The 144179-nt window shown below is 43.4% G+C and overlaps 1 protein-coding gene across 1 annotated transcript; it reads left to right on the top strand.

Annotated features, from left to right (window-relative positions):
* The first annotated feature begins 24238 nt into the window (after positions 1-24238).
* Positions 24239-139780, top strand: SUCLG1 (succinate-CoA ligase GDP/ADP-forming subunit alpha). The gene is made up of 9 exons (XM_086964428.1): positions 24239-24290; positions 62917-63020; positions 92225-92341; positions 95768-95980; positions 99289-99346; positions 108347-108430; positions 110730-110881; positions 121490-121678; positions 139559-139780. Exons 1-9 carry the CDS (start codon positions 24257-24259, stop codon positions 139583-139585), a joined length of 978 nt encoding a protein of 325 aa, XP_086820554.1. The 5' UTR covers positions 24239-24256; the 3' UTR covers positions 139586-139780.
* The last annotated feature ends 4399 nt before the right edge of the window (positions 139781-144179 follow it).

Below are 144179 nucleotides of genomic sequence, written 5' to 3'. Positions count from 1 at the left end.
GAAAACAGACTTTGACATCAAAGATCGTTTGGCTGTTTTACAGGACTTGAATGAAACAAGAAAATCCTTAAGCAACATAAAGTTAAAACAACAGTCAGCTACCACTGACGAGGCACCACCAACAACAGCCCCAGCAAGGCCTGTCTGGATTCCAAAGATTGGGGATCTAGTCAGAGAAAAATTGCGGTGAAGAAGGAATTTGGGCCTTCTTACAGAAAAGCAGTACCTGTCTTGGCAGTCACCGGAACAAGATCAGTAGTACTACCGCCCCTTGCTGGTAAAAAGGAGAACAGAGTTGTATCAATCGACCTGATAAAACCACAAGCATGTGGCCTATAATCAACAGTAGGCCCAGTGGACTCCCAAGAAACAACAGAATACCCAAACTTGCAACAATCCAAGAGGTTCAAACTGAAAGACTAATCACATTCGATCAGCCTGCAGTGCACAGAGAGGGACTATGTAATAATGCCATGGAACTCGTGCCTCTTGAGACACAGATTGAAACAGTTCGTCAAGAAACACCAGTCTACAATGATGTGGCATCTGAATGTGCTACCGAAAGACAGATTGAAAGAACAATCCCAACAATTGACAGAACTGCCTCTGGTTATTTCATCAACTTCGACAACTTTTCCGAGGATCAAAGTAACCCCGAAGTGATGCCAGAAACAAAAAAGACTTTTAAAGAAAAAGCAACAGAACTCTTTCAACAAGTCAAAGAAGTATATCTGGATGCACCATTGATTGAGCATTGGATTATTTCGGGGGTATTTATACTCCTACTATGCCTAATTTTAGTTTTAATTTTAGGAAAGTTTATTACAATACAATGGACACAGCAAGTCAGAACATCAACTTAGTCCTCAAACCACACAGATCATCCCGCGTGAAGAAAAGAGAACTGTCAACAGTGAATGTCACAGCCATTCCAATACCCGGTGGGGTAGTATGGGAGAAAACTGACTATGAGATCTATGGTCCGGTCGAAATCCTGAAGTATCCTCATCAACTGAAGGTTTCCTTAAGTGACTTTGTAAAACCTAGTACATTCTCTGATGATTGGGACTTTGACAGTATTAATAATATGATGTCTGATTTAGTAATGTCAGCTAGATTCACAGAACATGATTATTTACAAGGTTCGTCTAGTTATGAACAGATGTTCTGTTTTACACATTATGGCGATCATTATTTGCATAAATCTGCACAGCCTAGAACTGTTTTTAAGTATAATCAATGGGAACATTGTGCTACACCACCTAAAAGCAGTTCTAAAATTCTTTGAGAAATTCAAGTACTTCTCAGGGTTTAACACCAGTGATGCGGAAACGTTTTATTACAAACTGTTAGACAAAACAGGCATTTTATGAAAATATGATGACATTTGGTTTTGATTATTGGAAAAATAACATTGAAAAAAAACCATTTGGGGTACAAAAGATTGGCAGGTACAAGGCCTAGAAGCATTATTCAGAACATGCATGAAACCAGAACAAATGATGTTTTTAAATGACACAATTCATCAAACATCCTGTCTTGGCCTAGCTAAGATCAAAGACCTAAACAAACCGTCTATTCCAAAATAATACCTGAAAATGTAACAACAGATATTGAGATAGACGTAACTAAAATTTTACATTTTAACAGAACACATCCTGATTGGAAAAAGTGGTTAATATGGGCTACTGACACAAACAACTGTCAAGATAGATTCCTGAATAAAACACAGGGGTTAAAAATGACCAGACAAGACCCTAGATACTCCCAGAGACAACATCCAGGGATAGTAACAACATACAGTGTAGGGAAACTCTGCCTTGAATGGCTAGGATCATCCACACTGGCTGAAATTAAGCAACACTTGTCTTTACTTAAAGATGGTACTGATTTGCGCGATTTTATTATGGGACCACGCAAACAGCGTCAAAAGCGTTTCATAGCAGCCAGCATCTATGCTGCATACAACGAGGCTTGGAAAGTCACACAAATTGAAACAGCTGAAAAAATACGAGAAATTGATCGTATTAGTTTGGAAAAATCACTTTCTGTAGTCGACAATGGGTTAATGACTCTGTCCTCCAGAATATATTCGTTGGACAATATTGTATCCTCTGCCTTTGATATAATAGACAGAGACTTGCTAATGTTACAGCATGGCCAGTCACAATTACGTTCTATTGTACAATTAGGCTGGACGCTGCAAAATCTTCGTTCAGGCTTTGTGCCTTGGCGTTTAATCAACACAACGTCATTGTTTTCCATTTTTAACCTTACTGATAAACAAATCAGCTTGGCACAGAAAGGAGCAGACTATACAATCCTGAGCATCGAAAAACTTGAGAGATTACCATTGACAATGTCAGAAAGTCCTGTCATTGAATGGATAATACATGGAATTATCACAATTCTGATAACAACTTTCCGATTTAAAAAGTGCCTTGAATACATACCTACTGGCCAGTATGAACGATTAGGTAAAGGATATGTTAAGTTAGCATGGAAATTACCATACACACATTCCTGCTATAGTGACAGCGACAAACATGTATTTCTTAGTGGTGAAAACTGTAAACGTTCACTAAGCGGTATACTTTTGTGCCAGGGTATTAATTTACATGGAGCCTGTGAAGGTAATTCTAACAACCTTTCATGCCACCAGCTTGTCACACCTGCAACGCAGATCGAGCCTTTCTTTATGCAACTCGCGAATGGGAGTTACATTCTAAGAACGGATCACAGATGTTGAGGCCTTTTGCCAGGGAAAGCGTATCTCGTAAGCGTAACTTCCATGCTCAAATGCTGTATGCAAGCATTGTTCCCGAGCGGCCCTGGAGACATAGAGACTCCCATCTGGCCTCGTCTGCATTTCTCTTCTATACAAATTGATACTTTAAGCAAAATGAAGTCTGTGCTTTTGCAGACAACAGTGCCCATCACGTCATCAAAAGAGACGTATGATCTCCTAGTTGCAAGGACAGCTACGGAGGTTCATGACCTTTTATCAACAAATTGCCCCATGTATTTCGTAGAACTGTTGAGCCAACTCCTTAACATGTCTAGTGCCACAGGCATCCCAGGCATATTTCAGACGATTTTTACGGGACTGCTAACACCATTTCAAGCAATTCTGGGAATCGTTCCAAATTTTGTCCACTCTGTCTTTGGCGGCATACCCCTATTTTTGGGACTTGTAGCAGGGATTTTATTTTTGACCCTCCTGCTCCGATATGGCAAGCCACAGCTCAGACATGACTCCTATGGGAATGGAAGAAACAATCCTAGCAGTGCGCTACCGGGGCAGAATAACTAGAGTCCTTGGATTGGCCAGGCTGAGAGATCTAAACATGACCTGGTTCCTTTCATTCAGACTGATATGGCAAAACTGCATCTTACCTGTACTACGATGTATGCTATGCGGAGATGAGTGCGTGTTGGACACCTGTCTTACACTTCCATCAGCAGTACCAATGGATATCGATACTTTGCTTAGTCCGATAACGGCTGACGCATTTTGTTGTCCCCAGCGGCTACCAATCCTGATGACGGCATTCGTTGAGACTCCTGTGCTACGACTAGGTGGTAAAGGTGGAGCGAGTGACAAAAGCAACATCACCCAGGTACGACCTTCTGTGAACATTGCTGATCCAGCCTTTGATGACAGCAATCATTCTCACACCTGCCAAGTTACAGCACTATCGAATTTGGTCGAACTGTCACCTGATTTTGTAGACCAATTCTTTGAGAGCCTGTCTGATATGATGTTCTCACCCGAACAGAAACAATAACTTTAGAGAAGCATTCCGACCCACAGCGTTCCCATGAACTCTGAATTCGGCCTTCAGTTTTGAACAACAAAAACTGCTAAAAATGTTGGAACTCTATGTTTCCCCGTTCAAGCAATAATTCTTTTGAATTGAACACTTTTTAATATTCACCTTTTTTCTGGCACTAAAAATTCTTTGCTTAAAGTAGAACTATTCATAGAGAACAGAAGCTTCTACTTCTATTTTTAGATACATCTAGAGACATAATAATTTTACACCAGCCTCTAGCACATTTTACTGCAATGCATTTATATGTGATGAAATTATCTCGCCCTTCTTTTCTGTATTCAGAGATATGTCATGTGTAATTCCTTTTGCAAAATCGTTCATTTATTTCATATGGTATAATTTTGAATGATTTCTATGCTTCAAAAACGTACAGTACCTACATTTTCACGTATTAGAAATACGCCTATTTCAAATGCATAAATGTATTTTGGGGTGGGCAATGTTACACATGCATCTTATTGCTCTAGTTTTAGTAATTTGATGGACATGAATTCATGGAGTGGGTGTTGCGTTCTAATCTAGGACCCTGATCGATACTGTGACCTTATGCCCCTATACGGCTATAATCCCCTTGTACCTCTATATTGGCATAACCGATCAAATGCAATATTCAGAAACTCGTCTCTGGCCTCACACGAACAGAGCCACATTTCAGAATCGCTTCCTCTGCCTCTTCCTTTGCAGCTAATTAGTGCAATGACATAGCAGAAGTTACTATCTAAGATTCCTAGATTAACACTCAGAGTTCTTCAACAAGATAAAAACTCAGCAACCTGGGAAAGCCCCGCTTGCTATGTTTTGATTAGTAATAGAACTCTAATGAGCACTGATAGACGATCACTTCCTAGTGACATCTTTATTGACGTCTTATGTCCAAAAACTTACGTCAAACAAGGCACCTTTCAGGTATAAATATTACAAACATTGCCTTAAGCTGCAGCTGCTGTTTTCGCTGATGCTGCTGCTGTTTCGCTGAAGCTGAAGCTGCTGTTATGCTGATGACACCATAGCTGCTATCGCTACTGCAATCGCTGCTAACGAGCGAACGATGGTGTGGTGAACTTAGGAGCTGAACAGCCGTCCCCTGCAAGAGCCCAGCCGATGCAAGCTGCCCCTCCTCCTACTCCTCGACGCGCTGAGAGAGACGCTGTCTTTTCTCCTGCAGAGAAATCCTACTCCGGCGTTTCCAGTCTACTCTTGCGAGTGACTGGGATATCGAGTTCCCTGAAGGAGATACCAGACCTCCATCATTCTATTCCAGAGGTATGGTGTTGACTAAACCCTTAGAGAGAATTCTTAAAGCAAACCTTGGCAAAACCAACTTAACTTAAAGCTACTTACTTACTCCCCTCCCAAGTATTAGGCTTTGGTCAGGTACACTGGGGTAGGTGTAGTTAGAAGCACCAGTTGAGTATTTTAGCCGAATGTATATATGAATGTATATATGTTTTATTCATTTTAAACCATTGTATGGCTAAGAAACCATATCAATGCTTTTACAGTATTATTTCACAATATTCATCTTACTGTACGTACTTTTTATAATACCAAGTCTTGCAATTGTGGCAATTCATTTCTCTTGTACGAGAAGAAAGACTGTTCAATAAATGTTACCCTTTATTGAAAACGCCCGTCTCTCTATTCTCTACATATTGTGAAAGTAATCTGCACAACAACTGACTGAGTAAAATAACTGTCTATTGTTCACACGACTCTAGAGATTGACTCTTATCTGAGGAGCAAAGTTGTCATGTTGCACGGTTGTTGGAAAACTGAATCCCTTCTTGGCTGTGCCAGGGAATCTGATCACTTCCTATTCAGTCAAGAAAGTTTCCAGTGACCTCTGAGCTAGTTGGTAACAAACCCAATTAAGTTTAGCATAGTCAGTAGAGGCCTGGAAGATCCGCACTTCTACGTCGATACTACTGTTTATGTTATTCCAATGCGCAGGGCCTATTGGGAAAATAGGAACTACACTACAGTTTCATTCTGATTATGACAAACCTTTAGAAAATGTACCATTTGTGACTAATACAAATGTGTATTTGTGCCACTTACCATGTTTAGCATTGTTCCAAGACTTTTAGATCAAGAGATCAACGTGAGTATGTCTTGAAATTCTTTACTCCCATAACTAACATGAGCACTACTAATCAAAGAATGCCTGATGTTACCTTTAGGATTAACAAGGGAGAAAGAGTTGTGTAGATGATTTGAAAAAGAGGATAAGAGTAAATGAAGAGAAAGAGAAAAGGTTAGTTAGTTCAGAAAACAAAGGATCCTTATGTATAATATGGAAACAGAAGGGAAACAAAATTGTTGAGGTGTTAAATGGAGCAAACGTGAGCATAAATATTTGATGAAACGCAGGAATTATGTTGAATTAGAGGTAGAGTAAAAGTCATCTATTATTTATCTGGAAGGTCAGCTTATTTCCAGTTACCACAGAACTGGGTAAGTAGTTGTTGTGCAGCTTTAGCCTTCACCCAGAATCTATAATCCTAGTGAGTTAGACTCACCACTTCTTCATCATCATCAAACCACTTTATTCGGCTAAATTAAAACCATAAAAGTACAACAAAAGTATGCAAACATATAAATGCAGGAATACAAAAAACAGTCCCTAAAATACCATGTGATGTAATGTAATCCGGCCACGACAGTCTATGTACAAAAGGTGCAATACAGTACTGATCAAGCGCAGTGCATTTCTAAGGGAAAAGTGACAGTGCATCCAGAGAATTCAATATACACAGCATTAAAATTTTGACCATGATTAAAAATAGTTTGCTACATTAAACAAAGTAAGGAGAGGTTTAGGCAGATCCGTAGCAATATCTTTAGAGCAATTAAACCTTCTATAGACATTGCACTAAACAATGTTAAGATTAGACAGCTCTCAACCCTAGTAGATCATCTTGCTACTAATACAGCAGGAGCACTAATGGTAATAAAGAATTGCTTGCTATAAGAGCTATCATCATCCAGAACCATCTTGTATTAGATGTGCTGCTTAAGTTGGAAGGCAGAGTCCTCAAAGTCATCCATGTAAGGCAAAAGTGTGCATATGTGCAGAAAATAGATAATCAGCTTGAAAGTTATATTACTGACATTACAAACATTATGCATAAATTAAGTCAATAGGTACATGGGAAGTAATAGGTTCAGTATTTGGATCAATTGTAAGATGGATTACTAAGATGTGTGAGTGGTAAGTAAGACAGGCAGAGAAATATTAAAATTGCTTCTAACCCCTATCTTGATTATACTTATTGGCATTGCATTTGGGCTTCTCTTCCCAAGATTTTGAAAAGGAACTTCATCGAGGAATGGGTTTGATTGTGGGTATAAGAAACTGCCAGCAATGAGAGAAAAGACAGATTAACAGAATTGATATAAAGGATGAAGTAATCCAAACTGAACTCTATACCACCAAGAAACATTTGGGAGAAATGAAGGAGAAGGACCCTAAGCTGATGAAATCTGTGTTGTAATAAAGATGTACATGTGATGATTTAAAAATCATCAGAAGGGGGTTTCTGATTGTTGTTTCATCTTTATGCTTATACACTGCTTAAAATCGAACCTGCGCTAACCTAAATGAAGATGTACAGTCTTTCATTTTGAAGTAACACTACACCACACTGTAGGAAGCTGGCTCTGTATATACTAAACCAAAGTGAGGTATAGTGTGCACAGAGTCCACTGGATCCCCAAAGGTAGGCAGAGGTAAAGTTAGATAGCACCTCACTCTCTATATCTGGTAGTGTGGTCGGGTAGTAAGGCAGTATCAGATGAGAGTGTTAAGAATTAGTTGTACACACTTAGTCAACAAATGATTTCACAAACTCAAAGACTGAACTTCAGACCAATTGTTTTGTATACAAATATTCTTTTAGTTATTTTATTTCCTTGAACCAACCATGCCTGGCACAGGTAAGCAATAAATACTTTACAGTAGTAATGCATTTGAAATACAGTTTGAATGATGATTGTATATGCACTTTGGTTTGATTTATAGTATGGATGCAAAGAAATGCAATACCTATTAAATGCAGTACATAGACTTGAATAGGTGTTTTAGTAAAATGGCAGGTAAATAACTTTTGAGATTACTAGACTTACACATAATAGTATACCTAGATACTAATCTGAGACATTTCCTGAAAACAGGTAAGTAAAATTATTTTTGTTAGATTATGCAATTATAAAGAGTTTCTTTATTTTCTCAAACTCTTCGAAACTTTTCACAGAAAAACAGTCAATGTTATCCTATGGAGAAAAATAGTGTTATCAGTTTTGAGGTAAGTATTTGGTAGTGGGAGAGGAGGTTCTGGCGGTAGACTCAGGGGTTCCCTAGGGTCAAGGATGTACTCTCGTAACACCCTCAGCGGCACTAGGGCGGGCAGGTGCAGAGTGCTGAGGCCCAATGTTATCCAATGGGGGATAGGGGACCTCTGGTTGGTGGCTGCTGGCAAGAAGGCCACTGAGTTGTGGGAGCAAAGCTCCTGGACATTAGTTCAGGGTAAATGGGGAAACAAATTAGCACCAAAGGTGCACCATCAGCGGCTCTAGGGCAGCCAGGTGCAGGGTGCTGTTTTGACGTTGGGCGCCCTGTTGTTTTCAATGAGGAACCTCCGGTTTGCAAAGGCTCTGCAGGCTTGGGGACAAACGTCTTCTTGGTGCGACCACCACTTTGAGAGGTAAGTTGGGAAGTTAGGGGTTGGTTAGGCACCGTAAGTTTGGGCACAGGGTACAAGGGTGCCTTTTGGGGTCAGATCTTCTTACTAGCTCCTAGTTGCGGTTGAGGGGACCTTCTGGATTTAGGCTGCAGGCGTTGGCTGGAGGCTTGAGGCAGGTCAGGGGTTGCCGGACCTCGAGTCAGAATAGCCAGGGTGACCACCTTGTGGTGTTTGCCCACTCGAGCTCGGGCCGTGGATGGCGGGTGCAACGTGGGGAAGATCCGTGGTGTCCGGCTGGAGCCAGACCTTGCAGATGAACCAATCCGGTGTTCATAGGAGACAGAGTCTTTGTGGTTGAAGGCAGGCAGGTCTTCCGGGGTTTTCGAGGTTGCTGGCTGCAGGACACACCAGGATTTTGCAGAAGCAGGTTCGAGGGGGAGACAGGCCAGTTCGGTTGGGGCCTAGTCAGTTGGGGTCTTCCTCTTTTTAGCTGCTGCACGGCTGTTCGGTCCTTCTTCTTCTTCTTCATCTTCTTCTTGCAGGTTCTTGTCTGAGGAAGCAAGGTTCAAGGGTGGCCCTAAATACTACATTTAGGGGCATTACAGGTAGGTTAAATGCAGGGATCAAAGGGTCATCTCTAAGATGCCCTCTGTGTGCATTTTTCATTAAATTCCACACTGGCATCAGCGTGGGTTTAATGTGCTGAAAAGTTTGATACCAAACTTCTCAGTTTTCAGTGTAACCATTATGGTGCTGTGGAGTGCTTAATGACAAACTCCTAGCACCATATACACTTAGAGGCAGCACTGTTCTTACAATGTCTAAGAATGGACGTAGACACATTAGGGGTACAGGGCTCATGCACCTGTATCCTCATCACTGGTTAGTGCACCCAGGTGGAGGGGTGACTGATCAATACCAAGGCAGTGAGTTGTAGGCATGGCAAACAGCCATGTCGACTCTTCACTTTGTTCTGCACCAAGACACGCAGACTGCAAAGGCAGTGTGTGAGTGTCAGTGTACAGGACCTCTAAGGCTGGCACAGTAAGTGATGCAGCCCTTAGAGGCCTTCTCTGACCACAGTACCTGTGGTTCCATTTACAAGGGGCCGACCTGTGGCCAGAGATGCCAATTGAGTTTAGGATTCAATGCAGTTTTAGGGAAAGAACATAGGCCCTGTGTACCTGAGTAGCAGGAGCCCAGAGCACACTCAGTCAAAGCACATCAGCAATTCAGCAAAAGTGGGGGCAACTATGCAGAAAGAGGGCACTTCCTCACACACACCGCGTGATTATTGTTCTTGCTATTTCTCAGTTCTGAATAAAGAGTTGCAATCTTCTTACTAAGAGATGGTTAGCATTCCCAGAGGCTTCTAATCATGCTCTACCCAACGAAGGACATCCCAAATGTCTCAAAAAATAGTTTATACAAAATTTCAATTCTAGTGCCTGAATAAACTGTGAGAACGACTGCATACAATGTAATAATACTATGAGGGAATCCTCGATTGTATTCTGTAGTAAATGTTTCTTCTTGCTTGGCCATCCTTGCTGCGTATCCTGAGAACCAAATACATCCTTTGTAATGTAAGAAACCCTTTGTCTGAAGGCCTATAAAGTTACATACCTTTCACCTGTAACTAGGAACCACAGCCCCCACTCTGTAGGGTGAATCTTTGCTAGATTTTATATTGAACTTTACTTAGTTCCTTGTACTTATGATCTGCATTCTTTATAGCTGACTGTTAGACCCGGCACTGTTGGCGTGGGTCTCCCTTCCATTTTTTTGCTGTTGCCTTATTTGTTTTTGCTGGTTATAGATCCTTTGAGCACTGTGCCACTGCTATTCAGTGCCACAGTGCAAGTGCTCCCTATGGTAAATTGATATACGGATTAGTGACGCCATGATTGGCTGGTTTGGTTTACTTGTCAGACCCCAGTAGAGTGCACTGAGTGTGCCCTGGGCTTGTAAATCAAGTGTTGCTGGTGGGCCTGCAGCACTGGTTGTACCACCCACAGAAGCAGCCTGTAAAGTAAAGTAATGTAATGTAATGTAAAATGCTCTTATATAGTGCGGCAGTCACTCCAGCGAGCATCTTGGCGCTTAGAAAGGCTAGGCAGAGGTGACATGCCTCACTGACGGTAAAAAATAAGATCTATAAAGTGTGTCTCAGGTCTGCCATTGCAGGGCATGTGTGCAGTCTGGTACTGCCATGTTGACTGGGCAAGTGCACCCACTTGCAAGTCCCTAAACCTTCCCTTTTCTGCATATTAGTCACCCTTATTGTAGGCCCATGGGCAGGGTGCATTTTAGGTAAAAGGTAGGACATGCCCTGATGTGTGCGGCATGTCCTGATAGTGAATTACAGCCATTTTTGTTTTTCACTATTGCAAGGCTACTTGTTCCCCATAGGCCAGAATGGGCAGTTTGATTGATTAACTGACTCAGGGAACTAGGTAGAAATTTTAGTTCAGTATGCCTGAACTAAGAATGATAAAATACATCTTTTAGATAAGTTGGTTTTAACCTTCTGTGTTGGAAAATACCATTTTTAGAAAATAGGTATTTTTTGTCTAACTGTCCAAGCCTGCCTCTGCTAGGTTGTGTATTCCTTGTCTGGAGTTTAAGTGACAGGGCTGGGGGATTCCAGGAAATAGTGTTAGTCAGCACAGGGTGGATTAGAGCTATCTGCATGTAGATGGGTGGGAGGAGGTGTACCTGGGACCTGAATAGGGCTGTGCCTGCCTTCCACAATGCTGGTTCCACCTCCTGTAGTGCGTCTGTCGTCCCTGGCCTACACTGTCAAAGGAGAGAAGGAGTCTTGTCAACAAAGTGCTCCAGGACTGCACAGAACTGGTTTGGACAAGGCACAGATACTCTCTGCCTCCAGAGACAAAGGATTTGCTAGTATAAATATAGGGACCCAGACCCCAGAACTTTAGATCACTTTTGGGAAACAAGAAGAACGTTTGCCGAGGAGAGGAACCAGAGAGAAACTGAAGAGTAAACTATCACTAAGCTGAGTGCTGTTTGTGGGTTTGGCCTGCAGTGGTTGCCTGCCTGCCAAAGAAAGGAGAAAAGAACTTTGTGCTACTTTCATCAACTTGTAAAGGATCTCCAAGGGCTTTGAAATTGAGCTTGCCTCCTGCTGAACTCTCAGTGATAACAGACTTCGCCAACCAGCTCCCCTGAGTTCTTTTGAAGTGCCTGCTGCTGTGCTGGGCCTCCTGAAAGCTGCGTGTCCGAAGAAGTGTGACACCTTAGGACATGGAAAAGTTTGTGATTTTAAAAATGCAAGTCATTGTCATTACATTACATTCATGTTAATGAAAAAATACATTTAAAATACTTGCGAGCGCGTTTTGAAGACATACATCTGTCTGTGCTGTTTGTGTAAATAATTAAAGGAACTTCTCATCCTTTCCCTATAACTCTGTACATCGCTATATAAGCTGCATGTGATTGGAACAGTTGACATAGACAAAGCACCCAGTTTACGTGGCATAAAGGCAATGTCATGCGCGCTCATTCTGTAACAGCGAAGTGATGCGGTGAGTCATTGACATGTTTGACTAATGTGCTGTTTGATGTAGACCTCGCTACTGCAGGATGACTCGAGTAAACCCTCGTAGTTAGGTTCAATATTTCCTCAGATTGGGGTACTCGTGTAGCATATGCTAATTGTTACGCTGCATTTTACTTTCAGTGTCTCGGAAAGTGTCGAGTTCGTCAAGTTCGTGGTTAGGATATATAAATATGTACCTCCTCAGCGGGGGGCGCTCAGTCCAGCTGGTGCACACTGCGGAATCAGGACCAGATCCCGCAAAAATACTCATCATCAAATGAAAAATGTATGTGGCACTCTCCTTGTACGTATTTAGAGTTTTTATTCAATGTATCTCTCCCTGTTATTCCTACGGGTATATATGTCTCCTTTGGATTTCCTCTCTCCTAGAAACCCAATCCCACAGCGGCACAGGTCCAGCAAGCACAATTGAACTCCGACTTCCAGGTCAGTTTTTTACAAAAGTTCTTTTTATTTTAGGCTTAAATAATAGGATAGTAAAAGCAGTTCTTCAATATACAAATATAGACCAACGCGTTTTCGGCGAGTTGCAAAATGGTGGAGAAAGGGGGCATGACCTGTGTCCACCTCTCAGCAATCCCACTGTATTAATGCTTACTGGAGGTAAGAGGTAGGCTAGTTGGTCACTAAAGGACCCCAAGCAGCGAAGAGGACTTCAATCCGCTTCCAAGAGCGCGCCAGGTAGCGCGTTTGCAGAGTGGGGGCGTGACCGGTTGTTGCCTGTAGTAAGTTCCACACAGTAGGATTGCTAAGACGTCTAAGGAGGACATGCCCCTCTTTCTCCAACACTCTGCAAACGCGCCTCCTGGCAGAGTACAGGAAGGGGGTGAAGTCCAATTTACTTCTGAGGTAACTCCTCTAAATCCTATGTAGCAGAATTCCTGAGCGCTGGTCGGAGGCCCAGTACCCTTTCTCCACCACTCTGTAAACGTGGCTACTACTTAAAGAAGCATCTTTCTGCGTCTCTGACTTAGAGGTAGCTTTAATCCCCCTGCCCCGTTATGTACTAGGACCTTATAAAGGAGTTCATGCCAATCACAGGGGTACCCAAATGCATGTGTTCCCTAGTGTATGTAGGTGTTTTCACTGTATTCTAAGTGTCTTTTAGCATAGCACTGGCTCTACGCCTGGTTAGTCAGAGTCAGTTACCACCAGTACCCCTCAGCAAAAAGTTGAGGGCACAGGATGACTTTGTAACAAGGCCTCTTTCTACTCCTCTGTTGGTTCTTGTGCGCATCTCTTGCTTCTTTCTGCACCTTTCTTCGTCTTTCTAGACTTCTGTTGCCTCTTTCTGAATTGATCTTGCTTTTTTTCTGCACCTTTCTTCCTCTTTCTGCATATGTCCTACCTTGTAGGCATAGTTAGAAATTAGCTTTTAAAAAACCTTGGCAAATTCACGGAAAAAAATCACAGGTTTCAGGGATGTTATAGGTAGAAATGAGCTTTAAAGAACCTTTGCAACTCACAGAAAAAAACATAGGTTTCAGGGACGTTACAGTTAGAAATGAGCATTTAAAAAAACATAGAAATTCACAAAAAACACCATAGGTTTCAGGGACGTTATAGTTAGTTGGACATTTTACTCGTACAAAACCAGAGAAATTCAGCTGTTATAGTTAGTTCAGCTACCTATACCTCGCACCCCCGCAATGCACTGCTGATGACGTCACATATTACATCATTCATGACATGGTCAGTGACTACACTGATGACATCTCAAACGACATCACTGATGACATCACTGATGACATCATCCAAGTGATAATCTAATGTACCTCCTCACACCCTAATATAACCTTTGATACACCCACTCTAAAATACAGACTACCATTTTCAAAACCATAGACACACCAATACCAGTTACTACATATCCACTCACTAATATTTAGGTCAACGCACACATTCACTCATTCACCCATACAGTCACTCATACATGCAGTCAACAATCACTATGGCACTATCATATGCACTCACATACCTATACAGACACTCACACACCGCCACTCATCCATAGAGTTACTCACATACCTAGTCAGTCATGACAATAATCACACTCCCGTTTACTCACCTATACTATTATACACACACAACCTCACTTATTCAAACATATAGTAACACATACTTACACTCTTATACAATAACTAATACAAGCACACACATATCCATACATCCACTCTCACAATCACTCACGGTCCTATATAGTCATTTATATACTCCAACACTCCCACATACTGCCTTTCATATATGTAGTTACTCACACATGTACCACTGAGGCATCTAAACACTCACCAACACACCATACATACACTCATCCACCCATACAGCCCTTAACAGATATACTATTGAACCCATACAGTCAGTGAATCGCCCGTGCAAAAAGAAATAAATCAGAAGCATGACATGTGAACAAAGAATGATAAAGGAACTTGATACTAAACCTTCACACCACCACCTCTTTCTGGAACTTCAAAGCAGACATTAAAACCAGTGGTGTAACAAAAGCCCTGCAGGCCTCACGGTGCAGAGGGGTGAGCTCCAGGGGCCCCTTCCCGCACTGTGCACAGGCACCGTGCCCCTGTTCTGAAAGCTCCTGACTGGGTCCGGAGTGAGGCCTAGCCCCTCAGTGGACTTTGCAAGGGGGGTCCTCAAGTTTTGTTACACCAGTACTTAAAACTTTTCTCTTTCAAAGACATTTTTCTCAATAATCACACTTCACCAAGCTCCCCCTCAGGCGTATGCGTTCACATTTAATGGCATTACCCTGACTGTTACATGACTTTCTTGAGAGTTATAACAACCTTTTTGCTTTAACTCTGTAAATATGCAATTGTGTAACCTTAATCGCTTTAAATTTTATAAATATACGATCTGTAATGAATATGTCATTTGTAAATACGTAACTCTCACCTGGAGTAACAGTAGCAGCTATAGGTTTTGTTACCTACTACCTTGTAGCTCTGAACTGCTCGTGTAACATTCTTCTCTCTATTGTAAGAGCTCTGACATCTCTGGGTAATGTCCACACCATAGAAAAGCTGCTGCTACAGTGTAACACATTCACCCACACCACGCACTGCTTCATTACTGATAGAACTTAGACACATTTTAAAGGTAGGTTCAGCTGCCTTGACGTGAGCATTGCCATCAGTTCAGGAGAACGTTTTTGCTGCTGGCAGCAATGAATGGAAGTGAGTGCAGCTTGCACCCTGGTGGAAACAAATCTGAATTCATTTTGCGACCGCCTCACCCGAGTCGATGACCCCACACCGGAGCAGCTGGGAGTGAACCTGGCCGACGCATCAGCCTGCTCAGAGTAAAACAGCAGCCCTCAGAATCAATGATGTTCAGCGGTGTTGCGGGCGATTCCACCGGGATAGTCCAAGTGAGTCAGTAGTTATGAACTGCAACAACCAGCTAGTGCTATATCGGAATTGCCGCTCGCTGCAAAGAAGTAAGTGCCTGGAGTGAGAATTGTTACGCCAGTGATTATGCTGCTATTAATGCTTTGTGATACGCAAACAAATGATGGACAGAATGCTGAATGAATCATACATTCACTCCCAGTCAAAAGATCTGGGTTAAATCCATCGATCTTCTGCTCACTATGGCACCCCAGTTCCCCGAGTAAAATGATACCGCACTTGTGTGGGTGGGGCAAGGGACTGTGACTGAGAAGAGCCAAACACATAGGGATTAAAAGTATAGCACCGAGAATTCTAAGTGCGGCATTTTAAAAAATATAAATTTTTAGCCAGTTCTGCATTAGACACCCACACAAGTGAGGTGTCATTTTACTAGGGAGACTGAAGGGAACGCTGTGGGGTTGGACATTTGTGTTGGCACGGTGATTCCACACAAAAAATGTGGAAAATGTGCTACATTTGAGGTTTGCAGGGGATTCTGGGTAGAAAAACATTGGGGGAGCCACGCAAGCCATACCTCACTGGACTACCCCGGGTGTCTAGTTTTCGGAAATGTGTGGGTTTGGTAGTTTTCCAAGATGGCCGCCAAGCCCTGGGCCAAAAACCCAGGTGACCCACCTTGCAAAACCAGGTTGTTTTGTAATAGGAAATGTTGATATCTCTTCAATATGTTTTGGACCCTTGCCTGTCGCAGGTAATTGACCCACCTATGCGAGTGAGGTACCAATTTTATTGGGAGACCTGGGGGTGGTAGGAAATTTGTGGGTGTATGGAGATTCCAGAACTTTGTATCACGGAAATGTGAGGAAATTGTGTTTTTTTTGCAAAGTTTGAGGTTTGCAAGGGATTCTGGGTAACAGGACCTGGTGAGAGCTAGACAAGTCACCCCATCCTGGATTGCCCTGGATATCTAGTTTTCAAAAATATATTGCTAGGTGCTGGCAGAGCTAGGGTTCAAAATCTACAGCTAGGCACTTTGCAAAAAAAGGGTCAGTTTTCACTGTGAAAATGGGGTGTCTCTACGCTGCAATTTGGGAGGTTTCATGCTGCGGGCACTAGGCCTACCCACACAAGTGCGGTACCATTATTCTTGGAGGGGTTTGGGGAATGCGTGGTGGGTGGAATTTTGAGGATCCACGCAGATTCCAGAACTTTCCGCCACAGAAATGTTACGAAATGTGGTTTTTCTGACAAAGATTGAGGTTTGCAACAGATTCTGGGTCACAGAACCTGGTGAGAGCCAGCCAAGTCACCCCATTCTGGATTCTTCATGGTATTTAGTTTTTAAAAATGTATAGGTTTGCTAGGTTTCCCTAGGAGCTTGAAGAGCTAGGGTTTAAAATATACAGCTAGGCACTTTTAAAAAAAGAGGTGATTTCATAGTGAAAATGTGGTGTCCATGTTGCGTTTTGGGCCGTATCCTGTTGCAGGCACAATGCCTACCCACACATGTGAGGTAACATTTTTATCAGGAGACTTTGGAGAATGCGGGTGGGTGGAAGTTTGTGGTCCCAAACAGATTCCAGAACTTTCCATCACAGAAATGTCCGGAATTGTTTTTATTTTATTTTTTACAAAGTTTGCAAGGGATCCTGGGTCACAGAACCTAGTGAGAGCTACACAAGTCCCCTCATCCTGGATTCCCCTCAGTGTCTAGTAAAAAAAAATAATAGGTTTGGGGGAGATAAGGTGCTATTGCCCCATCTGCCTCTGGGGGGCAGAAAGACTGTAGCATTTTTGTTTGGGGTGGGGGCATTGACATGCCAATTTGGGCCAGCCCCCACCCCTTCCTATATAAAAAAAAATCCCTGGTGCTTAATGGGCTTTCTGCCCCCCAGGGGGCAGATCAGGGGCTAATGACCCATCTGCCTCCTGTGGGGGACAGAAAGTCTTTTGTTTTCTTTGGGGGGTGGGGTGGGGGAATTTTCATGTCCATTCTGGGCAGTCCCCACCCCAAGCCTAAAAAAAAAATAAAGAATTCCCTGGGGGGACAGATTGGGGGCTACTGCCCCCCAGGGGGCATAAAGACTGAATTTGGTCAAAATAATATGGGGGAGCAAAGGCCCTTGCCCAAGGGGCCGCTCCCCCCTCCCTGGTGACTTGTGGGTGGAGCCCTGCTTGGGGATCGGCCTCTTAGATGTAACATAGTCAACAGTCTAGTATTTGGGTGGGTGGAGTTAGCCAGGGACCAGAGGAAGAGGAGGAGTGTAGGCAGGAAAGGGGCAGACAGAGTATGGACAGGGACAGGGACAGAGAAGGATGCAGAGAATAAAGCTCCTTGAAACATAAAGAAGCGTGTCTGTCTTTCTTGGGTCAGGACACGACAACTGGCGACGAGGTTGGGATGAGCAGCCTGCTCTCCCTGAACCCTGGAAACAGCGTCCTGTCCCTGGGGCATCGTCTGGAGAGCAGTCGCGGTCGTAACACATATGCCCCGAGGAAACTGCCGCCTAAAATAAGAGGCCAGTAGCCAGTGTCCCAGCTCCGCGATTCAGGGATCGCGTGGAGCCGTGTGAGAGGAGAGTGGTCGAGCGCTAAACGAAATTTTAAAACCGGTGCCGTTTTGCGCCCAAAAGCGGAAGTGAGCCTGGGAGCCATGCGAGGCTAATGAAGAAACTGGGAGCCCACCCCAGCTTTCTTGAAGAGTCCTGAAGGTTGAACCTGTCTGGAGAGGTGTGGAGAGCCGTGGGGAAGTCTAGAACCCTGTGTTGAGATTGCCGAAAGTCGGAGCTCATGCGTGAGGAACGGCATGCAGACAACTGAAAGAAATCGGGAGCTGACCCCGAGCCTACCTGAGGGTGTAAGAGGACAAGAAGCACAAGAGAGACCGAAGGAGACCTGCTGCCTGCCAGGAAAGCTGCCGGTGAGTGCTGTGTGAGCCCTGTGAGTCTGGAAGTCGAATCCAGCAACAAACCTCGTGGTGTATGGGAGTTTCAAGTGAGCGGCCATCTTGAAGTCAGGCCATCTAAAGGGACACCCCCTGTGCAATTCGGGAGCGGCCATTTTGAAGTCAGGCGCCCCATTGACATACAAGCATTGGCGCACATGAACTGTTGAAAACAAGCAAGCACAAGTTAATGCAAGTGACAAATAATAAACAAGCACGAGCAAAAGCAAATGTGGTATTACAAATAAGCACAAGTCAATGTAAACAAGAAATAATAAACAAGCATAAGCCAAAGCAAGTAAGAAATAACAAACCAGCACGAGTACCTGCAAAGAGAAACAATAAGCCAACTTGAGTCAAAAGAAAAGAAAAGAGAGGAAAGGAAAGGACGTGCTACCACAATGCTGACTCCAAACACCTCCCCGCAACGAAATGAGGTCAAACCAATCATCACGGGGTGTCACATCTGCGGCTTCCAGAACCTCTAACTCTGACCACTGGAGGGAGCATGGGCCCCAGATGGCAGGAATGGTTGGAGGATTTTGAGGACTACATTAAGGGATCGAAGGTGACAGCAGATGAGGAAAAATTGATTGCCCTCCGCAATCTGGCGGGCCGAGAAATTAGTAAGATAATCAAAGATCTTCCTCCTGCAGATGTAGGAACCTATGACAAGGTGCGTGAAGCCCTGAACAAGAAATTCCTCCACAAAAGGAATGTCGATTATGAACGACATGCGTTTCATCAGGCACGTCAAGGAAAAGAAGAAGCAATGAGCACATTCATTACCAGACTGCGGCGATTATCGAGGCACTGTGAGTTTGACACTTTTTCAACAGATGCTGCCATAAAATCACAGATCATCGATGGATGCCACTCTGAAACACTCCGGAGGCGACTGCTGGGAAAACATCATGAATTAGATGATATTGAAGAAATGACTCGCGTCTATGACCAGGCGGAAGAACATGCCAAGAGCATTGAAACTGGACGGACTATAAGCCGAGAGCAGGTGTGTCGAGTACAGGCCAGCAGCAGCAGTCGTCGAAACTCAAGGGAGAAACAATGGAGGCCTCGGCCGTCGTCCCGCCAACGACACACTGAGCATAGGAGGCGTGACCCTGGTCGAGGGGAAAAAAAACCAGAGAGAACAAAAAGGTGCTATAGATGCGGATACGACTATCCACACGTCGATGCATGCGCTGCCATGGATCAGTGAATCCGAAGATGTGGGCGGACGAATCACTTTGAAGTGATGTGTGGGGAATATCAAAAGGAGAGATGGAGTGGAACAACGAGGCCATCTCGCTCTGACGCCAGAAAACACCACATAAGAGCAGTCCAGGACAGACCGAAGTTGTCCTCGGGCTCGTCACATTCCAGTCGGGAGTCACAAAGGTCTCACTGGGAGCGGAGATCATCATCCCGAGACTCTAGATCAACATCCAGAGATTCTGAATACACAGTGCAATATGTGAACATGATTGCAGATCCTGACCAGCTCAAGAAATATCCACGTCTAGACATCAGTGTGGGAAACCATGAAACCAAATTTGTGCTAGACAGCGGAGCTTCATTAAATTACATTCCGGTCACTGAATATGAGAGGATGAAGCCTCAACCACTATTGACTCCTGCACACGTCTGGGTATTCATCTGGATGTCCAAGAAGCCACTTCCCTGCTTGGGGAAGTTTCCAACAACACTAAGGCATAAAACCGTATCCATACCAGCGTTCATCCATGTTATTGAAGGCCCGGAGGCCGACTGTCTTTTCAGTCTACCAACTGCAGAGCGCCTCCGACTTGTCGAGATTCTTTATAGGGTCAGTGATGATCCGGACATTATCAATAAATTTCCCAAATTATTCCACGGATTCGGGAAAATGAAAGGGTGCAAAATCCGTCTTCACATAAATTAACCGATCAGACCAGTGGCACAACAACCCCGACGTGTACCGTTTCACCTCCAGCAAGCTGTAGAGGATGAACTTCAAGAACTTTTATCAGCAGACATCATTGAAAGGACCGACGGTCCAACTCCATGGGTGTCGCCGGTAGTCATCGTACCGAAGAAAGGTAATCCTGGCAAAGCGACATGCAGCTCCCCAACACAGCCATTGAGAGGGAGCGTCACCCTGGGCCACATCTCAGCGACATGATCTCGGCACTAAATGGAGCGAGGGTGTTCTCAAAGCTTGACTTAAACAAGGGATACCACCAGCTGGAGTTGCATGCCAAATCTCGCTACATCACAACATTCGCAACCCACCTTGGACTATTCAGGTACAAACGACTGAGCTTTGGTGTTTCCTCGGCTGCAGAAATCTTTCAGAAGGCAATTCGACAAATCATTCATCATATCCCCAACATTTTAAATAACAGTGACAACATCCTTGTGTATGGATCTAACATTCAAGAGCATGACAAGGCTCTAGATCGGGTGTGCCATGCCCTACTAGAAGCCAATTTGACACTCAACAAAGACAAGTGTGAGTTCCACCAATCCACTCTATAAAAATTTTCGGTCACATATTCTCTGGTGCCGGGATGAAACCTGACCCGGAAAAGATAACTGCTCTGAATGAGACCAAGAGCCCTCAAGATGTTAGCAAATTGAGGTCATTCCTGGGTATGGCCAGCTATTGTGCTCGCTACATAAAAGTCTGTGCAACTATTAGCCATCCGCTTCGGGCTCTCACAAAACAAGGTCAACCTTTTACTTGGTCCCCCCAGTGTGAACAGGCTTTCAGAGAAATCAAGCAGGCAGTGGAGTCTGCTGATAATCTCTCATACTTTAGTCCTCACAGGAAAACAGAGATAACAGTGGATGCCAGCCCCGTGGGCTTGGGTGCGATTCTGGCGCAGTATGAAAATGACTCTGATCAGAGACGCATTGTTGCCTATGCCAGTCACAGCCTTTCAGATCCTGAAAAATATTATTCTCAACCCGAGAAGGAAAGTCTTGCGGTGGTATGGGCGTGTGAACATTTTCATGTCTTTATTTATGGCAAGCACTTTACCATGATCACTGATCACCAGGTGCTGGTCACAATCTATGGTAACCCAAGATCCAAGATGCCACCGAGGATTGAGAGATGGGGTCTGAGATTACAAGAATATTCGTTCACAATCATACATAAGCCCGGGAAATCAGAGAACCCAGTGGACTACATGTCACGACACCCGCAAGCATCATCTGAGCCCAAGCCCTCCATTGCTGAGGAGTATATCCACTTCGTGGTAGATCAAGCACAGCCACCCGCCATTCCCATGGAAGCCATTCAGGAAGCCACTGCACAAGACGTCATTTTACAGAAGGTGCTACGTCGGCTCCAGACAAACCGGTGGAGACATGAAAGTGAAGAGGAAGCTGGTGATCCGACTGTCAAGCAAGAAATGCAAGCTTTCCGACATGTCTGTGATGAACTTTCTGCTACCACAGATGGGCTGGTACTGCGAGGTCAGCGGATTGTTATCCCCAGGCAACTACGACAGGGTGTTGTCAACCTTGCTCATGAAGGCCACAGAGGAGTGGTGTCAACAAAACGAGCTCTCCGGGAACAGGTGTGGTTTCCCCTCCTCGATCAGATGGTAGAGCTAACCCTGAAGGACTGCCCCCAGTGTCAGCTGGTCAATCGTGGAGATCCTCCTGCTCCATTGCAAATGACCACGCTTCCTAGTGGGGGGTGGCAAGAACTCGCCATGGATTTCTATGGACCTCTGCAATCAGGCAAATATGTCTTGGCCATAATTGACGAATACTCCCGGTTCCCTATTGCTCAATTTGTGTCATCAACAAGTGCTTCCAGCACCCTCAATGTGTTGGATGAAGTGTTTGCGGCATGGGGTGTTCCCAAAGAGCTGAAAACAGATAACGGACCTCCTTTCAATGGACACAAGTTCAGTGCCTTTGCAAAGCATTTGAACGTCAAACATAGGATAGTCACACCTCTATGGCCGCAGGCAAATGGCACAATTGAACGGTTTATGGCCACACTTAAAAAGACTTTTCAACAAGCCACCACTGAGAAAAAGGACTTGCAAGTGGCTCTGAACGAGGTCCTCAGGGCGTACAGAACAGCCCCTCATGCCACCACTGGAAAATGTCCTGCCACGCTGATGCTAGGGCGACCCATAAGGACCAGCATACCGACCTGGGAAGGAGCCCTGCGAGCGGTGTCGCCTCTCCGTAGTCATCAAGAGGTGATGGCGGCAGACAGTCGCAGCAAAGACAAAATGAAATCATACGCAGGCGCAAGGAGGAGAGCGAGATCACCATCTCTAAATGAAGGAGACTGTGTAATTGTCAAACAAGACCAACAAAGAAAGACTGATTGCCGTTTCCGAACGGAACCTTTACTGGTCACCCAGCAGAAGGGCACCATGATAACGGCGGAGTCCGATCATCGACGAATCACTAGGAATGTATCATATTTTAAGAAGTGCCCTCCGGACATGAGAGAAGCTCTCACAAAAATGACTGGAGCGACAGTCAGTGAAGGACATGATCGATCTGACCAAGCGAGTGGGAGTCAGACAAGAGATCCTCCAGTCGACTCTGGGACTGATACTGGAATCATGTCTCTGCGACCCGGCCGAGACATTCAACGACCAAAAAGACTCATTGAAGAAATTTGAGCCAGTCTATTATTTTGTTTATTTGTTAAAAAAGGGGGAGATGTAACGTAGTTAGCAGTCTAGTAGTTGGGTGGGTGGAGTTAGCCGGGGACCAGAGGAAGAGGAGTGTAGGCAGGAAAGGTGCAGATAGAGTAAGGACAGGGACAGAGAAGGATGCAGAGAATAAAGCTCCTTGAAACAATAAAAGAAGCGTGTCTGTCTTTCTTGGGTCAGGACACAACACTGGGTATATATCCAGATGAGTGCACATAGATTCAGAAGCTGCCGCTCACAGGGTCAGACACAAAACCTTGCATAGCGGCGGGCATCAGTTAACAGTCTTTGACAGGCCATTCCCTATTGTTGCAAAGTCCCATCTCCATGCTTGGTTTTGCTTAGTTCTTACCCGAATGAACCCAGCTTATATGATCGAGAGTTGTGTTTTTATTTAAATCACCAGTTAATGGAGTAAACTCCATGTTAAAGAACAGTAGATGTTTCATCGCCCAGGCTAATGTGCTGCATAGTTCAATACATATAAGGTCCCAAAAGCGAGACTGATTCCATTGCAAATGCTTGTTTAGGCTAGCACTGGCCATGAATGATCAGATCAATGAGATTATCTGAGCAGATGCAGTGCCTGTCTGTCCTTGGTTACTGACAGCTGCAGTCACGCAGTCTGTCTCAGAGTGTCCTTCCATTTCTAGTGCTTTACAAACGCTTTAAGATCTTCTTTGAGTTTCACGTTGCTCTAATGGGTGTAATTTCTGATATTGATATGTTTTCTTCGTCTTCATTGCTTGGTTTTGCTCGCGATAAACTGTCACTCATAGTCGTGGTAATGTCATTCAGAATTACCCTGAAATTATGAAAATGTCACACCTAGCAATCTGACACCTTGCAGCTGTGCTAAATAATCTCTACTAATCACTTATCAAGCTAGGCTGAATGAAAACTACATTTCCCATCATGCTCTCAAGTCTTCGCGCCTGCCACCCTCTTCCTAGATCGTAAATGCCTGAAAAACAAACTTCCACCCTGTCGTATTGAAAATAAAGACTGCGGGCCAACTTCTCCTGATCTAAGGCGCACGAATCGTCTTTCGTCTATGTTTATGCTTCAGTCGAACTGTCGACCTCTACGTGGCGTACGTGCTCCTGCGTGCCCGTGCGTGCGTGTGGCCCCCTGCGCGCGCCCCGAGTTGTCATTGGCGAGTGACCCAAGATGTTTACCGGCAGGTTGCTAGCTCGATCGCTGTGTGAGTACGCCCTTGCTGTTAGAGGGGTCCCCCCGTGAGGGGGAGATAGGTGCATGGTGGTAGCTGTGGTTTTATAGTTTCTTTTTTAGGTCAGAAAATGCACCCGATTTAAATAAACACTTTTCACTTGCATTCCATGCATGTGTTGGGGTGCTGGTTAGAGCTATCCTGGTCATTCGGAGCAGGGTGTGCGCTGCAATCCTGGCAGCTGCTCTGACGGGAGGCGGCCAAAACGTTTGTGGGATTCCTTCGTAACGACCCTTAGCTGAGGTTCCCTTTATAAATAGATTTGCAATGAGCGAGGGTGTTTCAGGGGGTTGAGGTGTTTGTACTCTTGTACCAGACGTGACGACACTAATCTGAACTAATTTTTGGTTTTCAAGGTTAAGCCCCTGTCCTCTTGGAATTTCAACCTAACGTTTGTCCACGTTTCTATGCGTACACGTCAATTGATCACTCCTCACTGCACTTCTAAATTTTGCATAAACTGTGTTGCTTTTTGTTTTGCGAAGTCTCTTTCGCTAAAGTTTGTTGGAAGTTACAGATTTTTCGCGTGCAGAATGGTAATAGAATTGCAAAAATACATTCCCGTATAAATTCTTGTGTATGTTACTTTTGTGTAGAAATATTTTAAAATAGCCACACGAACGTTATAAATACGTAGAAAAAAACTTTACGAGTTACAGTTTTATGCCATTATTCATCTAGGGGACTGCTTCTTGGAATTAGGTGTACCAAATGCGTCATGTTAGATACAATAGCCGTTTACAAAAATGTAACTTTTTAAGAGAAATTGTGCATTATTGCCATGTAATTATATTAAGTGTCTGCCCATGTATCGGGCTGTGTTATACATGTTAGACTTTTTCAGTGTTTCTGTCTTGTCCGCACAGGTAACAAGTGGCCATAGGTCATGGGTGACGTTTGCAGTAGTTTAATGGCTGGATTGTGTCTGTAGTAGAAAGAATGCACGTGCTCAGTATTTCTCTTGCTCAACACATTTAAGTCCTATTTACTTCAAACCTGAGCTAATTGTTGATTGAATTGTGCCCTACTCTAGGTTCTGAGATGTAATGTTGCAGGGATGCTAGGCTCTTAGATGGAGCTGTGTATTTTCAGAAAACCTTTTCCAAAGTCATGTAACTGTCAACGTTCCTTCCCTAATTAAGGAAGGAGGGTTGTTAGACTGGGAAGGGAGGATCTTTTATTTTTTTTATTTTAATTTTTTATTTGAGAAGGGGGATCTTTCCAAAAGCGAACCTGGTGCCACATACCTCGATTGTTGGGGGATCTGAGAGGCGGAACCTGCCGCCTCCTTGCTGGAATTGCCGCAGATTGCCGCAGCGCCTGCTCTCTGAGCCCCCCCCCCCGCCGCACCTCTGCACCAGCTGACCGCGGCCGCAGTTTGGGGGGGGGGCTATAGCGCTGAATTTAGGATTCCTTATTAATGGACTCATATGCAGATCTTCCTGAAAAAGATGTAAATTGTGTTATCTCCTCAAACCAAAGCCCCCCTAGCGATTTTGCATGTCGGCAAAGTACATTATCACTAACACCTAACATGAGGCAAACTGAGGAATCACCAACCATGATCAACGTGTCGGATGACGCAGAAGGGATAGATATCTGTAATATTGAAAACACTGATTTAGCAGATAAGACAACACGTGTGATTCCCCCACCAAAGCCAAGAGGGAAAGCCTATAACAGCCATTTGGTGTCCAGTAGAAAACTGTTGTCTGGGAACAAAATGAGAGGGAGACAGAAGAAATTGATACCTATCCCAATAAAACAGAAGGGGGGCAAAAATAATACACAGTCCAACGGCGCTGAACAGCAGAACAAGGAGGAGAGGTGTAGGGCTCAACAAGATATATTACCTACAAGCCCCATGGACCTTTATGAAACAATTCGAACACTTAATGAAGTCACTTATCTTGCCAAAAGTGGAAAGATTAAGGGTATTAGTAGACAAAGTGGGGAACTTTGAAAAGGTGGGCTTGGCTAATTCAGAAATATTGAAACAGATGAACATCCATGCCAAGCCAGTGGTCAAATCTAATCCCACAACATCCAAAAATATTGCTAATGATGCTGCTAAGGCAACACCATCGGTAGCTAAGGGTGACAATCACCCTGTCCAACATACCCCAACTTTAGGCACTCAAGCACAAACCCGTAAGAATACTGGGCAAGAAGGGTTAGAGAGGGAGGCTGGCAAGGGAATAACAAGGAGGGAAGACAATAAGGACAAGAACGATAAAAAAGTTGAGAAGACTCCTAGCAGAATAGAAAAGACTAAACACCTACGTGTGGACTTACCCCCCACAATAAACTCCCTATACTGTTGTCATGAAGGGAGTGCCAGAGTTAAGAAATGAAAGAGGGGAAACCCATGCAGAATTAAAAAAATAAGGTGATACATTGGTTAGACAACAATAGACCACTACCAGGATATATCCAAGCGGAGATTATGCATGTCCGCAGAGTAAGTTGGATTGGTCATAGGTATAAAGACCTTCCTGGAGACTGCATAATTATTAACTTCAGAGATAGACATGTGGTAAGATTTATAGCTAGGTTTCTAGATAATCCTGCCACCATAGACGAGATTGCAATAGAGGTCTTAGCTGCCACTGATTTGATGGTTCCCATACTTAATGTCGGCACTTCTTTAGAACAAATAGGGATGATTCATGACTCCCTTTTTAATAAAATTAAAACCTTTTTTAATAAACCTGTAAAGGGGAGAAATAATGGCCCTGCTCCAAGGAACAAATGGTATAATAAAGCCTGTCGCACTGCCCATAGTTCCTTGTTAGACGCTATTAAATCCAAGTCGGTCACTGACATAAGATTAGCTAGGGTTAATTATAAGAGAGCTCTCAAAGATGCCAAAATAAATTGGGACGATCAGCGTTGGTCGGACCTATACCAAGCAAGCTCCTCTTCCAATCAACAAAAATTTTGGGAGGTTGTGAGATGGGGAGGATCTGGGGACCAGAAAAATCCAGTCAATCACGTGCCAGCCGAACAATGGGTCAAGCACTACGCGACGCAGTTTAGCAACACGGAACGGATCTCCCTAGCTAGGGAAGATGCCAGTGTGCTGACTGCAGAGTTTTTGCCCGATCACATTGTCTTCACTGAAATGGAAGTCGTTGCTGCTCTAAAACGAGTTCAGAATGGTAAAGCCCCCGGCATGGACTGTGTCCCAGCAGACCTTTTTAAGTACGATCAAGTGCACTGGGTCCTGTATATAACTACCCATGCTAATGCAATAGCAAGAGGAGCTAGCATTCCAAAGTCGTGGAAAGGGGCAGAGATCTTGCCCGTGTACAAAAAAGGGGATAAAACTGATGCGGGAAATTATCGCCCCATCAGTCTTATTGACGCCTTACAAAAAGTAGTGGCCAGAATGTTATTAGGGAAAATTGAATCTTGGATGTTAGGAGCTGATATTCTGTCTCCAATGCAGGCAGGCTTTAGGGCAAACATTAGCACTGTGGACCAAATATTAAGATTTGTGATGATTTATTGGAAAACTGTGCTCTTGGGGGGTGGCAAGATATTCGCTGCATTTGTAGATCTCAAATCAGCGTTTGATCTGGTCCCCAGAGGTAAGATGTGGGCTGCTCTGAGACGGATGGGTGTTCCACCTGCGCTACTTGAACTTACCATCAGATTGCACAAGGGGAATTTTGCTAGAGTGAGATGGGGTCGTCAGGGCCAGGTTACTGAATCCTTCCCAGTAACTCGTGGAGTGAGGCAGGGCTGTGTCCTGGCCCCCACTCTCTTTATACTCTTTATCAATCAGGTGGTTAAGTTCCTGTCAGCTATCCCCACTGACGCCCCATCACTGGGGGGGACTAAATTCCCCCTTTTAATTTTCGCAGACGACACACTTATACTGGCCAAAACACAGAAGGGACTGCAGGCAGCTATAAATAAATTTGTGGACTTCTGTAATGAGAAGATCTAGAAATCAACATTAACAAGACCAAGTTCATGGTGTTTACAAAGAACAAACCGTTGAGGGGTCATGTTACGATGAATGGGTCTACTTTAGAGCAGGTTGAAGCAATGACTTACCTTGGTGTAGTAATGGACTACAGGTTACGCTGGAAAGAGCAAGTTGCGGCGCTAAGTCTGAAATTTGCTCGTTTGTCCGGCTGTTTGGTGAAGGAGCAGCGGTGTTCTTTGACTAAAAGAGTTTTGCCTGCACTTAAAATCTATAGTGCAAAAATTAGATCAGCAATATTATATGGGGCTGATATATGGGGTTGTGTGGACCTGGCTGTCCTTGAGAGGATCCAGAACAAATTTCTCCGTAACTTAGTTAATCTTCCACCTTCAACACCTGTATTACCACTTCTTATGGACATGGGCTTTTATTCTATAAAATTCCAAGCTCAGTTTAGTATGGTGGCGTTATGGAGGCGCATTTGGTCTACCCCGGATCTTGCTATGTTTGCTCAAGAACTACAGGACGTTAGAAAGCAACCAGGGGCAGCTGAAATACCATGGCTTAAGCTAATCAGAAACATTCTTACTGGAATGGGTCTTCCCCAGTTATGGTCAGATCCGGGCTCCCATATCTTTCCCTCAAAGAAAGATTTCAAACTACTCTTTTGGTCCATGGTGAAAGAAGAACACGTTGCTCTTTCAGCGAAACCGAATCTGACTGGTCAGTTTCTGCTTTACAAAGCAGTTCCACATACTGAGACCTATTGGGATGTAATTCCTAAAACCTTAGACAGGAAACTCTACCATCAGTTTCGTCTAGGTACATTACCTCTAAGGGAATTCACTAGTGGTTGGTTGAAATCAGTCATCCTGCTGTCCTTGCTGTATTGGACACATAGAAACAATAGGTCATTTTTTGTTCGTATGTACTGCCTACCATGAACCACGCCATAAGTGGTTAAAGCCCATCTGTACTAGACTAAAGACCAGGGTGAGCAAGGAAGCTTTATTTATCCTAAAAACCAACACCTCCGATTGGCTATCTATTGGTCTAGCAAAGTTTTTTGGATGGGCTTGGTTAATAAGGATCAAGTCGGTTCGTAATACTATATCCTCAAACTCAACCTGAAACTGAAAAGGCATGTTAATTTTATCATCTCCTGACCAGTATTGTTGTTGCTGCTGCTGTATTTATAATCAAATGTAAGGAAAATATTATTCCTCAGGTCGTCTTTATTCGTATATTTAATTGTGGATTTTAGCAAATCTTTTTTAACCAAATTTGTACGTACCTTTTTTTTTAAGTTATATACATTTAGGACTATGTCACTCTGATTACACTTATGTTACTCTGATCATATATATATTTATGTCTATGATTATGTTATCCTGATGCATGTACATACTTTGTCTTTTATGAAGAAATTTCGAAATAAAGACGATAAAAAACTGAAACTGGTAAGATTTATATGTAATTGGAACTCCGATTATGATGCTGGTGGGATACAAACTGTGGATCTGACCCATTTTTACCCAGCAATGAGGCCTAGAATGATCAACCCTATCTTTTGGCAGCAAGGGGAATATAGGACTAGACATAGAGATAATTTTAATTTTGATATTCCATTATCAAATCAGTATCCTATTCTGCAAGGGCTAGAGGATATTGACTGACTGCCCATTGATTCTAGATCTACCAATTCTATCTCCTGTGACCTGCTAGAGCATGAGGACTGTGGGATGGGAATCACCTTTGTAAACAATGAGATAGATATAGCGGAACCTATGAGCACGGGGCGGGAACTCGTGTGCCGTAATGGTCATCACAATGAAATTCCCACAGGGATTACCCTTGAACATAATAGTGAAATAGATATTGTGGCTAGCCAAATAAATGAGGGAATTTGGTCTTGAAAATTGGGTCAAACTACTGAATACCTACGACGTTGTTAGTCTACAGGAGACATGGGCAGTAGAACCAGTCCATATTAATGGTTATAGAACTTACTTTTCCCCAGCAATTGGTTCACGCCATGGTAGGGCCAAAGGAGGCTTGTGCACCTATGTTTCTAACATGCTCGGATGCACAAAAATAGAAGTAGTCGCTAACAATATGTATTATCACATTATTCGGATTGCAGTTGATAAAGTGAAGGTTTTAGTCTTGATAAATTTTTATAACAACATCGAAGGAATAGACGTTGACAATGTTTTTAGAACACTAGGAAATGATGTTAAAACTGTGATGGATGGGAGATTCAAGGAAGCCTGTGTTATACGGGCTGGAGATTTTAATTGCTCCTTATCTACGAAAGGAGAGAAAGGGACCTGTGGAGTTAATCTTGACAAAGACATTATGTTTAGTCACTTTGACCATACTAAGTGCGGGGACCACTTAAACGATACAATATTTGTGAATGGCTTGGGTTTTGTGAATGGTCTGATTAGTCCTGAGGCCCCCTTTCTCCCTACCTTTAATGGAATGGGGGCAAATACAGTAATCAATCATATTATCATGACTGCCAGACATGGTAATATGATACAGGACTGTGCTATCCTCGATCTTTCACTTAGTGATCATTTTCCCTTAAGTTTAACCCTGAGAGTGAAAATAATGAAATCCGTGGTAAGGTCAAGCAGAAAACAATAGTTGACAACATCTCTATGGGAAGAAAAAATGGCTATTCCTTAAAGTGGACTAAAATTGCGCCAGAAGATTTTCTCCAAAAACTGCTAGAGGGAATGTTGCCGCAATTTTATGTATGTACAGATGAAAACACCACAGACTCTGATGTAATTAAGAACTTCCTGGTGATTGCCGAACAAATCAGAAAGTTGCTATGGCTTGATTCTAAAGGTAGATGTGGGGTTCAAAAGGGGTGGTTTGATTCCGCATGTGCAAATGCGTTTTCAAACTTAAAGCAAGCACTACATGCCTCTGTAAAGGATAGAGGTCTAATTAGAGAATGTAGGAACATCTATAAGCAAACTCTTAAAAGCAGGAAAAATGCCCTCAAAAAAGAGGCCTGGGAGGCCTTGTGCGCGGCCTCACTGAGCAAAGATCCCGCATTATTTTGGAAAATTGTAAATGCACCTCTCTTAAATTATAATAAAACAGACTCGCTAGAGGTGGCAATATCAGAAAGAGAGTGTGTTGAATACTTTATAGGACTGTACTCTGATGAATACGACAATAAGGATGGTGCGACTGAGAACATACAGCTGGAAGCTTCCATTTACCCCTGTAGCTTTTTATCCCCAGACATTTCTGTAGCAGAGGTCCATGAATGTATTAATGCATCCTTGGGTGGGAAGGCACCGGGTCCCGATGGGGTCCCGGTCGACCTGTACAAAAACAATAGGGAACTATGGGCCCCGATTCTTGCACGCCTTTTTAATGCAACCCTACACAAGGCTTACTTCCTTCGTGGTGCCAATCTCTGATAGTACCAATTTTTAAAAAGGGCATCGAGACAGCTGTAAGTGCTATTGCCCAATATCACTATTGGACTCCACTGTCGAGATCCTAGGAAGAGTAATTTTAAACAGAATCCAAATTTGGGCTGACGAGAATAAAATTATAAGCGATTTTATAGTATGGCTTCAGGAAAGGGCGAAAGGGACAATTGAGCAATGCCTGAACCTGCATATTTTAACTGAAAAGTATACCAAAGCCAAGGAGGGTCGAATATTTCTAACATTTGTAGATCTTACCTCTGCATTCGACTGTGTCTCCCACAGTAAACTTTGGCTGGTTATGGGCAACATGGGTGTAGATTGCTCTATCATAAACTTTCTTCGGGAACTTTATGCTGGAGCATCTGCAAAAGTTTTAATTGGGGAAAAATGGGGAATGCACCGAATCTTTTGGAATTCAGAGAGGGGTACGCCAAGGCTGCATCCTAGCTCAATTTCTCTTCACACTCTATATTAACGATGTGGAGCGCACACTACTGACTGAGTGCAGGGACCTCCCAATGGCAGGTGATAGGCCAATACCAACCCTGCTATATGCCGATGACGCCGTCCTCATGGCCAGAACACCACAGGCTATGCTGAGGTTGGTTACCTCATTCTGTGATTTCATGACAAGGTTACATTTGCGTATTAATTGTTCCAAGACCTTCACTATGTCTTGTGGATCGGGATCTAAAAATAGGAGAAGGGCATTTTTTGATGTTACCCCAACATTTTGTTACCTAGGAGTTTTAATTGATTGCAAGGGCCTATGGAATACCACTATCAGCACTAGGAGACTGCTGTTCTGTAAATCAATTACGGCCTTAAAGAATTTTAGCCGTAAAATTGGGAAGAGACCAATCAAGGAAATGCTAACCATATATAAAGCTACTTGTGTAGCGATTGTAACATATGGCGCAGGGTTATGGGGACATGCCAATGTGAGCTCACTACAGGTCATTGAAAAATCTCTTTTTCAAATACCTTCTAGCAGTCCCACAGAGTGTTTCAACATATGTTTGTCATGTAGAATTAGGGGAGCCCTACTTGGAAGATACTATAAAAACGGCTCCAATTCTACTATGGCACAGAATATGGACAGGTGACGAATGTAAATTAAACCGCACAATAATGACCAATGCTGTTGGCCTAGAGAGAAGCGACAAACTTAGATGGCTGTGTTATGTGAGGAAATTCCTCACTGCATTGGGTATGGGGCATTATTTCACAGAACCATCTTCCTTATGTAACATTTCTAGAAAATCTTTAAAAGAAAAGTGTATGACGTATCTGCACGAGAATAGAACTATGATTGAAATGAAGAAAATAACTGTAGTAGCCCACAAACAAATTGTGTTTTCTAGGAATGTACAACCTTATTTGAGCTTACCAATGAGTAACCATGAAAGGTTTTTATTAATCCGTTTTAGATTGAATTTGCTGTTTCGGCTACTTAGTTTCCCAGTAATGAATGATTGGTCCAACACTTTGACAAAATGTCCCTGTGATGAACTGTCAGTACAAACGGATATACATATACTATTCTTTTGTAAATTTTATTCTGTACCTAGACGAACGTGGGTTATCCCACTTCTGAAGTCCATGGGAATTAATCGCTGTCGCCCTGCTTTTTTAGCTATACAGAAGCTTGATAGTATTTTAAGTGTCGTATTTATTTCCTCATTCCTTAAAAATGTTTTTAAATCACGAAAATCAATTGTAATCTGAACTGTGTGGAAACAACTTTTGTGTACTGTAATCAATTGTATTGTAAGAATCTTTTTCTTCTTTTATTGTACTTTTATGGTTATTTTGTTTTAATAACCGAATAAAGTTTTGAAATTGAATTGAGAAGTTTTATATAGTGCTGACCTGACCGGTGGGTATCGGAGCGCTTTACATCAGTTACAGAGAAGGGTAAAACATAATACAATGATGCGGAAAATCTCGTAATACAAATATTAATAGGTGACAATGACAAAGAGTTCAGGTTCGTGGTCTAGCTGACGTAGCGCCAGGGCGGAGTGAGGAGTCGATTTCAGCGCTCAGTCAAAACCATTAAAGAATACTTGCACAATCGGGCTTCTCTAGTTCTGTCTTTGGAAGTTTATTCAAATAATTGTATCCTTCCAGAAAGCTAATTTTAATCGATTAAGGGAATTTCGTTAGGTCAAATTGTAAATGCAGTAATGCAATGTGCTTTTAAGAAATGAAACTTTCACATCATACATTTGTTAAATAGATATTCAAATTAATAATAGAAAGTCAGAGTTACAAAGGACCACTTGCATCTAGCTCTCTAATCAACAAGCAGAAAAGCTTACTAAGACATGAAAGTTGGTTCTTCTCCAAATAGCTTGTCTTTTATACTGGCGTGGACAAAGAAAAGCTCATCATATCATGGTATGTGCAATTGGAAAGCAGCTCGATAATCCACATTAAACAATCCAATATTAAATTACATAACACATTATTTTCATTGGCTGTAATTTACATTAGTTGTTACACAGAACCTGGCCCGTGTTTTATTAATTCAATAATATGAGAGGTAAAGACTGCTTTCAGTATGTCCTTAGCAACATCACCACAATACATTAGCTCATAACCTTATAATGTATAAAGCATACATCCTTTCAACTGGGGAAACTAAAAATCTGTTAAATTTGGACACGGGCAGAGTCCATGTTTTGCAGCTGGATTTTAGTGACTTTCAGACAAGCAAAATTAAACCTTAATGTACATCTCGTTCACAACAAAAATACATACACTTTTATGAAATGTGACCTGCCCATTTGGAGAGGAGCCCTAGTTCTGCTAACAGAACCAAATCATGTTACTCATATTTCGATTAAAATAATTTGTTTACACATGACAGAAGACTTGCTACTTGTATACCCATGTAGTTGAGTAGGCTGTTGTAAGTTGTACTGCATTTGTTTTGTGATACTAACAGATACTACCACTGCCAGAGTCACTACTTATTTTTTATTGTTCACGTATAATTGCTTACGAGAGAAACACTATCAGTTCATATCTCCACAACCTAACCTGTTTTTCTTTTAACTTTATGAATAAAGAAAAAGTAAGGCGCTGGTCAAAAAACTGCTGCATTTGTCAGTAATTGCAGTCCAAACATTAATTGTTCAATTTTATCTCCCTAGTATAACCAGAGCTCTTTTATGTAATTAGTAATTGAACAGAAGTGTTATTTGGATCTTCGTAAATGCCACTAAAGAACTGTTTGCAGATTCCAAGTGAGCAAGTTGACACTTTTGTGGGTTGATAGATTATTGTGCCTTGGGTGACCTAGGCACAATTTAACAACTGCAAGGTCTGGTATTTCTGCCAGTGATATGGCTCTGAAAGGAATTGCTTAAAGGGTATTGTCTAATTTTTGACTGATTTCTCATTTATTTGAAGCATTTGGGGAATAAATAAATGGGTCTTAAGGTTACAGCTCAACTCAAGACTGAGTACTATTCTACAGTGCTGATTAGAACTGGAGGGTGATGTCACCCTAATTTAGATTTTTTTCCCTTAGATACTGCACATTTTATACTTCATTTGTGCACTGTAATAATGATTTGATCTTGAATTATGAATGTCATAAGAGAGTTTAATTTTTATATAATACATTTGCTCTATAGTTGAGTCAAAATTGATAGTTCCAATAACAACTCACATCGGGTTCCTGTAGCCAGGATTGTAAGCAGTGAAAATGTTACCATGCCATAGAAAATTATGCTTCCTAATTTTGAATTGCAAAAAACACAGTTGATGGACAGAATGCAGAACAATGTCTTACATTCCCCCCAGTACAAAGATCTGGGCCTAAATCCATCGTTTTTTTGCACTCCACACCACCCTAGGTCAGACACTGGCCTTATGCAAATCAGCCTTGACCCTGTGCCTCATGGGAACAGTCCAGCCCGAACTACCAAGCCATGTCTTTCCTAGACCGGAATCAAGCATCCAAGGACCGGTTTCTGGCGATCAGCCTTCTTCAGCCTGGATAGCTTGACTCCAATGACGTGGAGAGCCTGGGACTCACGTTTGAGCATACCCAGCCCACTCCGGGTGAAAATTGCAAAAAACACAGTTGATGGACAGAATGTAGAACAATGTCTTACATTCACCCCAGTACAAATATCTGGGCCTAAATCCATCACTGGAGTCAAGCTGTCCAGGCTGAAGAAGGCTGATAGCCAGAAACCGGTCCTTGGTTGCTTGATTCCGGTCTAGGAAAGACATGGCTTGGTAGTTCGGGCTAGACTGTTCCCATGAGGCACAGGGTCAAGGCTGATTTGCATATAGCCAGTGTCTGACCTAGGGTGGTGTGGAGTGCAAAATAACCATGGATTTAGGCCCAGAACTTTGTACTGGGGTGAATGTAAGACATTGTTCTGCATTCTGTCCATCTGTGTTTTTTCCTAATTTTGAATAGCATGGACTTTCAATCTTGGCGAGATGTTGACTTAAACAACAACAGATAGGAGTGTACCCAGGACCCAAGGTCCTAGCACGGAGAACGAGGATTATGGAAAGAAAGAGTTATTTCTTTTTTAGTAAACCCCTCACTCACCGACGGTCGGTGACATGCTTCATCATCGGGGTCCACCGGAGTGACCTAGTGCCACTCAGGTGTGCTTCGACGCCTCCAACTGCAGCGGACCTGGTTTTTTTGTGAATTAGTGAAGTGGTGAAATTAAAAAGTGTGCTACTTGTACTCCCTATGAACTTTAATATGGAGTTAGTATGCCACAAATAAAAACAGGTGGGATACTACTATTGGTGTAATTTGACCAAGGAGTATCGATCTTTAAGTGAACATGGCTGGTGGAAAAGCATACGGATCTTCACTGCGGGGGCGCGTTGCGGGCCCCTTAGGTGAAGGGGTGGTGGGGGGTGCACATGGGGGGTACCCCCATGCATTTGTATGCAGAATGCGGCAGGCACCGCGCGGTGCCTGCAACTTTCTACATACAAATGCAATGCGTGCATTTTTAACATTGCTGTGGGTGCAGTTTGAAGCCGCACCCGCCGCAATGTTAAAAATAGAGGATGTGACCGCCAGGGTGGCGGTCACATCCTAATTGCACAGGAAGGAACGCCGCAGCCCATGCGGACGTTCCATCATCCTCGGTGAGCACGGACGGACTTAAGTCCGTCCGCGATCATAATCGGCCCCTAAGTGCGATGCCATAGAAAAGTACACTCAAACTGCGGACTTACTAGTAACTATTAGTAAGGGAACCCCATGGATGCCTGTCGGGGGGGCCGCCTATGAGCGTTCTGTGGACGGAAGAAACACATACGAGCGTTACTCGAGGCTCGTGGTAAAAAAAATCCATTTAGGATCTCAGAGTAGTGAAGCGTGGGAATTTGCTTGTTCACCCTCTTCCCCCCCCGACACTTACTAGTCAAAAGGCAATGGCCCGCCAGGTACCTATCCATTCCGTACGGCATCCGGAGGATAGTGCGAGCTGCACTTCATTGTGTTTTAAAAGGGAGCCGTGCGATTGGATAAACGCTAGCCAATCGGAGCGCGTAGTCCTTGATCAGGTGTCCGCGACTCAGGAGGCTGGTTAGGGGTGTATTTAGGGATCGAGACTCAAGTGTGTTGGTATTGTAACATCGAGGGAGTCTGTGCAAAGTGCCATATTAATCGCAATTCCAACTTTATTTTTCATTCTTACAATTGCGAGATAATATTAATAATTAAAGGAAGTGTATTTAACGATTCAGACTCAAGTATGTTGTGTGAAAAGGTCCATATTAAACATAATTTGAACTTAATTGTCCATTTTAACAGTTACGAGATAATGTTAATGATCAAAGGTAATATCCAAGTTTCTTATATGTCACAAACAGAGGATTAGTGCGCATTTCAGTGGTCCAGTGGTCTCTGGCGGCATTTATCACTCCGTGTGTCTTCTGAAAGCGGTATAGGGGTGGAATCCATATTATACACTGTTCTAGCTGTCAGTATCATTCCCCTGAGATATGTAGTAGTTAACAAAGGAGAAGGTGGCTGGTACGCATTGAGTGTAGGCCATAGTTTGTCTTGCTTGGTCCCGTGTTTAAATAAACCGGTCATTGTATCAATCATTTTTGTCTAATCGTATACCAGGGTATATTATCGTTCAGGCCAGATGTATTGGTGGAAAGTCTATTTATCCATCTTTGTTCTTTTTTGAACAAACGTTGTGTGGTATTCCGCCTGGTTTGGCAACTTTAATTATGGTCCACCTCATGTCATTCGTGGTGTGGTTCAACGCCAGGAAGTGTTCTGTTAGTTTTGTGGTCACCTTTTTGCTCCTGATTGTGTTTCTATGTTCGCAGATGCGTTGTTTGACTTTCCTCCCGGTCATACCCACATATTGTAAGCCACAAGGGCAGGTCACTAGGTAGACAACGTTTTGACTGTTGCAATTAGTGTGGGTCCGCTGTGTCCAGACTTTTCCTACTTTCAGTTGTAGGGTTTTTGTGGCAGTGGTCAGGTGACACACACTGCAATTGCCACATGGGTAGTGGCCAGTGACTTTAGGCAGACCCCATGCACTGAGTACTGTGGTTTCTTCATTTGTCCTGCCAAGTTTGGGACGGGTATGTAAAAGTGTGTCTCTTATACTTCTGGCTCGTTTGAATGAGAACAGTGGTTTTTCCCAGTGAAGATTTACAGTGTTCTGTATTTTCCAATGTTTATTGATACATTTTGTTGGACAATGTATTTTTTTTATTTTTTTATTTGCATGTTTGTATGGCGCTGTGAATCGACTCCCGGAGGAGTATCTCCGCGCCTTTGGCAGCAACTAAGAACAGCAACTCGTCATAATTTAATTCAAAGCCCTAAACCAGCTAATAATTAAAAAGGAACGTTTTGAGTTTCTTCCTAAAAGGGAAATGTTCCCTGCATACTCTGATTTCGTTCGGGAGTTGGTTCCACAACTTAGGGCCGGCTACAGATAGGGCCCTACCCCCCTTTCTAGCCTTCATGGCCCTAGGAACACATAACAATTCCTGATCTCAAGGATCTAGATGGGACATAAGGGATGAATTTTTCAGTGAGGTAGCCAGGACCCTTTCCCATAAGGCATTTATGGATGACACAACAGATCTTAAACATCACCCTCTGCCTTACCGGGAGCCAGTGCAGTTTGGCCAACAATGGTTTTGAGGGAGTACGAGGCGGGACGTTTAAAACTAGTCGTGCAGCAGTGTTTTGCACAACTTGCAATCTAGCCAAGATACCCTCATTGGCACCCAGCAACAGACCATTGTGGTAGTCCAGCCTACTTAACACTAGTGACTGGACCAACGTTCTCCTGGTGAAATCCGGTAGCAGAGGGAATACTCTCCTGAGAAGACCAATAACATGAAAACATGAACCCACCACTTGATTAGTTTGTTGTGTTAGGGTGAGCTCATGATCCAATTTCACTCCCAGATCTTTTACCACCGTTTTGGGCTCAGGGACGGGGCCAAGATCTTGGGGCCACCAGTCCGGAGTCCATAAACGTTTGGCCTCTCCGAAGAGCATAACCTCGGTCTTGGAGACGTTGCACTGCAGGAAGTTGGCTGCCATCCAGCGTGCTACCTCCTTCATCCTCCGGGCGAAGGAGTCACTCACCTCGGGAGTCATGATTTTAAAAGGGAAGAGGAGTTGGGTATCATCTGCGTATGATACTGGAATTAACCCGTGGGATCTCATGATGTTAGCTAGGGGTGCCACGTAGATATTAAATAACGTAGGGCTCAAACACGAGCCCTGTGGCACCCCCTTTGAGATCGCCACCACCTCTGATTGGTATGGTCCCAAAATGACTCTCTGGGTGCGTTTACTGAAGAAACTCCTTAGCCAGGCCAATGCCTTGCCTTCCAGACCGATGTTAACTAGTCTGGAGGTCATGATGTCATGTGACATAGTGTCAAACGCCGCTGACAAATCCAGAAGCACCAGGACGACGGAGTAACCCTTGTCCTGTAGCATCTGAAGATTGTCAGCGACGGACAGCAAGGCGGTCTCAGTACTGTGCCTGGGCCTGAAACCCGACTGAGAGGGGTCGAGTCCACCCGTATGTTCAATAAATTTTGACAAATACTGATTCACATATCTCTCAGCGAGCTTCCCTATAAAAGGGAGAAGAGAGATCGGTCTCAGATTTGTCAAATCCGACCAGGGGATTGAATTGTTTTTACGAAGAGGTCTCACATGAGCCTGTTTCCAGGCTAAAGGGACTTCCCCCGTACACAAAGATAAATTGACTATATGTCGCATTCCAGCCCCCAGATCATCCAGCAGAAGTGGCATAATACGTGCTGGGATGATGTCCGTCGGGCACCCACTCTTTGTTTGCATGACAAGAGCAATCAGCTCTTCAGTGGAGATGGGTGGGAAAGCGGCAAGCTTCTTGGCCTCATTATCTGTGGTCATAGTATGCAGCCGGACTCCACAGTCAGTTGCAACTGGATTGTTAGAGATGGAGTTTGACGCAAGTATTTTATTATATATGGCGTCGATTTTCCTGACAAAAAACTGTGAAATATTATCACAGAGTTCTTGGGATTCGATCCCCTCAGTGTCACAGGCAGTGGGCTTGGTGAACGTCTGTAGAATGTTATACAGGGTTTTTGCGTTAGAACCCGCAGCTGATAATTGAACTGCTATATGTTGTTTCCTAGCAGCGCGGATTGCTTTATGGTAGTTTTTAAACGACCTCATAAAGTCCTCCTTATCATCTGCCTTGTGTGTAGCTCTCCATTTTTTCTCCAACTTTCTCATGGTCTGTTTTAGTTGTCTGAGATCCCCAGTATACCAAACTTCTTGTTTTGGGGCTGGGCGGGGTTTATAAGTTCTCAGCGGGACCACACGATTTATGGTTCTTAACGCAGCTTCACTGAATGCGCTTAAGGCTGAGGTGGCGTTTTCTCCGCAAACTTCCCAATTGGGCTCAGAGTAGTTTTCCCTAAAGTCTGCAGGGACCAGTTTATTCCAAGGCCTTCTAACATTGGCCATCGGCCTATGGAAGGCTTTGACTTTATAGTTAGAACGAGTATAAAACGTAATAACAGAGTGGTCTGTCCAATCAACTTGGTAGGGACTGAGACAGTTAATGGCTGTTGAATTACATAGCACTAGGTCAAGAGTATGGCCCGCAGAGTGGGTTGGCCCCTGATTCTTTTTATTAAGTCCAAGTGTGGCCAAATCTGTTAGCACAGTCTGTGCGTCAGTGCATGTGGTAATCTCACTGTGGATATTGTAATCCCCCACCAAAATGAACTCCGAGTTAGCTTGCATGTGAGCTGCCAAAATTTCCATTAATTTAATGGAAAAGGTCCCACATGGACCAGGAGGTCGATACACGAGTGCACCCTTCCTGGTTTCCCTAGAAGTGGGATTGATCGTAAAAATCATAAGTTCCATTTCCGGGGTACACACAGTTTCAATGACAGCAACCTCCAACTCTTGTTTGAACACAATAGCCAACCCTCCTCCCGTTTTAATCGGGCGATCCATTGAATGTGAATGTGGTGACACAAGTAAGAAGTGGCTGTATGTCCTCCTTCACTTTATCTTCAAGTAGCGCGTCTCTTGGCTGGTTTATGGCTCTTTTTTGGCCTTTCTTCAGGATGTGGTTAGGATAGCCTCTGTCTGACAATTTTTTAGTCTGATCTTTTGCCTGGCTCTGATAGTCTTCTAGTTTACTACAATTTCTTCTCAGGTGGAGATATTGGCCATATGGAAGGTTTTCTTTCAGTGCCCTTGGATGGAAGCTCTCGTATCTCTGGGCATTATTTTTGGCTGTAGGCTTGTGATGGGTTCTAGTTTATAGAACCCCGTCTTCTTTTGTTATTACTAGATCCAGGAAGATCATGGTCTTACTGTCAGATTAGTGAGTGAATTTGAGATTGTTGTCACACGTGTTAATCCACGTTATGAATTCACGCAGGGTGTCCACCGGTCCTTGCCAAATGGCAAGGACGTCGTACATAGATCTCTTCCAAAAACAATGTGTTCTCCAAAGGGGTTCCCTTCCTGCAGGATGAAATTTTTCTCGAAGTCAAAGACATACAGTCCAGCTGCGCTTGGAGCGAAAGTGCTTCCCATGGAAGTACCCCCAATTTGTAAAAAGAGGGCCCCTAAAACTAAAAAAAAATCTTTTTTAGCGCTAAAGTGGCACATTCCAGGACAAAGTGTTTAGGGACATTGTAATGCCAGGTGGTTTCATCTAGTACTTTGCCTAAAACCTCTAAGGTTTCATCTTGGGGCAGGCTAGTGTAAAGGCTTTCAATATCAAGGTTCACAAGAATAGTTGCTTTGTTTGCTTGGATGGTTTTTAGAAGTTGGAGAAGACTTTTTGTGTCCTGCAGGTATGTTTCGGTATTTTGTACCATTTCTTTGAAAAAGCAATCGCAATATCTGGAAAGAGGCTCCAGGAGAGACCCGATGCCAGACACAATGGGTCTTCCGGAGACACAATAGGTCTTCCGGGTGGTGGTGTTATATTCTTTTCTTAACTCGTATTCAGAAAGTCAGCTTCCTGTTTCGTGATGTAGCTGCTGGATTCAGCAAGGTCCACTAGCGATTTTATTTCATGTTTCAAAGCCTGTGTGGGGTCGGTGGTCAGAGGTAGATAGTTCTTAGTGTCTGATAAAAGGCGTATGCACTCAGTTTGATATGCTACCTTGTCCAATACCACTATCACTCCTCCCTTGTCTGCTGGTTTCATAACAATCTCCTCCCAGTTCCGCAGATTCTCCAGGGCTTGTTTTTCATTTTTGGTCATATTACAGAAAGGTCTGTCTTCTTTCATTTTCTCAATATCATTGTATACTGCCTGTTCGAAAGTGTATATTTCCACATATGGGGAGGGGGGTTTGTTGGAAAGTGGATTTATTCCGCATTCCTGTATCACGTTCAGTCAGTGTATCTGGAGGTATAAGCACAGGCCAACATAGAAGAATAGCGTTATCCTGCCAAGTGTGCTTTTACCCTTTAGGTTAATAATGCTAATGCGATATAGTTTCCTTCCCCATCCACATACTGTCTTCCTGGGAGTGCGATGGATTTAGGTTCTGATATGAGAAATAAGCTCAATACTCAATATATGTTAATCAGACAATTCCTAAATCATTGGTAAAGAAAACATGAAACGTGTTAAGATATCAGTCTTTACAATTTTGACAGATTGCCAGAAGATCCGATGTAGGAATAAAACCTATTATTTAATCATAATTAAACTATATTAGAAAATGATTGTATGTTGAACAAATGAACTTTTTGTTGTAGTGGACACATTTTGTTGTTTTCGAACCTCTTCAGGGCTACAAAATATACATATGTTATATTCCAGACAGATTTAAAAATCAGTTAAAACCAACAATATGAAACTCACAAAGAAAAGTAACCAGATTACATGAAACTTGCCTAATTGATCTGAAGCTGTTCTTTAGGGCTACGAAACATAACGGGCACTGACCTGGCCTACCAGACCTGTCATCCCACCAGTGCTGTTGGTCTCCTCGCTGCCAGAACTACCGCGGCCGCCGAGGAGGGAGACTACAGCCCCCAGGTCTCCCAGCAGTGCTGACGACGCCCACTTTCACGCCCGGAGGCTCTCAAAGCTCCTTTGGTGGAGCGGGGGCCTGGCAAGCTGTTCTTTGGGGCTACGAAACATTACGGACACTGACCTGACCTACCAGACCTGTCATCCCACCAGTGCTGTTGGTCTCCCTTGCTGCCACTGCCAGGACTACCGTAGCCGCCGAGGAGGGAGACTACAGCCCCCAGGTCTCCCCGCAGTGCTGACGACGCCCACTTTCGCGCCCGTTGGCGCTCAAAGCAGAGTCGCTCCTTTGGTGGAGCGGGGGCCTGGCAAGCTGTTCTTTGAGGCTACGAAACATAACGGGCACTGACCTGACCTACCAGATCTGTCATTCCACCAGTGCTGTTGGTCTCCCTCGCTGCCGCTGCCAGAACTACCGCGGCCGCCAGGAAGGGAGACTACAGCCCCCAGCAGTGCTGACGCCGCCGACTTCTGCCCACTTTCGCGCTCGGAGGCGCTCAAAGCAGAGTCGCTCCTTTCACGTCGCGGGACGTGCGCGGGCGGTGCCGGGAGAAGCCAGGGACAAGTGCGGGACCGTCTTAGGCCATCAGTGGCCGGAGGTGGCCGGGCTGGGCCCCTTCTCTGCCATCTAACCTGAGGAAACGTACTGTGTCATCTTACTTGCTCACCAACAATGAGAAAGAAGAAACCCAATGGCTCTAAACCTAACGGAGTGGGATGGGCTACCCTAGACTCTTATTTAGTGAAAATAACCAGCATGCTAACAGAGGAGATTGAAAGAACTGAAAGGCGTCTTTCCATGGACCCAGGTCAAACTATCACTGCCATTGTACATGATATTCCAGAAGTCTCTGTCTCCCAGCCATTAATTCTAACTCCTGTGGTACCACAGGATTTGATTGATTTGGAACTGACTCCTCACTCGTCCATAAACTGCTTTGATCAGTTTTAAAACGCTCCCTTACTAGACCCTACTGAAGTTGCCTCATTTTGTGATTCACCGCCGCCTGCTCTGATTACGAGGAGATGTACCAGAGCTGGTAGTTTGGTACCCCCTATTAAAGTTAAAATGCAGAAGGTGGCAAGGCACCCGAAATCAAACCCAATTACCAGTTATCTTTGGAGGACTTATCTAATTTTCTTTGGGTAACATTCAAAGAGAAACTAGAACTAACTTTGGCTCCCATTATGAGTAGACTAACTTCTATTGAGGAAAGGATTATAATTCTCGAGACAATTCCTGGTCAGACAGCCATGCAGAAGGGCCAGGTTTTGCAGGTGCCTCTACCTAAGGGTGTAGCCTATCCTCCCTCTGTTTTAGATAGTTTACCCATCCAGGATATAGCTCCAAATAGCTTTACCCCAAACTCCAATAGCATGCATGTTAACTCAGAGGAAGGCGACCCTCCTTCCACTTGCCCTGTTCCCTTCTTAAACATACAAAAACCCTGGCAAGAGAAAGTCCTTTCAGTTCGTACCAGAGACTATACCATTAGTTCTCGTTCTGGCAAATGCTCCCCATTTGGGACCAGGACAAGTGGAATCATCAGCCACTTTAGTTGATAAAGCATTGCATTGGTTGATTAATAACATGAAGATATCCGAAAGGGGTGGTCAGCAACTAGCTAGGGAAATCATTATGGATAGAAGGGTGCCATGGGTGGGATACCACAAGAAAAGATTTGGGGGAGATTGTATAGCCATAAACTTTTCCAGCTCTGAAGTGTTGTCTAATGTGTTGGCAAATGTGCTCCCTCCTCAACAAAGGGGCTCTGTAATAATACCATTAACTCTTGAATTCTTCTATGATAGGACATGCTCCTCAAGGAGAACCATGGGATTCAGGCCAAATCGTTCGTTCGCATGCATGCCACATGGGAGGGAGATTCCAACCTTGTTTGATGGCCTTGGTTTGAAGAATCGTTTTGGAGCCTTGACTGACTTGGAAGAATGCGACTGACTACAGGCTGACATTAGTAACCCACTGGGAAATACTTCATCTAACACGAGTTTGCGAGCTCCAAGTGCAAAGTAATGTGGCAAACCTACCTAGATACTACGCTGCTCGACCCCCCCTCCCCCTTTGACTAGCTTACTGGTCAACGACCGGGCCACCGAGGAATCCACATACAAAAAACACAAATTCCCTTTTCATGTAGTTTAGGGGAGGAAACTTAAGTCAGAACCCCCTCCCTTTTCATTAAAGGGTTTCTCCTTCCTACATTTGAAGCCACCCAGGAATCCAACTTTCCTTTATTGGCACATCCCAACCCCACCATAGATCGAGAAGTTTTTAGCTAAGAATGTATTCCTGGTTATTATTTCAACTATTAAATTTACCACTGCCCAGCCGATATCAGTGAGAGAGGCTGACATTTCAGTGAGCATAGAGAGGCCTTTAAATGGTAGGGCAGCCTTTAAAATCACTGAAAACATGTCCTTGCTCTCATGGAACATTGCAGGCATTGGCAACAAACTAATGTCTCCGGATTGGTGTAGATTCATAGACCAGTATGACATATGCCTTTTCCAGGAGTCTTGGTCAGTGACCCCTGTTTTTCTTGTGGGATTTCTTAATTTTTATATCTCTGCAATAAAAAAATCTAAAGGCCGTCCTGCAGGTGGTCTGGTGGTTTGGGTTTGCCAGAGTTTACATTGCAAAGTCCAGCATATTTGGTCCCCAGTTAACGATATTCTGATTGTTAAGCTTGGATGGAGCCATGATCGTTGGGTGGCCATTTTTAACATTTATGCTAGGGGGTTACTAGAAGGGCATAGTTCCGAGATAATATCCTCCCTTGACTCACAGCTCGATGCTCTATCAGACAAAAAATTGTTCCTATTGTGGCCAGAGATTTTAACACCACTTTTGAACCACTTTGCCAAGAAGACCAGGAGCTATCTGCAGATCAGGATTCCAGATGGGATATTCCCAAACTTGATGTACCAGTTGTAAGAAGATGGTCAGCAGCTGAAATTCAATTAAAAGCTATTTGCCTAGAAAGCGGCCTTAGAGCTGCAAATGGGCGAACCCCTTCTGACCAGCTGGGAGCAAATACATTTGATAATGGACTTAATAGTAGCTGTATAGACTACTTGCTGGTTGATATAAGACTATGGTATAGTCTAGTGGATATGATTGTTAAGCCCCGACTGGAAAGTGAACATAACCCTCTTTGTTCTACATTCCTAATCCAAAAGGGGATAGAGAGGAGCCACCGAGGGGAGGTGTATCAACACTAGACATTGTCGCTTCTAATAATATGCACCATGTCAAATGGAATACATTTATTGAAAATCCAGCCAAATTGGCGACTCTCAAAGCTGAGGTTGTGAGTCAACTGAACAATTTAAATTCTCAAACCAATGGTTCGGATTTTCCCCAAATTATGTTAGAGGCCCACACCCGACTCTTCTCTAGTCTAAAAATCTTCTAAAAAGAGTTAAAAACTGGTAATCCGGGTGTAATAACCAATGTGGCTAGGTGGTATAACTAGGCCTGTAGATTAGCCCGCCATAAACTGAGTGTTGAATTAAGATCTAAAAACCCTGCTAGAGTAAGAGAGGCAAGGGATTCCTGTAGGCATACTCAGAGGGTGGCAAAAAGGGAATGGGATCAAGATAGGTGGCGGGACTTGAAATGTGCCTGTGAAGCCAAAGATCCCAAGCAATTTTGGAATATTATCAAATGGGATAGGGGAGGTCGTGCAGAGCCTCCTCAGAACAATGTTGCTCATTCCCAGTGGCTAGAATTTTGTAAGCCCCAGTATGCCTGTAGTTCGTTAGAGGAAGATCACTCTCTACCGCCCTATATCTTTTACCAGATCCAGGTGTTTTCCATTAAAGATGTTAGCCAAGCACTAGACTGTGTGACAAGTGGCAGAGCCCCAGGCATGGATGGTATTCCTGCAGATGTTTTCCTAAGTGATAGACCGACCTGGTGCCAGTACTTTGTACTATTAGCTAATTCAGTGGCCATGGGAGCATCCATCCATCCTCCCTCATGGAAGGGAGCTGAAATAATTCCTGTTTTTAAAAAGGGAGACAAATCCCTTCCCAGTAACTTTAGGCCTATTAGCCTAATAGATTCAGCACAATAGGTAATGGGCCGATTAGTCCAAAACAAAGTCCAGTCGTGGGTTGAGGAATCTAATATATTATCGCCATTCCAAGCTGGCTTTCGCCCTTGCACCAGCTCCATAGATCAAGTCTTTCGCTTCATCACTATTAATTGGAGGAATGTGGTTTTGACTAAAGGACACTTTACCCCGTATTTGTTGACCTGAAATCAGCTTTCGATTTGGTCCCTCGTTGTAAATTCTGGAGAGTCCTCGGGGAATTGGGGATGGCACCTGAGTTACTGACACTCCTCGTCCGCCTACATAAGAACAATTTTGCCAGGATCAGATGGGGGCACAGGGTGAGGTTACCGATTCATTTACTGTCGAACAGGGATGTGTCCTGGCACCCACCCTGTTTTCTTTATACATCAATGGGATAGTGAACCATCTTTGTCGATCCCCTACTGATACCCCAGTGTTAGCTGGGGTTCGTGAACCTGTCCTCATGCTTGCGGACAATACTCTGATCATCTGCAGGACCCCGAGTGGCCTGCAGCAGGCTGTCAAAGCATTTGGAGAATTTTGTCTTTCTCGGGGGCTCGGTCAACACCGCAAAAACAAAGTTTAAGTCCTTTAACCAGCATAAACCCTTTAAAGGTAGAATCCACTTGGACAACATCCCCCTAGAGCAGGTGGATGCCTTCACCTACCTAGGTATTATGGTTCAGAACAACATGGGTTGGAAAAGCCACATGGACATGACTATTTTAAAATACCAACAGCTTGTAGGTATATTATCCTCTAAACACAAATCCTCCTTCACCAAACCAATTACTCCAGCTTTGGAAATATATAACATCAAAGTGATAAGCTCTACCCTTTATGGTGCAGAGCTATGGGGACTTAATAATTTGAGCCCACTCTTAAAGGCTGAAAATAAATTTCTTTGTGGTTTAATTGGTGTTCCCCAAAGTACTCCCATGGCTCTGCTTTTACTAGACCTAGGCAGGAAATTTGTGGTGGATATGTCAAGGCTACGTCCACTGTTGTATTGGAGGCAAATCTGGACCACCCCCTAACTTATACATTATGCCCAGGGTTTGAAGGATGTGATTCTTGTAGATCGCGTTCACAAAATACATTGGCTAAAAGAACTAAGGTCTCTCTTGGTAAAGCTGGATTTAAAATTATTATGGGATGAACCAGATACTGTAGTATTCCCCCCCAAAAAAACAATTGCAAGAAAAATATTGGGAAATGGTCCTGATGTTATCCTACCTGTCCGGTATGACTACCAATCTGACAGGCCGTTTTTTAGATCACAAATATTGGCTGTTCTGTGAAGCATACTGGAATAAAATTGAGAGTCCCCTTGATCGAAAATTGTACTTTCAATTTAGGATAGGAACCTTACCAATTAAAGCTTTTACTCATAAATGGGCATCCTTTTCATATGAAAAATGTCACAGCTGTCCAGCCACAGTGGAGACTATAGCCTATCTATTTTTTGTATGTTCTCTATGCAGCCCCACAACTTAAATGTTTGAGACCCATTTGCTCCTCCCTGGGCACCCGGAGGTGCACAGAAGCTCTAAGAATATTAGGATGTGATTGTTCTCCCCATATAGCTATTGCTTAACCACATTTTTAAGGTGGGCCTGGACCATCCGCGCACACACTTTATTACCAATTGTTGCAAGGTAGTCACAAGGTCTTATTCCTGTTCAAGAGCTGTTTTTATTTATGAAGTAATTTTAAACATATCATAAATTAATTTTATTAATTCCTTCTATTCCACAGTATTCAAATGAAATTTTAATACCTTCTTAACTATGTGTACTGTATATGTATAATTTATTGTGATAGTTTTTTTTAGCATTGTATGTGCTTTTGTGACTTACTGTCGAATAAAGCTTTTTGAATTTGCATAACATATTTCTTTCACATAGTACAGTACTAAATAATCCTAAATATATCTGCATTTGAAAATCATGTTATCCTTAGCGTGACGGTGGGAAGTCACGGTATCATCAGACCAAGTCTGTATAAAATGTTGGGTTCCTAATAAAAAGTACATAGTATTATGACAAAAATAATTTTCCAAATTCACTTACCAAAACAAATAAATGTTTGATCTTGTTACGTCAAAGTCCATAAAATGTAATCTAACAATCCCCAATTCATTCAATATCTGTAAAAAGCATATAATTTAAATCTAGTAATACCTTGAATGTATATGTACTCATCCAATCCATTGAAGTAACGAACCAGAATTGTACCTTTTTATAATTAATGTTTTTTAATTTAGTCCATAAAGATGTGCACCTCTTGTACCCAGTATTTAATATCAAGTACCTTTTATCAATTCCTACCATCCTACATTTAAATATTCAACACCATAATTTTAAAATATAACAAAACCCAGTTATCAATGTATTGATTAGCAAATAGCTGATGGTTCTGTAATATGCACTATGATTCTTATTCTCACTTGTATCTAATTCCAAATGAGACACCATCTTACACAAGGTCTAAACACTATTTACTTATGCAAATAAGCCACTTCAAAAATGTGATACTTGTACCAAGATCCCATTGCATAAATTACAGTGTAACATACCGATGTCTCATTTCTTACATACAAATATTTGGTTAATACTTGGTCAATGCACACCTTAACAAAAAGTCACATATTATCCAATGCGAACTTGCTCAATCATTGATCACATCCAATATCTAAACTTCCCCAGTTTTAAAATGTGCAACCTTGCATCAGAGCCTAGTTCTTACAAGTTTGATAACAATGTACCTAATGCTCGTTGGTCCCCATAAACATTAAGCTGCATAAGCATGCCACATTTGAAATAAATTATTTCTCCCAAAATAAATTACTATATATGTTACCTCTGATATGAAGTGAATGGGTTAATGCATGGTGTTGTGCTCTCGGTTTTTGTTCAAGTGCCATCTTGGAATCCCTTTGTATAGTACCTCGGACTCATCCAGTCTCAATCCACTGGCAACAAGAAGAAAGAACGAAATCGGGAAACGACCAGCGCCATATTGTAAACATCAAATACATCTACATTGTAGTACGCTTCCTTATACTAATATAACCCAAGAGGATTATGTATAATATAATTTTTTTTTTAAACTCCCATGAATTGTTCTTCTTACTCACACAATCTACAAACTTTATTTTACATTCATGCATGAGTCCCTGCTTTCAAATCTAGCACCATCTGGGAATCACTTATACAGTAACCCAAAAAACCACCCTACCTCCATTGACAGACAACATCAAGAAATGACAGTTTTTTTACAGACCCACAATAGTCTGCATTGTAGTGTTGTATACCCTTTACTAGTGAAACACAAATGGAAGGGTGCATATCATTTTATATAAATCCCATAAACACACTGTATTTAGGACCTACTCTCCTAGTCTGTTGAGTTGACCAAAAACAGGTGCTCTGTTCATTCAGAAAGTGAAGGAGCAATAAAGATTCCTTTAAATCTTTTTATCTCGCCACATTTGCTCTGTGTTCTGAGACGGAGGCCAGCAGTCAGTTTACGATTACCTTTCCTTCTCTAACTGCAGAGTTCCAGGATTTTGTAAAGTGATCTGTCTGACCTACTGTACGAAGTGTGAAATAAGATTGTAGGGTACCAAGTTTTTCCTAACACGTTTAAATAGCTAGTAAGTAAACTGTACAAATTTGCGAGAAGACATAGTGTCCCTCGATGCCGCCATGGTGTTTGACACAAATGAATGGCCATACATGTTTTCAGTCCTAAGAAAAATGGGATTTGGCCCCAATTACCTGAGCTGGGTTCAACTCCTGTACATGGACACACTGGCCCAGGTCGTAGTAAATCATAGGAAATCTCCAGTATTTACCCTCGCTGCTCTTTGCCCTAATGTTGAAACCGTTAGCAATGTGGATACGTAAAGACCCAATTATGAGGGGACTCAGGTGGTCAGAGGGTTGGGAAGACTGTATCTCCTTCTATGTCGAGGACGTTCTATTATACCTGGCAACACTAGGCGCCTCTTTAAACAGAGCATTACATATATTTACCAACTTTGGGAAATATTTGGTCTACAGCATAAGCTGGACCAAATCAGTAATTTACGTGCTAAGGGGTAAATTCCCTTCTCTGCCCAAAGGTTGTACTATAGTTGAGGCACATTCAAATACCTGGGTATATACGTCAACAAGGACCCGATATTGTATTACAAGCGGAACCTCTTTCCCCCATTGTAGTGACTTAGGAGCAATATCAGACACTGGAAATCACTTCCATTGTCACCACTGAGTGTGCCACATTATTTAAAATGATGTCCTTACCATGCTTTCTATACATCCTACAAAACTCACTGCACCTTGTATGATCAGATTATTATAACGCTATTTAAAGTGAACAGAGGCAGCTGTTTATAATGACCTAAAACTAAAAAGAGGGTGGTATGATGGAGGAATTAGACCCCCTGATAGCAAAAGATATTATTGGGCGGCACAGCTGGCAGCCATAAACCAGGGCATACACAGACTCCAGGATGACCCTGGTTATCAAATGTATAGGTGACTTCTCCCAGGGGGAAATTTCATTAGGGTACTCTATTCCAAGCCCAATAAAATGCACTTAACAGGTCCAACGGCCCACGAGGTCCAGACATGGCAGATTACACTGGCTACCCCTCTCTGGGACATATACCGATTTGGTAACTTAAGAAACACCAAGGGCTTTGACCGATGGGAAATGAAAGGTATTTCAAGGGTTGGGGCTCTGTGGAAAAAAGGAGCCCTGATTCCCTTTGCACAGCTGCAAACATAATTTGACTTGGCACACATCGATAATTTTTGATACTCTCAGATAAGGCATGCACTGCACGCTGTCATCCCAAGGTTGGGGGGTAGGGGGGGGGGGGGGTCGCTTCCAGAATTCTCCCTACTCTAAGACAGAATCCTATATGAATATAGGCCGAATAAGTCCATTTCACTGACATATAAGAAACCAATCAATAATATACTTGTCCCCCTCCACCAGCACCGGGCACACTGGTAGCAAGACTTTGCGGAGATGGAGGACCAGGAATGGTTGGAGGCCTTAGCTTCCCCCAGGGACATCGCAATCTCTTCCAGATTAAGACTGGTACAGTTGAAAATATTGCACATAACTTATCTATCTGGTTCAGTGCTTGCAAAAAGGGGCTAAAGAAAAGACGCTGAGTGTAGGCGAAAGTGTGGCCAAGAAGGCACATTCAACCATATTGTTTGGTAGTGTGCATTCATTAGAAGATACTGGTCAGCACTGATGCAGGGCATGGAAAAAGTGCTGAGTATTAAAATAGAAACCAAGATAGGACTATGCCTTTTGAATATTTGGGGACCCACTGACCTTAAAAGCAAAGAAAGAACCTGGGTCACACTGGGAGCAATACATAGTGTATAACATCATCTTGGAGAGGGAGACCAATATATATGTTTTAATATAACATCTAATTGCCATAATCCAGATTACTACAAAACACTCCAACACCTTTCCTTCACTGAGCGCATTTGTTGGAGGCGCTTACCTTACCGCGTGCACACCTTGACCTGCAGCTGGACCTCGCCGCACCCGCTCCGCGGGTGCCGCTTCGCTGACATCAGAGTGGGGCTGTAGCGGAGAACCTTGCTGGGAGCAGAGCAGGATTTGGGCAGAGGGCTTCAGCAGGGCTGCGAGCGTTGCAGGGACTCCATTACCCAGGAGTCCCTGCGTGACCAAGTGGCAGCTTCCGGTCCGCTCTCCCTGTAGGCCCGCCCACCGCCCTGTACACTCACTAACTATATATAGGAACGGCCCTCCCGCAGCGCGGGACGCAGCTCGGGGCGAAGACCGGGCTAAGAGCGGGCCGTTTGAGGCCGTTCGAGGTCTGAGAGGTCTGGGCTGGGCCACCCCCCTTGGCATGTTGTTGATATATCGCATTCTTGCAACTTTGTTCACCCTTATTCCCATAATGTGCTCACAGGGTAGTCGCAGCAAAACTGCTAAGGGAGCGAACAAGCCCAATGGAACCCTAGATGATTTCCTCACCAAGACCAATTTGGCCAATGATGCGGAAATCAGCAAAATGCAACACAGGGTATCCCTGGAATTAGAAGCCGCACAAAGGCTTTCCCTGAACCTAGCCTCCTCCAAAAAATCATCCTTAGGGAATATTGCCTCAGTTTTAACTCCAGAGCGTACATCAGGCCCTCGCCCATTGTTAACGTCGGCGGACATCCATCATGTTCCAACCACATCTTTACCCGAGCCCCTTCTTATTCAAACACCATCACCCCGAAAGCCAACTGAGGTGTCTGTGCCATACATCTTTGAGGCAGGTATAGGACTCCCCACGAAACCTGATTTGCCTAAACCAGCAGTAAGTGCTAAGAAAATTGCCACCCATAAAAGGAAATGTGTTGCAAGATCCACCTATGCACGCAAAAAGGCTAAAATTGCGCGGTCACAATTCTTTAATAGTAGACGACCGCTGGTTACACATGGGGTCGAAGAAGAAGCCTCTAAAACTAACACCCTTACCTTGGGAGAGGAAAACGACCCTGGCTCACGTAGCGTTGTGTTAGACCTTACATTGGGGGCCTCTCCAGTTAAGATCGATGAGAGGCCAACTGAGGGTAGGCTTAGTGAGATAGGGAAGGATAGGGGGGGTGACGCAGAATTTCTTAAAATCGTTTGGGACACATTAAAACAGCTACTTACTCCCCTGGAACTTAGACTTTCCCGCATAGAAAACAACTTACTAGAAACGGACAAGACTATAGTCACTTTGGCTAGCCTTAGTCTAAAACAAATGGAAGCTAAGTTTTCCCAGGGTGTAGATTGTACCCCTCAGGTTGAGGAGCCAGTATCCCCGGCCCCCCCACCCCCCAAAACCCAAACCCCGTACAATTGCCTGTAACCCCACTGCTACTATTCCAAAATCTACAGCCCCAAGCACCCGTCCCCCCCAAAGTATAGCACCTTCTAACCCAAGGCCACAAGCTGCCCCACACCAGCCTAATCAGCCAGCAACTATGACAACACTTCCTCAGCAATCCAGTCGTCCGAATTTTCGTGGGGGTTTTTATAGACTTGCCACCTGAAGCTGGGCCCTGTGTTATAGTGTTAGCTGGTGTGCCTGCCCTGGGTCCACAAACCCAAGAGAACCATTGGTCCCTCAAGAATAAAGTAATTTACTGGCTTAATGTAAATAGACAGCTTCCTAACCATCAAAGAAGTCGGGTACTAATGGTACGTGGAGTACCTTGGGTAGGCCCCACACGTAAGTCCATTGCTGGTGATTGTATAGTAGTTTCCTTTGCAGATCCCCATACAGCTCAGCACCTCTGTTCATGGACCCCTCGAGATGATGACCCCTCTATTGTAGTCAGACCCCTTACTTTTTTCTACCCACCAAGACAGCAGTATGAGATGGAGGGGACCTGGTCAACTGTCCAAAATCCTAGACGGAAAGGACGAAGGGATGGCTGGCAGAGTCAAAACAACTGGTGGCAAGGGGCTCCCACTTCTAATATGTTCGGCTGTTTGGATGAGGTTGATTGACTTGGGGGGATTGACGCCTTAATGTATTCTATGGAACCCATCCCTCCACAGTTGACTGCTCCCCCAACCCCTTTAGTAACCTGCATGGATTGTTCAACCTCCCCCAAAGGCTTTAGCCCAAATCTGGCTCATATCAATATCCAAACTAAGACCAGGATAGAGGTCTTGGGCTTACCGCAGACCACCCAACCTAGTAGCCCAGTAGATACACTCAGGGTGGCCTCATGGAATATTGCAGGACTCAGAGGGCGCCTGGACAACGATGACTGGATCGATTTTATCGACACATTCGACATCGTCGTTTTCCAGGAAACTTGGTCAACCATCCCTCTATTTAGAGTAGGCTACCTGAACTATCACAAACCGGCCATACAGGGCCCTAGAGGTAGGGCTTCAGGAGGTCTTACGGTGTGGCTTAGAAATACCCTGGGATTCCGTGTTAAGGAAATCCTGGTAGAGAATGTCGACCTCCTCTGTATCAGCCTGAGTAAGGATAATAGCAAAGACATTCTCCTAATTAACATCTACGCCCGAGGTTGTCAGGGTGGGAGGAAGCAACCAGTCCTGAATGATCTAGAATATCTTCTGAAGGAGCACAGAGGCGATCATTTTGTCATAGTAGCAGGTGACCTGAATTGCTCTTTCGAACCCATCCTTAGTCTAGCAGAAGATGTGGGAATTGATGAAGATACTGCCTGGAATATTCCCCCGCTAACCATAAGTAAGGGTGTTAGGGGCACGGAGGCGGCCCTCCACTGGCTGGGACTCTGCCTGGAGTGGGGCCTTCGGGCAGTGAATGGCTGCACTCCGTCTGACATCATAGGGAAGCCAACTTTTGATAATAGGACCAGCGCAAGTCGAATTGACTATATATTGGTAAATATAGAATCCTGGTCACATGTATTAGATATGGTGGTAGAGCCTAGGCCAGAGAGTGATCACAACCCCCTCTCCTTGGGGCTTAGGGTTCCCGGGCTGGGTGATCTCCAATTGGAAACAACCTGCCTAACGTCCGACTTAGTTTTGTGTGACAACAGAAGACGAGTTAAATGGTCTAAGGTCATAGCTGACCCAGAGCTCATCCGAAAAATAGAGGAGTTGGTCTTAAAAACGAGGGGCAGGATGTCCATTTTATCCCCCTCTGGTGGAGCCAACTCCGCAACTATTAATCTTCATGAGAAGTGTTTTGCGGATCTCAAAAACCTCCTCACCAAGCCTTCAAATAATAAGATAGTTAAATCACACAAAAGATGGTACAATAAGAGCTGTAGGGAAGCCCACAGTAAATTAATAGCTGCTGTTAAATCCAGGACTACTCATGATATTAGGAAAGCTAGACAGTTTTACAAACAAGTCCTTTGGGCAGCTAAGAGGGACTGGGATGATTCCTACTGGCTAGTTCTCCTAAAAGCTTGTGAGTCATCTAATCAAGTGAAATTCTGGGAGACAGTCAGATGGGGTAGGGACCTGGATTCTCAAATAGCGGTCAACCATGTTTCTGCTCTGGACTGGGTGGAATTTTTCTCTGCCCAATTCAAAGATATGAGTGCCGAGCACGAACTGGCAACCGAGCCTGTGGTGGGGGTAATATCTATAAACCCAGAGGATAGGCTCAAATTTTCCGCTTCAGACACGCTACATGCCTTAGGATCTGTCCAGTCTGGTAAAGCCCCTGGTTTAGATGCCATACCAGCGGACATTTTTAAACTAAATCTTGATTTATGGGTCCCATACATCACCCTTTTGGCAAATACTATCGCAGCAGGGGCAAGGATTCCTCAATCCTGGAAAGGGGCTGAGATACTGCCAGTATATAAAAAAGGGGATCGATCATTGCCAAATAACTATCGCCCCATAAGCCTGATCGATTCGATCCAAAAAATAGTATCAAGAATGGCTCTAGTTAGAATTCAGGGGTGGATTGAGCAGAACAATATACTTTCCCCTATGCAGGCAGGGTTTAGATTAGGCACCAGCACTGTAGACCAGGTGTTTCTATTCACCATTCTCTATTGGAAGGTGGTCTTCTTGGGTGGCGGGGTTATCTATGCCGCATTTGTTGATCTAAAGTCGGCTTTCGACTTAGTTCCTAGGGTGAAACTATGGGAAGCTCTTAGACTTATGGGCCTTCCTGTTGAACTCCTGGAATTAGTTATGCGTTTACATGAGGATAACTTTGCTCAGGTAAGGTGCGGGAGGCAGGGTCAGGTGACCAACAGTTTTCCAGTCCAACGAGGGGTGCGACAGGGCTGCGTGTTGGCTCCTACCCTGTTTCTCCTATTTATCAACCAGGTAGTCCAATTCTTTAACAACACACAGACTGATGCACCGACCCTGGGCGGATTAAAAAACCCCATGTTAATCTTCGCCGACGACACCCTGCTCCTTTCTAAAACCCGGAGCGGGTTACAGGCAGCCCTGAATAGGTTCGCAGAGTTCTGCAAGATCAATGACTTGCAGATCAATGTTGATAAAACTAAATTTATGGTTTTTAATAACAAATCTCCAATTAAAAGTTTGGTTACTTTGAATGGTGTCCCAATTGAACAGGTCAAGGTCATGACGCATTTGGGCGTGACCCTTGATCATCAACTTAGTTGGAACCCCCAGTTGGAGGCATTAAAACTCAAATTCGTCCGCCTAACGTGCTGTTTACTGCAGGAACAAAAAAAATCCTTGACCAAACGCATGACCCCAGCATTAAAAATTTATGAGGCCAAGGTCAATGCAGCAACCCTGTACGGAGCTGACATATGGGGTTATAAGGACTTGTCAGCCTTGACCACAGCACAGAATAGGTTCCTACGGAACCTGGTAGGGCTTCCACAATCCTCACCTATTACACCACTGCTATTAGACCTAGGTTGCAGACCTTTAGACGAGATGGCACAGTTTCGTCTAGTGGCACTCTGGCGTCGGCTTTGGACGACTCCAGAGCTCAGCCTCTTCGCCCATGAACTGGACGAGGTGAAATCTCTGTGGGGCGCCCATAGAATCCCTTGGCTCAGGGAAGTCAAACAAATACTGTATACAATGGGTCTCCCTGAGCTATGGATAAACCCTGGGTGCTCCAGCTTTCCTTCAAAACAAGAGTTTAAGGATCTTTTCTGGGCTTCGAAAAAATCTATACTGGTCACCCACTCTTCGGACAATAACCTAACGGAACTCTTTTTAGCACACAAGGTAATTCCGTCCCTTGAGCCCTACTGGGATTTGATTTGCAAAACCCTAGACCGTAAACTATCACCAGTTTCGTGTAGGTACATTGCCCATCAACTCCTTTACTGCAAAGTGGGCGAAGAATGCAAGCAATAAATGCTTTTGGTGTCCCGACCAGGTAGAAAGCATTGGCCATTTGTTTTTTGCATGTCCAGCATATCGATCCCCTCGTTTTAAATGGCTGAAACCCATATGTGTAACTTTGGATTGCGGGGGACATCGCGAAGCCCTACAGAAACTACGTGAAATAGGAATCGAATTTTCTGTGATCTGTGTAGCTAAATTTCTGGGTTGGGCGTGGCTGATCCGTACAAAGAAATGGAACTCTCTTTTAAATTAACTCCTATGATATGATCAGATGTTGTTTGCTTGCCTCACTTTCTTTTTTTTTTTTTTCTCTTTACAATTGGGGACAAATCTGTAGTAGTTTTTATATATTTTATGTATTGTATGTCGTCTTTTATGAATTTTATTCGAAATAAAGACATAATGAAACTGAAACTGAAAACACCCCAAATTAATGGGTAAAGGATCTTAGAAATGGGTTGGATTGGCTATCCTAATCAAACTTGATGGGAAAAACCTACAGGAAAGAAAACATTCTTTCTTGAGTCCCCTCACTCACCAGGGTTTCCCCACGGTGACATGCTTCATCATTGGGGCCATCTCAGCCCTTTACGGGCTGAGTCATGCTGCGACTTGCAAAATTACGTTGGAGCACTTAATGTGTAGTGCAGAAGTGTAGTGGAGTGGATTAAGTGAATACAAATACCTTCCTAGTGGGCGAGAATAATTTATTGTTGCTCCTAGATTGGTATATCTAAAAACTGGGTAATACCAGGGATCTGAACTATAATGGGCTAGTGATTCTGGATATGTGTCTACAAGTTTCGAGCGTCCCCCAACCTCTTCCTCGGGACCACACAGAGACCAGCCCTGTGTTTGCCACTCCTAAATGAACCCTAATGTGGTGCTATAAACATAATAAATAAAAAAGAAGAACGCTGCAACTAATAAAGCATGCGTTAATTACATACATACAATCAAGGCTTGTCACGTAGTGTTTAGAGTAGAGCAAGATTGTGCCCCATGAACCGTGGGGGGCAAAGTACTCCTGAACCTATGTTCGTAATGTGAGCGCTTCGCATGTAAATACCTAGACACGTCTCCCCACACGACCGCATACCATCATGTGAAAAAATATATTTAAACATATATCTGTAAAGACATCAGAATAGTTTTATTAATAATATCCCATGTGCACCATATGTAAAACAAAGCGCATAGTCATGTTTCCAAAGTCTTCACAGAAAATGATATAATTTGTTAGCAGCATTTTGGCAATATTATTCACTCCTCTATCTACTGATCCATTTGGCTTCTGTATTTCTGAGATATGTCTCTCTATTGTCTTCTCCCTCATCCTTCCTTTCATGTTCCAACCCATGGAACCATATTTCGCATTCTCCTCTATATGTCTCCTGGAAATGTAAAGCCACTGGATAGTTATTTCTGTTTTTATGACTCCTATAGCTTCTGGTATCCCAAACCTTTAAACAATCTTTAAAGTACCTATTCTACTGCCCACAAACATCTTATCACAAGAACATCACACCACATAAACTGTATATGTGGTGTATAGTTAATGAAATCATTGACCTTACAGCTCTTCTTACTGTTACAGCTAAATTCTATTAGTTTTTACCATAATGGCAGACACAAAATTTCTCTCTCTCTCTCTCTCTCTCTCTCTCTCTCTCTCTCTCTCTCTCTCTCTCTCTCTCTCTCTCTCTCTCTCTCTCTCTCTCTCTCTCTCTCTCTCTCTCTCTCTCTCTCTCATATATTTATATATATATATAATCTGTATATATGTACACACACAAAAATTGGTGATCTGTCATAGCAAAGACCATCTATTCATTATTATATTGAAAACCCTCAATTTCCTTCGATTGTCCTTACTGTCCCTGTTAGGCAGAGCATCCTTGCCCTAGTGTACCCCCTAACATTTTACCTTCAACCCTCCTATTTGCTGACTTTAGGACTCCTCCCACACTTTACCATTGCTAACTAGCTCTAAAGTGCTTGTGGTGCTCCGTAAACATGGAAAGAATTACTTGTACCCAATAGATCTATTTAATTTATTGTAAGTCCCTAGTGAAATGACACTACCTGGGCCCAGGACCTGTAAATTATTATTTTTTTTAAAAATGTTTTACTGCATAGATCAAGTCGAACGCTCAGATAGAGGGGGTGACAGGATAAAGGCTCTACGTACTCTTGAATCAAAGTACATAATTGATCTCAAAACCATGGCGCCTTGGGGGCTCAACAATGATGAAGAGATGTGGGTCCATTTGTAATGCCTGAACCAACTGAATCCAAACAGAAATTCAGGGAAGAAACAAGTTCAATTTGGAGGTACAAAGACTGATAAGACTCATTAATGAACTCCGCAGAATGAAAGACATTCTATAACCGTAGGATTTGAGAAGATCTATGCCCATTCAGGGCCACAAAACAAGAAAAGATCAACCATATTCAATTCAATGGGTATACAGTGAATAGTTTGTGAAAAACCATGTGCAACGCGTTAAAAAGCTACAAAAACAAACGAGATTCAAACTTGGAATGAATTCAGAAACATACTAAAATTAAATCTTCACCAATTGAAAAGTTGATAAACCAGAGAAGTAAGTTCACAAATAACGCTCATGGTTTTAGGAGATTAAGAGGGTCCAAATGGATCCATTATGGGGTTGTAAATGATTGCTTATGGAAATATGAATTTTAATCATCCATATTGGTGCACTTTTGTAACAAAGTAGAAGGATGTAGTCCAGCTCGAGCACAAACTTGGAAAGTGTCTAAAACATTGTAACACTTAGAATGAATAGCTAAATGCGGCTGGACTCAAGTACCAATAGCTGCAAGAGACCGTGTGACAGTCACACTAAGAGCACAGCACCTCATTGCTCCCAAAATTAATTGAATGCCTAAACAGCCATCTCCGAATGCAAGCATAGATGAAAATTGTGTCATTGTTTCATTGATTTGACAGGCACGCCTGACATAAAGCAGCAAAGGCAACAAGTCTGTTCCATTTTTCCAGAAAGGAATATGACAAAGCTCCTCATTGCAAAAATCAAATATAAAGACAAGTACGAAAAATTCTTTAAGCTCCCCTCTTCAGTTGGTGTACGAGTTTAAACCTTGATAACCCAAGGTAAATTTATGTCATGCGCAGTTTACCAGTCGCCCACGCAATTAGACGCCATAGCATTGAATCTATTTGTCCCCTTACAGTATCAGCGCTGAAAATCCGAGGTACTGGATTGATTATTTATTCAATGAAATACATGTAAGGCGGACCGCAATCCGAGTCTTTGGTATTTTTCGTACACTCAAGGTTAATAGGATAATCATGCCATACTAAAAAAAACTGGAATGTGCCTATCACTTAGTTTAAAAGTCCCTTTACCCTTGCAGAACTCACCAATCCTTTGTCCTGAAGGGAACCTGAGAAGACACTTTTGCTAGAGTAAAGGTTTCTTTTGCCAGAGTAAAATGGCAGTTTAAAACTGCTGTACTGGCTGCAGTCGCAGGCCTGTGACATGTTTCAACTGTTATTCAGATCGTATGAAACACATTTATAATGAGAAATGGACAAAGGGGCAGATGATTTGCTCTCTCTCTCTCGTGTTTCTTGTTGAGTTTGGCATTGACATTGTGGATTATCCCTAGACCTCTGTTCTTTGATCTGTTGATATGGCAGTGGATGGAATCAATGGTTGTGGTAAGTGCCCAAGACAGTATTGAATCTTGACTCCTCTCCGGCTGTCCCTATGAGATGCACTATTGGGCAAGGAGCCTGTTGAAGCCGCTACTGCAGCAGAAAGTGCATGGCAGCAAGATTACTGGTGTCAATCTTGAAACTGTAACGTCTCCTGTGTATCTTAACCCATTTGCTACACGTCAAGCCAGTTAATACCACAACAGATGTTGCTGCTGCCCTTACGTAGCTGGATCCTCCTTTTCCAGTCCCTGCATCAGGCATGGGGAACTTGACATTTTTGCTTGCAATCCCTTTTATTGAGGACACCAAGTCCACACTTCTCTTTTGACATAAAACGTGATGGCATTCACACATAAACAGCTAATTCAATGCAAACAATATTATCTCTTAAGAACTCCAGTCCGTTGATGGTGAGAAACCCTTCTTCTGGAACTACCTGACATGGACAAAACAAAAACTTTATTAGAGTGCTTTGAGATTGGGAATTCTAGTCCTCTTTCCTATCCAAAACTCAAAGATCTTTGTTTTAACACATTCTTCATCTATGACATCATCCATCAGATTTGTAACAGATTGTTTCCCCATTCTGTTTCTACTGTAATTACATGCTTTTTTGTTATGTTTTTATTTTTTTCTGAATATAGTTTGCGTACCACGTTTTATTGTCAATCTTTGTAACCTGTTTATGTAGTAGTGTGTATTACCCATCACTTGTAAAGAGGCCTAATGCCCTTGCGGTCGTGTGTACTCTAAATTTAAAACTTATAATAATTTGGGAATGTGTGGGTTCATTTCTTCTCCTCTTACAGCGGAAGTCTTCTGCCATGAAGATTGACAATCCAAGTGCTATTACATTGTAGACTTTTATGTCCAGAATTTGGAGGGTAGAGATGAGCCTTTCTGTATAGGATCTTTGCTGTTTTGATCAGAATAGTCATTAAATTCTTTATTTTAATTTATAGCACAACATAATGCCGTCCGACACTGTTCCTATAATGCCTCGCGGAAACATCTCTACATCGATAAGGACACCAAGGTCATTTGTCAAGGTTTTACTGGCAAACAGGTATGCCCTGTCTTTACATTCCGTAGACCTGTATAACCAGTTTTACCCATTCCTCTCCCTATTCTCTGTACATTTTAACTTTATTTCTTCCAATTTTGTAAGTTCTGCTTCCAGTTTACTTGAAAATTATATTGTCTGTGTATTAACTGATTTACTTAGCATATGTTGCTACCTGTATGAATGAATGTATTCACTATTTGTATAGCTCAATCCTATCGAAAAGGCAGCAGATCACTGTACAGGTTAAAAAAAAAAGCATACAATCACTAGGTGATTTGAGAGGTTGCTAGTTTGGGGACTGTTGCTACATCGTGATGTAGTGTTTATCATGAGTCATCTTCAACCATTTCATGAATTGGAACAGAGTTGAGACTGGCCTGATTCTCAAGGGCTTCTTGCCTTGAGTTTTACAAATACGTTTTACCCTTTTTGTCTCCAGTCTTTAAGTGTGGACTGTTGGTGTGCTGAGCGCCACCAGAAATGGCGAACTTGCAAATCGGAGAGGCCCGGCTGCAGGTTTTGTTCATAATTCTTCTAGCCCTTGATTAGACTTGCTGCGGTGTGGAGGATGCCCTTTGGATGGTGGGGAAGGAGGAAGGTGGGAAACACCAGTGTGATCTGGTAGGCCATGAAACAGGGTGTTTCCAACATCAAGATAAGGACTTAATCATTAGATTTTTAGGATCAACTGTGAGAGTTGGTGCAATACTATTTTCTTAGCCATGTGTTCCATGAGAGTGAAATGTCTTCCAGGGTGTGAATTCAAATGATTTGGCATTAGATGAAAGCATTTGAAGCCATCCGCGTTCATGTCAGTAAACTATGTTTGTTACTATGTCCTGATTGGTGTCCTTTGCCACATAATAGGAAATCAGCTCTGCATGAGTTGTAGACTGTGTTTAAGGCATTGGATGTCTGAAGTGGGGGAGACTTCCAAGTGAAGTTGAATATCATTAACATATTGGTGAACCTTGATGTGGTTATGGGGGAGTTGTGCTCAATGTAGAGATTGAAGGTAACTGAGGACAGTATGACCTCCTCAGCTGATCGGGGTCTTGTGGAGGTGGCCATAAAAACAAACTAGTGTTGGAAAGGTAGGAGTAGTATTGAAGTACGCCGCCAATGAATCCCATTCGAGACTTTAGTATTTGTAGGAGTGTTGGATGTTCGCTGGTGTTGAAAGCAGGCAAGAGGTCCAGCAATAACATGTGATGAGGTTATCCTCACCTGTGGACATGAGGGCATCATCTACAGTGTCACTATCATGCTGGCACACTCAGTTGGCACTTGGTTCATTATTTAATGAAAATAACATTTTTGAAAAACTAGAGCTACTTAATCTCCCAGCCACAGTTCTGTCCAGTAATGTATGTCAAGAACTGTGTGACCTCTTCTTATTAGGAAACTTATTTTCAGTGCTAATGTCGGAAAATGTTCATGCAAGGCAATAACATGGAATAGAATGTCATTTCCTGTAATATTTATTTAAAAAAACACATATTAAATTGATATGGTCTTCGGTGAGCAAAGATCTTTTTCAGATTCCTAGAATTATCGCCCCATTTCACGCATGCCCCTTCCAGCAAAGGTGATTGATACAGTACTCAATCTTCAGCTATCAGATGTTATCAATGTACATATTCTACCTGACGCTGACCAATGTGGGTTCCGAAAAGAGCATAGTACCGAAACCATCCTTATTATGGCAACCGAGAATAGAAGTACCCTCACTGACCGAGGTGACAGTGCAGCTCTTGTTTTATTAGATCTGTCTGCGGCCTTCGATACTGTTAACCAGAAGATCTTCATCAAATGCCTGCGTAATCTAGACATCAGAGATACTGCTCGATCTCTCTTAGCCTCTTTTCTATCTGAGAGGGAACAGCGAGTCACCATAATTGGCTACCTATCTCAACCTTTTACTCTTCGTCCCCCAGGTTGCATCTCTCAGCCCCACTCTTTTCAATCTTTACATCTTCCCCTTAATCAAACTTTTTAGGAATTTTGGTTTCACTCTGGTGTCATACACAGATGACGCCCAACTCATTGTATCAGTATCTAACAATCTTGTCCTGACAGCTGAAAAATGTTGAAACTGCATTGCAAACATCAGTTCATGGATGAGTGAAAACTGCTTTAGTCTCAACTCGGGCAAAACTGAGGTCCTGCTGTTCAGGGAAAAACATAATCTTCAGGTCGGTGGACTGGGGGCCACCTAATCTTGGCCCGCTTCCAACACCAGTAGAAAAAGTTAAGAACCTTGGAGTAATCTTTGATAAGAGACTCACATTTGAACACCAAGTTAATCAAATTGCATATGCGCCGTTTTTCCTTTTAAAGATCATTAGGAAAATCATGCCTTCATTCCATCTTACCTTCAAAAACTGGTGGTTACAGAACTCCTCTTATCTAAACTAGACTATTGCAATGGACTGGACCTTAAGCTACAACAGATATTGTTGAGGAAACTTCAAACCCTACAAAACGCAGCATGCTCACCTGATCTTTAACATTCCTAAACATCAGTCAGCCTCCTTGGACTTATGGGTACTTCACTGACTACCGATTTAAGAAAAGGATCCGCTTTAAGGCTCTTTGCATTGCCTATCGGGCCCTGTACAACTCTGGTCCTCAATTCTTTGCACAAAACTTCATCTGGTACAGACTTCTAGAACACTTAATTCTTCTGATAACCGACTCTTGGTAGTACCTTCATTTAAGAAAGCATGGTGGGAAGGTACCAGTTTTGTGATGAGTACCACAAAGATATGGACCTCCCTCCCTCTTAATCTCAAAGCATCCCCTAAACACCTTCTGTTCCGGAAATCCCTGAAAAACCTGGCTGTTTAATCATTAAGCTTGGGACTGTGGTCCGTTATTCGTCCCCACACTTTTCCCCCAAGGCAGCGCTAAGACACCCTCTGGTATTTGAGCGCTTTACAAACCATATTATGGTAACATAACATTAACAGGGTCTGAATAGTGGTGGCCTGAAACTTGTGGACTAGTACTATATCCAGGCACCAAAGTCAAAAATCTAGGAGTTATCTCGGACAGTACCCTCTCTTTCGAGTCTCATGCTAAGAAGACAGTAGGCATCTGTTTTTTCATATTCAGAATCTTGAAAAAGATCTTTCCTTTCACTCTTGTCAAGCTTAGGGTTGCAGTGGTTATCGCCTTGATTACCACTTGTTTGGACTACAACTCGATGTATTTAAAAATCAATAAAGCTACCCTTAACAGACTTCAGATTGTTAAAAATGCAATTGCGCACTGGGAAACCGCGTTACAATTACCCTGTTGTTACCAGGCGTGGCATTACAGCGTAAGACAATTCAACGACTTGCGCTAGGTGACGTGCAACACCAGGGAATGTGTTGGATTTTAATTCCAACACCTTCCCTGCTGTTGCGCTAACTGGAGTAGGGATAGTAATTTATACTATACCTAAGTCCAGTGCGCCACGTAGCACAAATCGTTGAAACAACTTGCAATGTGATGCCGCGTGGCTAACAACGCAGTTGTTGTAATGACAGCGTAGTTACCTACAGTGTAGTAAAAGCACACATTGTAACGTGCTACATTCCTGCGCGCTTGATCCTGGATGTCTCTAAAAGTTTTTCCATTAGGGAGGTCATTTGGTCTGTCCACATTGGCTGCCGATTAGGAAGCGTCTGATGTTTAAAGGTTTGTTTCTGGTTCACACTGCCGTACACTTGCAGGGACTGCTTCCTCTAAGTTCATATTTACAGTGGTATACTCCAAACAAACAGTTGAGATATTCCTATCTTAGGAAGGGGAATACTCCCAGATTCTGGAAAGCCATATGGGGAGGACAAACCTTTTGGGTAGCTGCAGTCAAGCTGTAGAATGCACTACCTTCAAACATTGTTAGAATTTCCTCCCATACAGTTTTGTGTTAGAAATTAAAACCCTGACTTCTCTCCCTTCTGTGGTGACTGGTGTATTTTTCCTGCATGCTCTTGCTTCTTTAATTTCTGCTACTGCTTTGACACCCTCAGGTATTACGTGATCTACAAATAACCAAATACAAACACATCAAAAAGAATATTTTATTGCCTAACAGCTGCTCTGCTCTTACTGCTATGTCAGAGGATTTCTGTTTCAAATTAAAATAAATGAAAAAATCTTTAGTTTGGCAGCGAGATACTGCTAAGAGTGAATCAATTCATTGATCATTGAATCAAGAGCAAAATTCAAAGCCCTTTGTTATATGCATCGGATTAAAACAGGCAACTCCCCCTCCTATCTCTCCAATCTGGTTCAACCGTACTGTCCAGCGCGCACCCTTAGATCCTCCTCTCTTGGCACCTTCTCTGTGCCCCGTTTCAAACGCACCAGAGTTGGTGGTCGCTCCTTCTCTTATTTGGCGCCATCACTCTGGAACACACTTCCCATCTCTTTGCGTTTTGAAACTTGCTACCTGAAATTCAGGAAATGCCTGAAAACCTGGCTTTTCTCTGTTTGATCTTCTTCCATCTTGTGTCTCCCTGCTTCTTGTTTCTCTATCAGCGCCGGGAAACCCCTGGGTATCTGTGCGCTTTACAAACCCAAATATAATAATAATAATAAGAGTGCATGTACTAGTCTTTTACGTTCCAAATCAGAACAGTGTTTAATGACACCAATGCAAAAGGTTTTGATCTAGCCTTCCTTTTAACTGCACTCCTTTACTGAATGTATTTTGTTTTATTTAATTGTGAAGTACAAAGTCGTGTTTATTTCTATGCAGTAAGTAAGACATCTGTCATACTGGCCTGTTATATGGAAAGGGCAAGTTGGTAGAGGAAGAACGTGTGAATAAGGATGTTCAGAAGACGTGATGAAAAGTTAAAAGACTGTAAAAAGGTGTTCCTCGAGAATGACCAAAATGACGATTCATAATCAATGAGTGTTTTTCGGTTATTCAAGAAAGAATTGTGAGCAGTCACCTGGCTCGAAGGTTAATATGTAGATCGGTGACATTAGCAGCTCCACGCTACAAATTGGTGCTGCCTGATCTCAATCTGACTTAAGTTAAATGTATATATTTTCATTTATGTGAGGTAATAAAAAGTATGGATGGGGTGCTTGAGCTCAATTCTTGAACAAAAACATTTTTGTTAGATCGTCAAATGCATAGTTGGAAACATCTACTGTTTGCCTAATCCTGCTGCTTCTGAGTTTGACTCTGTGTTTGGGATTGATCAGTTTTTCACATACTAATGACCCTGTAACCTCTTTTGTGACCCCTCGCTGACTCCTTTTCTTAGAGGCCCTTATGGGAATCCAGAAATCCTCTATATCATCTCAGGAATCAGACATGGCATCAGGTGCACAGAAAAGGATTTTGTCAGAACTTAAAGAAGTAAAACTGTCTATTGCTAATATGAAACTTGCAACCCTGGAAACTGCTAAAGAACTGCAAAGCCCTAAGGCAGATCTCACAACTTGACCGATGATTAAGTGATTAGGAACAAAGGGTCAAGCTCCTGCCAGACCGGGGTGCAAATATGTGGAATCTCCAATGCAATGTGGTAGAATTGGACGATTGCAGCCAACACTATAATAGCCACCATGCAGTGTCCCTGAAAAGGACATGGGGTCTGACATGAAGACTTGCCTTAGCAAATGGCAACCTGAACTCCTACACCAGACATTCAACCATCCCCTAGACATTCAGAGGATACATAGGCTGTTGAGATGTTGCTCCAGATACCCCCCGCCCGACCCATTATTGTGTGTGTTCCAAGGCATGAGCAAATCCAAACTATTCTGCATCTCTCACATCAAAATTGATCTTTTCAACACTGTAGACATTGAATCAGCAACACTGCTGATTTATCTCAAGCAACAAATCTTCTTTGCAAATGGTTCCTGGCTCTTGGTCTACTTCTGAAAAGTAACAATATATGTTATTGTCTGTTGGATCCCGCCACTATGATAGTCACTGTGAATTCACTGACAACGAAACTCTGAAGACCTTGGAAAACCTCTACCAAACAAGCAATGGAAACTGCACCAATGACTTCTACCGAAGGTGGTAATGCATCAACTCACCAATACACCGCAGGGCTATATGCGAATGTGAACACACCGTAGCTCTTCTCATACTACTGAGGTCCAAGACTAACACCCTCCTTTTCAGCCTCCTCTGCAGCCTGTACGTGACAAAGAAAGTCCTGATCACCTCTGAAACCCCATCTACAAGATAACAGACGAGATATACATGCTCACTCGACTCTGAAACATGGTTGCCCTACTTGTAAAGTTGTTTTGATTATTTTCCTCTGTCGACATACATGTGCCGCAGGGTACGACCCTTAGATATTGATCACATCCCTTGGATCATCGTTCGCTTGAGCCTCCAGATCAACCACTATGCCCACTGTGGCCTCTTTTTTAAGATTGTGTCCATGAACGAGAATAACCTCAACAGTTACATCAATAGGAAAAACATATTAGCATGTCCAGCGACTAAATCTCCTGATGTGGCTCTGTTGCAGGAAACCTACTTGTCAACTGCTGAATCCTTCAAACTGCAATGTGACTAGGTGGGAAAGCAGTCCTCATGATCTGTCCCATACCTAAGCAAGGGGGACGACTGTCCGGATTCATAAACATGTCTCTGGTCTTCAAAACTTGGAAAGGCATTGACAGTGGCTACCTTTTGGCGAAACGTAAAGTTCAAACCTTCCAAGTTACAATAGGAAATGTTTATGCCCCCAACACGATCCAAGCTCTTGTTCCTTTCTGGGTTACTCATTCTGTCAGTGGGTGACCGTCTTTTACTGTAGAGGATACTGGAATTTGACTTGGGACTCCATTCTTGACAAAACAGGTCCACCCGAGACAGCACAGAACAAAGCCAGAATGGCTAGTCCTTCTAGCAGACCAAGCTATCATGGAGCCATGGCACCTCCTGCATCCAACGGACTGTGAATTTACTTTATATGCACTACCATCTTGCACAGATTCCGGGATTGATTTTTAGGTCTTGCAGACCTAGCCCTGGAGCGCACATGTGCTCCTTGCTCTGTGAGGCTTATTGTGATCGAGATGATTTCGGAAGGGGATTTGAAGCCACGCCCATCATTTTCATTGGCTGGCATCACACTTTATGGTAAACGCTGACCTCCAAATGAAAGCGAGGCTTTTTTGTTACCACCCTGTCTCCTGCGAGAGCCCATCCAGAGTCGATGGTGTACTCGCGGAGATTGCACAATGGGCTTTATCTAGTGGGTGAGCACGATTTTCTTTCACTCGTCTTTGTTGTTAAAGGCAGCCTCTTGTTTATTTTTGCATCGCGCTTTCACTGAGAGTGAAAGCGCGATGCAAATATAAACAAGCGGATGCCTTTCCGCAATGGTGAGCGCTTGTTATATTGCTGCATTTCTCGTCTATGTTAACCGCTTCGGTTTATCGGACGCCCCCTGGCCGTCTGACGTAACGGTGGGCATGTGCGATGGCCGGTCAGGGGCCGTCCGAACCATGCATGTGTCAAATTTTTCAGCAGGGAAGTGGTTAAAGGCAGCCACGTATTTATTTTTGCATCGCACTTTCACTTAATCCCTTCGCTGCGGCGGGAATTCCGCCGCAGCACTAAGGGGGTGGGACTGCGGAGCGGCGCTCGCATGCTCGTGACGGAGCCGCTCCGTCGCGAGCCGCGGTTGAGCTGAGCTCGTGACGGAGCGGTTCCGTCACGAACGCGCCCGCTCAATGGAACGCTCAGCGCAGGCACAGATTTCGCGCCGTGCAGGCGCGCCGAGCGGGCCATGACGGAGCCGCTCCGTCATGAGCACAGCTCAACCGAGGCTCATGACGGAGCGGCTCCGTCATGAGCATAGAACGGGTTAAAGTGAAAGCGCAATGGAAATATAAACAAGCGGCTGCCTTTCCGCAAACGCGAGCGCTTGTTATGTTCCTGCATTCGTATGTGATGTAGTGACAAGATCGCACCTACTTGTGGTGGTTAATGGCCAATAAATAATTCCAATGACCAATGGACAATAAAGGTGCCTTATAATTTGTACAGATGGACTGATTGCGAGGCTCTTCTGTTAACGAATATGTAGTGCAGATCCTATTTAGGCCTGCACGGCCCCTGCCACAATACTCAATAGTGATTCATGTGTTAAAATATCTGCACTTAGTCCTTTTTTGTGTTTAGAAACCCAATTGCTGCAAAATCTGGATTAACATGAGGCACTTGCTAGAAGTTTAACAGCGTTTTATTGCGGTAACAGGAAGCAGTCTCTCTGTAGCGGGGGCTTAGGGGCAACTGCCTCAGAGAGGCACGTGGCCACGCAGAGTTACATGGTGCAGTGTGCTGTTCTACTCAGCATTTCAAGTGGCCACCATAATTGCTGACTTGACACAAGCAAGCTCTACTTTTCTATAAAAACATCCACTGTGCATAGTAGTTATGTTTGAGGTTATTATTCTTGTCCCTGTATTTCGAAATATTGAAGGCCTAACTTGTTTTTGGTTTATTTGGTAAAGGGGGTATACTATCTGGGGGCCCCTTCCAAGCAATTGCAGTGGAGAAAAATTTGAATACTCAAAGCAATATAGGAGACTTCACAGCAAACTTCAGATCTTCTCCTACATAGGTACAGGCAACAGATCTTAAAAGCCTTTGAGATGTTAAACAGAGTAATACTCCTCAAGTCAGGGTGACCGTATCAGTTTTGGGTGCGCGTCTAGGTGCAGCTTGACCACTTTACATGGGCTCACATGCACTCCTCTGCTACATCTGAGCCAATGAATCCCAGCCGTGCTCAAATCTCCATTTCTCTGCAACATCTGGACTTCCGCAACTGCACCAACAGCCGCTATAACCTGTTTTATGGTTCTCTAAGCTCTGCCGACTGCTCCGGTTAGGCCATAAGGCCGACTAGTTTGAGAGCTCAAAACAGCACAGCCATTCCAAGAGTCGCTGGCTCCACCCCGTGAAACCTAATTCACAGTTCACATTGCATAATTCACTTAGTTTATTGAGTCTGGCAGAGCCGCTGTTCATTGTGCTTTGGTGGCTTCGTTGGTACTGGCATGGTTCATTCAGTGTCCTCCATTCTGCATTACCATCCACAAAAAGCGGGCTTTGACTTGCAAAGTATTTTCAGTTTGTGCAAATTCATGTACCACTCCACAACTTTCACAGCCCAAAACTGCTTCCCGCTCTGTGCAGGGTAAAGTAAAATCATGGTTGAATCACATTTTGTTGGTATCCAAGCACAAAAAAAATCCCTACCTTCGCCGTTCTGCACATAGTATTGTGTTCATCCTGGGAACTATGGGTGTGTTAGCAGGCTTCAAGTTTGAGACCTAAGGCTCATCAAAATCGGAGCCCTACATACAGAAATTACACTATACAGTAGACCGCACTATGTGACTTGACAGAAGATTATATAAGAGGGTCACTAACGTATAGAAAATAGATGTATGAGGAAAGAAAACTATAAATTGTTCGATACAGCCCTTTAGCATAGCACTTCTACTTTGATACTCTTTATGTTTGTATTCTTTTTATGCTGCAGTGCTGTTCTCATTTTTGACATTTTGCTGACACTTGGATTTTCAATGCTCGTTTGGTACAAATCCGGAAAATTTTTGTGATTTGCAAAATCAGATTGTTATATTCTCCCCTGTCCTCAGCATGCATCTCGTGCCGCGCTCGAGCTGCCCGTTTCCTTGACGTGGCCAGTGTTCCATGCTAACGGCTTTTATTGCCCGTTTGATTCCGGTCCTGTTGGTCGGGTCTTTCTGCGCTCTACTTGAATAAACTCCTTACTGTCTTGACACCCTGTGTGACTTCCTCTTTACCATTTACAACATTTTGGCGACTTGTGACGGAGAACGAAGAAGGGAGAAGGCAACCGACGACGGACATCCGTGTAAAGGAAGGAAAATAGCGGAAGACCCGACCGAAGAAGAATCCCTGCGATCCAGTGAGAGGAATCGCTCTGAGGGTTGAAAATACCGTAAGCCTAATCCAAAGGTATGTGGAAAGTAACTCACCGGGGAAGAGTCCAGCCTTGAGTGAAGCGTGACGGAGCACCAGTAACTGTAAGCTCTTAGCCCGTCAACGCGAGCAGCAGCGCCCCAGTGTCGTCGTGGTTAAAAAGGGAAATCACTTGCTGTAGCGAAAGGCAGCATTGGTGAGCCCCACCACTGAGAAAGACCGCTTAAAAGGGCAACGCGCTCAAGGAAGTAGAGGATAATTTAGACAATTAAAAAGGTAGCGCACTCGAGGTGAAGTGCATTTTGAACCAGCACAAAGAAGTGACGTACTTTGGCTAACTAGAAAAGGTAGCGCACTTGAGGTGAAGTGCATTTTGAACCAGCACAGACAACTATTTTTAAATGACATTTGCAAATACAGGCAACAGTGACACACTCACTTCAAAATACAGTGTGTCATACATTTGCGGGTTGAAACAGCAGTGACACACACACTTATATGAAGGATCACATGAAAACCAGACAACAGTGACAAATACAGGCAACAGTGACACACTGACTTTAAAATACAGTGTGTCATACACATTACCGGTCAAAACTGCAGTGGCACACACACTTTTATCGGGGTAACTTATACCGTTTAGTGTGTAAATTGTTTATCTTGCTATAACCTGTGTTTAGCCATGAATGTGAGCAATACCATCCAAGCCCCTGTCCCTTTCTTAAGTGCCCCAGGTGAGCCATCCATGGAATGGGATGATTGGTGTGAAGCATTTGAAAATTACATCATAGCCCTAGATGGCACAAAGTTTTCTGCCATCAGGAAAAAGGCCTTGTTACTAGGTGCCTTAGGGAAGGAGGGGCAAAGAATTTTCAAATATTTACCAAATCCCCCCTTAGATATTGATGATGTGTATAAGGATGCTTTATTTAGATTGTACACTAGATTTGCAAAACAAGAAAATGTTGTAATGCGCAGACATAAGTTTTATACTGCTCCCTAGAGAGAAAATGAGACTATTGATGAATTCGTGTTCAGGTTGAGGGAGCTTTCTGTGAAGTGCCAGTTAGGCAATATTCAGGATGAGATGATCCGTGACCAGTTGATTGTGCAGTGTCTTAGCAAAAAAACACAAGAAAAGTTATGGGCAGCTAAGAACCCCACTCTCACAGAGGCAATTACTATTGCTAAGGTTGCTGAAGAGAGCGACAGATGTATGAAGGAACTTAAAAGAATACAACATGGGCACGCCAGCGGGCAAGATGTTGCAGTCCTGCTAACAGATAGTTCAGAGAGCGTTAACCTACTACAAGGGAGACAGACAAATAGAGGGGGGGAGGCTACAACCTCGTTTAATAGGGGTGGGCAGCCAAACAAATTCAGACAGGTCACACGCTCATGCAACAGGTGTGGTAGCCCTTTTCACTTGGCTGACTCAAAGAATTGTACAGCTTTGTCCAGAGATTGTTTGAAGTGTGGGAAGAAAGGACATTATGCACGTATGTGTAGAACAAATAGTTCAAAAAAGGTTGCCATAGTGGAGAGTGAAACCACTGATGATGAGGCGGAGGTAATGATGATTTCTGCAGGGAGCCAGGAATTGATGGAAGGTGTTATTTTGTCTCGCCCGAAAGCAGACTTTGAATTAAATGGGTGTGTAATAAATTTGATGGTGGATACTGGGTCATTGTACACAATTATTCCAAAGAGCTTGTTTAACTCCTCTTGCAGAGAGTCGACTCTTGTCGAATCCGACATCACCTTGAGAGGTTATCAAGGGGTGAGCATTGGTGTCCTTGGGTTCTTTGAGGCCACTATCAAGTTTAAAGGGAGAATTACTCAAGGGAAGGTTTATGTATCACCACACGGCCCAGCTATATTGGGATGGTTACATCAGTACGAGTTAAACATAAGGGTGAACCCGAGAGCAGACCCACCCGTGATGTGTATAGATAGTGACAACGAGTGTAATAGCGTTCATGGAGACTTAGAAGCTATTCTTAAAAGGCATGAGAACATCTTCAGTGAGAAATTGGGGGAAGCTGTTGGCTATCAGTATATTATCAAAATAAAGAGGGGTGTTGCACCTGTAAAACACACTGCGAGGAAAATACCTTTGTCCGCCAGAGATGAAGTCAGGAAAATTATCAAGCAGTTATTGGATGATAACATAATAGAACCTGTGGAGGCCACACAATGGTTAAGTCCTGTAGTTATCACACAGAAACCGGACAATTCTTTGCGTTTTTGTGTAGACATGCGAAGTCTTAACAGGGCTGTGATAATGGACAATTTTCCACTCCCCAATATAAATGAAATTGTTCTAAGTTTGGGTGGAGGCAAGGTTTTTTCGAAGTTGGATCTTCGCAGTGCATACCACCAGGTGAAACTTCACCCGGACTCAAAGCAGTTCACATCATTTATCACCCCAGAAGGAACATACCAATTCAAAAGACTTCCCTTCGGCCTTTGCTCTGCGGCAAGCGCATTTCAAAGAATCATCACTGACGTCCTGAAAGACATTAAAAGAGTGGTATTTTTTCAGGACGATATCCTGATTTATGGTTTAGATGTTGATGACCATAATGCAATTCTTGACAAAGTTCTCACTGTTCTTTCAAGGGCTGGTATGACTTTGCGCAAGGAGAAATGTGTTTTTGCTGTTGGGGAGGTAGACTATTTGGGGTATCATGTGTCTAGCCTGGGGATTCAGCCAAAGAAGGATCTAGTAAGCGCAATATGCAATGTGGCTGAACCTGATGACAAAGACAAGCTAAGATCCTTCATGGGCATGGTAGAGTACTACGCTAAGTTTGTTAAAAATTTTGCAGAAAAGGTAGAACCCTTGCGTGCCATCATGAGAAAAGGAAAAGGTTTTACATGGGAAGCTGACCAAAGGAACGCCTTTTTAATGATCAAACAAAATATTGTGGATGCTAACATTCTCTCAAGTTTTGTACAGTCATTTCACACCATTCTCACTGTAGACGCCAGCTCGGTTGGGATTGGGGCTGTTCTTACACAAAAAGGTGATGGTAGGCAGAACACTGTTGCGTTTGCTTCGCGTTCCTTGACCGAGACTGAAAGGAACTACTCGGTCATAGAGCGTGAAGCATTGGCGGCTGCATGGGCCACTCGGTACTTCCGGGTGTACCTGTGGGGGATCACATTCACACTCAGAACGGACCACAAGCCACTCTTGAAAGTTTTGGCCCCTGGGGGTATTAGGAATTGCTCAGGGCGGTTAGCGAGGTTAGCCGTCAGCGTCCAAGAGTTTACGTGCAATGTGGAATATCTACCTGGTTGGTGCAACAGTGTTGCTGATTGCTTGTCGAGGTTGCCTGACACTAAAGTACTACCTAGAGAGTTGGTGACTGAGAGTGTGGTCGCGTTTTTAGATGATCTAGAGAGTGACTTACCTTCTTCCATATCCAAGGCGGAATGGATGCAGGAAATGAAAAAGGATCTTGTGATGGAGAGTTTGATCAAGATGTGCAAGGAGGGTGTATCTAGGCAAAGTACGGTCTCACCCGCACTCAGACCTTACGTGCAGTTACAGGATGAAATTTCTTTGCTGACTGAGTTCATCCTTGTGCGGGGTGAGAAATACATACCACCTGTTTCCCTTAGACCCCGTATCATTGCGTTAGCGCATGAGGGCCACCTAGGACAGACCCTTACTGGCAAACGTGTTAAGGCTGACTTCTGGTGGCCGGGAGTTGATGCACAGGTGAAGAGTTGGGTGGAGCAATGTCAGTCATGTAAAGAGTCGGAAAAGAGGCTACAGGTTAGTGCCAGCAAGGGTACTACGGGACAGATCGTCTCGGACGATGGTGCGTGGCAGAAAGTCTGTGTTGACTTCATAGGACCTTTTCATGACCTGCTGGATTCAGAAAGGTTTGCTCTGGTATTAGTGGACTCGGCTTCAAGGTGGGTGGAGGTGGCCTTTATGAAGAGCATCACTGCTGAATCCACAGTTAAGGTTCTAGATGAGATATTTAGGCGTGAAGGGATCCCTTCGGTAGTTTTAACAGATAATGGCACACAACTTACCTCGGCAATCATGGAGAATTATTTTTCTGTTTTTGGGTTTAAAGCATCTGCGCACGTCACTCTACAACCCTCAAGGGAACGGATTGTGCGAGAGGGTGAACAGACTTGTAAAAGGCACTATGCAACTTGCTTTGGCCGCTGGTCGGTCTGTGCAGAGGGAGATCAAAGAAATGTTATGGGCATACCGTACAACTGTTCATAGTAACATGTCTGTCACACCTTTTGAACTCATGAGAGGGAGGCCTGCGGGTACTAAGTTGATTCCCACTTGGCTACATGGGAAAGTAGAGAACGGTAGTCACTGTAAGTCAAGGAATTGTGCCCCCAGTAACATTGCTGAAGGGGATTTGGTAAAGGTAAAACCTGGCGGGAATCAGAGTATGTTTAACAAGTTTAGAGGGCCTTACCAGGTGAAGTCCGTGGCTGGTAATTACGTTAGGCTGCAGAATGGGCAAACCTGGAATCTGCGCAGAGTAGCGCTTTACCAGAAAAAGACCAAGCCAACCACTCATGTGCCTGTCACCAAAGAGGTTATTGCTGAAGAGGCTTGCAGACCAACCCGCAAAAGAGTTGCTCCTGCTTACTTAAAAGATTTTGTGTAAATGTTGCTCATCCAAGGAAAGGAGTGGGGTTACATAGCTTTATGTTACTTGGAAAGCTTATATTCTGAGCAGTGCTATTTACAATGCTATTTACATGGTCTTGATCTATTTGTTTCTTTTGCTCTTAAACTGAAAACTATGTGTTATAAGCAATATCTTTATTTTTGTATTCTGCTGTGTTTTGCTTAATTTACTGTAAGGTGCTTTCTCTTTCCACTGTTTAAGGAAAGGAGATGTGTTATATTCTCCCCTGTCCTCAGCATGCATCTCGTGCTGCGCTCGAGCTGCCCGTTTCCTTGACGTGGCCAGTGTTCCATGCTAACGGCTTTTATTGCCCGTTTGATCCCGGTCCTGTTGGTCGGGTCTTTCTGCGCTCTACTTGAATAAACTCCTTACTGTCTTGACACCCTGTGTGACTTCCTCTTTACCATTTACAACACAGATAAAATTTTATAGGAATATTCTCAGAATAAATATGTGCACCACTCATTATGGCCACACACATCCCTAGAACTGATGCATTTTCAAAGTGAGCTGCTAAGAACAGGTGATGATGGTTGTGTGGTAGAGCATGAACCCTCCCAACACCTGGATTTCTAGAACACCAGCGTGCTGATCACCAATTATTTCCACCAGTCACTTTGATTACATTTATAGAGCAAGTCCACACCAATCAGTTACAGCTCCAATCCTTCCAACTAAACTACTGCTGACTAATCACACTCTGAAGCAGGTGTGATGGTCAGAATCTGTTCTAAAACTAGTCAAAACCGGTCTATAGAGCACAAGCAGATACCCAGAGTGTTGTCCCTGCAGATTTTCAGGACAAAGGAACACTTCATAATTTAAAGGTCCGTATGTCCTTGGTATCTATCCTGACAACCGAATCTGATCACACCAACTGACAGAAGTAGGGTTTACACCCCACCCCATAATATCTGTCGCAGAAACCAAAGTACTACAATGACTATGCGAGTAACAAATGACAGCATACACTGATCCCTATGCTTTTTGTTCCATTTCTGTCTCACGAGGTCCTTACAAATTCCTAGTTACATACAACGCACAGTATTTATTAAAAAGAAAATACTCCTGACTTTTGCAATCTGGACTGCTACCTATTTTCAATCTCCAGGTAAACGTGACCCGATATAACATTCGGTGTTGGAGTCCCCCTCAAATGCCAAAGTACTGCTTAAGTATTTAGGACCATCCAATGGGACTATATTTGGTAGGCTTCTCAATAATAATGAAAATAATGACAATATAAAAAATTATTTTTTTTTTAAGAGTTCTTCACGCTAGGAAATGCAGAGGTCTCCTCTAACACGCATACATACCATGGGCAACTATATGCATATAGCATGGGAGGGACAAATTATGCAGCAGTGCGGAGTAAATTACACAGCAAGTACAAGACATTATGCAGCAAGGACAGGCCAAGTGTGGCGCACATTATGTGACAGGAGGAAAGTGCCTGGTGTAATGCATTACAATATTATTTATCTATGTACATAATATAAGAGGAACAATAACCAAACAGACAACAGATAGGTTTATTAAGCAATATTTTTCTACGTTTAGTGGATCATGTCACGTTATTTACAACAATTCTTTTTGTCTAATATGGAGCAAAGTAACAGCATTTTGTTCAGTCAGTCTTATTCCCATCAGTTTAGTGTTTGTAAAATGTACCATCTTGCATTCCGCAGATAACCAGACTACCAGGGCAGAGTCTGTAAAAAACAGCGCTGATCAACTGTAGATCACTGAGCAAACATGCCATCGACATCTGGCAGTACCTCCGGGACAACCATTGGGACTTGCTCTTTCTTACCGAGACGTGGCTAAATGACACCACGAATCCTGCCATCACCCAGGCCGTACCTGAGGGCTATAGTATTATCTGTGCTAACAGACCCAGTGGTAAACAGGGCGGAGGTGTTGCCCTAATTCATAACTCCAAATGGACAATTTCCCTCCCCACATTTGATCTCCCAGACAGTATAGAAGGTCTGTCTTTCAGTATTCAACTCTCTCCGTCTTCCTCTTGCTCCGGAATTCTTATCTACCCCCCCCCCCCCCCCCCCCCCCCCTTCCAACATTTCACATCTACCGGCGCTGGCGGACAACATCATTCAGCTTAGCACACGGTATGCAAATTTCACTGCTTTAGGAGACTTCAACCTCCACGTCAACGATGAATCTTGTCTACATAATCAAAATTTCATCTCCACGTTGGCGGCTTGTAACCTTGTCCAAACAATAACTTTACCTACGCATAAAGCAGGTAACACATTGGACCTGATCTGTTCCAACCTATCTTCTATCCAGGTGACTCCCCCCACCCCCGTTATTTGGTCGGATCACTTTCTTATCTCTTTTGAGATCAGCATTCCCCATTTCTTTAGACCTACCATTACCCCAAAAACCGCAGGAAGAAACTGGAGCCGCATTACCCCGGATACTCTCCTGGAACATCTAAAAAATACTCACCCCAGCCAGTCTCCTGACTTCGATCGTAAGATCGATCACCTGGACGCTTGGATCTGCCAGGCTCTAGATGCCTTAGCCCCTCTTAAACCCATTAAGACCTATCGGGCTGCACATTCAGCACCCTGGTATTCAGATGAGCTCCGGCAGAAAAAGGCTGCCTGTAAAATCCTCGAACGCCTCTGGAGGCAGAACTTCTCTCCCGAAAGGAAAAGCTCATACAAAACAGCACTCAAAGAATATCGGAGGATGATTAAAGAACATAAACAGGCCTTTCTAGCCTCCAGAATCAAACAAGCCAGCAATGGTTCCAGAGAGATTTTCAATATTGTTCGCTCTTTTACAAACCCCAATGCTTTGACTCGAACCCAGCCCGCATCACAGTCATTATGCGACAAATTGTCACAATTCTTCGAGGACAAAATCAAGATCATCTATTCCTCCTTCCCCACCCCGAACAAAGAAGACTGGGAAGAGGTACCCTCCACTCTTTCGACACCTCAGGCTACCTTCTCCGAGTTTTTAGCCATCACCGAAGCAGACACCTTGTCCGAATTACTAAAGTGCAAATCAGGTTCTCCCAACGACCCATGGCCTGCTAAACAATATAAAAAACTGGCACCCCTTCTGAACCCCCACTTGAATCACATCTGGAATGACTCCCTCAGATCGGGTAGTTTCCCCGTTAAGTGGAAACACGCCTCTTTGGTCCCCATTCTTAAGAAACCCAATCTGGATCCAGACCTCCCCTGCAACTACAGGCCCATCTCCCTCCTGCCCACCCCTGCTAAAATTTTGGAAAAACTGGTGCATTCCCAGTTGGCGAATTTCATTGAAACCAACGGGCTACTTCATGATTCCCAACATGGCTTTAGGTCGGGCCACAGCATGGAGTCAGCCCTTATTGAAAAGGCTGACTCGGTGAGGTGGACGCTCGACCGAGGGTCAAGGGAGGTGTTAGTGCTGCTGGATCTTTCAGCAGCATTCGACACCGTCTCTCACAGGATCTTGCTGAGGAGGCTGGCGGACCTAGGCATAGGTGGCACCGCGCTTAATTGTCTCACGTCGTATCTCTCTGACCGAACACAGCAGGTTTTTACCACCCCTACACTTCCACAGCCAGACCACTCAAATGGGGAGTCCCACAGGGCTCCTCGCTCAGCCCGCTCCTGTTTAATGTTTATTTCACCCCCCTGGCAAAGCTGATCGCTCAGACGGGGATCAAATCCACCTCCTACGCTGATGACATTCAGCTTCTCTTCACTTTCGACTCCCCTTCTTCATCTGCTTTTGATCCGTTAAAAACCTGCCTTAGAGACCTCTCCAAGTGGATGGATGCCAACTCCCTTCGACTCAATGCAGGAAAAACTGAGATTCTGTTCTTTAGCTCACCATCCCCTCTGGACTCCAGTCTTTGGTGGCCAGAAGACCTGAGCCAAGCCCCCACGCCTAAAGACTCAGTAAGAAATCTTGGAGTCCGCTGGGATAACCATCTCAGCTTCAGTACCCAGGTACAAACAGTGACAGCCTCCTGTTTTGGCAAGATCAGGACCATCAAGCGACTCATCAACTACCTACCAGCGGACTGCCGTTAGACTGTAATCCAGGCATTGATCATTTCCCATCTTGATTACGCCAACGCCCTCTACCTAGGTTTCACAGCAGGCCAATGTCAAAAACTCCAGACGGTCCAAAACGCCGCCGCCCGGCTAGTGGAAAGAATCCCTTTCAGACACCATATCTCTCCCCACCTCCGCAAACTGCATTGGCTGCCAATGGCCAAAAGGTGTACTTTCAAAGCTATGACGCTGGCCCATCGAGCTTTGAGGGGTATGGGATCTGCCCATTTGAAAAAGTCCTTGCGACCGTATACCAACCACCGGACATTACGGTCCAACTCTCTTCTCCTCCTGGTAACTCCACGTTTTAAACGTTCACGGGCAGGCGGAAAAACCTTTGAGGTGTGTGCCACCCAGCATTAGAACAAGCTACCGTTGGCCCTACGCTCTTCCCAATCAGAACTGTCATTCCGCAAGTCCCTGAAGACCCATCTGTTTTCCCTTCAACATCCTCCTGTGCCCTCCTCTTACAAAGTTTTCAGCGCCTGGACGCCTCGTTGGGGTAGCTGTGCGCTCTATAAAATACACAATAAACAATAAACAGTCTGCTGCTTATTTTGAACACCCAAGTTATGTTTTGTTATAATCTGTTGCAGAGTACCCTATCCACTAACCAATATTATACAATGGCATCATCACAATTTACAACAAGCATTTGCAATACAATAGGTCTCACATTTTAGACGCTTTGACATATTGATATTGTAAAAGACAATGAATTTATTATTGCAGGTTTCTTAAACACATAAATAAAAGGCATTGTCATTTACATTGCCAATAGCTCAAAATCCTACAATTGCGAGACATATTGCATTGCAAATGCTTGTTTTTCTGTTGGCGGGCTCTCTCTCTAACCTTGTTTCCTGTGAAATTATTGGTCACAGCCTCCCAGACCACTCCCTTGTTCAGCTGGACGTGGTAAAAGGGAAACTCAGGCCCCCACAGGGTAAACTGAAACTGCAGCAACATCTTCACGCCTACATTTTAGTGAACAAAGGTTTTGTTGCCGTTGCACGAACCCTGTGGGTTGGTAGCATAGCCTATATCCGTGGTCAACTCATGAGAGAATCCACTCTTTACCACAGACAGTACACAGACACGAGGTGGCAACTGGAACACCGCAAAACTGATTTGATGACCCAAAACACCCGTGAGTGGTTAATCTGAGTCTGATGCACCAAAACGGACCTTAATTCAATATTCACCTAGTTGGCGCAAAGGGTGCTAGGACAAAATAAACATAGACGCTACGAGTTTGGTGATAAGCTGGCCACCTATTTGCCCAATAGCTGAGACGAGGAGGCCTATCCATTCCAGCCCTTAACCAACACAGGGATTACTCACCAACCCGGTCCTGATTTCTGATAAGTTTGCTTCTTTTTATGAGGGACTTTACTCCTCTGCAGCTGTTGCCGATGTCACTGCGCTGGATTTGGCTTTCTTCACTGGACTCCACCTTGGTCACTTGAGACCGAACAAAAGAGTGACATCACTGAAGACTGAGATAAAGGATTAGTGTTGAAAATTAGCATAGTGAAATATGAAGTAATCTGAGTGGTGGATATAATATTCAGTTATTTGGATAGAGAAGGGTAGGTGGCGGGATAGAAGAGGGAATGAGATTTGTATTTATATAGCGCTTGCTACCCCTGAGGGGGTTTTGAAGCGCTTTTTTGGCGAGAGCACGCTACTCTGGAACTCATAAGGATTTGTGTTGAATTAGTAAGTGAAACATGAAATTAATTTGAGTGGTAGATATGTTAGTCAGTTATTTGGATTGAGAAGGGGTAGAAAAGGGAAAAAGGTTTGCAGCTATATAGTGCTTGTAACACTGATGGGGTGTTGAAACGCTTTATTGGCGAGTAGCAATCTACTCTGGAACCCATAAAGGATTAGTGGTGAATTAGTATAGTGGAATATAGAATTTGATAAGTGAACATGTTAGTCTGTTACTTTGATTGAAAAGGATAGTGGAGGGAGTGAAGGATTTATTTTATTTTATTATTTATTTCTTCTTTTTTTAGGTCATAGCAGTAGGAGGCTTTTGGATGAGAAAAAAGCAATTTTGGAGGGGAAGAGTCGGAGGGAAGAGTTTAGGAAGGTTTGTTTTGGGGGATCTGGATAGTAAAAAAGGTGTCAGATGATGCAAAGGAGGGGTAGAATAGGAGAGAGTCTAGAAAGGGTTATTTTGGGGATCATAGTAGTGGTATGGTGTTTGGGAAACATGTGAGTGTGGGTGTAGAGGATATATTGATAGATGTATAGGGTGAGAGATAGGGTAGTGTGTTGGAAAGAGTAAAAGAAAGAAGTTTGAGATGAGGTAGAAAGTCAGGCTAGAAGATATATTGAGAGAAGTATAGACTGAGAAATAGGGTAGTGCATTGGAAATGCTAAATTAGAAGAACGTGATAAATCTATAGATCCATAAGTAAATTAAAAGTATATGGATGCATAAAGGAGGTAAGTATTTGTAGATTAAATATATTGATAGAGGTACACTATGAGAAATAGGGTAGTGCATTGGATATGCTTTTTCAGGAGAAAAGTAACAGACACACAGATCCAATTACATGGAGGTACATAGATGCACAATGGAAGCAAGTACATGTAGACCAAAGATGACTTTTATTTTTACAACAAATTAATCTACATGTTTATACAAAGCAATACACAAAGATAGGTACATATCTATAGTGAAAATAAATGCTTCTATACAGAGGGATGTGCTGTAAATTAATGTTTGCGTATGGTGCTTATGTGGAGAAGAGCTAATTCTCTAGTAGTTTTCTGAAAAAAAGGTGGATGTCGGTGGATCTTATGTTGGGCGGTAAAGAGTTCCATATTTTGGCTGCTTGAACAAAGAAGGATGTGCTACCCATGGTATTTTCTTGTATATTGGGATTTTGAGGAGTAGAGGCCCCTTTAGAGCGGAGGTTCCTTTGTTGAATGTGTTTGGAGATTTTATTCCAGATGAAGAGGGGTCCCATTCCATGTATTGCTTTGCGGGTGATACAAAGTAGCTTGAACGTGGATCTTCTGTCAACCAGTAACCAATGCAGGGCTTTCAAGGCAGGTGAAATGTGGTCTCGCGGTTTGATATGCAAGAGTACTCTGGCAGCAGAGTTCAGAATCCATTGTAGCCTTTTCGTGGCCGTTAAAGGTGATCCATCGTGGAGGCTATTGGCGTAATAGAGTTTGGACAGAACAAGGGAGATGGCAGCTTGGACCTTGTGTGTAAATCCCAAATGAGGGAAAATTTGTCGCAGCGTTTTTATAGTTTAGCCCAAAGTACCTGTAGATGCGACAAAACTTCTAAATGGAAGCTGCAGCTTTGAAAAACAAGCAATGCGTCACTCCTGAGACCCTGGAGAGGCGATGCGACAGCCCCGCTGGACGCAGCGGGCGTGTTACGACGAATCCAATCTGTATGGGGAGGAATGCGATACCTTGTATGGATTCCGGTGCACAGATTCGATAGGAAGCGTCTCGCACAGTCACGATGCTACGATCTTCGGGACGGCGACCATCTCTGGTGCGGCGGTGATGCGCAGCGTCTATCTCCTCTCGCGGCCCCAAAGTGATGGCTCTGTGATGATGTTCAAAGCGCCGTGATGCGGTACGCAGGCAAACGATGTGGCGATCTCAACCCGCGTAGACAGACGCTGCAAAGATCTCGATCTTCGAGCGTCAGGAATTTCCTCGCACTGTCGGGGATGCGCTCTTCAAGCGAGCGATGCGATAACATTGCAGATTGTCTTCTCTTCTCCTTGTCCAGCTTCCCAAACAGCAGGCACAACTTCCAGAGGCCCCACAATTGGATCAAGCACTCCATTAAGGGCAGAACTCCTAAAGCAGAATTCAGAGGGAAGCAGGGGTTGAAGTCCTTTTTGTTCCTGGGACTTCTTAACAGAAGGCCAGCTCTCCTCAGGCCCTTGGAGATCTCTTCAAGCAAGGGGACACAGCACACAGCAAAGTCCTTCCCCTCTCCTTGGCAGCAAGGCAACTACTGGTCAGTCCACAAGCACACAGCAGGGCAGTCCTTCTTCTTCAGTCTTCTAGCTTTCTCCTTGGCAGAGGTGCCTTCTTGTTTCCAGGATGATATAATTTTCTGTAGTCTGGGTAGCCCTTTATATACCAGTCTTTACTTTGTTCTCTGGAGGCAGAGAGGCCTTGGCTTAGTCAGAACCTGTTCTGGCCAGTTCTGGAGCACTTTGCTTTCCTGACTTTTTCTTTCCTTTCAGAGAGAGGGGCAGGGTCGTCAGCCGCTCAGCAGGAGGTGGAGCCAGCATTGTGGAGGGAAAGTACAGCCCTTGAGCACTCTTAGATATGATTCCTTCTCTCCTTTCACAGTGCAGGGCGGAGACATCAGACGCACCACAGGGGGTGGAGCCAGCACTGTGGGGGGCAGGCACAGTCCTATTCAGGTCGCAGGTGCAACTCCTCTCTCCCTCTCATCTAGATGCAGATCTCTCTATTCACCACTAGGCAGACTCATTCTGTCTCCTGGAATCCCCCAGCCCTGTCACTCATAAACCAGATAGTCAATTCACAAACAGCCAAAGGCACACAGAAAGGTCAGACAAAGCAGCCACTTTCTAAAAGTGCTGCTTTCAAACAAGGGATTTAAAAACCATCCTTCCTATAAGATGTTATTAAATCTGTGTACAGGGATACCAGACTTCAATTTTCCATCTTGCTCCTATGGGAAGATATGCAGGTAAACATTATACACAGCATTCCCCATTATAGCCTATAGGCAAGATATCCTTTCAGTAGTGAAAAACGAAAATGGCTGTAATTCACTATAAGAGCATATCACCCACACTAGTACATGCTCTACCTTTCACATCCACTGCACCCTGCCCAGGGGGGTACCTAGGGCCTTCTATAGCGATGTCCAATGTGTACAGAAAGGGAAGGGTTAGGCCTGGCCAGTGTGGACACTGGTCAGGTCAGCATGGCACTTAGCAACTGCATACAGGCACCGTTTTAGGGCTACTCATGTGGGTGGCACAATCAGTGCTGCAGGCCCACTAGTAGCATTTGGATCACCAGCCCTGGCACACTCAGTGCACTTTACTAGGGATTTCCTGGTAAAACAAATATGCCAATCATGGACAACCAATCACAATAACCATTTATTCAGAGAGGATATGCACTTTAGCACTGATCAGCACTGGTAAAGTGCCCAAAGTCCTATTGCCAACAATCCCAGGTCAGGAAAAACAAGGGAGGAAGAAGCAAAAAGTTTGGGGATAACCCTGCAAAAAGGGCCATTTAAAATGGCATTTCATCTGCATAGTTATAGCACATGAGGTAAAATTGATTAATCCGTTCCGGTAATGACTTCATGTAGATGTTGAAAGGCATGGGTGAAATGATAGAGCCTTGAGGGACCCCTGCTAGTGGGGTATGGTTTGGACGTGAAAGGTGGGGTATGGATGACAGTTCTGTTTCGAAGGTTGGACGCGTTCCAGTCTAGAGCAGTTCCCTCTATGCCGGCTTCTTAGTCTTTGTTTGAAAGTGTCATGGTCAACTGTGTCAAAGGCAGCCAAGAGGTCCAGGAGGAGTAGCGCAGCAACCCCGTTGCGGTCTACTGTATTCTTCAGGTCATCCCAGATGGCAAGGAGGGCAGATTCAGTGCCTCTTCCCGGATGGAATCCTGTTTGGAAATCTGAAAGTATGCCATTCTCTTCAATGAATTGTGACATCTGGGTGAACGCTGCGCTTTCTATCAGTTTGCCCAGGAAAGGTCCATTTGTAATGGGTCTGTAGTTGTCATGGTTCTGCTAGTTCAAGTTTGTTTTTTTCAGTAAAGGGCGTATGTGTGACTTTTTGAGTTCTTCTGGAAATCTTCCAGTAGTTAAGGAATAGTTGATGATTCTTCTCACTGGAGTGGCAGCAGAGGTTGTTAAAAGAACTGTCTTGAAAGTTTGTGGTGGACAGGGGTAAGAAGGGCTGCCGGCAGGCCTGCTTGCTTTGACCAGGTCCATAAATTCATTGTGTGAGATGTGTTCGAAGGAATGGAGAGGTTGGGTTAGAGTATTCTTGGATCATTTGTTTTTACACGGGTTAGTGCGGGTGCTTTGTTTCGGTTTTGAGTACTAGTCCAATGTGTCTGCTTAGTCCGTGTAATGATCTGCCAGTTTGTCTGTGAAATCTTGAGTAACAGGATGAGTCCCTTCTAGGCAATTTGGTTTGCTCACTTCATTGAGTATTTTATAGAATTCTTTATTTGCTCATTTAGCATTTTGAATTGTCTGAATAGTACCTTTTCTTAGCTTTTTAATAGCTGACTTGTATAATCTGTTAATTTTCTGTAGGTGAAGTTTGTCTTGTTTGTCCAATGTGCTTTTTTCTGTTGTTCTGTTGTGTGATTTTGAGTGGTATCGGGATGTCAAAAGCTTCCTGTAGCCAATCCTATAGATTTTGAACATAATTTATTGTTTCCAGATCTGTACTGGATGTTAATTGTGTTTCAAAGTGTTCCAAATTGAGTTTGTTCCACGGCCTATAGGTGAATGGATGTAAGGTAGTTTTAGGTGAGTCGCTTAGTGTTGTTTTATGTTGGAAAGGAAGCAAGTGGTGGTCTGACTATGTGACTGGAGTTATAGTTTGAAAGGTAACTTGTCCAGTATTAGCAACAATTACATCTAGGATATGTCCAGCGATGTGTGTGGGCTTGTGGACAATCTGATGCAGGTTCACTGCGTCTAGGCCAGTGAGTATTGTTTTTGGATGGGTCATATTGGGTTTGTCAAACCAAATGTTGAGGTCACTCAGCGTTGTATCCGGAGTCGACGCTGAGACCAACCTCTGTCGGTCTTGAATCCTTTCTATTTTGGCTTGCTGGTGAGCCTTCTTCAAAAGATTTGTTAATTTTTTTATTTTTTATTTTTTGCCTGTCGTTCCCTGATCTCATTTGCTTCTTTGCTTCTTTGCTCCTTTGCACTCCTTATGCTTCACTTATACTTTTACAATTGGGTTTGGGGTCGTGCTTTATCCCCTGGTGACCTCTTAGCCTCGATGGGGCCGGGGATGGAGCGACAGTGTTAAAATGCAGGAATTACAGGCCCGGAGTGGCCGCAAATGACTACACGGGTGGTACTCTGAAGCTGGTCACCACTGGCTCCACCGCTACTACCACTACCCCAGGACAGCCATACCGGGTTTGTTGCCACCAGCAGCTCACCTCAGTCTTGTCCTCCTCTTTGTGGTCTCTGTTCTCTCTGTGGTCTCCCCAATCTCTATCACTGCTGCCCCCTGATCCCCTGACAGGCACAGCAGGAAATGGGAGTGGGAGTGGAACTTGTAGCCTCTTGATGGTCCTTACACTGTTTTCCCACTCACGCTCCGACACTGTAGCTGCCTTATGGTAGCCTTAAGTGGCCTTATGGTAGCTCCCACTGTCCTCCCTGTAGTCCTACCGCAGTCCTCCGATTCCTGGGGCTGGGACTGTGTTTTCCCAGGACTCCCGGTATCCGTGGCTCCCGCCACTTGGCTTTCCAGGCAGGCAGGCAGGCAGGCAGGCAGGCAGGCAGGCAAGCAGAAAAGGAAAGCAGGAAGGCAGACGACGCTGCACGCAGGCAGGAAGGCAGACAGCTGTCAGGCGGCGTCTCCACTCCTACCCCGCTCCTGCTAACCCTGCGGCGACTCGACGGCTTGGAGCAGCTTGCGGCTCGCAACTCTCACTAGGCGGCTCGCGGGCTCTCGTTCTCGTTATTCCCCGAGACGCCCGGGCTCACGCCGCACCGGTTACCGCTACTGCTTTGCTTAGACTCCGCTCACGCACAATGATGCAAGACCCGGACTGGACTCAAAAAAAGTCTGACTGGTTTGTTGCAAGAGTTAAAAAGTGTGGTGGTGTGCAGTGTATGTGTTGTGCGTTAGTGTTACTATGATAGAGGGAGGAGGAGGATGTTGGTTGGGCAAATGATAGAAGGCTGAATATATGTTTGTTAGTGATAAAAGGTGGTCTGTTAGGAGTAATTAGAGCAGGGAGCGTGTGTCTGGATCGGATGTAGTTATGTATGGTGTTGAATGGCGTTGTGTTAGTGATGAGTGAATTGGTTAGTGGTATAGGCTAGAGTTGTGTACTGTTTGTAGCTGATGGTGGGTATGTGTGGTAGTTGGGATAGAAGGGTGTATAGATGAGGTTTGGTTGGTTTTGTAGTGTATGCTGGTACATTGGTTTGTGCATACGGTTGTGTGTAGTGTACATTTGGTGTGAGTGTGTTACTATGTTTGTGGATGGTGTGGGTGGGTATTACTGATTGGGAACATGGGCAGCATTTCAGGCCCTGGTCGCGACCGTCACAAACAGGCTCAAACAGCCAACTGCCCTTCTCCTCTCCGCCCTTACCCTCTCCGCCCAGACTGAGACACCCTAAGCTTTGGCCTTTTATAGCCCTAGTAATCAGGTGACCCCTTCAAGCAATGGGAACCCTAGCTCTAACGCTATCTCATCACAACACTCGCCCTAAACTCCAGAACCAATGGGAGACCTGGACCTTACAGCCAATCTTAAACCTAGTCCAAGCACCCAATCAGTTTCAAAAACCCTGATCTCTACGTCCAATAGAGACTCTAGCCCTACCAGTAGTCCCAACCCAAGCAACCAATGGCACAGGAAACCCTAGTCCCTACTTCCAATAGAAAGCATAATCCTACTCTTAGTCCCACGTCTAGTCCAGCAATCAATCACACCAGAAGCCCTAATCGCTACTTCGAATTAAAGACCTAACCCTAGCCCTAGTCCAAACAACCAATAACGCAGGAAGCCCTAATCCCTACTTCCAATAGAATCCTAACCCTAGCCCCAACTCTACATTGATTGAGTCACAGACCCAGAAACCAATCAGAACCCTCCAATACCCAACCAATAAGGACACTAACCCTAATCCAATAGAAACATCAGATACAACCACCAATTCGTGTACACATGTACCAAACAATAGCAAACTATATAAGGTCCCAGCTACCTCAGACAAGGTTTGGTGGCTAGGGAGTTGGAAGTCTCTCCTCTATTCAGAAATCTCCTAGGAGACACACCAGCTCAATCCACACTTTGGACTTCAGCAGGTAAAGGCCTAACAAACTTGTCCTCCAACAATACGGTTTCTTTACAACTTTATTCCCTCTCCTGGCCAAACAATTAAGTGCACAGTCCCTCTTAAACACACTTTAAACATCTCACAGTTTCACTGACTTGTTAACAGAAAATGGTGCTAGGTGGGGGGGACTGCTTAACATACAGGTCTTAGCACAGTGCAAAGTAAAAATTTGGAGGGAAAAACTGAAAGTCACGGGGAGTGAGCAGGAAAAACTACAGAATTTGGACTGCAAATCCCACAATTCAAAAGGTTAAACGGAAACAGTCACGGGCAGGAAAAAACACAAGTTTAAACACAACAACAGGTGATAAATTATGCAATCACGGGAAGGTTAAAACTACAATTTTAAACTGTAACAACCACAGGCAAGGCAGTTAAAGATTTTTTTTTTTTAAGAAGAGCTGATGCAATCACAGGTAGGGTAAATCGTTTTTTTAACCTTTTTTAGGAAAGAGACCGCACTAGTCTGCCTCCTTACCACTTCCTGGACCCATAATGCCAACTACGAGAGACATCCGCCTTCTGATCTCAACTTGATGTAGCTTACATTGAGCAGGCAACTTCACAGGTGTCCTAAATCAATCGCTAACGGCGCTGTAGTGTGCCATTTGCAAATGTCCCCTGCTATCTAACTTGATGATTTCTTTCCACCTAATCTGGCCTTCTTTCGCCCTCTTTAAAACTTTGTCGGAATAGGGTGGGTTATTTATCACATGTGGTAAATGCCATTACCACACAGTAAGGTACTTGACATGTGTGGTAAATACATCCTCTTCCGAGTTTTCAACAATAAAGCGAGGCAGAACATGAAGATATGGTTTGTAACACTCAAAGTTCTCCATAGATTGTCTTATTTCTGGACCTTTTCCTCCAAGTAAATTCTCAGGTTCTGAGGGACACCGGGTCGCCCCATTATTGTTAATACTGACCCAAATAAATTTCAGCAGGTTTGACTGAAAGTAACTATCACACACCTCGTAATTTTGATTTCTATGTACACCTGTTTGCGAAGGGATTGGAATTAAGCCACGAAACTGAGGACCTTTGTGTTATTTGCTGCTAAGGCTTTTCTGTGTCACTCGTGCTATCATCTCATAACATAGTCCTACACATAGTCTTGATATTCACTTGGCCGCTCAGTTTTAATGTAGGCCAACCATCCACATTTTTGCTAACTGTCACATAGGATCAACAACCTTTTGGTCATTAAAGAGTAAGAACATTTCTCCAATTACATAGAAATCTTTTTAGCTTCCTGCTATTTCTCTCTTTTGAATTTGAGTTTGCTGCTGTTGCCAAAATTAGAGAGTTACTCTACAGTGTAAAGGAATTTATTCACTTTCTGGTCTTTCTCTTGCAGGGTACTTTCCACAGTCAGCAGTCCTTGGAATATGGCACCAAGTTAGTAGGCGGAGTTTCCCCTGGCAAAGGGGGTAAAACACACCTGGGTCTGCCAGTCTTCAATTCAGTGGCAGAGGTAATGTATGCTGCAATTGGTAACTTTGTGAACATTTACACACTGAAAATTAGAATTTCTCAGTAGTACAGAGTATTTTGTGGGAATCTGTCTGCTCATAGATTTCTGGGAAGTGATCTGTGAATATGGAAATCTGGTTATGCAATATCTGTGTATGGATTCTGGCAATATTGTGTCGCTGCATTCAAGTTTAACAACTGACATGCTCACAGTTTATTCTCAGAAATACACAGAAATATTCACCCTATTAAAATCCCCTGCAGGCAAAGTAACAATTTGTTCACAGGCATCTATATATTAGCTTTTGTATTGTTTGCGGTTTGTGTGGTAATGCATTCATAGTTTAAGCCATATTCCAGGTTTCTTTTAATTTGTGAAGACTTTATAACTGAGCGCTATATCCCGGAACAGACTCAGTTGCTTATAAGCAATATAGACTTGGCCTTAATAAAAAATCAGACCCCTTGGCAGTGATCGCCTTAGACGAAAATCTTGATTAATGGATTGCTTACTTCCATCTTTGAAATTCAGAGGGGGACTAGGCAGGCTTGCCCTATTTCGCCCTGGTTATTTGACCTATACATAGAGACGTTGACTCAGTCTATTAGATCGGAAGAGCTAATTCTTCCCCTTAAATCTTAGCTGTATCAATCTAAAATAGGCGTATACGCTGATGATATAATCCTATATACCAGCAACCCAGAAGTGACAATCCCGCGGGTTGGGACCCTATTGGAAGAGTTTGGCCTGATTTCTGGTTACCTAGCTAACTCTTCGAAGACGGAGGTGAAGTGCTTGAATATTGATCAGTGGGGGGGATCGACTAGTAAATAGTTCAAATATTTGGGCATCAACATTGTTAAAGATCTTGAGAAAATCCCCCTCATTAATTTGAAAAAGATCACTAAGGAGAAAGATTGTCTTTTTGCAAGGTGGAGGCACCTTCCCTTGACTAGCTAACCTAATGAAAATGATCATCCTCCCGAAGCTGACCTATTTGTTTAATGCTGTCCCCCTGACTTTCCCCCAACAGTCTATTTCTAAGGTACAAAGTAAGATCAGGAGCTTTGAATGGGGGGGGACAAGGGAGTAAGGCTGTCGTGGAAGAAATTGAGGCGTAAATTAGTCAAAGGTGGGTTAGCTCTTCCAGACATCAGCTGGTATTTAGTCGCATTCCAATTCAAAGCTACACGGATGCTTTTGTTTAAACCCGCAGTAACGGCTTGGAGAATGTTGCTTAGTGAATTGGCAATAAATGAAGGCGGGGGAGTAGGAGAGGGGTTTCTTTATAAGTTTGGGTCCCCTAAGTTTTTTCAAAGAGTGTTTGAAGGTTCTTAAGACTGCATTAGAAACTTGGTTTAAAGTAAGAACTAGATGTGGGATTGGTTAACACTCCGACCTTGCCCCCATATTGGATTCCCCGGAGACTCCACTGTGTCTCCAGGATGGTCTTGCCGGCCCCATTAAGAGAGTAGGAGTGTCTACATGGTCGGATTTGGGGGGGACAAGTGGTATTCATCCGTGGGAACTGTTGAGAGCCAGAATTGGTACTGGTTTCTCAAAGTTTACGTTTTTTTACAACTCAAATCCTGGTTTGAGGCAGACATTGGGAGTACTAGGGGTAACTGGGATACAGAGGTTTTGCTTCAAACTGTTGAGCCGTTGAAGAAAGAAATTTCTATCTGGTACAGAATGCTAGTAGACTTAAATGACCTGGGTATCCCACCACAGACATCGTTCTGGAACCAATCTCGATTCGAATCTGGTATTGGTGATCTTTTAGAACCATCTTTAGATCTACTGTATAAGTTTACTAAATCAGCTAGTCTAAAGAAAACATTTTTTTTGTGACCAACCGCATCTACTACACGCCAGCCAGAATAGCCAAATGCGCCCCACTACCTGAACCAAAATGCGCTAGATGCATGGCACCCAAAGCCAACTATATACACGTTTTACGAGTGTCCCGAATTAGTATTGTTTTGGAAAGGGGTTGGAGACTACCTGTGTAAAATTTTTGAAGTCAACATCGAGGTTAATGGATCTTTAGTTTTTTTCGCTAATGATGGACTCTCCACCTCAGACCTAGTACCGACTCATAGAGGTTTGTTGTTATGTCTGATTTTGTTGGCCCGTAGGGAGGTATGCGCAAAATGTAAAGATCCCCTTCCCCCCAAAACAGAAGACTGGCTCAAATCCGCACTTGCAATGGCTCAGCTTGATCCTGTTGGAACCAGTGATAGCCCAAGGAGTTCTTGGCAACCTATGGGCCGAGATTTGAGACTGTTTTGACATCTATGGCTAAAATCATCCGGTCCCATGATTACACCATAACTCCAAAAGGGGTTGGTCGGGGGACCTAACCAAGTGCAGGAAGCTGGTGGGCGCCCAGTTCGATAACGGCAACTTTGTAAGTTCTGCAGTATGCTTATTGGTGAGATGAGGCCAAAAAAACAAACAAATGCATGTTACTTTACACATGAGGTAAATATCACACCCTATAAATGGCACATGCACAAAACATCAAGAAGTGTCAATTTTTAATCAAGTGAAGTTCTTAGTGAGAAAATGAATCCCTAGGGAGCAGAAAAAGCCAGTTCAACTCCAAAAATGGACCTTAGAACACCCTGGATGTGCACCAACAACTACGTTGTGTGGATTGGGCAGGCATTCATTTTGTGTGGACAAAGCACCTTGAAACAACACAAAAAGAATACACTGCCATCCTCTAATATCACTTAACCATCACAAGCAGATACCTGCCAGACCTTTTCATTATGGACCTAGGTGGGGAGAGTAAGTACATTTTTACAGATCCTGAGCAAAGGGTCCTAGCCAAGGACATGGTAAGATTGTATAACTGTCTAATGTGCCTTCTCATGCTGAAGATGCTACCAAAAACAAACCAGAACATGCCTGTGTAAGGAGATAATTAACATAATCCGTACAGAATCAATTTATACACATTATGTTGGGGAAACAGTTACATGATTGTCAATGCAATGGCAGTATCACACAATTAGTAACCTTCTTGCCTTTAGTTTAACCAAATTTAGTCTTTAATTCCCCCAAAGTGATTAAGTGTGTGACATTAAATGGGTTGTTACCTGTTATTTACTGCACTGTGAAATAGCAAAGTCTGTGATGGCATGTTTAATCAATATAAGTAACCTTATGAGGGATAAGTAGGAGTCTGACCTGCTATTCGTTTGAGAGCTAAACCAGGCTGAAATCTTGGCCTGTTGATTCCACTGTGTTCATTCTCCTGTTGTGCATAATGGGCACTTTGCTATGTCGATTGTTTTCCTAACTATGCTGTAACGTGTGGCTGAGGATTCTTGAATGTAGTTACTGACTCTTTAGAAGGCTCAATCATTTTGTTTTGTAAAGCGGTCTCTTTTATTGTTAATCGTATTTTTTTTGCAGGCTAAAGAAGCGACCGGAGCCACTGCATCTGTTATCTACGTGCCACCTCCCTTTGCTGCTGCTGCCATTGATGAATCGCTTGATGCCCAAATGCCCTTGGTTGTGTGCATTACTGAAGGAATACCACAGCAGGACATGGTGCGTGTGAAGCACCGGCTCCTGCGCCAGGGCACCACGCGCCTCATTGGCCCAAACTGCCCCGGAGTCATCAATGTAAGTTAAAGAACTGTTCTAATGTATGTATGTAACGTGCTGGTTTTCTAGCGCGTCTCCACCAGCTCTGTAGCACAGGGTTTGTACCCAAAGAGTATAATTTAATGACGCATTCCTGTTTGATGTTTGTTTAGTAATAGTATGGTGGCCAATTCTTTTTTGTGACCAGTTCATTATAGTTGGGATACTTGGTGTCATTAGACCTCCAGAACTGGCAACATTTTAAAGTTGTTGCCGGGACCTGCAGAGTACATGGTTTGCATTTACCAAATCCACGCGTTGAGAATCTGACAAAAATGCCATGTGTAATTTATTATTTTTTACTTTTGCCGGTGTATGTGTAAGACTTAAAAGTAGTAAAATCCTCGTGAAATTCTTCTGTGGATGCGTATGTATTTACTGATAAACCTACCTATTCAAGTCTTCGTTTTTGTGGTGTCTATTTCTCCCTTCCTGCTCTTAAACAACTAAATGGCTATTTTGTACTGCTTTAGAAAATATAGTGTGCAGAAGTATTAATGTAAAAGAGTCAAACTTTGAAGCGGTCTAACAGTTGAGGTTTTCTTCCCTGTGGCAAAAAATGACACTATATCCAGTGGGTCTGAATTAAGGATTGAACTGCTGTGCCTTGCATAGTTATTCTGTTACATTACAAAGGACATCAGGGCAACATTGTTTCCATTTGGTTTTGATTGCCACTATTTTGAGAATGGTTACATTGTCACAAAATAACCGTGGAGATGTCATAACATGACTCGCCTTTTATATTGTGGGGACCATTAACTTTACTTAGTCTTAATTTCTTATTTTTACCCTTTTCTTCTCCCATACTTCTATATAATCAGGGTCACTGGGATTATGAGGCAGGAAATCAATGAATTGTGAGGCAAGAAAATGCAATTTTTCTGATGGATACATCTACCTGTGGATGCCTCATCTTTTGAATTACCCCTTGCCCAGCATTCCACAGAAACTTTTTTCTTAGCTCTCCCACCTCGACGAGGACATCACAATGTCATGGCTCTGCTCGCGACTCCGTGTGACGTCATCTGAGCCGTAAGAAGACCTTGTCGGCGTGTTGACGTCTGTTCCTTTTTTTCCTTGCAGTCGATGCATACCGGTCTTCTAGGTCTCTCCATTTCTTTGTAGTCTACTTTGTTGCAGTTGCCCCTAAACTGTGTTTTCATGATGGCTACTCCGAAGAAGCCTGGGTTCAAACCCAGTAGGGAATGTGGGGGCCATATGTCGGTCACGGACCCCCACGAAGATTGCCTTTTGATGTTTGTCGTCGAACCACGACGTGTAGAATGTTCTTCGTGCTGTTGGATGAATCCGAAGGCACTTGAAGAAAGACAGGCAAAGTTGTTTATGGCCCGGGCAAAGAAGGAGAAGAGAGGTCGCAAGAGGACCAAGTCGAGGTCTTCGACTCCGCACAACTCAAGGTCTTCCTAAAAGCACAAGAAGAAGAGGCAGCACAGGTCACTCTTAGAAGGAGAATTCACAGGTGTCCCTGGTCTGGCGTCATCATTGGAAGGGTGACGTCTCCCCTTCTCTTTCACCGCAGGTGTCTCTTGGGCATTTTCCGACTTGGAGGGATTCTTCAACGCCTAGGGACTCACTGACTCCCAGGGGGGGAGACTCCTGCGCCTCCCGCTGCTCTGATCCTGGATCTGGCGTCTCCAACGCTGCAGCCAGTGCCCACTCTTGGACCTCAATTCATCTCAGGTCAGAAGTTAAGGATCCATACCCACCTTTCCCGGATCCAGGTGCGGACCCTTCGCATTTTTTTATGCGATGTATGGCATGTTTGCCAGGGCGGTTAACCTATTGGACTACTCTCCGACACCTTTGAGCTCTTCTCCATCTCGACTTCGGTCAGCACCGCTCCCTGCTTCTGAACGTCCTCCATCGACGCTGACTTGGAGGGAGCCTCTGAGCCTCCCTCCTCGAAGATTCATTCGAGGAGGGAGGCTCAGACACTTCTGGAAGAAGAGGAATTCCAGGTGCAGAGACTTGACTCAATGGAAGATTTGGCAGGACTGCAAGAAGCCAGTGGTCTTGACACGTCTCCAGAGTGGGAGCTCTCCTATCCAAAGCTCTTCCCTCTCAGGATGTGGCCATTTACTATTTGGTTATTAGAAAGGCTGCTGACCTTTTGGACTAATATTTTGACGGACGTTCTGCATTCTCCTTCTTCGGCGGTGGAGCCTTTGCTTTCCTTCAATGAGGCTCTTACACAGCTAATTTTGGAGATATGGCAGAAGCCAATGTCTGCCCCTGCTCTGTCAAGAACTCAAAACATTCTGCTGGTTCCTTTTGTTCTACTCCAGGGCATAGGGACTTCAAGAAGTTGGAAAAAGTGCGTCGGGCAGCATGTCCTTTATATCAACTAAAGCCACTTGCTTGATGGGGCATTCTATCAATTCATTGACTGAGTCTGTCAAGGAGGTAATACCCAAGTTGCCAGAGGATGTCCAGGGTCACTTTGCTTAGGTGCTGTTGGACACACAGGCTACAACAGCCTTTCGGGTGATCCAGTCCGACCTACATATGGCTGACTCCGTTGCCAGGTTAATGGGCTCTTCAGTGGCAACTTGTATACTGTGTATACTTGCGAAATGTTGGTTCGCCTCGAAGGCATGGGAATATTGGGTGGAATTTACGTCAGCACGCCAACGAGGCCTTCTTATGGCTTTGATGATATCACACGGAGTCGTGAGCAGAGCCGCGCCATTGTGACATCCTCGTCAACATGGGAGAGCTATGAAAAAAGTCTCAGTGGAACGCAGCAAGGGGTTATTCAAAAGTTGAGAAACCCGCAGGCAGATACCATATCCACCAGAAAAAACATTGCTGAAGGTAAGTGACTTGTTCGTATTGATGAATGTGGCTTTTTTATATTACTTCATTATTTTTGTAATTTTTACACATTGCCAATACTTTCTAGTCAAAGATTTCACCTCCATAGTACCAGTTTAAGAGCTAAATAGAGAAATAGGCAACTGAAAGATGACCAGTAAACTTCTTTAAAGAGCCTTCCATGTGTGCGAACTCACGTCGCTACTATTTTAGTATATTTCCATCTGTTCTTAGCTAGAATTTATTTTTATTTTTGTTAAAATATGAAGATTATGCAGCAGATAATTGAGTATATGGCAAATTGATAATTATAAAAAAGCTGCAGTAGAAACGTATAATTCCTGTGGCCCTGCGTGTAAATTTTGGCATGAACGGTTATATTAAAACCGTTTCGTCCTGTAAAACAGTGCCTTTTCTCTTTTTATATTTTGATTTTCTGTTTTTTTTAGCCCGGTGAATGCAAAATTGGCATCATGCCTGGTCACATCCACAAGAAAGGAAGAATTGGTGAGTTCTGCATACTGATGTCTTTTTTTGCTATACCCATTGTCAATGGGCTGTGGCAAATGTGTTGCTGCACATTAGAATTAAGAGATTTCTGGTTTATTTTGAGTGATGATTGTTCATACATGATACTGCAACTGTGCCTAGCTACACAATATTGAATAGATGTGACTTCCCAGCTCAGTTCGCATTTTATTTTGAGCACAATATCAGTCATTTTCATAGTTTTCTTTATTAAATTTAATTTAATCAGAGCTTCCATAACTGCTGTCTAATATGCTGCACCCCAGCATAAAAATCACATCAGCAATGTAAGGCATTGCAAGCCCAGTTCAGGTGCACCTGCTCTCCAGCATTTCGTTATCCCCACCCTGTAGTTATGAACATAAGTAACCCATCTCAGAGTGCAGAGTTGTTTTGGGCTTTTTTTCTGTTTTTTTTAGGGTTTTTCCAGGGATGAATCAAGTGACCGAATCACTCAGGATAAAGGCAAACACAGGATATAGGAGCTTGGTGGACATGGCCCCTTTTCACATTCAGCAAATTAAGTTCCAACAAACTTAACAGATGACACTGATTTTGAATCATTAATGTTTGTTTTAAATTGAGTTATTGTGCAGTCTCAGTTAACTTTTTGGCTTCCTAAACGATGTTTGAGAAATCTAGTTCAATGGATCCCAGGGCTGCCAAAAGCAGTGTTTTCTTCTAAAGTTGTAAGAAGGTGAGGCACAAAGTCATATACTGTAGTATCCAACCCCTGGGCCCAACTCCTCCCACCTCGGAGGCTTTCAAATTTACAAACCCACCCATACACCCCCCCCCCCCCCCCACACACACACACACACACCCTTACCTGCTCCTTTTCAATATTAGCGAGCATGCAGTTTGATTTCTTACTCCAGCTGGGCTAGCACAGAACCAATCTGTGCACTAATTTGTATCCATTCAGGAGCCAGAATAGGTTTGAAGGTTCTGAGGTATACCTTTTTTTCTCTATTCTGACTTCTGATTGGGTAAGGGGGAGTATGATTTACAAGTCTTGACGTTTTATTATCTGGCATGCTTCACTGCCTGACACTAGTACAGTATGTCAGATGTGTATAGTGTCAGCGTGAGGCCGGCCGGAAATGTCTTCTGCTGCTAAGGTTATATTATGATACCAAAGGAGAAGATGGACGGAGCGTTTGATCAAATCAAACACTCACCCCCAGTCAAGTGATCTGGGTTTAATCCATCACCATTCTTTAGCTAATTCCACCACCCCAGTTCAGACATGGCCATATGCAAATCAGTCTGACCCTGTGCCTCATGAGAACAGTCCAGCCCGAACTGCCAAGCCATGTCTTCCCTGGACCGGAAACAAACATCCTGAGACCGGTTTCAGATTCATAATCCTCATCAGCCAGACTATCTTGAATCCAGTGGTAGAGTGAGCAAGGGACCCACGTCTGGGCATACCTTGCCAACTTAGGGCGAACAAAGCGATACCAAAGGAGATGATGGACGGAGCGTTTTAGAAAATCAAACACTCACCCCCAGTCAACTGCTCTGGGTTTAATCCATCATCATTCTTTAGCTCACTCCACCACCCCAGTTCAGACATGGCCTTATGTAAATCAGTCTGACCCTGTGCCTCATGGGAACAGTCCAGCTTGAACTGCCAAGCCATGTCTTCCCTGGACCGAAAACAAGCATCCTGGGACCGGTTTCGGATTCATAATCCTCATCAGCCAGACTATCTTGAATCCAGTGGTAGAGTGAGCAAGGGACCCACATCTGGGCATACCCTGCCAACTTAGGGCGAACAAAGCGATACCAAAGGAGATGTTGGCGTTTGGTTTTCTCAAACGCTCCGTCCACCGTCTTCCAGAGAACAATGTGTCTCTGGAAGGAATTTGACGAATGATACAGGAAGTGTTCCTCAAACTGGTCTACATAAACACATGCCAGGCTGGGCGCAAAAGTTGCGCCCATCGATGTTCCGGACACTTGCAGGTATAGATCATCTTTGTAACAGAAGTAGTTACATGTCACTGTGAGTTCTATGCACTGAAGCACGAACGACTGGAGAGTATCATAGAACCATCCTTGTTCCCCCAGGGCTCTTGCTGCTGCCCACAGCGTAGCTTACTTGGGGATACAAGTATACAACGATTCTATGTCGATTGTAACTAAAAATTGCTGTGTGGAGTCAAATGTCAGATCATTAAGGGTATTCTGAATATCTGTAGTGTCTCGTACGTAAGATGGTTGCTTAAGCACAGACTCTCTTAAAATGAAGTCTGCAAATTGGGACAATAGCTCAAGTAAGGAAGAAATTCCCGATATTATCGGGCGCCCAGGTGGGGGCCGTTGTGCCTTATGCACCTTTGGTAAAATGTGGAAGGCCTGAGATCTGGGCTTGGTATTAGCAAGAAACTCTGCCTCCTTACTAGTTATCCATTTTTTACTCCTGGCTTCCGCCACCATTTTGGTGATAAGATCTTGAAGTTCACACAAGGGGTCTCTAGGGAGGGGGTGATGGTTTCTACGCTCACCTAGCAGCCTCAACACCTCATTATCATCTGTGGTATTCAAAACTACAACCGCCCGCCTTTATCGGCGGACTTTATAGTTATGGCAGCATTGTCCTGTAGTGTCTTAACTGCCTCCCAATCTACATGGCTCATGTTATTGAAGCCATTTCGTTGGTCAAGTTGTTCCAATTTCGAGATCTCTTCCAAGACCTTCTGCTCGAATACCAGGACCTCCGGTCCTACCGATGAAATGGGTGGACAAAACTGTGAGGGATGTCTCAAATTGGTTGTGAATATAGATTCTGGTTCTAGATCTTTACTGGCAAATAATTTTTTAAGTTTGGTTTTCCTCATTGTTTCGTGGAATTCCGGCCTACGCTTGAAGGCATCATACCTCTGGGTGGGAACATGTCCCAATCCTTTATTAAGTACCCGAATCTCGTGGATGTCAATTCGTAGTCTGATAAATTTATGGGTAAGTTGTTTAGAGCGGGGTCCAGCCCCGTCTGCGGGTTATGCGCAGTGAGAACATTGGCCATTGCTGTCCCTCGTTCTGTCGGGCACAGCCTTGGCCTCTGCCCCTCTGTGCCCCACCTCCTCTGTTGCCCCGGTGGGTTTGTCCTAAAAAAGAGCCTAGCTCCTCATTATACTTTGATTGTGGATCAAAACTTTCTCTACCAGGGTTGGGTAGCTGTACCTCCTCTTCTTCCTCCCTCGAGGTGTTATTGAAAGTCCAATTCTGAGGTGTTCTCCTCTGCTGTTGTCTGCCACACCTCTGATAATGCACTTGGGAAACTTGTTCGCTTCCCTGTTGGTAGTGTTTATCGTCTACATACGGGAAAGCAAACTCGTGTGTACCTCTCAAGATTTCTTCGTAGACCCTTTATTTTCTGATTAACCATATAATTCTTGTACTCTGCCAAGTCCTCTTGGATCCACTGCAACTGCTCTTTGGTATCATAAATGGTTGTAAGTTTTTTCAGAGTTTCCTCTAAATCTAAGATCTCCAACCAATAGTTCATCACACAACCTCTTTGCCGTATTAATGATCAATATCAGCCAATCTCTTGTACCTTTTACGTAACTCAAATCTAGTCTAAACCTTTGACAACAGTGGGAAGGGTGGTGCTCTGTGCTAGTGCCCCATCTGTCATTTTTGTAAAAAAATAAAAAAAAATGTAATTTGTGTAAAACCGTGACAGTTACATTTTCCATTGGAATAGTGGTAAGTTAAACGTTTTGCAAAGTTTGTGGACTTTGCACAGCATCTTGGGCTTGCAACATTTTGTGCATTAAAAAGCATGAACATTTTCTGGTACATACCTTTCTTTTTTTGCATCAGTTTTTTGCTTGTTGACAAAACTTAAAACTTTTCCCAAATTGGATTCTTCTTTGGACATGTGTTCCAGATTGTGGGTATGACCGTTGTTAGAAGTTGGGTTTTAGATTGACTGGATATGAGCTCTAGTCGAGCAGCAACTACAATCCTAGTCGGGGTAAGAAGCAGGTAATCTTTAAATTAACCTATACCATCCCTCTGATAGCTTGGCCCAGAGCAGCCAGGCTGAACTTGGAAGCATGGTATAAAGTATTTGTTCAACACTTCAAACAGTGAAAACATCTCACAAAAAGATTCCAGACCAGATTAGAAAAATAGCTTTTAATTTAATAAGTAAAACCGGACTAAAATGACAAAAATCAAATAAATAGAACTTGGGATATTGAATTTCAACATTTTTAGGTAAAATAGCACCTAAAACAAAGTCTTTATTTGGAATATCTGTACGCACCAGAGCGGAACATAGTCCAGGCCGGATACAGGGACGCAGTGAGGCCCACTCAACAAAAATGCCTTAATCCTGGGGCATCTACGCCAAGGATGATCGAGGTGATCCGTCTGTGCAAATCCACACAGTGGCGATGGTATGCTGATCCAGCTGTGATGGTGCATCAGCTGCAAAGGAGTGTTAAGCTGTGATGTGGAGGTTTATAGTCATCTAGGCTGCCCTCAAAAGGGTGCCTAGACCTTGCACCAGGAAGAACTTTGTGCAGTGGTGGTTCCCAAGGCCTTGCCTCTGCTCCTTTCCAAGCAGCAGCAGATTGCATTTGTGCTGATCCACGCAGCAAAGGGGCATCCAAGCAGTAGAGGTGATGCGTCAGTTCAACAGCCGATGCATTGGTTCCACTAGAACCGTAGGCCAACTTTCAAGGGTCCAGGACTGTGGTGGCAACAGTTGGCAGGGCAGACTCACAGATGGCTGAGTCCAGGTGCAGGAGTAGTGTGGTTAGAATTATTTTATGTCCCTGAGACCAGGGGATCAGGAGGCCAGTCTGCTATTTCTTAGAGTCATTGTGGGTTCCAGTGATGAAGTTCCAGTCCTTCTCACCCAATCAAAGGAGCAGCACAGCAATGCAGGGGTCCAGCAAAGCGGCAATCTAGCAGAGTGGCAGTCCTCTAACAGGACAGCAGACCTTCTACCTGGCAGTCTTCAGGGGTCCAGAAGTGTACTGAAGCAGTGGGACCAGTACTTATACCCAGTTTGGCCTTAAGGTGGGGGAGACTTCAAAGACCGGTCTTTGAAGTGCACCAAGGTCCTCCGTTTCAATATCCTGGCTACAGACTCACTACTTGGGGGTTTGTCACACAAAAAGAACCCAAAGGCTGACTTTTCCAGTCAGCACCTCACCCTTAGTTTGAACAAATCAGTAGTCCTGTGTAGACATCCTCCAGCACCTGCCCTTGTTTAGTGCCACTGTGTACCAAATTCTTGATCATCAAAGCATGTGGAGGTGCACCAGGTCAAGAAGTCCATTTGAATGTATTTAACAAATTCTTTATTTTCTAAGTTTTTAATTTATTCATTTTTGCTTCCTCTTTTCTTAATTTATGTACATGGTCCAACCAACATGTTTCATCCCGTAAACAATTGGACTTCATCAAGGCTTAGTTTTCTATGAAGGCACATGATATACCAGTTTTGTGCAGCATCATTGTTCCAGCAAAATAGGCTGGCAAGTAGGGGCCCCCTCTCTTTATTACCCTTCTAAGTAACAAACTTCCCAGTCTCTTCACATTCTGTAGGAAGTGTGCGCTGAGCTACCTCTCATTAAATACTCACTGCTTGGGGATATGCAGCCCTTTATGTGGGGACAAAACCTAGTCTATTCAGGTGTAAGTGAGGCTGGGTTCAACTCCTCCCATTCCCCCAGGATGGCCCACCTAAGCTCCGGTGTGTGTGGCTGTCTAGGGGGTATTCACAAACCCAGCTGTTATCTACCCCAGTTGTGATCAGGCACCAAATGGCTAAAGTAAGAAAATGCCAACTTTCTAAACGTGACATTTTCATAATAGTAATTTAAAATCCAACTTCTCCCTAAGTTTGGATTTGGAATTGTGATTCCATAGACCCCAAACTCAAGTCTATCTTTTCACAATTGGGAATCACACCTATAAGATGAAATGAGGTAATCGTATTGTTAACCTATAGGAGATGTTGGAAATGGCCCTTTTTGCAGGGTTATCCCCAAACTTTTTGCTTCTTCCTCACTTGTTTTTCCTGACTTGTGGTTGTTGGCAATAGAACTCTGGGCACTTTGCCACTGCTGATCAGTGCTAAAGTGCATATTCTCTCTGTGTAAATTGTTATTGTGATTGGTTATCCATGATTGGCATATTTGTGTCACCAAAAAGAAAGTGCACCGAGTGTGCCAGGGCTGGTGATAACAAATGCTACTAGGGGGCCTGCAGCACTGATTGTGCCACCCACATGAGTAGCCCTAAAATGGTGTCTCAGGCCTGCCACCGCAGTGCCTGTGTGCAGTCTGTGAATTTCCATGTCCTCCTGGCCAGTGTCCCCTCTGACCAGGCCTAACCCTTCCCTTTCTGTACACATTGGTCGTCACCCCTATGAAAGGCCCAAGGTACCCCCTTGGGCAGGGTGCAGTGTATGTGAAAGGTAGAGCATGTACTTGTGCAGGTGACATGCTCTGGTAGTGAATTACAGCCATTTTTGTTTTTCACTATTGAAAGGCTGTCTTGCCTCATAGGCTATCAAGGGGGATGCTGGCTACAGTGGCTACCAGCATATCTTCCCATAGGAGCAAGATAGGACATAAGTCTGGTATCCCTGAACTCAGAATTTAATACCACATCTTTTAGGAAAGGTTGTTTTTAAATCCTGTGTTTGAGAACCGCACCTTTAGAAAGTTGCTGGTCTCTGGTCTGACCTTTCTCTGTGCCTTGGCCTGTTTGAGAATTGACTGTCTGGTTTGTGAGTGACAGGGGCTGGGTGGCTCCCAGAGTCTGAGTGGGCCATTCCTGGGCTGAATAGCTCCATCTGCATCTAGAGTAGTGGGAGGGGGTAGCACCTGGCCTGAATAGGGCTGTGCCTGCCTTCCACAATACTGGCTCCACCTCCTGCTGGGCGGCTGACAACCCTACCCCTCTCTCTGAAAGGAAAGGAGAGGCCAGGAAAACAAAGGGCTCAAGGAACACCCAGAACTGGTTCAGACCTGGCTCAGAGCCCTCCTGCACAAAGGGATAAAATACTTTTAGGGGTATTAGTACAGGAACCCGGATTACTGAAAAATTAGATCATCCTGGAATCAAGAAGGAACCACTGCCAAAGAGAAAGCTGAAACTGAAGAAGGAAGACTGTCCTGCTGTTGCTCTGCTGGACTGACCTGCTGTTGCTTTGCTGCCAAGGAGAGGGGAAGGACTTTGCTTTTGGAGCTGTGTCCCCTTGCTTGAAGGAATCTCTAAGGGCCTGAGAAGAGCTGGCACCCTGTTAAGAAGTCTCAGGAACAAAAAGACTTTACCCCCAGCTTCCCTGAACTCTGCTGAGAGAGTTCTGTCCTTCCTAGAGTGCTTGGGCCAGTTGTGGTGCCTCTGGTAGTTGTACCTGTGTTGGGAAGCTGGAAAACCAAGCTTTTAAAGACTTTCTGCAAGTTTTGTTGCATCACTCGCTTGCGGAGCACATCCCCGTCAGTGCGGGGAACTTCCCGCCGCCGCGAAGGTCGAGATCGTCGCAGCTCCTGTTGCCGCTGCCAGAGTCGTCGCATCCTTAGTTTGCGGGACGCACCAGACCGGTGCGGGAAGATTACCATCGCTGCGAGTGTCGTCGCAGAGCCTGTCTTCGTTGGGTGAGATCGCCGCACCACTTGCTTGCGGACCGCATAACGTCGCTGTGAGTGTAGTCGCAGAGCCATCGCATCGAGGAGCTGCGAAAGGAAGATCACTGCTGGTCCGCGCATCGTCGCCCCGGAGATCGTCACAACTCCAAAAATCATCGAATCGTGCCTTTGCAAGCTTCTTTCACTACGGAACCTCTGCACCGGAATCCATACACGGTATCGCATCTCTCCCCATACAGACCGGAGGCACCGCTTCACACCCGCTACATCCAGCGGGGCTGTCGCATCGCCTCCCCAAAGTCTCAGGAGTGACGCATCGCTTGTTTTCCACCGCACCAGTTTCTGTTTTGTCGCATTTAAAGATACTGTTGGCTAAACGTGACGCAACTGTGGATTATTTTATCGCAACTTTAAGAAATCTTTTGAAACCATAATCTTGAACTGTGTATGTCGGAGTTTGTCGTTTTGGTCTTGAGTAGTTTAGATTAAAATACCTTTATTTTTGTAAAGTGTTGTGGAGTCAGTTTGTGGTGTTTTCACTGTGTTACTGTGAGTCTCGGTACAAATACTTTGCACATTACCTTTGATAAGCCTTGACTGCTCGTGCCAAGCTACCAAGGGGGTGAGCAGGGGTTATCTAAGAGTGTTTGCTCCTTACCCTGACTAGAAGCAAGGGTCCCTATTTGGACAGTGGCACCTACCTCTGCCAACTAGAGACCCCCAGTTCTAACAGGAGAGATAGGCCTTGCAGTAGGAAAAAATTAGTTTGGGAGTTTTTCACTGCCATGACATGTAATACTTAGTATTTGTCCTGCCTTTTAAATAAATTTCACGCTGTCTTCTGGATTGTCCAGGACCTACTTTAGGGATGACTTGTGTGAGTTAAAAGGGAAGATTTGGGCTTGAGAACAAGCTTATTTTGACAGGTCAACATGGCAGTGTAAACTGTGCACACAGGCTCTGCAATGGCAGGCCTTAGTCACTATTAAAGTGCTACTTATATAGAAGAGACTTGTAAGTAAATTAAATATGCCAATTGGGTATGAGCCAATGGTGCCATGTTTTAGGGAGAGAGCACAAGCACTTTAGCACTAGTTAGCAGTGATAAAGAGTCCTAAAGCCAACTAAAACGAGGTCCGAAAAAGTGGAGGAGGAAGGCAAAACGTTTGTGGGTGACCCAGCATAAAGAACCATTTTCAAAATACTGTTTGATTCTCAAAATAAATCCATTCTCTTAAACTTCATTTACATTTTAATGTCCTGTGGCTCATTAAGCCATATGTTCCTCGTGACAAAACATACATACTGATTGTTTACTGATTATTGCGTAGTCTAAAATACATTTGTTTCTCAGGTATTGTTTCAAGATCAGGTACTCTTACCTATGAAGCCGTCCACCAGACAACTCAAGTTGGATTAGGACAGTCTCTTTGTGTCGGTGAGTATATTTTATGCTACAGAGTGAATTAATAGTTCATGTAAAATATTGACTGTTGTTCTGCCTCTTCAATTTGTATACCAATACATGTGTACACTTCATATAGACCTATTGTAGTTTCCTAATTGGATGCACTCCTGTAAATTTGCTAAAGGAGTTTGTATTCATACCGTATTGTCTCTAAGCACACAATTGGTTTTCATAATTTTTTTTATCAGACAGTGGTTAATCGGTTAGTGGCTATTTGGTACTCAGAAGAGAATAGTTTTCAACTGCTTCGTTAGATATGCATGGAATCATTCTTTGCACATTGACTACCTAAAGTATGTTAAAAGGTGTTGAATTTCATTCAGTTCCTTTATAAACGTCTATTGGAGTTTAAACATCAGCATCTAAGATCAGTGGTTTTCAGTGGATTATGTCAATCACAATCCTTTTTAAAACGAGTTTGTTCATTAAACTCAATAGTTTAGTTTAGCAAAAACATTAGATAATTTCCTCCCAAAATCATGATGATAAAAGAAAATACTGTATTAAACCACCTTACCTTTTCAAACAAAGTGGTACATATTACTTTACTTGAAGTCGCGAAGGCATGAGAGAGAGTGACTGTTGGCAATGAACAGTCCCTACTTAATCATAAAAAATAAGGCATATTGTTTGCGTACCACTTTAGTGTTTTAAAACTCTTACATATAGTTATCTGCCATAAAAAGGGAACAAACCATATATTAATTATTTCCCAAAACCCAACTAACTGTATAATGAGCTAGGATTCTGCAGTAAAGTCTAACCTCAAATATGTAGTTCTTCAACTCCCCCTCTCTGAAATGTAATGGAAACCACTTGCATTTGAATGGTTCTGCATCTCAAATCAGAAGTTGTGCAGTGTGCAGCCTGTAGCAGTTAGCAACCTTTTCGTGGGAGACAGTTTTAGTTTTTAGGTCTCACCTGAGCCAGCGAATGCGCTACTCTGGTGAGACATGTAGTGAGTGGGCTTTAAAAAGCCGACCACAGTTTTTTTGTGTGGCATATAGTGTGCGGTTACGCGCACAGTCACGAGCAGAGGAGCCATCTGGCTTTCCTCTCGCTCTTCCATTCGCGCGCCTCGCTCCTCCTCTGTCTTGCTCGTGCTTCAATGCCCCCTCCCCCACCACACGGTTTGACTTGCGGCAGCGGGTCGTGTTTCTTTTCTCCTTGAGCCTGCCTTACCCCAGAGCCTACTATTATTCAGCTCCTGATCCCACCCGCTCTTCTCTTTTCTTCACACAAAGCCAGCTGTGATCTTTCTTTTCTTGCCTTTTTCACGCTACCTTTCCTTTCAATTTCCCGAGGCTGTCGGCTCGGCGATGGCCTGCCGCTCTCTCTCTTACGCACAGCGTCATATGCTTACTTGTGAAACCCTCCATGTCTTAATGCCGTCTTCCTGTTCACTGAATACAGCTCATGTGTGAGTGATTGAGTTAAAAATACGATAAACATTGACATTATTTGGGGATTGATTTTTAAGTAAAACTAAACTTGTAAACACGTGATATCTAAGAGGGAGGAGGCAAAGTATTTGTTTTCTTCAATTCCTAACCATTATTGTTTTGCCCGTTGCATTAAGATGTCGGACACATTTCAGCTTTTGGTTTCTTGTTCGTGAACTATATTTTCTTTACAGTTTTCTCTGTTTTAAGGATGATGGAAACCTGATGTTTTTAAATACTAGCATGGTGTACTTTTTTTTTTTTTGACTAGCTGTATACACATCAAAATATTAATTCCACATTAATTATCTGGCGAAGAACCCAGACAATTCTACTGCAAGTTTTTTGTGTGTATATGTATATTTATATATATATATATCTGGAACGCGTCGTTCTCATGTGCTTTCTCTGCCCCTTTGATCTTTTTTTACTTAAATCATAGCTCGAGTCTAAAGTAATTTGTTAAAGCAAACATTGGCATAGCCAATAGGTCTCGCCTTTGGGACCTTATATGTGTTTAGCCATGCAGCAGTTGATGTTGTTGCAGGAAGGATATTGTACTGCATGCCTAAATACTTATAAGGCCCCAAAAGCGAGACCTATTGGCTATGCCAATGCTTGTTTGACTTTCAAGAAGGATGAACAAGGGTAGGAAGTTGTTTATTCCTTTAGAATAACGTTACTTCTAGTACAGGTTTTGTACACACACAGTTGAATGCTAGAGGAGTAGTGATACTGATTAGTTAACCAATTAATATGCTCTGTTTTTAGGTCTATAAAGAGTAATTGACTTTTTTTTTTTTTACTAAATTGTTGCTTCTTTTCAGGTATTGGAGGAGATCCTTTCAATGGAACAAATTTTATTGATTGTCTTGATGTCTTTCTGAAGGATCCACATACTGAAGGAATTATATTGATAGGTGAAATTGGTGGCAATGCTGAAGAAAATGCTGCAGAATTTTTGAAAGAACACAATTCCGTAAGTGCCTTGAAAGGCGTAGTTCTGATAAACTAGTTGCCTACCTCACACAAATTGGATTGTGTTCACAATTACTGCTTTTGTATATTCCTTGTATTGGATATCGGCAGAAGTTAAAAGTTTTATAAAGGCAGCAATTGCTGCCCAGGCTCTAACCGCCCTAGACCTCAATCCATGGCTCATCCACTCTTCGATTTGCTATATGTTCGAGGCATTTGAACTGTAGATCACATGCTATGCATGCTCCTGCCATCTAGTGTTGGGTCCAAATGTTTGCAAGTTGTTTTCGTTCGAAGAAGTCTTTCCAGTCACAAGGTAGGTGACTTCTTCTTTTCAGTGATAGTGCGCATGGGCATCAACTCCAGATTGTTTTTTTCCGCTATCGGGGTCAGACTAGTATTGCTCCGCTCCGCTTCAGAATCGATCCTCGATTCCCCCTCGATGCGTACTCCCTCTACCTTGATGGTATTGTTTTCAAACGGGTTTTCTCTTTCCGCGGTTTGATTTGAAGTTCAAAAACTTCAACATTTTGACCGGAAGATCTGTGGGCGGCCTTACAGCCCATCCACGTCCATTTGGCTCCTTGTCGATGGAATGGATTCCATTTAAATTCTGTCCCCCTTGCCACGCAAAATATCCATGTATGGACTCTCATCCGGTGTGTAATTTGTGCTTGTCCCCCGGGCACGAAGAGCAAGACTGCGACACGTGCCGCACCTTCAGGTCAAAGAAAACTCTCTGTGATCATCTGGCTCGACGTAGAGAGATGCAGCGGTTGGATGTCACACCAGATCTCTTCAGCAAAGACTCCGAACAAGAAGAGGTATCGGTGGCAGAGGAAGAGATAGCTTCAGCTGCGTCTGACTCCGGATCAGACTTACAGATTGACCTTGAGGACGATGATGAGCCACAGGGAAATGAACATGAGTACCGAATACACCTTCTCTCCCTACCCCACCATACACCCCCATTAGGTCCCGAGGAAATCTTAGGCTTCAGCACCGCCTCCGCCTCAGGACCAAGGTCGGCACAGAGAAGAGGTTTCCAACTCTCCAACTCTCCACCTCAGGGCTCAGCACTGAAACTCTCTGGACCGAGTAGGCCAAGGCCCACTTCCGAGCCAAAATCTTCCAGCTCAAAATCCAAGATGGGTACTGAACCGAAACCTTCTGAACCAAAACCTTTGGCACTGAAAATTAAGAAACATCCCTCGGAGTGGAAACTCTCTGCACTGAAGAGACATTCCGGCTCGACTCCGAAAGCTACAGTACCGAAAAGCAAAGATTTGTCTACTTCACAACCAGATCCAAACATAGACACTGTACCTTCTAAACTGGATCCAACACAGAACAAGCATTGGCAAAGCCAATAGGTCTTGCCGATGTGAGAGCTATTGGCTTTGTCAATGTCTTTTAGCCGTGCGTTCTATCGCTTTTCTCATAGGACTATAATGCAGCACAGTGCTATTTTTAAATAACTCTCAGCCATGCAACGGGCTGAAAGTCATGGGAAAGCTCTATGACAGCAGTTTTGGAGGGAGTGAAGCCGCATGAAAAGATGGATAGTAGGGGGTAAAGACCTTCATGTCATTATAGATGTCCATAGCGTGCATCATCAGCACTGTGCCATATGTTGTGTGAACTTCAGAACTTAATCAGTGCTGCAGAAAACACAAAAAACGTTTACTTCCGTTTATCTGTCAGTGCCCATTCTGATGATTAGCCTTGTAATGTGGCTAACCCCCACACAGTACTCGCTCTTCTCTTTTATTGTTGCACCCCCCAAGTTTTGGGACACCAGTCTTGACATTTCATTTGAGTGCTTTCAGTGTCATTCCAGCCGATGGCAATGTTGCCTTTCTTAGAGTACCCTAGTTGCCTACCTGCCATTAATCAACATTCTAAAGCACAGTTGATCGTTTAGTAAATTAGAATTCCTGTGGACACATTGCTGTCGTGCGCTTAATATCAAGGCTTTACTTATGAAAATATACTGGAAAAACAAAGTTGAAGATATAGGTTGTGACTGTGAGCACTCTTGTAGTATAAAATGGAGATGGGTATATTCGTCGTGAGCACTCTGATGGGAGATGTATTTGTAAATGTGCTATTTTCACAGAGTTATGATGCGGCACAGCACTATTTATCAGGCTAAAAGTTATAGGAAAAACGCTAAGGTGGTGGGGTTGGAGATGGTAGAGAAATACAGAAAATTGTAATAATACCTGAATTACAGCCTGATCAGTGGAGGGACACTAATTAAAGGCTCCATAGAACAACAGGAAGTGACTTCAAAGCACACCCCGGCTAATAAGGAGGCAGCAAGATGTCGCTATTGCACCAATGGCAAAAAAGTGGACTAATGAAGCACACAGTCTAATGCCGCAAGTAAAAGATCCAGTCCTGATGGGCTATCCCAAAAGGAGAAAGGGTGGTAACAAGGAGCTATTAAGAAGCCTCATTATCAATCGAAAGCCAACATTTTACCATGGATGATGACGCCAGCCAATGTAAAATATAGGTGGCGTTTCCACGCCACTTCCACTTCTGTAGTAGGGGATCTCTGTGTATAGCCATAATCTGTGAATAGTCCCGCTTATGTTCGAGGACCCCGGAGCAATCAAAATAGTCTGTTAAGTTGTCTTCTGCAGTCCTGCATAGACACTTAAGAGAAAATGAAAGACCAGTAATGCAGCCTAACATTAACAAGGCTACATTGGCCAGCACTTCACCCTGAAGTGAAAAGGATAGCCAAATAATATAATAACATTTTCACATTTTACAGAGTTTAACCACACATAGAGAAACTCCCTTTCACAAAAATCCTTTGACATGATAGAGAGGAAGGGTTGGACAGACAAGCCTCATAGGCTGCCATTATGTGTCTGGAAAAGGGATACTGTGTCTTTAAGGAACCCTCCAGAGACCCTCGGTATCCCATGATGCACGGCCAAAGGCAAGTTACTTTCATTTCTTTTTCTCCGGCTCCTGCTAGCAGGACCCTTGAGCATTGAGCTCTACCTTTATTGGTATTATTTACATTTTTGGAGCTTTTTTGATCTAATTAGTGTTTCATTCGACGTCTGGGGCCTTTTTCTTCCATTTGCTGCTTTTTTTGAGCTGCTAGACCACCTCTTTCTTGTTCCCTGAGTGTGGTAGGAAGAAGGCCGAGTCAGACCCACGCAGAGTTTGCAAACTCTGTCTTCCAACAACACATGTTCCTGATTCCTGTGTGACAGGGAGAAGATCCGTCTTCAAGGCTTGGAGCAGAGAAGACATCAGGCTGCAGGTGGAAACTCTGGGCATGGAGGGACTCTTTCTTCTTCCTCTGCCCGTGCATTGGCCTCTGGGGGCTCCCCAGTCAAGAGAAGGCCCGGTAACGGCACCGGTCCCGGTCGACGTCGATGGCTACGTAGTTGGCGTCGAGAGGTATGACTACAATATGCTCCCCGTCGACCCGGGCTCTGGGTCGAAGCGACGTCGACGCTCTGTGTCGAGGGGAAGGATGTCGAGACCTCGGAAGAGGTAGACGTTGAGTACTTCACAGACTATGTCGACACACCATCGTCGTCGTGCTGAGTCCCGAAGACATCGGCACTCGCCGCCGTGGCAACACTGCCGTTCGCCGTCGACGTCAAGGCGAAGGTGGACGTCAGTGAGAAGGTGGACGTCAGTGAGAAGGTGGACGTCAGTGAGAAGGTGGACGTCAGTTAGAAGGTGGAGACTTTGCGGCGAAAGTTGACGTCGAATAGAAAGTCGACGCCCACAACAGTGTCTAGCTGAAGTTCATCCTCTGTGGTTAGCATTTCCACATCAGAGTACCCGATCGCGCCGGCGCTCTTTATCAGGGAAGTCGATCTTCAGAGCACTCTCCCTGAGGCCTGCTCGTAAGAAGAGGAGAGTAATTCGGTCTCCAGGCTCTGACTACTCCAGGAGCTACTCACCTTCACGGCCTAGGACACCTACGCCGCTACCTCTTCCTCAACTACCTCCACTTCCGCCTCCTCCTCCTCCACCTCCACAACCGAGGCCTTTGATTCTGGCTCAGACTCCACCTCTTCCCCAACTGCCTGTGCTGGTGGTTACGGCGGCGCCCACGAGACCAAGATCCCGGGGGAGATACCGCTCTCGCAGTGGGCGCAGATCTTCGACCAGATCACGACATCGTCGTCATAGAGAAAGGTCGCGGTCCAGGAATACAAGGTACACAGACTCTTCCACTGATAGACTTTATGTCTATTCTACATCTAAAGTATGCCTATTTTCTTATTCCAATTCATCCCGCTCATTGCAAATACCTCAGGTTTGTGATAGCACGAAAAGATTACCAGTTCAAGGTACTTCTATTTGGCATCTTGGGGGTGATGCAAATGTTTGGTCCCCGGCTTGGTGGCCTAATAACCTGGGCAGATGTCCAGATTCGTCAGGAAAAAGTGAAGAATTTGGGCATTACTCTGGATACCAGTCTTTCATTTGACGCACAACCCAGTAAACTGGCCTCAACAGTCTGTTTCATCTTAAAGATGATAAAATTCTGCCATAACTTCCAGAGGATTCTCGCAAGACAGTGGTGACAGCTTTAGCCTTGTCAAGACTGGACTACGGGAATGGTCTGTACGCCGGGGCTAGAGTGAAGATCCTAGCCAAACTACAACGCCTACAGAACGGAGCGCTAGATAAGCCAATAAGCCAGAAATTAAAAACCTTACACTGGCTTCCAATTACAACAATGGTGCAATTCAAATCACTATGCCTGGCCTACAAGGCACTTCAGGGAACAATTCCTGAAGTCCCATCTTAAACCGTACGAACCGGCCAGACTTCTCAGATCCAGCCAACTGAAACTCATCAGGGTCCTGAAATTTAGACGAGCCAGTTGGGGTGGAAGAAGTTTCCTGGTGCACACAGCACGAATCTGAAACCGGTTGCCTCTTTCTATAAAAAACAGTCCATCTTTGGGGTCCTTTAGAAAGGCAGTCAAAACTTGGCTGTTCACCGCATAGCTCTAGCTGCCTGTCTCAATAGTCAGAAAAGGGGGTGGTGATGAACAGAGTGTCTGAATTAAGCAGACCACTCTTACCCAGTCCAAAGATCAGGGCTTGATCCATCACCGTTTTTTAGCTCACTGCACCATCCCAGCTCAGAACTTGGCTGTATGCAAATTAGTCTGACCCTGGCCCAGTGCATCATGGGAACAGGGCAGACCAAACTACCAAGCCAATTTTTATACTGGGAAGGAAACAAGCTACCGGGGACCGGTTTCTGGCATTTCAGCCGTCTTCGGCCCAGCTTGCTTGAATCCTGATGGTGCAATGAGCAAGGGACTCACATCTGAGTATACCCTTCCACGCTTATGGTGGACAAAAATGATTCAGAAAAGGGGGTGGTGATGAACAGAGTGTCTGAATTAAGCAGACCACTCTTACCCAGTCCAAAGATCAGGGCTTGATCCATCACCGTTTTTTAGCTCACTGCACCATCCCAGCTCAGAACTTGGCTGTATGCAAATTAGTCTGACCCTGGCCGAGTGCATCATGGGAACAGGGCAGACCAAACTACCAAGCCAATTCTTATACTGGGAAGGAAACAAGCTACCGGGGACCGGTTTCTGGCATTTCAGCCGTCTTCGGCCCGGCTTGCTTGAATCCTGATGGTGCAATGAGCAAGGGACTCACATCTGAGTATACCCTTCCACGCTTATGGTGGACAAAAATGATTCAGAAAAGGGGGTGGTGATGAACAGAGTGTCTGAATTAAGCAGACCACTCTTACCCAGTCCAAAGATATCCACCCCCTTTTCTACATTGTCTCAATAGTCGGCGGTCGGTCATAGCGCCAAGACGCCTTCGGGCATTTGCGCGCTTTACAAATGGATAAATCAAATCAAATCAAATCACCACAGCCCCAGAGGTTTTACAATAAATGCACACACGTCTCTCCTGTGCAATCTTATCTGGGAGCTTCCTTCAACACTCTCAACGCTCTAGCCACTCCCAATGTAGTGAGAATTCACAATACTCAGGCCACACTATCACAATTCCAACCCAACCAATCATTACCAGTGAGAGTCTACATGCAACTGCTGGGAATTATGGCATCCTGCATTGCAATCATACCTCATGCAAGGCTTCACATGCGCTCTCTGCAAGAATGTCTACTGAGTCAGTGGAATAAGTCACAGGGTCTAATAACAGATCTAGTGTTGGTAGACAGCCACACTCCTCGCTCTCTGCAGTGATGAAACCCTCAGAACTTAGCAAAAGGGTGGCATTTCATAGACCCGATTCCACAGACTATACTGACAACAGACGCATTCTTAACAGGTTGGGGTGCCCTTCTTCAACATTACACAGTACAGGGACTGTGGTCGGACAATTACAAACGTCTCCACATCAACTACCTGGAACTTCTAGCAGTGATCTAGTACTCAAAGCTTTTCTCACCCAACTTGTAGGCAAGACTGTCTTAGTTCACACAGACATGACAGAAATGTACTACCTACAGAAACAGGGAGGGACTCCACTCTCTCCAAATGTCGCGCCTTGCACAAAGCTTTTGGAATTGGGCAATTCACCACAAAATCTATCTCTTATTAGAACACTTTCCAGGGGTAGACAATCAGATTGCAGACCTGCTCAGCAGACCAAGGCAGCAAGTACACAAGTGGGAACTTCACCCCCAAGTTCTTCTTCCCTACTTTCAGAAATGGGGGTTTCCACAGATCTGTTTGCCACAGTACACAACTTAAAATGCCCAAGCTTCGCATCCAGGTTCTCACACCCAGAATCTAAGACAATGCTCTATGGATGAATAGGGGAAACCAAAGAAGGCGTAGGTCTATATACTAACTGGCCTAGACCACTCTAAATTAAAAAAGCAAAATAAATGGCCAGGTAGATTGTTTGTAAAAACCTAATCAAGTACCACTTATCCGATAGATCTAAGCGGACTCACTTTTCATTTAGTAATTTTTACTTAGTCCTTCATTTTCAAAAAAACATTCATATATGTCCGAGCACTGACACCATTTCAGTAGCGAAATTCACATAGAATGCAATATTCACAACACAAATTTTACGAACACTATAAATGAGACATATTTACAATTACACCATATATACAAAAACACAGACAAAGGATGCCTATCTTCACTCAATGTTTGAGGCACCAGTCCTGATATAAAACAAACAAACAAACAAGGGGCCGTTCAGTTTTTAGCTGGCCTGCTTGCTTGACTATGCTGGAACCTTCTAAGTCCAAGGGTCAAACCTCAGGTAGACTTTATCTGCATTTACAGTCCTGATATGCCCTTCCTGAATCTCGTTCCAACACAGTCAACTCGTTTCGAACCCACATATTTTTTAAAGGGTTCTCCTCAGGACCTGGACTGGAAACTGTCCTGTACTGTGGAATATAAAAATAAATAGAATATTGGTGTTAGAGTAGCTGATCCCTTTTCCTATTTGACTGACATTTCCCTTCCACCTCAACTAAGAATACCTGAAATGTAGCCTTGACGGAGCGACTGTGTTATCTCCCTCGGGGGCACTGTAGTTCTGTATTTCTGTGGGTGTACAAAGAATGTATCAGAAACACCCAGAGTTGCTACAATGTTATCTATTGAGAAGTTTGGGATGAATAGGTCAGGGATATTTGTTTACGCTTTTCCTCCTCTCCCACTAATTCCATTACTGATTCGGAAGCTCAGCCAAACTTCTCTCACACTGATCTTAGTAGCCCCACACCGCTGTTTAAACTCTGTGGTTCCACATCAGAAGCTTCACCTCACACCCTGTCTCCTCACTCAGATCCATGGAGAAATCAGACATCCACATCCTAGAGAACTCAACCTAGTGATTTGGCTTCTGAAGTCATAGAGTTTGGTTATTTACAACTGCCACCAGACTGTATGGATATTCCCTAAGAGGTTAAAAGACCTACTACCAGAAACATGTTATGCAGCAAAATGGTTCGTTGACTATTGTAACCACAACAATATCTGAAAGAAAGATCACTGTGGGCCACAAGCACTTTCAGTTCGCTGTGCTTCCCTTTGGCCTTACCATTGTCACTCCGGTGTACACAAGGTTGATGGCGGTGGTTGAAGCCCAACTGTGGAGGTCGGGGGTCCCAGTCTTTCCCTACCTCGATGACTGGCTAGTGAAGTCTGGTTCACCTCCAGATTATGGTGCACCTTCAGACTTCTGTCGCACTTCTGCATTCGCTGGGATTCACTGCCAACTGCTGAAGTCACTCCTGACTCCCTCTGAGACATTCTGTAATTTGAGCCTCCTAGACACAGTGCAGGTCGAACCTATCCTCCAGACCAGCGAATATATGAATATATATATATATATATATATATATATATATATATATATATATAGATATATATATATATATAGATATATATATATATATATATATATATATATATATATATATATATTTATATATATATATATCTCAATAAATAAGCCTTATTCTTACTTGCCTTGTGTACGTACCTCTTCTTGCTGGGAGTAGGAATATAAATATATATATATATATATATATATATATATATAAAAAATTGAATTGAATTGTAAAGCGTTAGTATAATGCACTTTCCAACCATCTATAAAATGGCGACAATCTCTGTTTCTAAAAGTGAATACAAGGTTGACAGTCTAGACTTTTAGTAGAAATGGAAAAGGGGACTTAATTTTTGTACTGCACATTGCACTTTAAAAAGGGTCTAGACATCAAGGACTCTATGGTCCAGTGGAAGGCTTGTAGAAGCCGAAACGCGTAGGCCGTCCGAATCGTTGCACGTTCTTTTTGCACATAGTGTGTAATAAATACTTTTGTTAAAAAAACCTACCTGTTGCTGTGCCGTGACTTTAATCACCAGGAGTGAGGTGAAAAGAATCCAAGAAATATATATATATATATATATATATATATATATATATATATATATATATATATATATATATATATATATATATATATATATATATATATATATATATAGTTATTTTTTTTAATCAAACATTTTATTCAGTTTTATGTCAGTACAACATGAGCCGGTAACCGGCACAGCAATAAACAGATCTACATTTCTCATATTGTACCAGCGTGATTAAACCAGAAATTCCAGGCACTGAGAATAAGTCAGCCGTACTGTGGGTATGAGGGTGCCTATGCGAAGTGAAGGGTCTAATGTAGCAGTACGCTTGAAACCAGTTTGTTTTTGCCAAAGAAGCCAGTACAACCTCTGGCATATCTGCTACATGCTAACAGAATGGTATTCTTCAGTTACAAATCATATTAACTAACAAGCAGTGTGCTTAAACTAAATGTAATTAAATATATATATGTTTATATATATATATATTTTTTTTTTTTCAGTGTAAGTGTAAGAGATGAGCTACATGAAATTCGGAAAAGCCTTGAAAACCTGGCTATTCAACATCTAAGTCAGTTGTCCTGTCACCTAGTACTGAATCACAGCGCCGGGAAACCCTTTGTTGGGTAGCTGTTGCGCTATATAAGCTAAATAAATAAATAAATAAATAAGGCAATTTGGAGGCTGCTGAATTGGACATTACTTAAGATTTTTACTTTTCTGTTTGTTGCGTGACAGAGAGCAGCTTTAATTAGTGTTGGCTTGGGTTGGTTACAACGATTGGGTGCCCTTAGTGAATGCTAAAAATTTAAGCATGTTTTGGATATTAAGCGAACAAAACTAGATGGTCTCTCAATGCCTTCAGTTGTTATAACGGAGCTCCCAATAAAAAAGTGTTCTGTGAATTAGTGACCCCCATCCCAGAGGGCTTTTTAGGTCTGTATGGAATGGGCTTGCACTAAGAAGGCAGAGCTTTCAGATGAGATTTTGAGATTGCTTTTGGGGCTTTCCAGCAGAGAATCTTCTTATACTGGGCATATGAATCGGAGGCATACATAATGTCATTTCTGTTTCAGTGCTTTCTATTCTTTCATTGGTGTTGAAGTGCAATTTCTCACCTAAGCATCACGAACTGCGTATGCCTTTATCTGTTTCGTAGTACATGTTAGCACTGTACAAGAGTATAAAACTACTCTATCTGGTGTCTTGCACATGATGAACTGTGCCCCCATCAAATCACGAGTGTACGTCTAACATACAAACCCAAATCAGTAACTGTTTGAGGAGATTTTGCCCTTGTCAAGTCTTCTTAGGTTTATGGAGCTTTGGGGTGGAGATAGTTCTATTAGAAAATCCTGGGCACAGGAAATTAACATAAAGAATAGCATTGCTCTTGGATTGACTTATTGGCTTAAAAATATATACGAGTCTCCACCTAAACCCTCACCCACGTCTATTTCATGTAAGTGTATGCAGATGACTTGTTGAAGGGTTATTCTGCTAGTATGTCCTCTGGTGACAGGAAAATCCTCGGCTTGGGCAGCTTCATTATTCATAAATAGTGTTTCAGAATCCTCACAAGGATATGTCCTACTGTGACATCCAAACCTTTATTGGTACCAAAAGAAATTGTATATCTTTGTTTGTCCTTAAGCCATTTTATAAACCGTAAGTAGTCAAACCACATTCTGAATACAAATCTTTGTTTTGTCTCAACAGGGTCCTGATGCCAAACCAGTAGTTTCCTTTATTGCGGGTCTGACTGCCCCACCAGGCAGAAGGATGGGCCATGCTGGGGCCATCATCGCAGGTGGTAAAGGCGGAGCTAAGGAAAAAATTGCTGCTCTTCAGAGAGCTGGTGTTGTCGTCAGTATGTCTCCAGCTCAGCTGGGTAGCACTATGCACAAGGTACATTATAAAGATATAACAATGCCTTTCAACTGTCCTTTTTAGGTGTGTGGTCAGAAATCCAAAATGTAAAAGCCCTGTGTTCAGGTGGACACAGGATTAAAACATGTCTGTTACCTATGCTTAAATCTGAAATTTGACATATTCTTACAAGCTTATCTTGGATCTTGTATATTTTCTCAATTTAACTTGTCTTTCCATTTAAGTAATTCAAACTTCCAAGTGTGTGTTTGGAGGTCTGCAAGATATTTTTTAGAGCTATCTACTTCCTATGTAATATAAGTTACATAGCGTTGTTGATAAACTAAATGTATTGTCTCCAACTAGAACATGAGCAACTTTTCTAATTTTGGAACAGAAAGTCTTAAATTGGTTGGAAGTTTAAACTCTTATTTTATCTTGTAATAGTGAGTGTGCATGGCAGTAAATCGACATAAGTTCTGTTTTTCAGAAGACAAGGTGGTTAGCTTCATTGTGGATGATATTTGGAAGGACGTTAAACTTCGTTCTTGGTATGCAACATGCCTGGCATTTTGAGCCTAAGAGATCTTTTAGAGTTGGATGTTGATGCTGACGTTCTGTGTAAATCTAGAAGGAGACAGTTGGGATGAGTGACTGTTCAGTGGATGGGTTTCTGGATGCAGAGTTTTGAAGCCCATTTTGTGCTGCAAACCAGTAGTTTGGATTTCCTTCTGTTGGTTTTCAGCAAACATTCAACCCTACCTCCCCTCCCCGTCTTAGCACAAAGGCAGGTTATTTGATTTGTACAGTCTGTTGAATTAGCTATATTTGTTTTGAATACGTAGATAAATTTGACTACTGTTGCTCTTTGGGTGATAAAGTAAGCTGTAGTAGCCTAAGATCTCCATGATGTGCAATGTTAGATTCAGACAGTTGTTAAAAGGTGTAAGGCTTATGGGACGCCACATGAAACCAGGCAAGAGCTACAGAGTAAAGGACCTAGTCCATGTAGTTGAAATTGGACCTAGCAAAATGTTATGAAGTCAAGAAAGGAATGGGATTTATGCTGACATGCGTGTGATGCCTTTTGTCATTTTGAATTGTCCTTTTCTCCTGAATAGTACCTAGCTGCTTGATTAACTCAGTCTCAATAGGGGAAAGGGGGGAGAGACGGGTGGTACAAGACATGCACCTGTCTCTTCACAACATTAGTACGGAAATAAAAGGTTTTGTTAAAAAAAACTTCCGTCACCCAATAGATAGTGGCATGGCACCACATTGGGTTGCTGCAACATCCCTGCGCTCACCAATATTTGAGATGGAGCAAAGGGAGGTATGGAATTTAATCAAATATCAACTTGTCCATGGGGCAGGTTGCTTCATAAATCTACTTGTTCTGTCATAAATCCACTTGTCCCTTTTGAGCCATATAATGCTGCGACAAATTATGGCAGTAATCATTATATAAGAGCTCTGAGACAGCCTCTCTGATTATGCCATGGCTCCTTCCACAGTGGAATTTGAATACTAGCAATTCCCTTATGTTGCCACGTTTCCACAAATCTACATACTGGGACTGAAGTTAATGGTAAGCAACAGTTCCAGGGCTGGAATGCCCTATTGAGTCTGTCCCGACCTACTAATTTAAATGTTTTAGGGGTTTCACCAACTCTTCTCTAATCTTTTCCCATAGTGAGGGAAAGTAAATTTGCAAGCACTCAGATTTTCGCATGAGCAAATCTACACCTGCATATTTGCTCATGCTAAAATGCAGTTCACAAATATATATATATATATATATATATATTTTTTTTTTGTGTCCTCATACATGCCACCAGTTGATAAATACTCTGAATAGGCACTCTTCAAGCCACTGACACAAACCTTCCTTTCCAGCCCTCGTGTTTGTGGATAGCCGTTGAAGATTGCCCAGAGGTAGGGTTGTTACCCGTCCAACTTCCTCTCGTAATGGTACTTGCTACACAGGAAGGACAGGACCACAAGACCTCTGGCATAATCATTGGACTATTAGTTTATTTTTCACTCCAGGCATTCAAAGCTGACCACAAATTAGCAGACTTTTCACCCCCACATAAAGTATCTAATTTACTCACCGCCATGACGTTTTTAAGACAATCTGCAAACGTCGGAGAGAGTACCGACTTCCACACTTTACAGATCTCTCTTCTAGCGATCACTATTACATAAAAAATAAACTGTGATAAATTGCTATTGACAACATAATCGGATGGGAGACCAAAAAAGACCAATCTAGGAGTACATATAATTGAGAGTGAAAGTACCTCCTCCAGAAACTTACACACTTGTCCCCAGAAGTTGCATATATTAGGACATTCAAAAAACATGTGGATGTCATTTGCATCTTGAGAGTTGCATCTGGGACAAGAATATTGGGCTGCAGACATCTTGGAGAGTTTCGCTGGAGTCCAATACACTCTATACATTGTATATAAATGATTTCTTCTTAAATTAGAAGATTTAATTATTTTTTGAGACATAGAGAAAGAATCTGTCCACAGTTTTTCTAAATTATCTGAAATCTGGACCATAGAAGGATCCCATAATTTAGTGATCTCTGATTCCAGATGATCTTTATGATCTAATAGAATTTTATACCATTGTGCAGTCTCCCCTTTCCTTCCTCTAGAACTGCTGATTAACCCCAGAAGAGGGTTCTCATCCTCTGTATCCCAGTTTTGGCTTCCCCACCAAGCCGAAAGTTGATAAAACTTAAATCTCGTAAGAGTACCACCGGTTAAACCAACCAGGAATTCCCATTTTAAAACTTTCGATGCATCACAAAAATCCCCCCATCTAGAGAGACCAGCTCTCTTTAGAGGGAGAGCCAATTGGTCCATTAGACAGTCGGAGGTACCAGGGGAGTCCCAAATCGGGGCATATTGGTGATAGTAATGAATACATAACAACTTACAAATCTGTGACCAATAATATAAAGCAGCCTTCAAAAGCTTCAGTCTAACCTTTTTAAAAAAAAAATTGTCACCAAACTTAAACAGAAAAAAGTCTGCATCGTAAGGGAGGTCTTGCAGAATAGCCTGAAAAAGTAAACTGTTGGAAGTGAAGTCCAATTTATTGGCTAATAACCTAAAGTTTTTAAGCTGGAAGGCATAGCAGTAGAGTAATAAATCCGGGAGAGCTAGGCCACCTAGTTTTAATCCTCTCCTTAGGAGAGGATTAAAACAAATCTTTTCTAGGAGTACTATTTCTTGGCCTGATTCTGTAAAGTCTTGTTAATTCACTCCTGCCCCCATTACGCTTTTCAGCCCCTTGAGGCCTTGGTCACATGACGTACCCATGATTCCCACAATTTAAATTGCAACAGTGTTATGATGGGAACTGAGAACAGACTACACATTTGTTTGCTTTTTTGTGTTTCGTTTCCACAACAGAGTAACCATATTAATTAATGTCATCAACTTTGTAATACAGTGCAAAATTCCGCAAACATTTCATTTGCAAACGTGACCATAATTGGCCAGACAATATGTGCGATTTTACGCAACATACTATTTACAAATTAAAACCTAACAGTTTAAATACTGTATGAATCTTACATATGGATTAAAAGAAATTGAAAACTACTGACATGATTATTCTATCAGTACATTAAAACAGGCTATAAAGAGTAGGTTTTGGTCCATCATTTACAATTGTGCAAATTACGTTTTGATTTCACCGTAAACATATATTACGAACATGTTACAAATGTGCAAAATTACGCAAAATTAACTTAACTATGGCTAAACTAATTTTTCCCTTTATTTAGGTTGGTACATCTCCGGCTAAATCCTGTATATCACTTATTTCTATGGCGTGTGTGTAAAAACTCACTGTTTAAAATACAATAAATAACTATAACCTGCCTTTGTTCCAGAACTAGATCACATTGCAACCATGCTCTTAATTCGACCGAGGTTTGTCTGTTATTTCGACTGTAACAACTGCTTTCTTTAAAAATCCATCAATATTGTGTGCAAAAGGTGCCTAAATTGAAAATTCATCATAAAATTTAAATAAATATAAAGTGCCAATTGTGTTAATAATTGTATGTTCTGCATACTTTAGAAGGCCTATAGGAACTTCCCGGTACCTCGAACATAGTGAGAAACCAAATCTCAGTACAGAGAAAGTGCAAATGGATGAAAGAGTAGAAATCTAGCATTATTTACAGGGTCTCTTAACCCCTTCAGCGCGGCGCGAATTTTCGCGCTGTGCTGAGGGTTCTAAGGTTCTAACGGGCTCATGACGGAACGGTTCCGTCATCAGCACAGCTCACCCGTAGCTGATGACGGAACCGTTCTGTCATCAGCATGGAAGGGGTTAAAAATACTTGAGTTGGAAATTCTCATATATTTGGGATTTCTGCTCAGTCCAAAATTCTCTAGCTGCCATCTTAGATACCAAATGGTTTTCTCCCTCATTGTCTATAGCCAAGTATGAAGATCCTCTCTGGTGTTCAACCCATGCGGACTCTTACTTTCTAATTCCAAGATATATTTTGTTTCTAAGCGTTGCAGAATGGCTTCCCTGTTTCCTCCCAGTCTTAGTGGTGGTACGGCATCTACCACAAAATACTTCAACTCGTTGAGATTGTTGGCATGTATCTCCCTAAAGTGGCATGCCTCTGGGTAGTTGGGGGGTCAGAGTTAGTGATTGCCCTCATGTGCTGGAGCGCTCGTTTGTGGACAGGCAGTTTGGTACTGCCTGTATTGTAGTCCACACGAGCACTCCAGCACATAAATGCCAAACTCGGTTTTGCAAGTTAACCATTTTTCTATGGTACAAAGCTGGTTTTTGAAAGGTGAAATGTAGTTCGTTTTATTCATTCCATATTGCCATGCTTTGCAAATTGACGCACTTGACAAATCTGCGGAGGTTGGATAACAAATTGCCAGCGGATTTGATTTCTGGGCTGCTGCTAACTACCAAGTCTCTGATACTGGGTGCCCTTCTGTAAGTAACAGTGGGTGTTTGGGCTATGTTCTTACCCAAAATAGGGTCATTGACAATCAGGTACCAATTTTTCTTCAGGACTTTAAGCAGACTGTCTTTTTGTCTGTTATATGTCAAGATCAGTCTTGGGTTCAGGCTCGTTTGATCTCCCCTGTTTGTGTTCACAGTTTTATCTCGTGGTGGTTTCTCTAATAGTTCATGTCGAGATAACAACGTAGTGCATTTAATTGCCTCATCTATTAGTTTGCTCGTATACCCCCTTTCTAAGAATCTATTCTTACACTCATTTCCTCCTCCCTACTACAGATTCTACGAATTAGCAGCATCTCCCCGTAGGGGATGCTGCAGATGGTATGCTTAGGGTGGACACTGCTTGAGTGAAGAATTGTGTTGCCAGCTGTTGGCTTACGGTAGAGACTTGTTTCTAGTTTTCTGTTTGCAACAAATATTTCCACATCTAGGAAAGAGACAGAGCAATCACTGATATCATAAGTAAAATTTAAATTGAATGAATTGGTAAGTTCGGCAATTAATTTTTCTGCACTGGATTTGTCCCCATGCCAAACCACAAAGAGGTCATCTATGTACCGGGCCCAAATCATTATGTTGTTGGTTATAATCTCAGTGTACTTGGTTGATAAGACCATCCTCTCCCAATAACCCATATGCAGGCAGGCGTAGCTAGGGGAAAAACAAGCCTGCATAGCTACGCTACTCAAAAATTACCGTCCCATCTCGCTCCTTCCATTCCCGGCCAAAGTCATCGAGAAAGCTGTCAACAACCAGCTCGCCGCCTTCCTCGAAGCCAACAACTCCCTCGACTCCTCACAGTCCAGCTTCCGAGCCAAACACAGCACTGAAACCGCCCTCATCGCAGCAACAGATGACATTCGAACCCTACTGGACAATGGAGACACAGTCGCCCTCATCCTCCTCGACCTCTCCGCTGCCTTCGACACAGTCTGCCATAACACCCTTCTACAGCACCTCAGAAACATCGGAATCCAAGGAAAAGCACTAGAATGGATCACCTCGTTCCTCACCGGAAGAACCCAAAGAGTCCGCCTTCCACCATTCAAGTCAGAGGCCACTGAAGTCATTTGCGGCGTTCCACAAGGATCTTCACTCAGCCCCACCCTTTTCAACGTATACATGAGCCCCCTCGCAACCATCGCACGCCAACACAACCTCAACATCATCTCCTACGCGGATGACACTCAACTGATCCTATCACTCACCAATGACCCTCACACCGCCAAAACTAACCTACACGAAGGAATGAAAGAAGTTGCCGAATGGAGGAAACATAGCCGTTTGAAACTGAACTCTGATAAAACAGAAGTCCTTATCTTAGGTACCTCCCCCTCTGCATGGGACGATTCTTGGTGGCCAAAAGCCCTTGGAAAAGCACCCATCCCGACAGACCACGCACGGAACCTGGGCGTCATCCTGGATTCCTCACTTTCAATGTACAAACAAGTCAACGCCGTCTCCTCATCCTGCTTCAACATTCTTCGCATGCTCAAAAAAACATTCCGTTGGATCCCCACCGAAACTAGGAAAACGGTCACCCACGCCCTGGTCACGAGCCGACTGGACTACGGAAACACCCTCTACGCCGGTACTACCGCTAAACTCCAGAAAAAACTCCAACGAATCCAAAACGCCTCAGCCAGGCTCATATTAGACATCCCGCGTAAAGAACATATCTCTGGTCACCTGAAAAACCTCCACTGGCTACCCGTCAATAAGAGGATCACCTTCCGGCTCCTAACCCACGCACACAAAGCACTCTACGAAATCGGACCAGAATGCCTCAACACACGACTGTCCTTCTACTCCCCCTCCCGCTATCTACGATCATCCAACCAAGCCCTTGCCACTGTACCCCGCATCAACAAAACCACCATGGGAGGTAGATCCTTCTCCTACCTGGCAGCTAAAACCTGGAACTCCCTTCCCACTCACCTTCGCCTTACTCAGAATCACCTAGCATTCAGAAAGCAGCTTAAAACGTGGATATTTGACAAGTAATTCCCCTCCCCTCCTCAAGCGCCTTGAGACCCTCTGGGTATGTAGAGCGCTATATAAATTCTTTGACTTGACTTGACTTGACTGATGGTACACCTGTTCATTGAACAGAAAATAATTGTTCTCCAAAGAGAACCTTGTGAGATCTATTAACATCTTATTATGTGTATAATACTCGATTGGTCTCATACTTAAATAGAACTCTATAGCTCGTATCCCATCCTCATGTTGTATCGATGTATATAAGTTAGACCCATCCAGTGCTATGAGCAAATACTCATCCTGCCATATAAATTTAGACATTTGTTGTAAAAAATCTGTAGTGTCTCTGATGAAGTACGGCAACATACGTACATGAGATTGGAGGAATGAGTCTATGTATATTGTCACATTTTGCAACAAGCTCTGTTTGGCTGATATTATAGGTCTTCTTGGCGGACACAAAGGGTTTTTGTGTACTTTTGGTATCAAACACATTATGGGTAACGAAGGATAGTCATTTTTTAAATATTCACATTCGTCCTGATTAATCAAGCCCATACTCTTCCAGGCAAGCAATTGTGAGTAAAGTTGGTTCTGAACAGTTTTGGTCGCCTGTCTGTTACTTATTTTATAGCAGTCCCGATTTGATAGTGGCCGCATTGCCTCCTCTTGACATTGCTTGAGAGGCCATATGACTACATTTCCTCCCTTATCAGAATTGCGCACTGCAATGGAGTAATTTTTGCATAATTTATCCATTAGTAGTAGTCGATATTTATGATGCTGTGCTGTTCGATTTCTATTTTTATTTTCCCTTTGGATCCAGAGTCCCTTGGCATCATCGGCACAAATATGGATTTTGGTTTGAACTTACTTAGTGGAGTTATATTGGTATGAATGGCCTCCATTTCCATAATTCTTTGAGTGGAAAAATTCTCCATTTCACCTGCATTCTGTTCTAACACATGTAGGTCACCTAATATTTCTGCATCCGAGGCTGTTAAATTAATCCCTACATATCCCAAAACTGTTTGTACTTTCAAATCTGCCTCCTTTTTCGATTTTTGATGATGATATTTCTGAAGTTTAAGCTTTCTGATGAACATGAAAATGTCTGCTCGTGTCTGTGAATAATCAAAATTATTTTCGGGGCAGTATGTAAGTCCCAAAGCCAAAAGTTGTTGCTCGGCTTTATCCAATACCACCTCTGATAAATTGATGATGGTATTGGTATTTTGGGCTCCAACTCTATTTGCGCCCCCAACCCCTGTTGTTTGATTTCTTCTAGTTTGTTTTCGTTTTGGCGCTGCCTTCGCCTCCTCTCACGACTCTAAATGTTTCTCCTTTTTTGGTTTTCAGATTTGGATTCCTTGGGCGTATTGTTTGCCGCCTCTCTTCTCTTAATAAAAACCAGCTCCTCTGCTAAAGTATGCTTGCGTCGCTTAATTTGGCCAGCTCTTGTTATGCCTTGATTACCCTCTGATTCGGATTCCGTTTCCACTGAAGAAGTCAGACCTGAGATTGATGAGGCAGTTTGTAAACTCCCACTTGTGCCCGGCCTTTCTTCTCTAATAACCTTATTGTCTTTGTATGAGGCTCTAGCTCCATCATACTTCTGGGCAAAAGTAAAAATCTGACCCTGGTCATAATCATTTCTGTTCCGTTGGAAATTGAATGTCTTTCGTTTCTTAATGACATCCTCTTCTTTCCTTAGTCGCATGGTCATTTCTTCCCTATTTTTCTAATTATTACTACTTTTTAAGAGGAAATAATAATACATATGTGTCCTTATATCTCTTGTTTTAATTCTATTGCGGATAGTGAACAACGGAGATACAGTGAATAAGACATGTCTTATTGACTGTATCTCCGTCGTTCACTTTGTTTATTATTAGTAGCACATTGTAGTATTTTCTGTATTTTGCTTATTTAGAATTTTTTTTGATTGTTTGTATATTTATTTAGTCAATCTGCTCTGTATTGACCTTGCGTCACTTGGTAGCAACATCTATCAAGTTGACTAACTGGACAGAGTAATGAATTTGTTTAGTACTCTCTAAACCACGATAGAATTGAAACATAAGAGATATAAGGACACATTGTTGTGATTACTAGTGTCCCTTCTAGGACACCGTATGCCCAGCATCTACGTCACCAGCTCCGCACCTCGTAGCGCATGTGTTGGTGTATTAATAAAGAAGCTTCGTTCTAATCGACTCTGTGCCTGGACATACTTTACAAAATTGGCAACGAGGCACCAACACGAGAACCCACATAAAACAGCGTGACAACGGAATTGTGAGTGAAACGCAAATATAAAACTAAGTCTGAAGAAAATTATGCGTGACCGATAAAGGAAAATATAAGAAATTAAAAAGAAACGTAATTTAACGAAGGAATCTTTAAAGAAAACAGCTGTGGGACGGCGAATATGAATTAAGTGGTAAAAGTGGAAGTTCTGTGAAAGCCAAATGAGATTAATGGAAGGCTGAGCGTAGAGCAAAAAGTTGAATGGACTTGAGAGTAAATAAACGCTGATGATTGAAGTAATTGTTCAATGAGGCAAAGGTTCTGGCAGCATGTAAGGATCTGAGGAGAGTCGGTTGCATTCAATTGCCACCTCAAGTACGTCACGAAGCTGTCAGCAGCCAGCTGAGCGCGCGTCTGCTAGGCAGCGCGTCTCACTGTTGACTGAAGAAGTGCGTCAACGTCACGCGCAGGCGGCCATTTCAGAAAGGAAAAAAACATTGACAGGAGAAATATGACCGGAGCTACAGTGATAAAGCGCAAATGTGAATAAAATACAACCGGAGTAATGAAGATCTAAGCGCAAGTGTGATTAACATTGGAAAGAAAGCACAAATCAGCAGAAAGCGTTAGCTTATGGATAAAAGAGGAATCATACTGTAAAAAAATATACAGGAGTAAAAACACGATATTATTAACTAATGTAACTTTCTTTCTCGCATATTTGATTAGAAACAAAGGATTTACTAGTGCAACACTGCTACCTGCAGGACGAGAATATAATAATTTAAGGAAAGTGAAGAGTAATACAAAAATCATAGCCAGAGCGTAGCAAGGAGTAAATACAGTAGAGTACTCATGGCATCAGGATATTTATAGAATTTGACGCCACTTCAGGCATTCCTTTCAGGGAAAGGGGAACCAGAAGTTAAATGGGAGGAATGGAGGGAGTATTTCCTAAATTACATTTCGAATTTCGAGGATGACGAGGAGTTCAAGGCAGAAAAAAAGTACAAAATACTACTACACTGTCTGGGAGCAGGAGGAATTAAAGTGTTCAAGAGTATTAACAAGAAGACCAGGGGAGAAGGAGAGAAGGATGTGTTTGAGAATTCTATTGATGACCTTAACACCTACTACAAACTAACCGTATGCGTGGGTGTAGACGGGTACAAACAGGGTAAAGAAGAGTCAATTGATGACTATGTTTCAGCATTGAAAAATTTAGTAATAAACTTCCGCTTTGGTGACTTGCACGATGAATTTATTAGGGACCAAATTGTTATGCAGGGTTCCAACAGCAACATCCAGGATAATTTGTGGGCTAAGGGTGAATATCCCCTACAGAACATAATTGACATCACAAAGAAAGCGGAACTAACAGGAAGGTGTGCTAAAGCAGTAATTGCAGAAAACAGAGAAAATAAGGAAGGTGGAACAGTAAACAAAGTGTCTGATGTTAAAAAAAAAAAACAACAAGACAGGCCAGTCCTTCAGAAGCTACAGACCAGTGCAAGTAAGAAGAACACAAAACATTGACAGACGGCGATGTTATAGATGTGGGAGCACTAATCACATGGCGGATGATAGAAGATGCCCAGCACAAGGTGCAAAGTGCATGAATTGTGGTCTGGTTGGACACTTCCAAAAAGTATGCTACAGGCGGGGAGCAAGCAGAATAAAAATGGTGGAATGTGAAGAACCTAATAGTCAAGAGGCGACTGAGTACGAAGAGGATCTGTTCATACTTAATATCGAAGATGAATGTGTGAGGAGCGTAGAAAATGAGAAGAAAACCAGAACCAGGAAACCAGTTTGTGAGATGACAATTGGAGGAATTGAGATCAGCATAGTAGCGGACTCTGGGTCTCCGTATACTATTGTTAACAACGAGGTGTGGAGAGAGAAGTTTGCACCACGTTTAGGAAACCATCTAGATAAAGTAGACATTAAAATAAAAACATTCAACAATGACCCCATCGAAGTCTGTGGATTTAGGAAATTGAAATTTGCTTTCAAAGGACGACAGTCTGTGTGCAAACTCTATGTATCGGCAGTAGGACCATCTGTCTTGGGCTGGATGGACCAAGGGGATCTAGGAATAAAACTTGATCCAAGTAAGGCAGATCCTGTCCTAGTAGTGGATGACAATGAGAGTTACAATAAAGTCTTGCTGGAGAGGTACCCTAATGTCTTCAATGGGAAAATAGGGGCACGTAAGGATATACACACATTGTATTAAAGAATGATGCTGTACCAGTGATGCACAAAGTACGCAACTTGCCATTTTCAGTAAAGGAATAAGTGAAGGAACAACTTCACAAATTGCTCAACGAAGGTGTTATAGAACGGGTGGAAGCATCTGAATGGGTTGCACCTTTAGTTGTGGCAAAACGGGCAAATGGCAGTTTGAGATTGTGCATTGACCAGCGTGACCTAAATAGGAACATAGTAGTAGAACAGTATCGCTTGCCGAGGATCAACGAAATGCTAGCCAAGACAAAGGGTGTGAAGTGGTTCTCGACGATAGACTTGAAGGCCGCCTATCACCAAGTACCTCTCCACAGGGAGAGTAAGAATCTTACAACATTCGTGACGCTGTTTGGGTGCTATCGAGGAGTGGAATATGGAACAGGACAAGGACAAGATATTGTGTGACGTAATAGAAGTGGTAAAAAGAGGGTGGGGCTCAAAGAGTACCTTAATAGAAAGATTAAAACCCTTCTGGGAAGTGAGAGATGAACTATCTCTTGAAGATGGGTTGGTGCTAAGAGGGGGAAAGGTAGTACCACCCACTATACTTAGGAAAAGGATGTTGGACATTTGCCACGAGGGGCATTTGGGAATAGATAAAACCAAGAACAGGGTTAAGAACAGTTATTGGTGGCCAGGAGTAAGCTTGGAAGTGGAAAGGGTCGTCGGGGACTGTCCCTCATGTTTGAACTCAGACAAAACACAAGTGACCTTCAGACCTCCATTGCAACCTATACCCTGCCCATCCATGCCGTGGGAGAGAGTAGGAATAGACATCATTGCACCAGTAGTGAACAATGGGGAGCAAATGTATATGGTTGTCCTTATTGATCGCTTCTCCAAATGGCGAAGTGAAATTCTTGAAGTGAAATTCTTGACCCAACCTGACGCCGTCAGTGTGGTGACATTTCTTGACAAGGTTTTCACACGGGAAGGGCTTCCCAAAACCATAGTCAGTGACAATGGCCCACAGTTCACATCTGACACCTTTAAGAGTTATATTCAAAGAAACAAAGTGTGTCACAAAACCACATCAGTGTACCACCCCGCAGGCAACGGAGCGGTGGAAAGGTTCAATAGGGTCCTAAAAGAAATTATTCAGTTGGCCAAAAATAACAACAAAAAATGGAGACAGGAGGTATGTAAAACAGTGTTGGGGTATCGCATCACACCATGTATTACTACTGGCCACAGTCCATTTGAACGTATGCGGGGCAGGACACCCTTATGTAAAGAAAATGTAGATTGGGCCAAGGCAGCCAAGAGAGTTATCTGGTCTACAGAGCAGGTCGAGGAGAAGTTGAAGTTGTCACAAGCAATCTACAAGGAAAGGTATGATGAGAAACACGGTTGCAAACCAGTTAATCTGGAGGTGGGGGACACTGAGGGTGAAGAGAAGTGGACACGTAGGCAAGGGCAATAACAGATACAGAGCCACAGGTAGTACAGGAGGTGTATTGCAATTCAGCTTTGCTCAGCGATGGCAAGGTGTGGCATTTCTCCGCCCTGTCACAGTGCAAAAACAAAACAGAGAGACCTAAAGATGTGGCCCAAGAGCAGACACAAGGTTTAGATAGGGCATGTGGTCTGATGAAGAGACTGCCGAAGAACCACAAACATCCAACACTACCTGGTTACCTAGTCCTGAGTTGGGCAGTACTTCTTTCAATCGATGTGAGCCGGGTAGGACAGTTGCAAGCAGAATAAGTAGGAGGTTACCATCTCCACAAGCTCCTAAACGTGCAGTGCACCAAGCCACCAGTAGAACAGGAAGGAGAATATTACCGCCAATTAAATTGTCAGATTATGTTTGCGAGTAGCTGTGAAATGTACTTTTAACCAGATGGTCACATATTAGAGTATTGCGGGTCATTACTACTGTTTCCCATCCTTGCCTCCTTTCTCATTTCCCTCTTCCCCTTCCCTGTTGTATTTTCCTCCCTTTAGGAGGAGGATGTGTTGTGATTACTAGTGTCCCTTCTAGGACACCGTACGCCCAGCATCTACGTCACCAGCTGTCTCTGGAATGTTGACAGATGACAGCTGGTGGCAGGCTCGGCAGGTTGAGCGCTCCGCACCTCGGAGCGCATGTGTTGGTGTATTGATAAAAAAGCTTCGTTCTAATCAACTCTGTGCCTGGACATTCTTTACACATATGTATTATAATTGCCTCTTACAAAGTATATATATATATATGATCAGATGAGAAATATCGGATGATCAGATACTTTTTTGCAGCTTTGAATGTGTGCGTGGATGCGGAGATCGATAAGCAGCAAAGGCACTGCTTTAGTTTTCTAAAAATGGCTTATAAAATCCAGGGTAGACAGATTGATGAATTAAATTCATAAGTTTAATTTTAAATCAAGAATTGAAGCACAGCACATCAGTTCAGCATAAAGATCATCAGTAAAACAGTTGGTATGGAATCTGGAACTCAGGATGCAAGATGCAGGCACGCATCATACATTCCAGGAATCAGATCCATACAAAGGGAAATACAGAGGGGAGATAAAGGAATATATACATAACAGAATGTAACACATCTTACCCCTAAAAAAAGAACATTAATCTAAATATCAGCAGGGAACTTTCCTATGTACATTAATCTAAATATCTGCTGGGAACTTTCCTTTGTCTATTACAAACTTTAACTCTAGAGGCAACAGATAAATTATCTTGAACCACATTATGTGGACATTTAGTGAAACCAACACTAGGTCTCCATTGGCTATTACTAGGAATGGGAGTAGAAAAATTATGTACATTTCCAACATCATTACATCTTGCCACTCTACGAACATTCCACACTCTTCCATCCTGCGTGACTACACTATTTTTAAAAACCTTGACCACTTTGATGGGAGGGAAAAACTTAGAAAAACCCTTAACAAGAAAACCAGGTTTTTTTATTCGCACCCATTCCCCCACCACAAAATCATTAACCCTGGTCTTCATTTTGGAATCAAACAAGATTTTCATTTTAAGTTGTTTGTCTTCAACACGTTTGGCCATGCAGGCAAGGTCCACAACAGAATCATTTTTGTCAAGTTTCTTAATCCACCAGGGACATATATCAGATGGCGGCTCTCTTCCCTTAAGAAGATTGAAGGGACTGACCCCAGTAACAGACCACCATCTTATCAACTCCCGGCCACCAGAAACTTTCTCTAATAAGACGTTTCATTGAGGACATGCCAATGTGACTCTGATGAGAGAGAAGCAAAATCTTCCTCTGTAAGGACTGAGGAGGGATTAACTTACCCGCTTTGAACAGCAGACCACAAAACTCTTCGACCTCAGATGAAACCTGACAAAATGGAGCCAAATAGGCTGAAATACCCCTACAGGCTGGCCAACCATTCCTTACAAAATCAAGAACCTGTTGACAAACCACATCCTTATTAAGTTCAGCAAGCCACTCTTCTTCATTCAATGAAATAAATTCCTTAGAAACACAATCCCCAACAGAAGCAACGACATCAACTTCATTGTCCACACTAGGGGCATCTTCACAAGGAAACCTAGAAAGAAAATCCGCTGTGACATTACACTTACCAGGAACATACACAATCTCGAAGTCATACTCCTGAAGCCGTGAAGACAACCGAGCTATACGCGCTGTAGAATTCCATCCGCCACCAGGAGATAAAATCCCAACCAAAGGTTTATGGTCTGTTCGTAGCACAAACCGATTACCCCACACATAATTCCTGAAATGCTCGACAGCCCAAATACAGGCAAGCAGCTCCTTTTCGATAACAGAGTACCTTCTCTCTGTAGATGACAAAGTCCTTGAGGAAAAAGCAACACACCATTCATCCTTACCAGATGACTGACTCAAAACACTACCAATGCCATAAAGGCTAGCATCGACCGTGATAATGCACTTCTTATTAACACAATAAGATTTTAATGTAGGCGCTTTAACAATTTCCTCCTTAATTTGCTTAAAAGCCTGTTCCTGTTTTTCAGTCCAAACAAATTTAGCAGAATTCCTTGTTAACTCCGTAAGAGGCTCCATCTTACTAGCAAAATTTTGGATAAACTTGCTAAAGTACTCGCAAAGCCCTGCAAACAAGAGTAATTTTTCCTTATTGTCAGGAGAAGGAGCTTTAACAATAGCATCAACAAGGTTCTTTTTCGGCACAACGCCATCACCTGAAAGAGAATGTCCTAAATAATCAACTGTTTTGCAAAAAAACTTGCACTTACTGGCTTTAATAGTCAAACCAAACTTCTCCGAACCTGGAACAAACTTCCTTAAGATGAATGTCATGCTCTGAGAGGTTCTTTGAAAAAATAAGGATATCATCCTGGAAGCACTTAACGAAAACACCTAGATCCTTAAATATATGGTACATTGCCCTTTGGAAGACTGAAGCAGCCGACGCCAACCCAAATGGCGTCCTCTTAAATTGAAATAATCCATGAGGAGTGATAAAAGCAGTGAAATGCTTGGAGTCTTCCGTGAGCTCGATCTGATGATATGCAGACCTGAGATCTAACGTTGAAAATACACATGCTCCATCTAACATACATAACATTTCATTAATGTTCGGTAACGGGTGACAGTCTGTGACCAAACACTTGTTCAAGGCTCTCAGGTCCACACACAACCTAATAGTTTTATCAGGTTTAATCGCCAAAACAATAGGCGAAACCCATTCGGAGGATTCTACTTCCTCAATGACACCATCTTTAACCATAGTATCCAACATAATTCTGAGTTCCTCCCTGACACTAATGGGAACGCCCCTTAACCTTTGTTTAACAGGGACTGTATTAGGTTTGACTTTAATCCTATGTGTAAAACCATTCAACTTCCCAAGTTTGTCAGAAAAAACATTCGGGAAAGAGTCGGAGACTTCTTTAGACATGGATGCAATATCACACTCTCCATCAGATACAGCTAGTACAGACACAGGATCTTTCAACCTGGGATTCAACGTGACCCCCAACTTCGCCTGATCCCTCCTTCCTAAGACATTCACTCCTTTCAATGCCACATACATTTTAATAACTGCAGAATTATTCTTAATAGTGATGGGAACTTCTTTAAAACCTATAAAATTGATTTCAGATTTATCAAAATTATAGGCAATAATGTCTGGTTTGCACAAAGAATTGATATCTACCAAGTCTCCAAACGACTCTACACAATAATCACGAGTAATTATAGTCCACGGAGAACAAGAGTCCACCATGAGTTCAAGAATTTTACCTAAAATGTTTACCAAACTTTTTGGAGATGATAACTATCCGCTTGTGTCATATCAAATGGAGTTTGTACAAAGACCACAATTCCAGATTCTTTAACAGAAGAATCATCATTCCCTTCTTCTGCAACATAAGGCGTTCCGGTAACTCCGTGTATTTCGTTACCATGGAGACACAAAATGGCGCTCATACGCGCAGCGTGATGACAAGGCAGTGCGCATTCAGTAGGTATTGCGCGCTGACGTGTGGAGAGACGTCCGTCAGAGGTAATGACGTTATCGGTCACCAACTCACAAGCAGTCTCGACCCCCAATCGCGCAAACAACCAAAAAGGCACAAAAATCAATAACTTATGATTTCTGCATTACCAATCCGCCGGAGTAAGACGTTCCTAAACAGCATGAGAGCGCGCTGCAAGCAAAGGTGAAACGGATGGTTTTCACGTTCTTTTTTTTTTTTTCTTGTTGGGTTCGCGCAAAAGAGAAAATAGTTTAAAATTCGTAAATTTAGACTCCTTAGTCGTAAGTCTTTCCAAATAAGATGTTGTAGGATCGCTTAGCACAGTCTTGTAGAATAAATAAGGTAAAACAGATCGTTTTCAAGCTTTCCTTTTCTTCGCCGGGTTCAAAAAAAATCTTCAGATTTCTGCTTCTGTGCTTCATAAATAGTGGCAGAAATCGTCAGATGTCCCTCGTCGCCAATATAAAATCCAGGGTAGACAGATTGATGAATTAAATTCATAAGTTTAATTTTAAATCAAGAATTGAAGCACAGCACATCAGTTCAGCATAAAGATCATCAGTAAAACAGTTGGTATGGAATCTGGAACCCAGGGTGCAAGATGCAGGCACGCATCATACATTCCAGGAATCAGATCCATACAAAGGGAAATACAGAGGGGAGATAAAGGAATATATACATAACAGAATGTAACATGGCTAATACACTGTTATTGTATAACAAGTGTATTTTTATCCGGGGTGAATGACTATCATTCAAAGGTCAACTTGTCTTTCAGTTAAACTGAAGCTCACATGTACGGGCAGTTGAGAGAAGAATGCTGTACCGGTGTAAAGACTGCTGCTCTGCTTTGTCTCTTTAGTATATGTTCTGTAACCTTACATCACTGTTATAAGGCGCTATGTCGTCTCTTATCTTGACAAGTTTGTTTTTGTTTTTATAACTTTTAAGGAGTTTGAGAAGAGAAAAATGCTATGAAAACCACGTGAACTTGAAGACTAACAGAAGAAATGTCAGCTGTACGCACATGGCCTCCGAGACCAGGATGTCCGTTTCCGATTGATAAGCTACTGGCGTATTTCACCACCACTCAGACAACACAAAATTGTACCATGGATCAAGTTCTCTTTTTGTGAATCCTAGCCATTTAATAAATATATTTTTCGAGGTTCATTTGAGTTTTTTTTTTTTTTTTACTTCAGCGATATATATACATTCTGAGGATTTGATCTGCCTTTGGACTCTATTTTTTGTGTAAATAATGTATGCACTGGACGCATATGTTAGTTGATTAACATGAGTCATCCGTGGAAATATCAGTTTGTGCCATGCCACATAGTTTTTATGTATATAATGGTCGGACTAGCAAACACTGTTATTGGCGTATTAGTATAGTGAAATTGCTTTCTGTTCAAACTAAACTTAATTATTTGTTTCTGCCAGTTCTTTCTAAACGTATAACGGTTATTTACGGACAGTTTAGTGGCATCTGGTAAGTTAAGATGGATAAATATTTCCATGCATCAAAATCTTACTTTAGACTTTTATACCTAAATGATTCAACATTGATCAGTTTGGTATTCTTTCGAATTCCCCCATTGTGGTGGTGTGTGCTGTCACAATACTTTGTAATTCACTTTGACCACATAAAGTCCTTTAATGTTTTACTGCATTTGCAAAATGAAGTTTTATATGCACGCTGGTTTTGTTGGGTTTATTCCTGGGAAACAAAGTCTCACGTGGAACATCAGTTTACCATAATACTAGTATTAGTAAATCACCATTGAAGAACACTTATGATGGTTTGAATCGTCTTAACTGCGAAGCGAAATAATAGTACCCTGGTTGAACCAAATTTCTCATTGTACCTCAAATTAAATAAAAATGTTTTCTGACCTTAAATTAAATAAAAAAGTTCTCTGTATTTGCTTTTGAATCCAGCTATCACTTTTTGGAAAATGTACAAAGAGTTTTGATTCTTACTTTACAAGCAGAATAATTTGTCAACTTCAGTTTTTCAGGATTGGTGATGTGCTTAGGCTTCTTTAAAAACATCTTCCAGTGTCAAATAGCTCAGACCAATCGTTAAGCCATAATCAGAGACTCTGGGTTATGTCATATTGGCTTGTATACACTGGCACTGTTGCTGAAAAAAAGTTGCAGAATTACAACTCCTCTCTTAGTTCAATTCTAAACTTCTTTTGTAGATGGCTTCTAAGGTCTTTGCTCTACAATATATGACAGGCCATGTTTTCATAGTCAGCCATGGACAGCTATGTAGGACCATTAACTGCCTCCTATTTTCTCCATGTGCGAGCACAGATGCAAGTGACCCAAGAAATAACATGACCCTGCTTTTCCGGCCATTGGAGTTATTTGCTATTGCGAAGATTTTACCCCTATTCCATTATGTAAACACATGTTTATCCATCGGCAAATTAGTGTTTGTACCCCAAGATCACATGTAGAAGAGAGAGAGTGTGTATATATAAGAATGTAATCATTCAAAAATAACCTCGCTAAATTCCAGACTTCTGTTTTCTTTTTCCTGCACCTACAAATCCTCTGAATGGCGTTTAATATTCCACTGTATTTTTTGTGAGGTTGGGCACTTGACCAATTACCTCAGTTGGCGCTTTTACGAATTTTTTTTATTGCGCTGCCACATGATTAGTGACAGAAATAAGAAGATAGAAAATGGAAGTAAAAAGATAAGTTGTTGGAAACCGTTTCAGAATGTAACTTTCTATTGAGAATGGTTGAGGTGGTACCAAAAGAAGTCTGGCTTCTTGCTATAGAGTTAGGGTGATATTTTCTCACTCTCTCACCCTTTCTAGGTCTAAAGTTTCAGAGACACTTGCATTCTAATTCGAATACTGTATGATAATTAGCAGTTTCTTTATAGACAATGATGCCAATTATTTCTGAGATGATACTCAAAAGCACTTTCTCGTCTAGGTCCTTCTACACAAAGAGGCAGATCACAGAAGTCCAGAACACCAGTTTCTAGTCTTCAATATAATAAATAAGGGTCCTAGTTTCAACATTACCTTTATTAGCATCAGATCAATTTATAGAAAGGACCCGCTCTTAGGAGTCCAGAACCCCACAGACCAGCAGTTGCCCGCGCTACCCAAAGTCACCATAAAATACTTGTTACGGTTGCAGAGTGACCCTTTATCAGATCAACATAACACAGCTGCCCTCTGTTCAACCCTAGCGCCTCAAACCCACCTGGAAGATTGCAACGGTAAATCACGTATGGCCCCCAGGACATAATAGCTAAAGAAAGGAGTCAGATGCTCACACTCAAAAAAGCAAATAATTGCACAGCAGAGGGCCTGTATTCGGCCCAAGGACACGATACCAGAGCAGCTGGTCAGTTGCATTTATCAGGTAAAGCCCACACAATGCCTAGCAGTAAGCATCACCTTAGATAAAACGCATGACGCACCAGGCCACCTGGACCACCTCAGAATGTGGCTTCCAGTTGGCATTTATGTCCCCTTCTATCAGACAGAGTGAGATCAAGCATCTGAGCACCCAATTTATGACCCACTGTACCAGTATTTCGTGCCCAAAGTGTGATGAGCTTTACTTTATCGCACCCATTCGACAGTATAAAGCATGCTGTGTACCTAATGCAAATTGAATTCCAGCACTCAACTGTAAGAGATGTGACTGCTATTCCTGGCCATTATTGTTAATTAAACCTAAACTGTTCCCGATTGCCAAGCCTTGCCGTTCTCCTTTTTGATAATCAGAACCTGCTTCAACACTAGTGGGACTCCCCTCTCCTTACTTGACCTCAAAGTGCAAAAAAAATCACGTTGCCGTGGACGTGCTGTACTCAATATGGTCACTCCCAGCGAAAATTCGGCAACTGTGGTGGTGTTACTATCTTGGGGGATGGTTTGAAGTCAATGTGCCTGGGGGAGTTTGGTGCCCATTTCAGCTGTGCGAGGGGCGGGCTGGTGTGGATAGTTAGGGACACCAATACAATCTAACCACGTAAAAAAAAAAACTTGGAAATTCACTAAAAAACAAGGGTTAAAATTACATAATTAGGTGTGGTAGTATCTTAACATTTAAAAATGTGCTTAGAAATTAACTGGAAAAGTTTAAAGTGGTGTTCTAGTTAGGTGAACATGTCTGTTAAGAATACAATTTTATACTAAAAACAAAAATCACTGAAATTCACCAGTTATAGTTAACTGAAGCATCTGTGACTTGCATATTTGCAAAGCTCTCCTTATGACCTCACATATTACATCACTCAGGACATGTTCTGTGATTGATAACCTCACTGATTGCATCTGAAATGAAATAATGGCATCTGATAGAGACGTCTAGCCGCAGATTCCTTAACTGAGAATATCCCCAGGCGTCAGACTGGTCCGGAAAATATTGCGCAGCAGCACCTCTGCGCGCCGGGGGAGTGGGGGGGCGCATCATCGCACGACTTTGCCCTGATGTCGTCCATGGACGTGACGTCAGCAGAGCCATATATGCCCAGCCCCGGCGCCCCGATATCAGTTTTTTTTTTCCGCGTCATGATGCGGATCCGGGAAACCTGCAGTTCCTGGCCTACTTTTATGCCTTCTCGACACAGTTTGTTGTCATACCGGAACAGTGTGCAATGCCCTCCGGGTTCAAAGCCTGTGAGGCCTGTGCGCGTCAGATGTCTGGCACTGACCTGCACCTTATTTGCATGTGGTGCCTTGGTGTGCACCACGATTCCAAGCAATGCGGCAACTGTCAACAGATGAAGCCGAAGTCCCTTAGGGAACCCATATGAAGCTGTTGGCGGCGCAACCTGCGTTCTAAAAAAGGTAAGCAGAGCCACAAGCGTCCACTGAGGTCCACCTCTCGTAGGCGTGATGCTGGCCCCCACTCCTCTCGTACGGGGTCAGCTACGGGCGCCTGGACGTCACCTCCTCCTTACCCTCCTTTGCCAGGAGTTGGAGTGACTCGTGCCCAAATGTAGTCCTACTCCCGGGCTCTTTAGGCCTACTAAGAGTCTCCCTCTCTCCTTGGCGCGCCTTCGGGCCCCACAGAGGCAGAGGTTACTCAAACCGGCGGAGGCGGCGTCGGCGATGCCGGGTTCAACGCCAGGCTCTCACCGGCAGTCAACGCATAGCCCAGTGCGGCTTCCTACACGGACAACGGTGGCGGCGTTGACGCCGAGCTTGGCTCCACTTTGGACCCAAAGCCTGGCTCATCGTCCAAGGCCACGCCCAGCTCTCTTCCTCTGACGCCGGTCGGCGTCGAGGGTGTATCCCTCGTGGAGGCCGTCAACGTCCTGTCGACTCCAACACGGCACCCACGGATGCTACTGTTGACACATCCATCGCCGCCGGTGCTCATCCTTTCATCAATGCTGCTGCCCATGCCTGGAGTTGCTCCGGATTCCTCGTTTCTCTCCCTTCAGCGGGGTTGAGCAAGACCAGTATCCTCTACAGCCTTTTCAGGTGCTGTTGCTTCCCCTGGTCTGGAGCCACTGGTGCAGGTTTCTAGTGTTGCATGGCCTTCGGGTCGTTCCCCAGCCCTGCTCTTTATGGCGACTGGGAGA

This window comes from Lissotriton vulgaris, chromosome 3_2 (assembly GCF_964263255.1).
Source record: "Lissotriton vulgaris chromosome 3_2, aLisVul1.2, whole genome shotgun sequence".
Classification (NCBI taxonomy): Eukaryota; Metazoa; Chordata; class Amphibia; order Caudata; family Salamandridae; genus Lissotriton; species Lissotriton vulgaris.
Note: the sequence above shows the minus strand (reverse complement) of the source record. Positions and strands in the feature narration are given on the sequence as shown.

What these genes read in the sequence shown, in the direction of transcription:
- SUCLG1 (XM_086964428.1), top strand. Translation starts at nt 24,257, where the DNA reads ATGTTTACCGGCAGGTTGCTAGCTCGATCGCTGT. An exon ending in AAGGTTTTACTGGCAAACAG is followed by an intron (nt 63,021 to 92,224) that starts GTATGCCCTGTC and finishes TTTCTCTTGCAG; the next exon opens with GGTACTTTCCACAGTCAGCA. An exon ending in CCACAAGAAAGGAAGAATTG is followed by an intron (nt 99,347 to 108,346) that starts GTGAGTTCTGCA and finishes TTTGTTTCTCAG; the next exon opens with GTATTGTTTCAAGATCAGGT.